We start from the raw sequence: 144,179 nt of genomic DNA on the forward strand, positions 1-144,179 counted from the left end.
AGAGTTTATCCTGTGAAAATCTAGACTTCTCAGTGAATGGCTCCAGTTCTCTCTGATTGGGCTGGAATCAACCTTGACACCCTCATTCTCTTTATGGAGTCCCATGAATTCAGCATCATCACAATTACATCATTATACCATTACCACCTCTTAATCCGCATCTTTTGTCTTTTACTGATAGAACAAGAAGATGACGGTATCTGAAGACGCTAGAGCTAGACAAAAGAGCTTCAACGGATTGCTTTCTATTCATACACACACAACATGCCTTAATATTGAATAAAAATTAATGGGCATAATAATTGCTGGGATAAAATAATTATGTTTCAGATACTTCTAGCAGGCTATGATGGGAAAGTCAGGGAGATGTTCATGGACCATGTAAATTATATTTGAGTTTTTATTTCACAAGGCATGTTACCAACACCTGTATGGGTTCTATCATTTTAATATGCATTTATATAGCCTTTGAAGAAAAAGGGACCAGTAAAACTGAGCATCAAATGAACAACAGAAGTATAAATAAATATGTAAGCATATACAGGGTTATAAGTATAATATACCCAAACATCTTACCTGAAAGATTGTATGTGCAGGGAAGGATTCCAATGATAAACTCCTCTTGTACAACTAACTTAAAACAGTTGAACAAAATGAATACCAGCAGTCCGGGACTTTGGTGTGCATGTAGGGTGAGGTTAAGAGGAGGGAGGACACGTGAATGGAGAGAGAAAACATGGGCGAAGGCAGCCCTAAGTCCTAGGTCAGAGAAAATTATTATGAAATAGTATAAGCGGGGGAGAAAAGCACCCAAGGCAGTATATCAGCTCAAAGGTTTTCCACAATTATTTCCAGCAGGAGAACAATCAGCAAGTGTGAGATAAGACCTTGGGGCAGTGTCGAAGTCCACTCGTTTAGCATTTATCCTGTGTTTGCAAAGCCCCTTAATGGATATAGTTTTGCTGGATTCAGACTAACAATCTGGTCATAAAACCAGCGAAATGAGATGGGCAGTGGAATCTAATAACTGACTTTCAAAACACTGATTTAATATCTCCAAACATAAACTGCGAACTGTGGGTGCTGGAGAAAATTACATTTATAACTTCAGATGTTCAGGGTGCACATTCAAGGACTGGCTGTGGAAGAAATTACAGTTGATGTTCATAAGGTTTTCATCTTGTGTATTTTTCCTCTACTTTCTTTGTGGGATAAGGAGAAATTCCCCAAATTATGAAGTTTAGGCCTTTCCACCCTGCCTGAATTGTAGATGGAGAAATTTTTGTTAAATGCTATTATCCTAGAAAGCCAGGGTTGCTCTTCTGAAATTTGAATTGTTTCAATTTCTACTAAAGAAGAACTTCGAGAGGCACCATTTGAATCAGTGATACCAACTAACTCAAATGAGCTTTCTCTTAAAACACAGACAGGTGTCATTCTGAAACCCTCTTTCCATCTTTGTGGTTCTTGCTCTGATGGTGCCGAGGTCCTGGTTTGATCAGACCCTTAGGGACTGCAGATAAAAGGATACATTGCTTTTCCATTTGGCAATTTCTAGAAGTAGAAGTCAGCTTGGAGGGCGTTTGCCGTGAAACTTCCATTAGCCTTGGCTTTTGGTGGTTTCCTGTCACGAAGTTGCTGCTAGTGGTTTGACAAAGAAGAATACTTATTTGTTAAACAAAAGCTGAAGCTGGTCAGGAAGGAGGGCAGAATGAGGTATTGCTCTTACTATGGGGTTTTACAAAGTGAGGACTACGATTTTTTGTTTATTTAGGTGTTGAGTTAGTATATTTGTGTGTGTGTGTGTGTGTGTGTGTGTGTGTGTGTGTGTGCGTGTGTACCAGAATGGATGTTTGAACTCAGGCCCTGGGCACCGCTCTTGAACTTTTGTGCTCAAGGCCAGTGCTCTACTACTTGAGCCATGGTTCCATTTCTGGCTTGTTGGTGGTTCACTGGAGATAAGAGTCTCATAGACTTTCTTGCTCTAGCTGGCTTCAAAATGTGATCCTCAGATCTCAACCTCCTGAGTCACTAGGATTGCAGGCCTAATTCACCAGCCACCTGGCTTATATTTTTTACTTTGCATTGACCCACACTAATTGTCTATAAGGTGCAATATGGCATTTCTAGATACTCTCTGATCTGTAATGTTTGGAGCCTGGTGACTTGCAGTTACACCTGATATAGTCACCATTTCTTTACCTTACTGTTTCTTAGCTATTTTCCATGTGATAGACCCTGAATTGTCAACTATTCATGCCTAACTCGGTGGTAGTAGGTTTTGAACTCGTGGTCCATTGGGTGCTTATGATAATCACCCGCAAGTGGATGTCTCCCCATGAAATGGAGCAGATGTGTTTGAACTCGTGTTCGCACATGCTTTGCGGGAAGGAAAGCTGGCTGTATTTTTACCCCACTGACAAGGCCCCATCTCTTCCTTTCACTCTGTTCCACAGGCATCGGGGCAGTTCACTCTTGTGAGGAGTGAACGCTTCTCCATGGATCCGGATAAGCCTTCTGTCTGGGGCTCCTTAAAACAGAGGACCAGGCCATTGTTAATCAACTTGAGCAAGAAGAAGGCCAAAAAGAACCCCAACAAACCGCTGGACTTGAGGGCAAGACATCACCTGGACAGACGCCTCAGCCTCTCTGTCCCTGATCTCCTAGAGGCCGAGGCCTTAACCCCTGAAGGTCGGCCATACTCGGGGCCTCAGTCCTCCTACACCTCGGTGCCCAACAGCTTGTCCACGGCCGGCATCCTTCCCAAGAGCAGCAGTAGCTCGCTGAAGCAATCCGAGGAGGAGTTAGACTGGAGCCAAGAGGAAGCAGGTCATCCCCACGGGGGAGAGACAGACTCAGAGGAGGTTCACCCCTCATCTCCCGTGGAGGGGAGGCCCACCTCTGGCCAGGGTGGCTTTGAGCTGCAGAAATCTGTTCTAGAAGGAAATGGACCTAGAGAGCCAGAGGTGAGACTTGGGGCTGGCACCTTCTAGCCGCTTCTTTTGTTTTTACCTCCCCTCCCCTCTCTTCCCCTCCCCTCCTCCCCTCCCCTCCCCTCCCCTCCCCTTCCCTCCTCCCCTCCCCTCCCTTCCCCTCCCCTCCTCCCCTCCCCCCTCCCCCTCCCCCTCCCCTTTCCCTTCCCCTTCCCCCTCCCTTTCCTTTTTACACCATGCTCTCCTTGCCCTTGGAATATGGGGCTAGGAGTTCTTTCTGTGTTGATCCTGGAAGGGGAGAATGTTGTTGACAAGAATTGAAATTAATGTAATATTGATTGAATCTAGCAGTCCCATTTCTTTTAGGGTTGACCTCTGTGTATTTAAAAAGCAATTACAAGCAGCTTTTCTGGGACACTTTAAGGCATTAAAAAGCCCCATTGAATGAGTTTTCTTTTTATTTTATTTTTTCTGTCTCCTGGCAGAGAAACCAAGAATATAACCTGTCCTCTAACTTTTAGGTTAAGTGTGCTAAGGGTCCCTTCCTTTCTTTACATAACTTTTTTTCTTAAAAGCCACGCCTCCAGTTCAATTTCAGTGATTTTTTTTTTTTTTTGAAAACAAAGGTCCACCATTTCAAGAAGGTTAATCAGTTAGATATAATTATGGCACACAGCTAGTATTTCGAACATGAGTTTAATTTAAATTCAATCACCAGATTATTCAACCATGATTCAAGTAATCAATTGAATTAGGTATTGTTGCTTTAGTTTCCTCCATTAATGATGCTAGAGGAGATTCCATCGTTGAAGTAAGGATTCAGTTTTTTTTCTTTCTTTGTATAGTACAGGTTAAAGTTAGAATTATATTTAAAAAGTGATTATACAATTGAGAGTTTTTTTGTTTTTTTTTTTTTTTTTGGCCAGTCCTGGGGCTTGGACTCAGGGCCTGAGCACTGTCCCTGGTTTCTTTTTGCTCAAGGCTAGCACTCTGCCACTTGAGCCACAGCGCCACTTCTGGCCATTTTCTGTATATGTGGTGCTGGGGAATCAAACCCAGGGCCTCATGTATATGAGGCAGGCACTCTTGCCACTAGGCCATATCCCCAGCCCAATTGAGAGTTTTGGTTTTACATTTAGAACAAAAGCCCATCAATGAATGATGTAATTTGAGTTTCATTGAGAGAATGGACTTGTGGATTTTCTTTCTTCTTTTTTCCTTCCTTCCTTCCTTCCTTCCTTCCTTCCTTCCTTCCTTCCTTCCTTCCTTCCTTCCTTCCCCTCCCTCCCTCCCTCTCTCTCTTCTTTCTTTCCTTTCTTTCTTTCTTTCTTTCTTTCTTTCTTTCTTTCTTTCTTTCTTTCTTTCTTTCTTTCTTTCTATCTTTCTTCCTTCCTTTCTTTCTTTCTTTCTTTCTTTCTTTCTTTCTTTCTTTCTTTCTTTCTTTTTCTTTCTTTCTTTCTTTCTTTCTTTCTTTCTTTCTTTCTTTCTTTCTTTCTACTTCCAGGCAGACATTTTACCATTTCAGGAAACACCTCCAGTTCTTTTTTGCTTTTATTGTTTCTCCAACAGGGCCTTGCTCTGTGTGTGTGTGTGTGTGTGTGTGTGTGTGTGTGTGTGTGTATTTCCATGTGTAGAAGTGTCTCTCTCTTGATGTTACAAGCTCCTGACAGGTAGAGGTAATAGATATGTATATGTAGGATGCATGTATGCTCATCTGAGCAGTGTTCACGGAAAGGCTGGCCAGTGAGATTACTCCCAGAGATGGGAGGTATCGACCAGCAGTGCTAGCCAGCCTCTCTCTAGTGTGAGATGACCAATGGAGGCCAGAGAGGAAGGAGAGTTTGCCGTGTGTGGAGTGGGCAGGAAGGCTGAGGAAGAGGACACGCGGAGAGTCACGTAAAGCACTTAGCATCAGTATTCCAGGGTCACACGGAATCACAGTCCAGCACCCAGCCGTTACAAGGACCTAAGCTCTTGTTACTGTGCAGTTATATTTGTTAGATCGATGAAATTATTGTTAATATCATACTTAGGAATGAAATTCAGTGATAATGTTAATGACTTTTTCCTCATGTTGTCTAGCTGCTAGTGACAGAGCCCCAACACTAAACCCAGGACATAAAAGCTTAAGCCCGTGCATAGAATTGTGGGTTCTGACACCAGTTTGGTAGCACGGTTTGGTAACTTGGGAAAACTCACCCTGGTGACCCAAATGTTGCCTCACAAAGGAAGACATTGGGTTTCCTACAACCAGTCTTCTCATCTGGCATTTCTCCTGGCAGTGGGAGCTGCCACTGACTCAGTTCGGGGCCTAACTGATGTGGGCGCGTTGTTGAGTGACTCAGAGACACTCTCTGGTGGGACGTTTCGGGAAGGCCTGTGCAGTTCTAGTGACAACCACAGATTCAGTGGGGTAGCCACGGAGGAGAGAGGTGACAAACTTAGAGGATGGGAAACGGCCTCTGGTTTCACGTGAAATAAAGCCAGGGGGTCAGCCTCAGGCTACTGCACTCCAGGTGTTCTTCATTATTTCTATTTGACCTCAAACGTATGCCTGAACTCGCTGGTGTCTCCAGGGGCAGGTGTGGGAGCCGCGGGGGAGAGGCTTTCAGTGGGCATCATCCCACCTGTCTCCTGTCCTTCTCCCTCCCTCCCATCCCATCCCATCCCATCCCGTGAGCAGCTCCCTTGTGCTGATGCTGAGCTGGGCACGAGAGATACAGCGCTATCCGTTCCTGTCCTGTAGTGTTGTTTCCATTCTGAGGAGTGGCAAGCCACAGACGTTCAGAAAGTGCTAGGTGCCATGGCGGATAAGGTCCTGGAGAATGCTGGGTAAAGATATTGGTGATAGACTCGAGTGATCAGGAAAGGAATCTTTTGAGAAGAGAGAGAATTTTTTTTACTATGTAAAAGTACACATTACACACATATATATGTGTGTGTATATATATACATATATATGAAGAGAGAGATGTTCTATCATTCATCAACTTATCTACTAACTACTGTCATCTGTCTTATCCATCTATTCATTCTATTCCTTTATCCTTCCATTCTTCCATCCATCCCTCTATCCCTCTATACATACATATATGTATGTTTTCTGATCATGCTGGAGGTTGAACCCAGGACTTTGCATATGATAGGAAAGCTCTCTTGTTGCTGCACTATACTCCAACCATGAGAAGATAATCTTTATAGAAAGAGGAATGAAGGCCCAGTGCAATGGCTCATGCCTGTAATTCCAGCTACTCAGGAGGCTGAGATCTGAGGATTGTGGTTCAAAGCCAGTCCAGGGCAGTAAGTTCCCGAGACTGTTATCTCCAATGAATCACCAGAAAACCAGAAGTGGAGCTGTGGCTCGAGTGGTTGAGTGCTAGCCTTGAGCAAAAAGGAGTTCAGGGACATTGCCCAGGTCCTGAGTTCAAGCCCAGTGACTGATAAAAAATAAAAATAAAAAAAAGAGTGAAGTAGCAGGTAGTAGTGTGCCTATCTGAGGAGACAAACATTCCCAGAAGATAGTCCAGCAAGCATAAAGACCTTCACATAGCAGCAGTGTGATGGGTTATTTGACGGCTGGAGAGGAGGTGGGAGGAGGGAGCCATGGCAGGGGTGTCAGGGGACCAACAGAGAATGCACCGTCACACTGGGCTTTCCCATTCTGCCAGGAGAGCCTCCGGCGTGGACCGGGTACGTGGTGGGGACGGCCGGATGCAAGCCACCTGTGGGCTGGGAGCCCTCTCAGTCTCTTCCAGGCACGGTCGAATGAGTCAATGGCATATCGCGTGTGTGTGCTCCATACACCCACAGACACGGGGCTAGGAGCAAGGAAAGATTTGCCATGGATGGGGACTCTGCGGGAAGTGTTGAGCGGGCTGATGAGCTGGGTGTGGAAAGGGAGATGTTAGGAAACATATCCGGATTACCAAGTAGCCGAGCCTTGTTTATATTTCATTTCCACGCCATCTTTCAGAAAGTGCCACGCCCTCGGGTGCGTAGGGCCGTTGGAATGTTGGCATCTGTTTTGCATGGTGCTCATTGTGGATTTGATCACTGTGTCCAGTGGCTAGTTCATGGTCAGCGTCGTCCTCCGATCCGCTGGGTTTATTTTATGGCTTCCTTTATCCTGTAAGCAGTTTTAGGACTCCTGGAGCCATACACACGCATCCTCTCAAAAGCTTACATGGGTTTACAGATAGATTGAAGTAAGTATGTGTCATCGGTGGGTTGACACACCCGTGCACTTTAGTGGAGTGGTTTTCCAAGATGAAATCATCTTTTCAGCAAATGTTGATGTCTTGTTTAGCTTTTCTGAGTGTGGTTGCGTTATCTTTGGCCACAAAAATGGGAGTGCACAGAGATGGCTGGCTAGTTTACATGTTGGCTTCCTGCGTGTCCTTCATTGTGAGTTCCTTCTGACAGCCACGTGGGGGTGACATTTGTTCCAGATCACACTGGGTGTCCACAAAAGCCGAATGTGTATTCGCTTTCTGGTGTGGCGTTCAAGCCCTTGGTTTTCATTTTCAATAGTGGATACAGCTGGTCTCCTAGTGTCCCCCTAGCCTTCTGAGCTTTAATTTTAATTAAAGTAAATAAAATCATTAATTTTTGTGAGAGATCCTTCACTTAAAGGGAATGAACAGTTCTTTGTTCCTATTGCCTACATGTTGGTGGAGTAAGGCTGGATGGAAAATTGGTGCAAAGTTGTTGGTGTAAAACAGAAACACATCAAGAAGCAAGAGGAAACACGAAGAGACAGGCAAGAAGGTGTTTGAGGGCTGCAAGTTCCCTGGTCAACAGGTTACAATACCCATCTCTGAAGCCTTGTAGATCATTGGGCAAATCGTTGCTTACTCTGGGATTTATTTGCTTTGAGATCCAAGGGTATTTGTCTTTCCCCAGGTGTGTGTTTGAAAAGGGTTTGTTGAAGAACTCATTAAAATGGATGCACAGTGGTTAAAAAAAAGCACTCCAGTTTTCTTACACAATGGAATATTACTCAGCAGCTAAAAAGGGGGTCTTTTGGACAACAGCTTGGACAAGCTCACAGGCACACGCCGAGCAAGAAGATGCCAGTCTCAACAGTTGATATATTGTTTGGTTGAATTAGGAAGAGGCTGTAGAAAAGATGAAGAAATGGTGTGATCAGCGGTTTCCATGGCTTAGGAACTGGGGAAAGATATTACCATGGGGGCGATAAGATGCAGAGATTTGGGCGTTGATTGTGGAGGGGTTGTTCAAATTGATATCTTTGGTCAAATAACTTGCCATAGCCGGTTGTGTGGCTCATGCCTGTAATCCTAAGCTGTTTGAGAAGAAGAGATGGAGAGGGTTTCGATCCAAGGCTAGTTTGGACAGAAAAAAAACCAAACCAGGATTACAGGTGTGAGCCATGACTTAAAAATCTAGAAAAAAAAAAAAAGACCCCATCTCAACAAACAGACACAGTGATGTGCACCTCTTAGCCTAGCTCCCTGGAGGCCCACCACAGGTGGACTGTTATACTCCGTATAATAATTACATAGCAAGAACCCATCCGAAAGGTAACTGATAGAAAATCAGGGCTGTGATGTAAGCACAAAATTAAACACAGAACAAGTAAATAAAAATAAAAAGCATGACATAGTCCCACAGAGACAAAAATATCTATTTTTTACTGGGTATTAGTTTGCCTTAGAGTAAGCCTGCAAGCAACGTGGTTGGCCATGTTTATGGGGAGCATAAAAATAAAAATATTCATGGAAGACCAGGCACTCGTGGCTCAATGCCTGTCAGCCTCGCAACTCAGGAGGCTGAGATCTGAGGATCAAGGTTGGAAGCCAGCCTGGGCAGGAATGACCTTGAGACTATCAGTTCCAATTACCCACTCAAAAAAACCAGAAGTGGCGCTGTGGCTCCAAGTCATAGAGTGCTAGACTGAAGAGCTCAGGGCCAGCGCCCAGGACCCTGAGTTCAAGTCCCACAGTGAAAAAGAGAAAAGAAAAAGAAATCACGGAAGAAGAATGTTAGGGTGAGCCTAGAGATTCCTGCTAAATATTGAATTAAAAAAAAAAAGAAGTGATAACTTCCCTCCCCTGCCCCCCAAAAAAATCCATAGTGTGTTCTCTTTTTTGGGAGAATACCCAAGTCACGGATTTCATTAGAGAAGATGTAGTCCAAGTCCTACCGAGTGGGAAGCCTGAGGCTCTGAGCCCACCTGTAGCAGGAATATTCAAAGCCACGAGTCTCCCAGCAGCCTTTGCGTGTGCGCCTGGGATGCTTTGCTGTTCCCTAGGGTACTCGCGTGCCCCTCCCGGCTGTCCACACGTCTGGGGGGTGACAGTTAACAGCAGCCGTGGGGGCCGTCGCTTGTAAGTCCTGGGAGTTGGCTGTGGGCCGTGCCAGCCATCGGGTCACCGCCAGCTTCACAGGTCCAGCTTCCTTCGCTTTGTAACAGCAGCCTTTTTATTCTGTTTTGTTTTGTTTTCCCTGCAGAAGCTGCACGGCGATGGTGATGTCCACGCGCCTGCCGCGTTTCCACGCGAGGAAGAGTCTGTGAGTGACAGCCAAGCGCAGAGGGGGCAGACTTGCCCTCCAGCCTTTGCATTTCTGTGCCTTCTTTTCTTTCTTTCTTTTTTCTTTTTGCCAGTCCTGGGGCTTGAACTCAGGGCCTGAGCACTGTCCCTGGCTTTTTTTTTTTTTTTTTTTTGGCCAGTCCTGGGCCTTGGACTCAGGGCCTGAGCACTGTCCCTGGCTTCTTCCTGCTCAAGGCTAGCACTCTGCCACTTGAGCCACAGCGCCGCTTCTGGCCGTTTTCTGTATATGTGGTGCTGGGGAATCGAACCTAGGGCCTCGTGTATCCGAGGCAGGCACTCTTGCCACTAGGCTATATCCCCAGCCCCCCTGGCTTCTTTTTGCTCAAGGCTAGCACTCTGCCACTTGAGCCACAGCACCACTTCTGGCCGTTTTCTGTATATGTGGTGCTGGGGAATCGAACCCAGGGCTTCATGTTTGGGAGGCAAGCACTCTACCCGTAGGCTATATTCCCAGCCCACCCCCCTTTTTATTTCTAAATGATGTCCCGCTGTACCCACCGGCCAGAGCGGGCTGTGCGGGTGTCCGGGTAGAGCGATGAACTTGGGGTCTATTGATTGGGTTGGACTGGAAGAGACTCTGCTGAAATCCACCCAGGGAAGTGAGAGCCAGAAGGAAGCAGAGCTGTCGTGCGCCGTCCTGGGAAACTTCCCGGGGAAGGTTGTGCGGGGCAGCATTAGCCGCAGGGTCGATTGATTGGATGTCTAATCAGGGGAGGAGCAGATGCTGTTGCTGGTCCTTCTCTTTGAAGAAAGGCAACGGTTTGCAGGGGCTCCGTCCCTCCCTCTGTGCAATTCACAGGAAAGATAGTCAGAAAGAGGCCTGGAGTTTGGCACGGGTTTGGCCCACTGGTGTTGACACACTCATGCAGAGGGGAGAGATGGAGCTGCGTGGGTATCTGACAGTGAGGGGACAACTCCAGGCTGGGTAGCCCTGGGCAGACAGAGGTCCCCAAGTGCACGTGGTGGGGAGCACATGCTCAGGGAAGAGCACCCGAGGGTCTCCACACGGAGGATCACCGGTTGGTGGTGGGGATTGATGGAGACCTAGAGAAGAGGGAGGTGTTTCATATTCGAGTGTGCAAAGGGCTGCCATCGCTGGTAGGAGCCAGAGCTGCTGCAGATCCCTGCGATGCTACTTCTCCTTAGGCAGGAATCCCCTTGGCTTAGGCCTGAGACCTCACTACAATGCGTTTTTCTTTTCTGTCCTGTTGTGTGCAGGTGCTCGGGGAAGCCAGTGATGGCCTGAGCAACCTCCCCAGCCCTTTCGCCTATCTCCTCACCATCCACCTGAAGGAAGGCCGGAACCTGGTCATCCGGGATCGCTGTGGTAAGCGCTGGGGTCCTCTTTCTCGCTGTGCTCGGTGAAGCCTGCAGAGCTCTGGCTGGACGGCGGCTTTGCTATGAGGGTTGTGAGTGGATCTTTGCCATCGCGTTAGTGGTCAGGGCACAGCGGGGAGCATTTAGGGTGTGTTGAAACCCACTGGACCAGGCTAATCCCTCTCTATTAACCATGGAACAAATTCACTTCATTGATTATGTGTGTGCAGGGATTATGTGTGTGCAGTCGCTGTGTTCACTGCTTACAGACAGACACAACAGGTGTTTGTTAGATTTTGCAAGTTTTCTTTCTCCCTGTCTTTTACTTTATTCTTAATTGTATGGTCCCTTTCATTTTCCAGTGGTTTAATTTTATAGTAGGCATACATATATATGCATAGATACATATATGTGTCATCTTCTTTTTAAATCCTTTTCTCCTGTGGTCTTTTTTGTTTATTCTGTGTAGTACTTGTGGCCTTTTGTCCGAGTTCTGGGTCCTGCTTCAGGTCTTAGTCATGTTTTCCTGTGGCTTCTCCTCTACTCTTTTGGCTTCTTTTCAAAGAAAAGACTTGACAGTTCTGGGACTGTAGAATTTCTCTCTTCCCTCCCCTCCTCTCCCCCCCTTTCCCTCCCCTCCTCCCCTATTTTTTCCATTACTTGTATCCTGGTTTAGTTTCCTATGGGGAAACTTGAGGCTGAGCTGGTAAGAGTTCATTGCAGCAGCCCTGGGTTCTAGCCTGGCCTGAAATCTGGTTTTGTGATCCAACAACTCTCTTTTCCCTGGCAACATGATCAACTGCTCTTCCTACGGTGTCAATTCCTGGAAAACAACAGTCGCCCTGCATTAAAACCCTGTGTTTTTCCTTGAGTTTGGTCAACTACAGTAGTTCCCGGGTTGGTGACTGAAATAATATCACAGCATTGGTGCCCTCTGGTGGTCATGTTTTAGTATTGCAGAAAGGGGAAAAATTAGGTGAAGCTCACGATGATGAACATTTATTTCTGGGACCAGTAATAAAATTCCCTGCTACTGTAGGCTCAGGGTGGTGGTCTTTCGTGTAATATGGGTTTCAGGTAGTGAAAATTAATGGCTGTTCTCCCAGAAATAAGCTCTCTCTCTCTCTCTCTTTGCGTTTCCAACACACGTAGATAATGCCATTTGTTTAGTTTGCAGTTTCCTCTCCAAATGACAGGAAGAAAACTATGCCATTAGGTAAGACACTTTCATGTTAGAAAGGAAGGGCTTAGAGAAGAGGTTTATAGTTGTCCCAGTAATATGAGGATTCTGCCATGTTCATAGGTGCACGAGTCCAGATTGTTACTAAGATGGCTCCGCGGAAGGCACTTCTGACTGGAGGTCTGTTTTGTTATTTAGTAGGCTAATTTGTATGATGATAGCATCTTCGCGGTGGTAATTTTGCTTTATAAAGAAAAGATGCCAGGTGCTGGTGGCTCACGCCTATAATCCTAGCTACCCCAGGAAGCTGAGATTTGAGGATCGTGGTTCGAAGCCAACCAGGCAAGAAAGTCAGTGGGACTCTTATTTCCAATAAACTACTCAGAAAAAGCCTCAAGTGAGGCCGTAGTTCAAGAAAAGACTCTACAAATATTATATGGAGACCAACATAAGAAAAGCACTTGGGGAGAAAAACGTAGCTGTAGATAATTCTTAGAAGTTTGAATGGAATACACATTCAGTGATCTGATTTTTTTTTTCTCTTTTGGCAGTAATTGAATTTTGAACTTAGAGGCCTAGCCTTTGTTTGGCAAGCATTCCACCACTGTAGCTAGGCCTTTAGCCCTTATTGCTTGTAGGTTATGGACCAGCCTTAGACCTTAACCCTCCTACTTAGGGTATCCTGCCTAGCAGGGGTTACAGAGGGTGCCACCATACCCCGCCCTCATCTGACTCTTAAGTCTGTTGTCATTTTCTAACATAAAATAACACCTTGGTTCTACACTGCTGAGTAATATCTGTGCTTATGCCTCGTACGTTTTTATCTGGAGGATTGTGGTTTGAAGCCAGCTGGCAGAAAAGTCAAGAGACTCCATTTCCGAAATGACCAGAAAAATGCTGGCCTGGAGGCCTGGTTCATGTGGTCGAGTGCCAGCCTAACAAGCAAGCTTAGCAAGTAAAAAAAGGCTCTTGAGTTTAAGCCTCTGCGTTTCTCTTTCTTCCTTCTTCCGTTACATTCTTAAATGTGTTCACTTGTACTTACTTTTCTTTTGTGCATATCTTAGTCACTGATTTCTTTTGCTAATTTTTTTTTCGTCCTGGATATACTCACATAGCTCTTTTCTCATTTTTTTTTTGTTTTCCTTTAAAGTTGTTTCTGTTGCAAAAATCTTTATAGCTTTGCAATCCTATTCTGGAGATATTTTTTTTTTTGGCAGGGAGGGGGGACGGGTGCATGGGGGAATCTTGGGGCTTGAACTCAGGATCTAGGCACCGTCCCTGAGCTGCTTGCTCAAGGCTCTACCACTTCAGCTGTAGCTCTCCTTCCAGCATTTTTGCTGGCTACTTGGAGATAGGAGTCTCCCAGGCTTTCTTACCCTGGTTGGCTTTGAATCATGATCCTCAGATCTTCACCTCCTGAGTAGCTAGGGTTACAGGCCCCTGGTACCCAGCCTTCCCTTAATTTTTTTTTTTAATGAAGAAAGTCTTCCCTCTTCTCTCTCTCCTCGTGGGCAGTTTCATGTGTCTCATTTTACCTCTTCTAAGATTTATTTCTCATGTAGATTGGGAGCTTAGTTTTACTTTTGTCAAACTGGCTTCCTTCACGAGACCCAACTATCTCTTTCCCTAATGATCTGGCTGCCAGTTTTGAATCACGTACTCAAATGTTATACATATTGCTGTTTGCTCCACGAAAAAAAAATTTTTTTTCTTCAAGTTTCTTCTGTCACACTCTTCTTGTCCAGGGCCCCGTGACATTACAGTGTCAAAGGCACTGAAAGGTCACAGCTCTCCCCTGGAAACTTGGGGACGCTCTTCTCCTTGTAGTACCGGCTTTGAACACCAGATGGCACTAAGTCACCGGTGTGTTCGCGTGGCAGCCTGGGGGGGCTCCAGGAAGACTGCCGGGGCAGGCTTTTAAAGATGCAGCCATCCCTTGCGGAGACTAAAGCGAACCTGAGCGGCTGGGTCTTGTATCTATTTTGTGTGTGTGTGTGTGTGTGTGTGTGTGTGTGTGTGTGTATATATATATATATATAGGATATGCATGCATGTATAATCTGATATATATCTGATATGTATATATATATGTACACATGTATTTACCCACATACATATATGTATATATTCTAATGTATATAATGTATGTGACACAGTCACATACACACACAAATATATATATATATACATATATATATATATATATATTCTAAAGTTTTCCACACCCAATTCAGCCACACAGTATAATACCATTTGGGAGAGCTAGGCAGGAGGGAGGAGGCTTCAGATATTATAACAGAGTGTGTAGACAAGGTCACAGTTCACAGGACACATGTATAGAATGGTGCTACAAATGTACATTATTTTTTCAAAAAAACAGCCTTTCAAAGAGTAAGGGTAGACTTTATTCGCTTGGTGCCGTTCACACTTGGTGCGCCTCTGACTTCTGCTAGGGACTAGGAGCCGGAGCACAGGAGATGGAGCACCCATATCTCCTCTTGCGTCCTCGTCCGACTCCCTGCTCCGCTCCTGCGCCCAGGTCGCCTCTCCTGGTACCCTTCCCTCCCTCAGTGCCTGGGTCTAGCGGCCCGCGGGCTGGGCCCGGCGCCCCTCTGGTGATTTGGGGCTCCTCTCCCTGCCTGCCCCTCCTGTGGGAACCCATCCAAGGTGTCCTGTCCAGCTTGCTCCCAGCGCCGGCCTCCCTGCGTGGGGTCTGCAGGGCCGGTTCCCCAACCCCAGGGAGGCACCCCGGTGTGCGTGGATGTCCAAGGCCTTCCTGTAAAACATCATACCTACTACGGCATTGGATATTTGTAAATGTGTGTGTCACATACATGTGTGAATGCACACGTATGCCCATGCATACTCACAATCTATGCATGTGCCCACACGTACGTTCACCTAGGCAAATGTCCAAGTGCAATACGGGTGTGTATCCACACATGTTACATGCACATGCATGTCATATATACACAAGTGTGGATACACGTCTGTGCACGTGCATGCATGTGTGCATGTGTGACACACATTCACCCAAGAACCTGCATGCTACACATGTGCACACTTATATTTATGTGCTGCATATACACATATGAATAAACATGCATGTGAACATGTCCGCACACGTGTACACACATGTCTTCTTAAGTATGTGCAAGTGTATGCAATACACATAGGTCTATGCACACATATATTATAGGTATATGTTATGCATGTGTATGTGAATATGTGTGTATAAGTGATATGTGGATTGTACATGGGACGCCTTCTCATAATTGAAATCCTTTAACAGAGATGATAACAGCAGCACAGAGCCAAGGCTGTGTCCCCTGCCAAGAGTGTGGGTGCTGTGGTCCCTCGGGAATCATGCCTTTGAGTGCTTGCCCAGTGCACACACAGTCGACAGAGGCTGTCTGTCCGTCTGTGGTTGCTGGACTCTTGACTGTGGACGCTCTGCCTCGAGGAGCCGAGGTGTGCCGAGACAGGAGACACGGGTGTCAGCAATTCTTCTTGCCCCCTCGAGACCCTGTGTTGGAGGCTCTGGGCGTCTCCTGGGCAGACCTGGTGGAGAGGCCCAGGGTTGGAGGCCCACCCCAGGCCCACCCCGGGCCCTCGGGCTTCCTCCCCACCTGGAGGCTTATTGTGGGTGGAGCTCCTGTCTGCAGGGTGAACGTAGCCCCATTCAGGTGTCAGCTCGTCAGGCGGAGAGGCAGGGGGTTGCCTCTCTGGGAAGCTGACCCCCTTTCAGAACCTGCCTAGTTGAGATGTCACTTACTTGACAATGACTCACTTAGGCTCAAGGAGCCGAAAATCACCAAGTGCTCCCTGGCTTTCTCGAAAAATTTTTTTTTTTCCCCTTTAACAATTAACACGGCACTAACTTGACACCCTCTCCTTGTTTGCCTTTGTCAACCCCCGGTCCTTTCTTCTATTAATTCCAGACATTAATATTTTCTTTCATGCAACTGCCGCCATTCACCCGTGAAACAGTTTGAACATTATTGAGCTGTCAAGAGGTCTGGGGATTACCCAGTATGCTTTGCCTGTGAGAAAGTGACACCACGGGCCGAGTTTTGAGATGTTTATTTTGAGAGTAGGCTGACAAGCATGAAAGCTTGATCCCCGAGTGGCAGTTTCATTTAATTAAAGGCCTCTTTTTATTATAGTTTCCCCCTACACACACACACACGCACACACACACACACACGTACGTATCAGAATGATTGTTAGAGTCTGACTCACCAAAGGTGTGTCCTGTACTATTAAAAGGAGAAAGTGGACAGATGGCTTGCTCACTACTGAGAATTCTACGAGTGGCTCTGAGTGTTTTAATTGTGCCTCACACAACCACCTTTCAATATAGAGTGTGTATGCGTGTGTGCACCTGTGTGTCCAAGTTGCAAATAACGCATATATTGGACCTTGCTACCCAACTTAAAAAGTGATAGTTGAGTGTGTGTGAAATTGATTTAATGTCACCATTTGAAGTTCATATCCTTGGCTATATTAGAAAGATGGATGGATCAACAATTATGCCTTAGTGAGCCTACTAGTTCTGTAATTACCTTTCAAACAAGGTATACTGATCTTACTCTATCACAAGGCTACTTTGATTTCAGATTGTTAGAAACGGCCCTGAACTCATTTTCAGCCATTTTTAGTCAATAGAAGAGCCTGAAAGAACAAACAACCAACAACCCCGCCACCCCAAGTATTCAGTCAAGTAGTCGAGGAATTAAAGATGGTTATACTCATGGTGTGGGGAGTGTCACTTGACTGTCTTTGCCATTCACCAAGCTTCCATGAGCAAATGCATCTCTAACATGATAAGATGCCACATACACACACACACACACACACATACATGTAATACACATTCATGTATTATTTTTCACCAGCTATTATTATTACTATTATTATTTTCTCCTCAATTGATCTGGAAAGAAAATGTGGAGGAGGGTGTGCTGTCAGCCCTTCTGTGCCTTTTCTGCTTGGAGCTGATTGGAGAGTCATCACTCACTGTTTTTTTGGCGTCCATTTCAAAGCTCCCCAGGAGATCTGGGACGGTCGGGCGGGGGCGGGGGGGGGGGGGGCGGTGGTCAGACGGTGTCAGCTGCCGCAGCCAGCTGAGAACTTGGCTGGATTGGAGCCCCAGCGGCCCGAGGGAGACACAATGTAGGCTGCTCCATTGCAGATGCCGGGGTGGGGGGGGGGGGCCCAGCAAAGAATGCCTCCCTCAGTTGACTTAATCTCTGCGCCCTCAGCTCCATTCATCCCATCGCTTGAGCGTGTGGCCTCAGCAGTGGGTTTCTTTATTGTGATGATAGTTTCCCGTGTAGGGCTCTGTGGAGCCGGCCTTCTATGGGCAAAAGGTTTGGATATAACTCTGCCTTTCCACGGACATCTGGACATTCCTTGGGGGTGGTGGGGGGGTGGACACGTGAGTCGCTGCCTTGGGTTTTTGTGGGTAGTAGAGAGATGACCTAACCACAATGAATTCAAACAGGAAAAACAAAAATCTCAAAGGACACATTCAGATTCTACCAGTAAAGGTAAAACCAAAAAAAAAAAAAAAAAGTAAAGGAATGAATCATTTACTCCTAAATTATCTCATTCCCTCTTTCTATCCTCCACCAGAGGGGCCTTCGGGGTCTGTGTGGGCTGCGCTCCATGCACAGTGCTTTGAGCCCGAGCCCTGGGGAAGATTTGTTCCTTAATGGACTTTGATGTGTACTTAAAATCTGTCTTGCTCTCTCTCTCTCTCTCTCTTTCTCTTTCTCCCTCCCTCTTTCCCTCTCTCCTCCTCCCTCTATCTCCCCTTCTCTCTCTCCTTTGAAAGGCACAAGCGATCCCTATGTGAAGTTTAAGCTGAACGGGAAGACACTGTACAAAAGCAAAGTCATCTATAAGAACCTGAATCCAGTGTGGGATGAACTTGTTGTGCTGCCAATTCAGAGCCTGGATCAGAAGCTCCGGGTGAAGGTAATCACAGAGGGCTTGGGGGGAAAAAAAGAGAGTCTCAGAAGCTCTGCTTCCTTCCCACAGTCGATGTCTCTGCAGTTGCGCAGAAGAGGGCTCAGCGCTGTCGATGCTTCACGTAGCCAGTGAGATAGACTCTGAGGGAAACCCTAGCTCCATTGCCCATATGTAAACTTACCTGAGGTGGAAAGGTGGTTCCTGGCAGTAAGTCATGACACCGGACAGAAACCTTTTCCTATGAGGAATCGCTTTCTACTGAAGAGGGCTTCAAGCCACCAGGCAGTTGCTCCCACATCTGGGCTCCAACAGCAGGAAGCTGGGTTTGAGACCTGCTGTAGAATGCTTAGCAACTTTCTATTTAAGAAGACGTGCTTACCATAAAAATAAAGATGCTAGCATTTTTATGAGATGGCGCGTAAACTGCAGACTGGTTTGTGTTTAGTGCCCGTGAATATTATAAGTGGTTTTTGCTGTTTTCTTTGTCCATGACAGGCAAAAAAAGAAAAAGAGTAAGGTTGGATAAGTGTCTTTTTCTCTATAGGGTTGGTTGAAGTTTCTCTTTAACTGGATGGTGCAAATTACTGTCAGGCATGAAGGAGAGATTTAAAAAAAAGAAGCCAAGTGTCCCCCGTCTGCTAAGTCCTTGTTAATAATTTGGGAAACTTGGTGGGTTTATGACAATCCTTGCACATTCCTGGCCTCTATTCTACCCAGGTGTACGATCGAGATTTAACCACTTCCGACTTCATGGGGTCTGCGTTCATTGTTCTCCGCGATCTTGAACTTAACAGGTATTTTTTTTTTCTTCTCTAAGACTATTTAATGGGAACTGGAGATCATCACTCATAGTACTTGTGGAAAGCAGATAACATGACATAACCCAAACGAATATAAAAAAACAGAGTGTTATTCTAACTCAGTATCTATTTCCAAGAGTCTGCTATTATTAGATGCCAAAAATACGTTTTTCAGACATTACGTCTTTTATCACATACTCTGAAATAGATACTGTATTTTTAATTTCATGGTTAAGAATTCAGGATCACTCAAGACAAATACTTTATATTTTATTTGGGCCACGTGGCCTGCAGATAATACCAAGCAAAGTTTCCTGGCCTACAACATTGGTGGTTGGTTTCTTTCCACTTCATTCGGAGCTGTCTTGTAGCTTTGGTGGTTTAATCCTTAGCAAGAGGTAGGAGACTATTTATTATCCTAAGTGATCTGTGATGCCAAAAGATGAATCGGCGTTTAAGTTATCATTATTTTTGTGTTTGCCTTTTGCTTTCAGAACGACTGAGTGTATTTTAAAACTGGAAGATCCCAACAGTTTAGAGGATGACATGGGTGTGGTTGTGCTAAATCTGAACCTTGTGGTGAAGCAGGGAGATTTCAAGAGACACGTAAGCAGATCCTTTTGTTCTTTTAAAGCTGGCTCCTGTAATTGCCATTTGATTACTGGGCTACTGACATTTTTATAATAATTTTTAGGGGAAAATGAAAAAATTTTTTAAATAAACTGAAGGAACCCATTTGTGGTTATGTACATGTCATTTGAATGACTGGCAGGAAAGCCCATTAAAGAATTATCTCTAATTTGCCTAGAGATGTGATGAGTATTACTGTAATTAAAACTTAGGTGCTGTTCATGTGTTGCCGATCCTCCATTATCTGAAATACATGTCCACTGATTTTTAAGATTTAGATTTAGTAATTTTTTTGGGTGATGTGTGTCCTAAACTATTTTTAAATCTAGTTTCCATTTATGAACAATAGATCCTATGATTTAGATATTATAAATTATTTGCAGCCTTTTTAGTTTTTCTTCCTTTCTCTTACTGATTAAGCTTTCTATTTTGCGACTAGTTTGAAAAAGATACAAATTTTAACGTTCTCTGTTCTTCGTCACGGAAATTTCTCATGAGTACCCTGCTTTCTGAAGATGCCTTTAACATCCAAAGAGCCCCTGATTCTATCATGAGCCCCTGATTCTATCATGATGTTCTTAGGAAGGAATAGGTGGCTGTAAATCACAATTTCATGTTATGTTTTGGGATTATAAATTTCTAGCCCTTCACATTAAAGTAAGAACTAAACTGTACCCAATTATAACTTATTTGTAAGGCATTTTTCTCATTTTGCTGGAGGAAGAATAAAATGTATTTCTGTCTAGCATGGGGAGTCCATTGTGAACAATGTGAGACTAGGTTGTGAATAGGTTTCAGTAGGGCTCTTTTTTTTTTTCACATGAGAAGGTCAGATGGACAGGGAGGATGATATCTATAGACCACACCCATACTTTGAATTGTAATTTGACTTGTATTGAACATCAACAGTAGTTTGCTAGTAAACACACAGAAGGTAGGCTTCAAGAAGTAGAAAAACTGGGTTGCCCCTTTTTAACTGGCAGTGACAACTATACATTTCATTTTAATTTGGATTTCCTTATAGTAAATTTGTTCAACAGAGGCAGAATAAATCTCTGCTGATCACTTTTCTTTAAAATAAAGAAGTAGTCCATACTTAGGATGTCAATAAATGTGGTATTTTGATGTTACAGTGTCTGAAATTGATATTGAAACTAAACAATTTTGAGATGGACAGTAGGTTAAAATAACCTAAGATACAAATGAACAGTGTATGCTTGAATGTTCCTATGTATTTATGTGGTGTTTGTGAAGTTAGATCATTTTCTGCATGAACACATTGACATATTTAAATGACTGCATTGTAGATCTTTCTATAGTCTATTAGAGTAGTCAGCTTGCCATTTGAATACATTTAAATCATTCCTACCTTTAGAGAAGTCAAAAAATGATATTTTAAGTTTACGTGATTTCAAATTGCAGAGTGATATATACTAGCGACACTTTGGATTGGGTTTTTGTAAAGCCACTCAACATTTTTTTTTCCAAGTTCAAAGTCTATGCGTAGTTCTTGCCTTATTTTGTTTTCTTCTCCTTATATCTCCCCACCCCAGCCCCATTCCGCCTTCTGTGTTGAAGAATTTGTTAGACAATGTGCTCACTCATGTGGTTTCTTACTCCTATTTTTTTTTTTTTAAATCTGTTTTGGGGTCTGGTGGAAGTCTGGTATACAACCTATTTATTTATAATTTTTTTTTAAGGAGAAAGTATACAAAACCCTGCCTCTTCTCATTGGCAGCTTCCTTTCTTTTTTCTCTTTATATATTGGTCAGAGCATCACCCAGGCATATTCACAAAATAATTTATTCTGAGCCATATGTAGCTTTTCTACTCCAATTGCATGTTATGAGCCCTTTGAGTGTCATAGATAGGAGAGCACATTTGTTCTTTTCATCAAGTTAAGTTCATATTTCAAGGTATTTTATGTTGGGGTTTTTAAGTGGAAATGACTTGCACTTGAGGCCAGTGGAGTCATTGATAGATAGGGTACCTTTTATAAATTTCTATTTGGAGTAAAGGTTCGGTGAAGGAATTTCAACACAGATTTTCAGTTTTGTTTCTACTTTTTTTTCCCCTTTCCATCAACCATGAAGTTAGTGATTGTTGCTACAGAACCAACTTGCTAAAAAAACAAAAAAAAATCTTCATACCTACAACTTGTCGCTGAGTGAGTTTACCCTCAGTGGTAGAGATTTAAAACAAGCAACATAGGTGAGAATTGAAGTCATCCATTCAGGTGCTAAAACATTTGCTAGAAGGCTGACCCTTACTTTATTTTCCTGAGCAAACAGAAGAGTGCAATGAAAAGATCTTTTCTTTCTTTTTTTCTTTTTGGTCAGACTTCCTGGCTTCGAATCCCCAGTTCCACCAAGCATTAATCAAATCTACAAAATTCCTTTAACCTCTCAGTTCATTTTTCTCAGGTGAGGAAGGAAGATAAGGAGAGTATTTGTTTCATAGTGCCATGGAGAAGATTGAGATTAAGAAGTACGGTGCTTCTAATGTTGTAGAGACATTCAGTGTGGTAGTGTGGAGGGAAGAATAAGCAAAGAGGCGAAGTCATTTTTCTATGAGTATTCGTTAATGATAATCCGTTTTGATTATTATCAAAAAAATCAAAGAGTTCTCTGTGAGTAGGATTTAAATAGCTTCATACTCCTGCAAGATGCTAATTAATTTTGGCATTTGGGTTGGGTGAAAATATGTGATACCACACTGAGAAGATACCAGCTGGAAGAACTGATTTTACTATCCTGGCGGTAGTTTCTAGAACTCTTTGTCACATGCTAAATGCTGATGCCCTCATTTCATAAGAGGAGAGGCGTTAATAGCAAAGAATATTCTCAAGTCATTTCTGGGCCAACGTTTACAGTTCTTGGTCAGAGGTAGATGAGTGAATTTCCCCTAAAGATTATTTTTGTTCTCTCATCTGCAGGGGAGGCATATTGACAAAATGACAGGTCCTTTACCTATAGGTATTGTTTTTTCCTTAAATCTAATAGTAAGTGTGATCTGCTCCATTAGGTTTATAACTGAGTTAGGATATTCCAAATTGATCTAAGTTTGAACAACCAGTCAACTGGCTGAGCAGCCTAAGTAGAGCCTTGAGATAGAGAATGGTAACCAGAGTAAGAAGATGGTTTTGCAGAGGGAACATTTTAATTGTAAATCATTTTTGTGCCTGTACTGGGATTTAAACTCAGGGTCTCCCTATTTCCCTTAACTTGTTTTGATCAGGGCTGGTACTCTACCATTTGAGTCACATCCCCACTCCAGCTTTTTGCCACTTCATTGGAGATAAGATTGTCATAGACATTTCCACACTGGCTGTCTTTGAACCATGAGCCTCAGATCTCAGCCTCCTGAGTAGCTAGGATTACAGGCTGCATCCAAGTTTTAATTTTAATTGTAGATGAAACTTAGCATGTCCAATGAAAGGTGAGAAGAGCAGGGAGCAAATATTTTTCTTCTCTCACTCAGTGCTGTACTATTTCCCTTAATTAGGAAATAATGACTCCAAATGTGTTTCCGTTGTTTGGGGTATTGAGCATTAGCTTATGAAAGTTAATGGAATTGTGTTTGCTGTTATCTAGGAATATGGAGACTTACACAGGAACTATTATGACAAATATTAGTTAGTCATAAATATTTTCACATTGGACATACCTGACTTTCCACTTTCTTTAAAAAAAAGAGAAAATAATAATGGTATCAAGGTCATTTCATGTATACTTTTAGGGGCTAAGCAGTAGCCATTTGCTATTGCCTGTCCAGACTAAATGCTAGAAGAAAATTAGGTAATACAAACATACACATGGGATTTTCCAGTGTTTCTGTTTTCTTGCTTAACTGTGCTTTGTTCAAAACATCAGCATTTGAGCACCAACTATAGAACGTACTTTGTAGCATATAACACAATATAACCACATGATTAACGATTTCTCTCTGTTCCTTTGTTGCCATCTTGATTATTCAACGGTGCCAAACTTAGCGTTGGTCGCATCGGAAGCGGTTAAGTGCCAGCAAGGTAAATACGTCTGTGTTTCCTTCTGATACTCTGGTAGAAACTTCACGTTTGTAGCAAATACAAATGTTGACATATTGGCCCTCACCCAGCCTTTACTTGTAATTTTATTCTTTGCCTCTTCACATATAAGAAGGTAACTATTTTCCCTTAAATTTTTACTTAATAAAGGGTCTGGCCAGATATTTGAATTCCTTGCTTGTTGGAATGATAACATTTTATATGTACCAGACATGTTAGAATTATATATGTCATTAAACTTGGATTATTAAGAATGTAACATGGTTAGATTTATTCCTTTAGGAGGTTGTTTACCTTTAGATATAAAAACTACTATCAGTCTTATTGGGGCAGTGTAAAGATTGAGAGGAAAGAATATGAGGTGTATTTCAGAAGTCTCTTAGTTATGTCTTCTGATAAAGAAGTGATTACTCTTTGTGGAAGAATTTCCCAAATTATTTCTCCATGGGATGATGGCAGTTTATACAATAGTTTGTAAAGATGTCGGTATTCTAAGAAGTGTATTCTGCAGGCAATAATTTATCAAGTTATTTAGTTTGTGAATTAGGAGACCAAGTGTGAAGATTATTAGAAAAGTAAAGAAAACCCTCAAAGTGTTTCTAACTTCACTTAGTTACTCTTGAAAGAGAAATAATTAGGGAAATAATTCTAATTAAATGGCTTACTTGTTCAGGTGCTTTATACAGGCCAGCTTTGGAATAATGATGGTGGTGGTGGTGGTGGTGGTGTGTGTGTGTGTGTGTGTGTGTGCGCGTGTGTGTGTGACATGAAGAAGTTGCACACATAATCAAGTTGTATTTATACGCATACACACGTGGTAACATGTAGGGCCCAGCTTTAACTTCTAACAGAATGATTCCTTCTTTGTAATTGAGATACCTTTAGATCAAAGTGTGTGTGTGTGTGTGTGTGTGTGTGTGTGTGTGTGTGTGTGTTTGAGAGAGAGCAAATGGGAGAGGGAGAAGGTGACCCAGACGCTTTTGCTACCCTGCCAGTTTGTTTCCTTCCCGAGACTGTGCCTCGTTTTTAGAAATGAACTCCAGAGAGCCGAAGTCCTGGTGTGTGAAACTCCCTCCAGCGCTGTCTTACCCTGGGCAGTCACTAGGGGGTGGAAGAGCCCCGTGTCTTGCCGTGGAAGGAAGCCTGGTGCTGGCTCGACCCTGCCCAGCCTGCAGCCACCCAGGGCAGTAAACCTTCCCAGAATGCTTTGGTGAAACCTGACAAAGCAGTATTTCGTCCTTTATTGATTCTGCTAGTGCACTAAAACATTGGTACTGTACATCAATAACCAGCTTTAGTTAGGGAGCTTTGGTGTGTGGAAGAACATAAAAGACTGGAGAGAAAAATTGTGAGCTTGGGGAATATTGGAGTCTAGGGAGGACCGGAGAGGTTATGGAAGAATGGCCAAAGGAGTGAGGAGGGATGGGGGAGAAAAATGTTGACGGCTTGGACAAAGATATCAAAAATATGGAAGGGAACAGAGGATCTAGAGAGCAATACGTGTGTGTGTGTGTGTGTGTGTGTGTGTGTGTGTTGAAACTGAGTTGTATTCCTCTCTCTCTCTATCCCAAGTCATGTTGATTTCTGAAATTTTGAGTTCTGTGTACTGGGGTTTACAAATATTATTACCACAAATGACTATATTTAATAAGCTGATCAATGATGAAAATTCATTGAAAGCTCCTCATGTTCTTCTTTGAGGCATGTAAGTTATACACTGGGGAAGACTTAAGAACTCCATTCAGAGTTGCTGCTTCTGAGAGCATGCACTTCTAAACAGAAGAGCAGGAGAATTGCTAATTTGTCTTATGGAAATAGACACAGAAACTATTAGAGACACGGTTGTGAACTCTGTGTATCCCAGTCAGCTTACTTGCTGACATTTGTATGCTAGAAGTTTCTTCTTTTATTTTAGGTTTTACACATTATAGTAAATAGTGGATAATGTCTGACCTGTATGAAAAACTTCATGTTCTAATACAGTATGTAACCTGTAAAATACCATTAATGTGCCCCTCTCAATATGTGGCTCATAATGCCTTCATTTAAGCATTTCTCTTCCTCTAACTTCTTAATTTTTGGATCAAATGTTCCTGCATGATATAGATGTGTGTGTGTGTGTGTGTGTGTGTGTGTGTGTGTGTGTGTAAACTTGTTCTATACCATTTCCTTTCTGTTTTGCATCAGATTTTGATACAGTAAATATATCCATACAGCCTTTATAAAATAGGTTTGCATTCCACACAAAAACCTTTTGCAATGAGCATATAAAGAAGTGTTAGAGATTTAATAGGACCAGGATTGCCATGCAATTTCTTTATGTATTTCTAGTGTCTAACCATTGGTGTGACTGCAGGGCTGCTTTCCGAGCCTCCCTTCTCTCTAGCTTGAGAATTGTAACAGTGGCCGGGATAAAAATCAACAGCCACCCCTTCTCCTATCAAGCAGTGCAACAGGAGAAGGCAAAGAGGAAATCACAGAAATGGAATTGAGAATTCACTGACTGGGCTCAGAAACTCAGCAAACACACCCACACCCACACCACACCACACCCACACACACACACACCTCTGCCTTCACTTGGGTCTGTAGCAGTGTTACATCTGAACACAATGGTTTTTGGTTTTAGATTGAGATTTCCATGACTTACAACGAATCTTCAGAGATAAGTACATAGTTTGACATAGCCCCCCCTTTTATTGGCCCACTGGTTTATATTTATATGTCAGCTCTCTAAGATAAGAGAGGGCCTTCACTGGTATATAACTTTATTATTTAGGGTGGAATTAATGAATGGTGCCAATTCTTTTAGCCTATTTGGCTTCCTATTCTCTTATTTCACTGTCTGTTACTTCAACGGCTGATGACTGCAGGCTACGTTTTCTACCTCCCTGACCAGTTGGCTTTGTGTTGGGAGAGGGGTGGGCCCAGGCTTGCTTGATAGGGAAGAACTTAAGTTGAAAGAGAAAGATGGACAAAGAATTGGAAGGGAAGCTCCATGTGTCTGTCAATCAATCAATCAATCAATCAATCAGTCTATCTATCTATCTATCTATCTATCTATCTCTGCTCTCTATTATCTATTATCTCTTAGCTATCATCTATCTACCTACCTACCTATCTGCTATCTATTATCTGTTTGCTATCTATCTTCTATTTACTTATATATCTATCACCTATCTGTCTATTATCTATCATCTATCTCCATTATCTATCTCTAATATCTGTTATCTATTATCTGTCCAATGTCTACATACCAATCAATCTATCTGATAACCTACTATATATTACCTACCTACTAATCAGTCTATCTGATAATCTACTGTCTATTATCTATCTATTATTGATCATGTATTTACCATCATCTATGGGCTACTATATATCTACTACCAGTCTATCATCTATTTACCTATATCTGTTATCTATGATCTATATTATCTATCATCAATCTCTATCATCTGTCTCCATCCATCTAACTTTAATGAGCCAGTGAGAATCAGGAGAGAGTTTTATCACTTTATTTGCATAGCTTTGGGTTGAAAAGAGCTACTTGAATTTACACAGATGCCTTACTGCCCACTCTCCAAACAGACACCTCTCTCCTTACACTGCTGTTTCTAATGAAACTCACACCATATTTGTGTGTGGGCTCGTGAGCCACTGTAAGGGAAACTCTTTGGTAAGAGGACCTAGGATCCGTGTGAGGAATTCAAGGGAGGATTTTGTGCCTGGGCAGTCTCCCTGTTTCTGCTTGTTGCTCATTTCAAATTCACACATTCTTAACTGAACTCCTATGCTCTCCCATAGTAACACTTTTTAGTATTATTAGAGAATTATATACTCAAATAACCACCTATATGATTAAACACATGAGTCTGTCTGCTCTTCCCATATCTACTATCTGTGATCTGATACAGCCAATCTAGTTTTCCTCTCTAGGCATCTCTTTATGTCTTACACCCTCTTATCTATCACCTCTCTTTCTCACCCTTCTCTCTATGTCCCTGTGCACGTAAGGATGTGTGCATATGCAGCATGTGCACATTGTGTGTGTGTGTGTGTGTGTGTATGTGTATGTGTGTGTATTTGATGATGGGAATTAAACTCAGGACCTCGTGCATGCTAACCATTCCCTCTGCCACTGAACCACGCCGGAGTCCCTGGCTGTCTACATTGTGCGTGTCTATGTCTCTACATGTTGCTGTGCACTTACTCCTGAACATCTGCTCTGTGATGGGCAGTCTAGGTCAGTGTTGGCCTAGGCAGAATGATCTTTTGGGTCTTGCCTTCTCTCTGAATGGAGGCTGTAATCCATCTCCTGTCTGGCCAGCAATCTATTTGAACCCTCCATGCTAGAAGGATGGGGACACGTTTTGCCTCAGCAGATCATCAGATCTCCACTCTGAGTGACATGAGACTCAGACTTGCTCAGAGTTCTCCCACCGAGAATAATTTGAACTGACAGCCTGGTAGGAGAGATGAGAACTAAAGAGACCTCTGTTGCATGGGAACCCTTATCCAGTCCTTGCAGGTTAATGGGGTAGACTTGAGGCTGGGAACAGGGGCTAGTTTCTGAGGAGACTGGTGACTATTAGCCTATGAGAAGGAAACGACACATGGAGCGGAGGCTGAAGAAGACCATGTTGTTCATGGCAAGAGACCCCAACAATCTATTCTAGGATTCCATAGACTGTTAAAAATATAACTTCTTGGCTCCCATCTTAGACTCATGCAGTCATAATCTCTGGGAATAAGACCTGGCAGTGCTCTTAACCGGCTCTCCGAGTGTTTCTGGAGGAGATTCTGCTTTGAGCGCCCCTGCCATAGACTAGGACAGAGAGATGGCCAGCTTGGGACAGGATTCTTTTGCCACATTGTAAGTCAAGCCAAGATGTAGGAAAAAATAGACCTGACATACAGGCCATCACACACGCACGCACGCACGCACGCACACACACCCACACTCAGACTCAGGAAATACTGGATGATGAAGGCTGTTTTGCACATGCCCCTCAACATTTAAGCTTCCAATAGCTTAAGGCAAAGAGGTAACCTTGTTCAGTTAAAAATCTTTTATTATTTATTTTTTAAGAATAGGTAATATGAGAATTATTTTCCTAACTCTGAGGGCTCTTTGGGTATTTATAGCCCTAATTTATTTATTTAAACTTTTTATTCTCTTAATTTAGTTTTTTTTAAATTTTATTTAATTATATTAAACTTGAGCGATATTCCTTTTTATGCTATTCCTTCTTAATTGAAAAAGGCATTCTGTATGATATTCCTCTTTTTTTTAATTGAAAAAAATATTCCATGTTGAACAGCTTTCATAGATAATGATCCTGTTTGTACAGATGATTCCTCTTTTTTTTCTTTCTTTTGGACCTGTGATAGAGTTTTCATTGACACACACACACACATCTTCCATCTGTATGTGAGACATCTGAAGTGGCTGACATGTGATCCTTATGCAAAGATGTTTGTGTCTTGGTTGCATTCCTGCTTGCAGGATTTTCTTCAGATGATATAAAAGAGCTGCCAAGGGGAATCTAGTCTGGAAGCTGGGGTCCCTGGTTATAGAAGCTGCTGGCGGCAGAGAGCAGGTTTACGTGTTGAAAGGACTTGAGAGGAATAGTTCCCTGAAACTTTCATCACTGGATGGGTATGTTCCCCTTAGCTTTGCAAGGCGGTGATCAGCATAGATGGAATCTGAAGACTCTACTGCTTTTCTTACAAAGTTGATGTGGTTCTTTTTGTTTCGTGGATTTATTCGTCGCAATAACTTCAAAGAAATGATGAATGAGTGTTAAAAAGAGGATGCACGAGGTTCTTAGACTTCTGTCACCCCGGTGATAGGAAGAGATTTGTGCACAAGTTGGTGACTCATGGATGTGCCAGGTCACTCGCGGCTTTCTCTCCCCTGTTTCCTTTCCCCTGTCCCCTCTCCCCTGTCCATTGTCCCCTGTCCCCTTCCTTCTCCTCCCCTCCGCTCTCCTCTCATCTCTCTTCCCCATTTGCTCCCCCTTTCTTCTTCATTTTGTGGTGTACCTGGAGCATCTTGGATGACTGCCCAGTCCCACTGATCTTCATCATCAGTTCTGGAGCATGACACAGCTCAATGTGACCTTGGTTTGGATTCGAATGCCTTGTCCTCCTTTTATGATCTTTCTTGACTCATCACCTCTCTGCCCTTCTTCCTGGGCTCAGAGAGAGAGAGAGAGAGAGAGAGAGAGAGAGAGAGAGAGAGAGAGAGAGAGAGAGAGAGAGAGAGAGAGAGAGAGAGAGAGAGAGAGAGAGACAAAGACACAGACAGACAGACAGAGACAGAGACAGAGACAGAGAGACAGAGAAAGAGAAAGAGGAGAGAGGGAGGAGAGAGGAGAGACCAGAACTGACCTCATTTCCTGGGTTTCTTTTGAAGCCACCTCAAGGACATTGGGTACTGGGACCTCACCACAGACTCCGTAGCATGTCCCCTCGGAGGAACTCCTTAAATAAAGCTGTAGTCCCCTCTCTGTGGTTCAGAATAGAAGTGAACTCATGGCTTTGAAGGTCTATTCCTGGATCAAAACCTTCTGTGGAGACTGAAGTGACCCTGTCTCCCCCCACATTTGAAGGAAGAGGACATGCTACCCTCTGCACTCCCAGTCACCCTTCCTTGTCATGTCCTAGAAATATAATACAGATTTCCAAGGCTCTTTCACGTCTGCAGTAACTAGTGTGGCTATCAGCGGAATATCATAGCTTGCTTCCACAGTTAATAACCACTGCACAAGCCTTATCCATGGAGATAGCTTTGTCCCTTCAAGAAGAATGGGTGCTGATCTGGTGGGGCTAGGAGCCCAGACAGATGAATGAATCAACATAGAAATAGTAAAAGGTTCTGATCCTTGGTGGGGGCGGGGGGGGGAGCTGGGAGAAGGGAGGGAAGAGGGATAATATGAAAACCCTGATGCGCTATATTTTCTCTGTTATGTCTGCGGAGGAATTAGGGTCAGGACCCAGACAACTTCGCTGCATCTGCTGGTGTTCTTTTCAGTTCAGGTGGGGCGGGCGTCCCCTTTGATGGGTCATTTCCTTCTTGCCTCTCCCATCCCAGGCTACATTAAGATGACAAATTTCACTTATGGGCTAGGGCACGGGCATGAAAACCTGAGCTATTCCAGCTAACTGAGTGAATGCGGATGAGTTGATTTATTGGGGGGTGGAAAGGAAGAATGTTTGAAGAACAAATAGGTTTTGTTAGCCTGGCTCGGCACATAGAATATCTGAACTTCGCCTCCCACCTCCGACTCCATCGCCCTATCACCCCGCTTCAGGGTGGAGCTGAAATGTTCAATTAATTAAGGAATTTCTTGAAAGCACACACATGGGGGTAGGTACATACCCAGACTCACACACCCACACAACACACAACACATATACCCAGAATATGTGGCTTGCAAATGAGCTTTCATTTCCTAATGAATAGTATTATCACTATTATACTACTACTTAGAAGTATTGCAAATACTACATTATTTAGGGCGAAATAAGTAGAAGACATGTCTCGTGTTTTCTTCTTTGTGTCTGTGAACATTCTAGTAGGGAATTCTCTTACCCTGCCTTTAAGAAAGAGAGGACAGAAAAAAAGAACCAAACCAACAACTTGACTAGCAAGAAAGCAAGTCCATCAGATCAAACATGACTGTGCTAAATACTAAAAGGTTCCAAGTCTGACGGAGATAGATAAAGGCTTTGATGGAAAGTGGATATTTCCCAGGGACATTACAAGCAATAATCCAGATGTTCGGGTGTAATGCAACGAGTGTCCACGGATCCATCAGCCATTCAAGCCAAGCGGCCCCCCGACGCCGGCCTCCGCCCTGCCCTCCCATGCTGTTCGGCCATATGGAACCCATCTCCAGGCCCCCCTTAATCACCAGCTTTGGATTCCATTTTCACAGAGCTCATGGAGCTTAAGCGGGACTGTTTTATGGACAAGTTAGATAGAAGCCTTTCCAAGATAAACATCCAATTTGAAATTAGGACATACCCAGCCGCAAAATTATTTTAGGCCAGTATTTCATGGAAGTGCTGCCATTTTTCTTAGGCAATTGCCAGACTGTAGGGTGCCCTTTGATCCTCTGTGGACATCCACTCCCTACCCACCCCACCTCCTTTTTTTTTTTTTTTTGTAAAAAGGGTTTTGAAATAGTTGCAGTGTTTAGGGAGGACTCTATCTTGTCGGAGCTTTGAAGCATGGCCGTGGGACAGGTCATGCTTTAGAATGTGGTTGGCAAGTCAAACTTTTAAGAAGAAAGAAAAAAAAAAAGGAATCACAGCAGGATATATGAATCAAAATCTCATTTTCGTGTGGAAGGAAGAACTTTGCAGACCTTGCCCTTAATAAGCTATAAAATATATGAAGTTTACGTCCTGCTTCTCCGTGCCGATCTTCAGAACGATATGTGCACATGCGGGGTGTGTATGCAGATGTTACGGTGGTGTCAACAAAGGCAAAACAGTTGCTTATTTATTCACTACTTACAAACCTTTATTATGGAGCATATTCTACCTGGAGACTAACTCCCTGTCGCCACCCATTTTGCAAATAAGTTTTAAGAAAGCATTATTCATCAGGGGTGGGGATTGTGAGGTCCTGGGTTCCATCCCAGCCCCTGAAGAAAGTGAACTAAGGTTAAAGTAGTTTTTAAAAAAGCATTATTCACATTTATGGTTGGAGGATTCCACCCCACCCCCACCCCCCTGCTTTTAAAATTGCTTCTTTGCCATTTGCATGCAGCAGTTCTGTCTTGGAACCTCTAAATGTATACTCTTCCCCTTGTTTCATTATGTTCCTTTCTTTGCATGTGAGTGTGGGTGTGGGTGTGTATATGTGTGTGTGTGTGTGTGTGAGAGAGAGTTATATCAGGAGAAAAGCAGTGTGGATAAAAGTTTGGGAGCATATCTTTCCATATATATAGTTCATTAAAGGCTTTCATGATGAATCATAGACAAATAAGGATATCACAAAATGATCAGCAAAAGGTCTGGTCCGGTTCTGTCACATCTCCTGTAGACAGTCGGGGAGTGACATAGGTAGAATGAGGTAAGCGGGTGTATAATTAATACAGGCCTGCAGTACCATGTGTTGTGATAAATTGTGACTCTCTGATGTCTGAGCAAATGGATGTGTAAATGATCTGGAAGATAGAGTGAGCAGATGACCGGAATGACTATATAGTGTTGGAAATTCATGGCTTTACCATGATGCTTGGCGCCATTGATGTTCTCCACTCCATTTATTTCTCCTTCCAATAATAAATAATAAAAAAAAGTCTGTCCTGTGCCATTTTACTTACTGGAGGATGGAAAAGAATCCTGCCAGGCAAATCAGCTCTTGGCTCAGGTAGAGATTCTTGCTCAACCCAAATAACCATAGAGAGACATCGCTGAATTCACTGTGGGGAGAGAGGATATGTCCAGAATATTAGTGGTGCTAGAGAAATCTATTAGGGGCTGGGAATATGGCCTAGTGGTAAAGTGCTTGCCCGTATACATGAAGTCCTGGGTTTGATTCCTCAGCACCACATATATAGAAAAAGCTGGAAGTGGCACTGTAGCTCAAGTGTCAGAGTGCTAGCCTTGAGGAGAAAGAAGCCAACAACAGTGCTCAGGCCCTGAGTTCAAGCCCCAGGACTGGCAAAAAAAACAAAACAGAAAGAAATCGATTAGTTGGTTTCTTTTGAGTGTGCTTGTGATATGATGATTATATAAAAGCAAATACTGGTTTTGCTTTTAAATCTTTTTGCTAACACAATGAAATGATGAGCTGAAGTTGGTGAAATGGGGAGTCTGGTGATAAGTACAGGGAGATTTATTCTAATCCTTTTAACCATTGTGTGTGTCTTAAAATATTACAGGGGCTGGAGGTGTGGCTCAGTGATAGTGCACCTGGATAGCAAGCCCAAGGCCTTGAGTTCAAACCCAAGTACTGCCCCCCCCAAAAAAAAGATAAAATATTGCATAATGGAAGTTAAAAATACAATTGGCCACCATCACCTTAATGTAACAGTAGGAGGGGGCTTGCCTACTTTTGCCTATTGTGTTTAAGTCACATATATATTTATATATGAGTATATGTAAGTATATATATATAAATTAAGTCATATATACTTATATATGAGTATACATGTAAGCATATGTATAAATATATAAACATGCACATATAAATATTTATGCAGATATATATGTTTAATTATAAACACTCATATCTATGCACATATTTGAGTGATCGTAGATTAATCACTCAGAAAAGTAAATAAGTGAATAGCTAACGGAATCTCTCCTGGGTCCCAGAAGTTCTGGTAAATGTTTAGACTTCCCCCTTCCTTCTCCCTCTCCATCCATTTTGTCCCATTTTCTGGTCCTGCAGAGCTCACTTTGGCGAGCAAGTTCATTAGAAGTGGAATGTGGCCTTGTGCATCTCGTTATAGCATCGAGGATTTTTTTCTAGTCCATGGATAAGGGGAAGCAAGGACAGATTCTCAGGTGGGGGATGAAGCCCTCGTTGTGATGGCTAAATGCCCCCAAAGGATTTTTGGGCCCTTGCACAGCAGTGCCTAGCTCTCCTCTCTCTACTTCCCACAATGCCTTTCCTCCCGCCCTATGATTAAAACAGCCCCAGGCCCGCTTTAAGAGATGACTCTGGGTGTCTGTTGAGTTGTTCAATGCCCAAAGCTTGAGAAGCAGGCCTCGTTACTGTGGCCCCAGGTTTGCAGAGCCAGCGAGGAATGAAAACATTTCACTAGTCAAGGGAGTAGTGGGGTTTTGGGTTGCACACGGAAAGCCGCCGGGAACATCCTTGTCCACCAGGATCACGGGGAGGAATGGACAGCGAGCTCACGTGTCATTTTTTTTTTTCTGTTTTACTTTAGTCCTCTTTCATTCGCAACCTGCGCCTCTCAGAGTCCTTGAGAAAGAATCAGCTCTGGAATGGCATCATAAGCATAACGTTGTTGGAAGGAAGGAATGTCTCAGGAGGCAATATGACTGAGCTGTTTGTTCAGTTAAAACTGGGAGATCAGAGGTACAAGAGCAAGGTAAGTTTCACCAAATCTCTAAGAAAGAAAACATTTTCAAGATTAAAATTAAAAAAAAAAGAAAACCCACCTAAAACACTACTTACCCCCATCTAAATTTTTTTTGTGAGAATGAAACTTTTATTAAGTATTTCCTAGCATCCCAGAAAGCAAAATAATTCTGTTCGATGCATTCAATTAATCTGGGGATTGCTTTGATTGCTTAGGCGAATTAATTTTAATAAACTCTCAGAGCCAGAGCAAGCTTATGAAATCATAGTGTTAAATGCATGATTTACTATTATTATTTTTTCATCTTGAAAACAAGTAAAGTTTAGTTTCATAGAATGGAGATAAAGGATTATTAAATATTTTTCAAAACTCTATGATAGAGAGGTAAAATAGCACACTACTTGATATTTAAATGGAAACATTTGAGATCATTGAAAACTTTTTCAAAAGTGCAAACCCTGCCCCTGTCTTTTGCTTGCTAATCTTAACACCAAAAAATAGATAACAAGTACAGTGGTTCTTTTGCTGTGATTTGTCAAAAAAAATGAAGTAAACTAAGGTATTAAGAATAACAGCCTTTTAAGATGTCCTTAAAAAGATAAGGCATCTGACGGTGCCAATTCAAATTCCATTTCTTTCTTTCTTTTTAAATCTTAATGATCAGATGCGATTTTCTTTCAAAACCCCAATCTTCAAGCCATGGAAATTCATTAGTTTTATGTAACTGTCAGGCAAAGACTATTTCCTACATTTTATGAATTAAAAGAGCCAGGATATTTGAAAGCTATGTTACTTGCCCAAACCCACAGAGATTTAGATTTTAAAACTTTTAAAAAAAAAGTTTACAGCTCAGGTTTTCCTGCATTATGGGACCAGTACGGAACAAAAGGGCCAGGCAGCTTTGGAAGTTAGTTAGGGAGGTGTTGCTGGTCCTGATGAATTTGCAGTACCCAGATCAAAAGTAACAAATGTTGTCCTCCAACATAGATGGGTAAAGAAAGGAAGGACACGTTGCAACATCGTTTATAAGAAATCTTAAAACTAAAAAAGAAACTGAAGTGCATATGAGCTATGCATGTAATTATTTTAAGCAGGTTCTTTTAGGCTGTACCTTACTGAGAGTACAAGCATCATGAACACACCTCCACTGAAATGCCTTCAGACAGCTAGTGTCAGGCTACGGATATATAGAAATTGTAGTCAGCAAAAACACCATTTGGCTGTTTGAACTGAGGTGGAAGGCAGATAAATCTGAAATCTAGTATCTTCGCTGTGGAGAATGGTGCTTTTAATTGGTAATTTGTGTATGTGTATGTGTGTATTTATACATACATATATATTTTTTCCTTTGCTGGTTTTTAAATCCTGTTATCTGGTAGTTAAACTCAATGTGAAAACTAGCTTAAGTGATTTCGCTTGGCTGCAGCGGAGGTCTGGATTGTTGAGATTTAACCCTGGATACTTAAAGCTCGTAGCAATATTTTAACTCTTGATTCACAAGCTGGATCTTTGTCAATAAAAGATAAATGAAAATATGGCCAGCCAGCCAGTGAAGCAAACACATACCGTGTCTGGGATTGCTCTTTGGGAAAACAGAAACCCTTATGGGATTTCCAAATTACTCCTGTTCATTTTTAAGTAGGGCTGCAGAGGAATTTCGAAGTCAGCCACTCCCCCCCCCCCTCCGACCCCGGCCCCTGCCACTCTAGTGTCTGGATTCCATTGCTTTGGATTTAAAAATAAGCAGCCGTGTACAAATTAAAACTTTCTCATTTAATGCATTTGACAGATGTTAATTAAGACCCCCAAACTGTTAAATTATATAATTCTGAAGTCAACACTCAGGGTATTTGCCAACAAGAATGTTATTTGAATTTGATTAAGCAATTAGTTTATCTTCTTTAAGAAAGAGCAGTTACAAACTGTCTTATCTATATATATTTATTTATGTGCCCATATATCTGTATAGATGTATGTATAGACAGATAGGGATCAAGATAGATATGTGTGTGTAAATATACACATGTGTAAATATACACATGTGTAAATATATACATGTGTGTGTCTAGATAGATGCAATGTGTATTATCATTCTTTGCAACTTGGTCAATAAATTACTGAGTCCCATTGGGAGTGGGGGCTCACACTGAAATCTCTAGCACTCAGGAGGCTGAGGCATGAGGATTGAAAGGTGGAGACCAGCCATGGCGAAAGCCTGCTTCAATACATAAACGACATCAATGAATGGCTGGGTGTACGAGTCTGCTAACTGAGGTGTCTCCTTCATTCCACAAAGGCAAATGTCACTAAGTGGGACGTCCCCTGCCCGGGGCCCTCCTGCCTGGTAGAATGATTTCTGTTGCTGTGTAGCTGCTGTGGCCACCCGTGGCGTCTGAAGAAAGTAAACGATGTGACTGCATGTTTTCTAGACACTGTGTAAGAATGCAAACCCGCAGTGGCAGGAACAGTTTGACTTTCACTACTTCTCTGACAGGATGGGCATTTTGGACATTGAAGTGTGGGGCAAAGACGGCAAAAAGCACGAGGAGCGGCTGGGCACGTGAGTTCCCTCCAGCTTCTTAGTTCGTGTCTGCGTTGGTGGTGGTGGTGGGGCGGGGGGCGGCTGCTGCTCACCCTGTGTTTTCAGGTGGTGAGGGCTGAGGGAACCGTGGCGTCGATTAGACTTGAGGCCGGGGCTAACAGCGTGAAAGTCGAATCAGAATCTCATGAGTAGACACAGTTCAGCCTTGAAACGCAATGTTTATAAACAGAAGAAAAGATAGTGGTCCTCTATTTCCATTTTCTACCTAGGAGGCCAGGAGGAGGAAAATGTTTCCTCTTACTTTAATGCGGTTGCACTAAAATAAATCCTTGCTAAACTTAACAGCGAAAGAAAAAAGCAAATCACTCATCACCTAAAACTCCTTTATCAGACAATGAGGTGCTACTGAGGCCCAAGGAAGAGAAAAGACGTTAGAGGGAGAAATCGCATGAGATCCAGTTAATAGACAGTTTGTGGGGGGTTTTCCCTCTCTCTCAAGTTCTTAGCTCAGTCTGTGGAACTCAGTATTTGTCTTTCTTGCTGTCATTGCTCCATCCTCTCTCAGTAGATCATTCTGAGATAGCTGGGTAAGGTTTGGAAGTACCAGTGGAACGTTCTATGTACCTTCTTGCAGCAGACTGCCTGATGGCAGGATAATTTCAGCAAATCTGACTCGCATGCATCAACACCAGTAACTTTCCCTGATGATATGCAGAAAACACATCCAATGCGTGCACACACCGCCTGCATCCATCCCACCACACATGTCTCCAAACTCCTAATCATCCCACGCTGTTCCTAGCCCTGGAACCCTGAGCACAAGGCTTTGCACCCCTCTCTCCTTGAGAGTCTGTTCTTCTCTGATAGGCAGCTATGGCTGCTTTGTTACCAACCTCTCAGGCTAGGTTGTGCACCCTGAGTTATGCCATACTTCTAGGCTCAAGGAGGAATTGCTTTGGGGGGGGGGTCAGTGTTTCATGGTCCTTGCCTGTCAGTGACTAGTCTGACCTTGCTTGCCATTGTTCACCTACATAGCAGATGTCTCAGCTGCTTCCCCGGACCTTGGGCTCTGTCACCATTGTGATGTATTGGTGCCCTGATGATGGTAACGGCAGGGAGACAAGGAGCCTGTGCTGGCCCAGGGAGTGGGAAGAAGTTATGGTCACGCAAAGTGCTCTGTGTCCCTAAGTGTGATCTGCGCAGTGGGACTCGATCCCACATTGGCGATTGGCCCATCGGTTATGTTAGTCTGTGCATCCATCCCTGTATCTGTCGCATGGCCAGCTGCTGTGCTGCATCCGTCACCAGACAGGAAGCACTTTCCTCAATGGAAAGTTGGGTTGCTTCACAGACACCGGGGAGAACGGAAGTTGCCCCATGACAATCTAGGGGTTGTTATTATTTTCTTTTTGAGAGCCATTTATTATTTTAGCTCTTTCCTGTTTGTAACTGAGAAGGGTACTTCATCTCTCGTCCTTCTTTCCTTCCTCTTTGTGCATTGTGAAAAACTTTGATTTTTTTTTTTTTTTTTTTAGTATCTTTTTCCTCTCCTGTGGTGTGGAAGATAACGACATGTCTCTTGGGGGCTGACTGCGCGGCTGCTCTTTGCAGAAAAGTTTAGCTAGAGAGAAATCTGTCCTCACAAATAGCATGGCTGCTCTGATTTGAAGGTGTCGCTGGATAGGCTACTTCTGGTTCCCTTTTGGTTCCTTTTGGAAGATTTCATCTTTCCCTGCTCACCTCCTCTTTTTGCTCTTTAAGGCTTCGGTATTTTATGTTCTGACTGTTGTCTGAATACCTTTTTTGTTGTTGTGTTGTTTTCCATCAGAAGATTCTCCAACAATAAGAATGAGTGTCTCTCTCCTCAGGCCCTGTCTCTCTCATAGTTTGTTCTGAATAAGACCTTGAACATGTCATTTAAAGCCTTTTGGGAGGGAGGGGGATGTTTTAGAGTAAAGCTTTCCCACTGTAGGTGCTTAGGCATGAAGGCAGAAGGATTCTCCAGGACAGCAAACTTGCACTGGAGTCTCTTCTCTGGCTGTCTAAGGGAGTCACTGGCCAGCTTGCAGCCATCATGACTAACCGTTACAAAGGCTAATTGACGCTGTCTGTGGCAAGTGATCTTGTTACTAATTTTGAGGTATTTTTGTAGAAGGCAACTGTAGAAAAGCCTTAACACTGACAACTTCAAGTCTACAATTTAAATAAATGAAGTATGGCTAGTAAAATCCATTATTAAAAAAAAATACTATGACTCTCCCCTCCCCCATGTGAGCCACAACTCTACTTCTGGCTCTTGGTTGATTAATTGGAGATGAGAATCTCATGGACTTTCCTGCCCAGGCTGGTGTTGAACTCCAGTCTTCTGATCTCAGCATCCTGAGTAGCTACATGAGTTACCTACCTACCTGTACCTGGCTTGGGCCTAGACTTAACCCACTCCCAAGATTTTTTTTAACAAGATTCAGAACTCTGAATATACATGAGTATAGATTATTCCATTGTGTGCTGTTTCAAAGAAATCTTATTCTCTTAAATGGGTACTTCTCCATTATCTTCTGATGGAGTGTTCTTAGACTTAATCTAGTCAAGAAAGGTTGAGAATAAGAATCCGTGAGCCCATTTTGGCTGGCCCTGCTTCACGGTCACCTCTCAATGCCAGATGGTGTCTTATAACGTGGCTGTGACATTCTCCCCATTTATTAGTGACTTTCAGGCAGTGAAACATCAGGACTGGTGTATTTTCTCTGGACAAATTGGCACCCAGTATCATTGATCTGCTTTTACAGCCAGGCTTGGCACATTTACTGTTTACTTCTGTTTGCCTGGTTCCTTAGTCTCTGAGATTTTCAGCTTTTAAAACTCTCACACTCTCTCCCGCCCCTTGCATTGAAGTTAAAAGCTGACCGGTCTGTTATATAAAACATCGAATTATGGTAATGAATAAGAGGTTAAAAGCCTATGGTCGGCAAGGAAAACTTGAACAGGTTTGGCTGACGGATATGGTAAAATTATGTGTTGAATTAAAAACATTAAAATGCCGGGGGATTAATGGTGAGAGACAAGAACAGGAGGTCAGAAACAGTGCTAAATCAGCACATTAACTACCTGCAGGGGAGAGAGAAAAGGTCTAATATATGTCTGTTCTAGGGAAAAAGAAAACTGAAAAGAAGTAATTTAGTCCCTATTTTCCTTTTGGTGTGTAGAAAACTATGGAGTTTTCAACCTGGAGGACCACATTTATTTCAATTGTTTCTCTAACGTACAAGAAGGAGAGACTGAGTGACTAAACAACCCTGATTTAATCACACACATCTGTATCTTCTTACTAGCATCATTTGTTGGTGCATTTACTTTATTCAGGAAGTAGAGGCCACGTGACGCGTTGGGGTGGTTGTAGAATGCTGGGGGTTCATTAGACAGGATGCAAAGAAGGTTGCTTTCTGGGGCGCTGTGTTTGGGACTGTTGCACATAGCGGATACTACCACAGAGTGAAGGCTGTGGATTCCCGAGGGGTAGAAATCAACATGGCCTTGGGCTTCCTGAAGGAGGTTTTTCTGGTGGCTCCAGAACGCTGGCTGTTAAGAAGCAGAACTTGCGTGATTTCCTAGCAGATGGAGAAGAACCCTTCTCAGAGGCCCAGTGTGGAAATGTGATCAGTCAGCAACGCTCCATGCTCCATTTGTCCAAGAAAAAAACTCACCTGGGGAACCGCACCTGTTAAGAAAATACTTTAAAGGGTGGTTAAATGGAGATAAAGGTCTCATAGACTTTCCTGCCCAGGCTGGCTTTGAACCATGATCCTCAGATCTCAGCCTCCTAAGTAGCTAGGATTCCAAGTGTGAGCCCTCTGTGCCCGGCATCCTTTCCTTAATTTTAGGACAATATTAGCTGTGAGTGAAGACCCTGGACCTCAGCAGACTCAGTGCCCCTCACTGTTCAATAAACCTGGTTCCAGGCAGAGCTAGGGTTGGGGATGTGCTTCAGAGGGTCCGTGGTATCCTTAAGTGAGCCACTTTTCTTCCTCTGACTCCTGACTTCTTTTTCCTTTTTCTAGGTGTAAAGTGGATATCTCTGCTCTCCCATTGAAGCAGGTCAACTGCTTGGAGCTGCCCTTAGAAAGCTGCTCAGGGTCTCTCCTGATGTTGATCACACTTACACCCTGCACAGGGGTCTCCATTTCAGATCTGTGTGTCTGCCCCTTAGAAGACCCCAGTGAACGGAAGCAGATTTCCCAGCGCTACGTGAGTGCTTTGCTTGGCGACAGCATTTACCCTCCTGCCCGCCGCCCCCCCCAGTCGTCCCCACACCACGTCTGTTTCACTGAAAAACTGCATCCCAGGGAGATCTTTGTCCCAAGTTTAATTGTGTGTCTCATAAAACAAGATGTCAGACCTAGCTAGGGGTTAATGCATTAGTTTGAAGGTGAAAGGAATATGCCTTTGCTATTTAAAGAAAAGAAAAGACAAACTGTATTGTGAAGTGTAGCTTTTAGGAAGTTTTAGCTTTTGGGAAGATCAGTGAAATCTTCATGGTGTTAACTCCTGCATGGATAAAGAGGGGAGTTTTAATAGAAGTTAAACAAAAGTGACTTCTTTAACTCTTGAATGTCCATGTTACCATGCATACAGAGGGAGGCGCACAGGTCTTAGCTGAGATTGAGGGAGGCAGGAAGTACAATGGACATTGTTTGTTACATCTGTTCCCTGATGGGGACATTGAGCGATGTGTGATTTCCCATATATCACCTTCTGAACCACAAACCACTCCTCAGTGGTGGAGCAAAGGGCTTTGCCTTCTCTGTTTGTTTATTCTAGTTCTCTGGCTTTTCTAGGTGCTTTTATTTGCATTCTGTTTTTTTTTTATTATATCTCATGTTCTCTGTAAATCAATACGTGTCTTCCATCCCTACATGACACATTGTAAGCAAGAGACAGGAGCGAAGCAAAGGTGGATCCCTATTCAATGGCTGTATCGTTCCATGCTTCCCAAAGCCTGGGTGTATTGATTAGTTGAATAATTCTCTATCTTCAAGGGTGCAAAACCTAGCCCCATGTCTCATTTTCAGCACAGAATCTTTATGCCAGGTTGACATAGTGTGGCATTTGGACAGAATTTACTATTGACATTCTCTCAGATGACTCATTTCCTTAACTAGGAAATGAAAGTTTGAAGGTGAAAATGGAAACTTCCCCTCTGCCCCAAGCTTTCCCATGAATAAGTAGAGAAATTGATGAAATCTATGGGACTTGTTTTGTATTTATAGCGTAACATCAGTAATGGTTGCTATGAATAATGTCTTAGGATATAAAGAGAGATAATTGTGCATATAAGCACATGCAACATACAAGTTCTGGGCCTTGAACTCAGACCCCGAATGCTGTCTCTGAGCTTTGGTGCTTAAGACTAGGGACTACCATGTGAGCTACAGCTCCATTTCCAGTTTGTTTGGATTTTACCACTCTGGCTAGCTTTGAACCATGATCCTCAGGTCTCAGCTTCCCAAGTTGCTAGGATTACAGGCATGAGCCACTGGTACCTAGAAATTAAAGTGTTTCTGAAGGGAGCAACCCGGCCAAGAATGTCCTACAGGACCCTGGATTTGTTTCCTAAGTTGTAAGAATAGATGATGTAAGTATGTATACATGCCTGTGTGTGTGTGTGTGTGTGTGTGTGTGTGCACGTATGTGCGTGTGTGTGTGCGTGCTACTAGGATTTGAGCTCAGAGTCTCATGCTACCACTACTAGGCTTTTGTGTTCATGGCTGGATTGACCATTTTTATTCATACCTCCAGTCTTACATTTTGCTGGTTCTTTGGGGATGGAGTCTCATGGACTTTACTATCTGTGATGCCTTGGAATTGCAATCCTCAGATCAAAGCCTCCTGCCTACCGAGGATTACAGGCATGATCAATAGGTGCCCAGCAATAATCAATACTATTTTGAAGACATTTCTACCTCTAAATTATTAAATCACTTTGTTACAGTCCTTTCATGTTAGCTTGGAAACTACTTGATTGGTTTAAAGTGAACATACAAAGCAGAAACAATGTTTGAAAGTTCTGAGGACTGGTTGCCTGTGGCACATCTATAACCTCAACTTCTCAGGAGTCTGAGGTCTGAGCATCGAGGTTCAGAGCCATTAACCACAAAAAGTCGAAAGCAGAGCTGTGGCTCATGTGGTAGACTATTAGCCTTGAGCAGACAAGCTCAGGGACAATTCCCAGAGCCTGAGTTCAATTCCCAGGATTCACACACACACACACGCACACGCACACGCACACGCACACGTACACGCACACACACAGATGATACATGAAAGTTAACTGTCTAAAGAATCAGCCAAGACAAAGATTTAAAAAAAAATCACTATTTGTATCCCTCAACTCTCTCCATTGGTAATATCTACATTGGGCCTCCGTTAAGCCCTCTGATCCCCATAAAGTTGAGCCTAACTAGATCAGAATAATGTTGCCTTTGAGGCAACATTTAAAAGTTGCATTAAAGAGAGAAAGAAGGGAACGAATGTAATTCTACCCACACATTTTCCCGGTGGGGTATCTCGGCTAACACCAGGGGGCGATGTTAAAAGCAGATTGCAGGCACTTCTAATTTGTTTATTTTGAGTTGCAGTTAATTAATTCTCAGTCAGTTTTCTTTTTATTCTGGCTGCTGTAAATGCCTAACTGCCCTGTTGACTGGCATAATATGTGTGTATGTAGGTGTGTGTGTGTGTGTGTGTGTGTGTGTGTGGTGTGCATATATACTTATATGCACATATATGTGGCAATTCCATACATATTTTACAAGGAAGGGAAGGCAAGCCTATACTGTTCTTCCCGTGGGATTTCGGGGGTGTTTGTGGTATATCAGGGCTCTGTCCTCACCTGTGTTTTTTCTCTCCCATCAGTCCTTGCAGAATTCCCTGAAAGACACAAAGGATGTTGGCATTTTGCAAGTGAAGGTTCTGAAGGCGGCGGATCTCTTAGCAGCAGATTTCTCAGGTACAGAATAACAAACACGGAAGCGACGGCTTCCTGACCTATATAATAGGAAAGGGAAACGAGAAGCAGAGTCAAAGATAATGCTTGTGGGGCAAGTTGGGAGAGAATCCATTTTTAAGGATTGTGTCTTGAAGTCCCTGGGAAAAAAATGATCACTTAATATTCATTAATGCGTTACACCTGCTGTTGACTTTTTCGTTAATTCCCTTCCCTTTGTAGTTATGTCTTCGGAAGATATTCACTGTTTTCACCAGGGCCTTCCACACTTAAGGCAAATATTTTCCCATGTGCCTTTGACATTTGTGGGTTTGACACCACTCAAACATATTTAGAGTTATCCAGTAACTTTCCAGAACAAACTATCTTGACTCCTAAGTGCTTTGGTACAGCTCTGTTTGGAATTTATATCTGTTACTGCCTCAGGAAATGTTTTAAGGCCTCTAAGAGAACTTACTTATGCCTTGAGCAATATTTGTAAAAAACAAAAAAGCATTCTCCTGTAGTTGGAGATTTTTGATCTCAAGAAATTAGCATTAATGTATCCAAAGTATTTTTAAAGCTTTGTTGGCAACAATACCTGTATATGGATATTACAACTTATTTTATTTTACCCATGGTATCAGTATTGCTGTACATTAGTTATTTCTGACCAATGTACCATGTCCAAAGACAACTTTGACAACTAAATGGTGGAAGAACTTTAAATCAAACCAAACCAAAAATAACCAAATAAGAAAATAACCTCAAACAAACAAATAAGAAACAAAAATAGTCTTAGCACAATCCAGAATATTAGCAGACCTTGTTTTGGGGGGAATGGACATAGGTGAGAATTATTATTTTGTTTATATTCAAAGTGTTCACAAGATCAATTTGGAGTGAAAAATCAAAGGGTTCCAAAATAGGGGAGGGGGGGAAAGAACTGCTTAAAAATGAAATAAAGCGGTGTGGCTTGACTAAATGACCTTGTATTTTACTATCTCTGCATTATTTATGAGAAAATTATGACTCTTCTGATTTGAGGCAAAGGGATTTGTCAATTGCGGAACACATCTTTACTCCAGAAGCATTTTTGGCTGTAGAATCCAGTTTCATGTGTCGTGTTTCTTATAAGCTGTCAAGCTTCTTGTGTGAATTTTCCAATGAGCTCCCATCCTGAAAGCCCTTGTTCACACAGTCGTAATCTAACTTTGGGTTGTTGCTACTGCTGGAGACAGCATCTTTGTCTCTGTCTCTCTCTATCTTTCTCTTTATATGTGGTCAGTATAGGGGCTTAACCTCAGGTCCTAGCTCTATCACTTGAGGCACACCTCTACCTCCGGCAGTCTTGGTGATCAATTGGAGATGAGACTCTGAAAAACTTTCCTGCTCAGGCTGGCATCAAACCATGGCCCTCGGATCTCAGCCACTCAGTAGCTAGGATTACAGGGCACCTGGCTGTTACAGGGTTCTCTATTACTCAGGCTGACCTCAAACTTGGGCGATCCTCCTGCCTCAGCCTCCCAAGTGCTGGCATGACAACTGGATGCCAGAATGCCCATCATAATGGGGAAAAAAGGAAATGTGGGGAAAAAATAGAAATCATATTAAAAAGAGGTGGCTGTATGGATATAAGGAATATGTCTAAGTGGCCTGCAGTCGTGACATACAGTAGGACCTCAAGCATGATTGCCATTATCAATATTGTTATCCATTTCTTTTGGCTATACAGTATGATGAAAAACAAACAAAAGCCCTAGCCTCACTCCCTCAAGGATCAGAAGAGATACTGTTGACAGTGCCAGGAACATTTGAGAAATAGTAACTGCTTACAATTTATGGCAGATGTACAGGGCAATCAGTGTCTTCCATGTAGATGAGAAGTTTCACCCACCCGAGGACCAGAAGGGATGGGTTGGTTCCTTGGTTGTGCCATTAGGAGGCACTCTGGGCACGTCTAAATGCAGCTATTCTGGCTTTGGCTAAGCTTCCCATTCATTCTGCAATTGCATGAATCCATGCATGTGATGGCCCAGGGTGAAGAGAAAAACCCAGACATGCGCTTCCTGGTTCTTTCAAACTGCCCTTGGCCCTCTGACCATTTCGTAAGTATTTTGAAGATTAACACTTTAGGTAAACAGGCGTAGCATAATGTCAAATGATGCTCTCCTCATGATTACATTTATTTTGGGCAGATTTTAGTGGAGGTATGGGGAATTTCCAAGGATTTCTTTTTGGTTAATTATTGTTTTATAATTTCTTTATTTTTGGTATTATAAGGAATATTGCTCCCTTCTTTAGCTCTCCAGTAACTATTTTTTGCTTTATTATTATTATTTTAAGTGGTTGTACAAAGGGATTTTAATTCTACATGTCAGATTGTGAGTATAATGCATTGACCAAGGTTACACCTTTCAGCATTCTCCTTCATCTTTCTCAACCCCACCTCTACCTTCAAGTTACATAGTTCAATTTTCACCTGCTCTTAAAATCTATAGTTGCTACTCTCAAATACTGGGTGGTTTCTTTATTCTGTTTCTATTTCCTGCTAAAAATGAAAAAAAAATCCTTAGTGGTAGGGGAATTATCATGCTAAACTAGTTTAGTCCTTGTACTTTCTATTTTTGGTAGTCTGGACAACGGTTTTGTGAATATAAAATAATTTTGTGAGCCCTTCAACTCTTTATTGTACATGAAAATGCTGTTCTCTGAAACTGGTGACCAACACACAGTAATCTCTGTTCACCAAGGGTCCCCACAATACGCTGTAGAATTTTTTCTGCCATAGATTCTGACACTGACTTTTGAGTCACTTCTGTGAAAGATTATCAGTGGCTCCAAGTTTGTTTGGTAATTTCATCTGGAAGCCTAAGTCTGTTTGTGTCAGGAACGAATTGCCTTGTGGTTGTTGTTTGCTCGTAATTTTAAACCACATGCCCATTTTTGGGGGGGTTGATTTTCGTTGTCTGTTTCTGAAAGTCCTACCTGTAGAAATATATCTTCTTTTAAAGATGCCATATTTTCTAGGGGGAAAAATGTGGCCTGGGAATTTCTAGAGAGTGTAGTGCTGCTGATTGAATGCTCTTCATTTTCCTGAGATCCTTCTAGACAGCTGAGCCCAAATCAAGAACTTGTGAAAACTATATAAATCCACATTTGGCAAGCCATCTGTTTTAACTGTCAGCCACAGAATGAGGACTCTAGTCCGTGTAAAGTTGCAGTGGGGTGGGGTGGGGGTCTGTAAAAGATTTAACAGTTGTAAGTTAATGGTGCTATGAGAGGGAATGAATTTAGTTCATTCGTGGCATTCCATGAATTAGCCTGAATCACTTTGATCTTAGTTGCTGATTCTTAGGAACATCCTAATTTATTTCTGCAAGTATTTCTTCCATGATGGAGTCTGGCAACATGGTAGCCACGAAGGCTTGGTCCTTCCTCTCATCCATGTGGACTAAGTATGTAATAATTAAATAGTGACTCTCTAGCTCTATATAATCATACGAATCAACTCAAGGTCAGCGTGCTGGGTGGGACTCACTGAGCACTGGTTGCTATTGATGAAGAGGGCGTTGGCTCAGCAGAGCAGGGAAGAGCCTTTTGCAACAAGGAAATTGTAAGCAAGCCTGCAATTTCCCATCCCAAAGCTGGAAGTGGAGATTTGGTTCAAGTATAGGGCAAGGGAGAGCCTTGAGGAAAAAAAAAAAGCTAAGGAATAGCCCCAGTATCACACACACACACACACACACACACACACACACACACACACACACACATACACATGAATATCAAATGCATTTAATAAAGTATTGAAAAGTTTTAAAAGCTACTGAAATGATTGTATCATATGAATGGCTCTCCAATGGCATAGCTGTGTCAAGATGGTTTGTACCATCTTGAGTACAGGAGGTCATTTGGGTATATGACAGCAAAATAAGCAAAGAGAACACTTCCTCTTAACCTCTGGGTACCCATCCACCTAAACACTCATCTCTCAGCATCCCAGTGAGGAACATTCGGTTGTTTCACATAGTAGGGGAGATTGTGACTCCCCAGCATAAAGATTCATCGCTTCAGTTCTACTCAGAGTCCCCTCCCTCCCCCCAGCCTTTCAAGAGAAAGGAATCAATCCACGAAGCATACATAAATGACTCACTAAGTGTTTTAATGTCTTTCTTTTCTTCTGGCATCTCCCCGCCTGTTTATACCGTGATCTTAATAAAGGCAGCATTTTAATGAGCTTTGACGGAATTATCTCGAAGGGTCAGTGCAGTGAGTTCCTGGGAGACGCATAACTGAAGTTTGTGGCGGGGAGTCTGGGCCTCATTAGCTAGGAGAACTCAGCACCAGCTTGCTCAGGAGAGCAGGGACCACAGCCGGAGCCCACCTGTGCCTCCGCAGACCGGGCTGCGTCTGCCCTCCGTGCAGTCACCCCAGGGCCTTCATTAAAAGTGTCAGGCGGTGTCCCCAGAGCAAGGGCTGATGGCATGTCATGTTGGCGTCTCTGGAGGAGCGGCGTTGACACCTACTAATAGTCTGACAAACGGTTAAGTAGCTGTCAAGGCCCAGGTTGAGGAATGGAGGATGTCATACCTGAGCACGGAGCCAGGAGCCAGTGTTCTCTTCAAATCCTCAGTGGGTAAAGAGATGGCAGCGTCTGGGTTTCCATTACTCCATTTTTCCCCCCATCCAATAAAGCCCCATTCTGGGCAAAACGTATGGCCACATACCCTGTGTCTAAAGAACCAAGACTCTGTGTGCACGAGGGTAGAGTTTTGTGTTCATCAATTGAGATTTTGACCATCTGCTGTTTAGAATGCTTTGTATGTTTAGAATAGTTCACATAACTTTTTTTTTTGGAAAAAATGGGTCAAGGCTAGTCTGATTACAGCTGCAAAAAAAACCCTTTCTATTTCTGGACCTTCCTAGGTGGGGTATGGTGGGTAGGCAAGAGATCATAGACTAACAAATATACCAGGCAGCTGGAGTGCAGAATTCGTACTGCACGTGAGTATAGTCATACAAAAGCGCCTGCTGGGGTTGATATTCTGGAGAGCCATCGGGAGCCTTATACTTCCCCTAGGATGGAATATTGGATGAGTTCCTTGTACCTTTGAGTAAATTTGTCATTCATTAATTCATGTGTTGTGTGTGTGTGTGTGTGTGTGTGTGTGTGTGTGTGTGTGTGTGTGTGCATGCATACACCAGTAATGGGGCTTGAACTCAGGTCCTGGTCACTGTCCCTTAGTTTATTTTTTGCCCAAGGTTAGTGCTCCACCACTTGAACCCCAGAACCTCTTCTGGCTTCTTTTTGTTGTTGGTTAAATGGGAGATAACCTTCTCATGGGCCATCCTGCCTAGGCTGGCTTTGAACCATGATCTTCAGATCTCATCCTCCTGAGTAGGTAGGATTCCAGGCATGAGTCACTGGTGCCCAGCTGATAGTACATTTCTTTGAGCCCAACTTCCAGCTTTTGCAGATAGGCTGAGAGCTGGCTGACATTATTTTCATTACTTTATTTTCTGCAAAAAATTTAGACAGGGATCTTGCCTTTTTTTTTGCAACCAAGGAGTCTTAATTCATTAATTTATGCCCGTGGCTTGATGGCTGTATAGGGCTGAGAATGGCATGGACTGAAAAGCCTTGGCCAGTCATCTGAGTGTGCAGGACACGAGTCAGAGGAAAAGAATCTCCTGTTTAACACTCACCGTCACCCACACATCTGCTCTTTGACATTTAAAAGAAAATACAAGCTTCTGCACATGATAGGCTCTCAGGATGCACGATACCTCAACACTCTTGGCTATTAAGATGATTAAATGTAGCTCCAGTGCCGAGAATGGTGGGTCAGAGTTCAAGAGGTCTGGGGACCCTGTACATTAGGCCCTGGCCTGGGAATCCAGTGGCATTTGTTGAAGAAGCACCTCTCTTTATGTCCCCAATTAATTTAGCACACACTGCTTTGCAAAGCACCCATGTACTGCAGGGGCAGGTGATCAGTTCATGTCTGATGACCATTATGGAGTGATGGATGCTTTCCCTGGCTGTTCCAATTCTTAGGTCCCTCTGCCACATGCCACACAGAGAATTTTCACATGGTAATTGCTGAGATCTAACTTTGACAGTGGGATTCTGTGTGTGTGTGTGTGTGTGTGTGTGTGTGTGTGTGTGTGTGTGTGTTTTGGAGTATATGGGAAATGAAGTTAGAGAAGAAGCAAGGGACGAACTTTTGTTGTTGTTGTCAATCCTGGGGCTTGAACTCAGGCTGACATCTCACTTTGCAGTTGGCTTTCATTGTCCTAAGGATGTGTGACACAGGTACCCTCTCTCGTAAGACCTGGTGCTCACCTTGCTTTCAGAGTAACATCTCAGGCTAGGTATCAGTCTGGATCCCTTAGGATGCTCCTAACGGATCAAGAGGTTGTAGCTTCAGAATCCCTCACTGGCCTCCACACAGCTTGCTGGCAAAGGAACATCGCATCCTGTCTTGGAACAAACACACGTTCATTGCTGTAAAAGCAAATGGCTGCCTTTCACTTTGCCCCTGTCCTTTGGGAGATGCGTTTGTCTTTGAGCACGTGTCTGCATTCTCTTCCAATGTTTTCTTCATTCTCTTTCCAGGAAAGAGTGATCCTTTCTGCCTCCTGGAGCTGGGCAATGACCGACTGCAGACACACACCATTTACAAGAACCTCAACCCAGAGTGGAACAAAGTTTTTACCTTGTAAGTGCTTTGGCCTCTGAAATTTGCAGGACCAGCTTTACTTTATTTTTTCAATTTATTTTTAATTAAAAAATTATCTTCAAGTGGTTGTACAAAGGAAGTGCCATATAACAAAGCAGTTTATGAATACAATCAATCTTGATCAGAGTCACCCCTTCAATATTCTCACCCTCTTTTGACCCATCTTTCCATCTTTCCTTTTTTTCTCTTTTCTGTATTTCCCTCCCTCCCTCCCTCCCTCCCTCCCTCCCTCCCTCCCTCCCTCCCTCCCTCCCTCCCTCCCTCCCTCCCTCCCTCCCTTCCTTCCTTCTTTGTCATAAGGATTGAACACAGGACATTGCAGATGCTAGATAAATGCTTTGCCATTGAACTATATCCCAGTCCCTTACTTTTCTTTCTTTTGTGGTGTATACAATGAATTCTTTTTTTTTTTCCAGTCCTGGAACTTGAATTCTGGGCCTGGGCTCTGTCTCTGAGCTTCTTTTGCTCAAGGCTAGTGCTCTACCACCTGAACCACAGTGACTTTTCCAGTAGTTTATTAGAGATAAGAGTTTCATGGACTTTCCTGCCTGAGCTGGCTTTGAACTGTGATCCTCAGATCTCAGCCTCCTGAGTAGCCTGGATTACAGGTGTGAGCCACCAGAACCTTGCTTAAATAATTCTTGGTACATTCTTCTTCCCCCCTACCCCTGATTCATTCATCTACCTCTCTCCCATTGGCCTCAGTACCTACACTTTTTGCATATACTCATATTCTGGTGTTGATTTTGTTGGGCTTTGACCTAGTCTTTCTAAAAGCTTATACTATTTCAGCTCTCCATAGGGTCTATTTTACTTCCATTAATTCATTTGTTCCCACTTGAATACTGCCCATTATTTCTAGATTTATAGGCACAACCTACCACAAATGAGGGAAAGCATGCAAACCCTGTTTCTCTGGGTCTGGCTTATTTAATATAAATTTTTTTTTTACCAAGTCTTTCAATTTCCTTAAGAATGGTACAATATCATTCTTTCTAATAGTTGAGTAAAATTCATTGTGTATTTATGCTACATTTTCTTGATCCATTGAGGGGCATCTGGGCTGATTCCATATCTTGGCTTTAGACACAATGTATGGGGTACACTGGGGCCCACTAACTGCTTATTTTTATGTGCAGAGTCAATTTTATTATTATTTGTTCCCCTTCTACAAAGCTCTCATCTCTTTGTTACATAGAGTGCCATGTTAATAATAGAAAAGACCATTTGGAGCTGCCGTGGCATGTGAGAAGATAAATTTTCTAAAGTTGATCTTTTAGTGGCTAAATTAATCTGTGAGTAGATAGGAACTCATGTATTTAGACTACTTCATTCCTGAGTTAAAGAAAGTTACAAATGGAAACCTGTCCTACATTCAGGGAACTTCGATGTTACAAGAATACTTCAATGTAAAAAGCATATATTCTGCTACTACTACCATCTTTGGGAAAAATACAGATTATCTGTGAATCCTTAGACTCTTCATGGCTTCCTATATTCTCATTTATCTGAGTGACCCTTATACTCCATCAAACTAGGACATGTAGGAGACTAGAACAGATTTAAGTTTCAGAGATTACATTAGATTGCAAGGCCCATGACCCTCAAGGGAGAGTTGTTGAACTTGGTGGTGAATTGATGCTACATCCCCTTCCCCAAAAGCTATGTAAAATGTCAGACTGAGCCAACAGATTTAAGCTTGTTTCAAGTGCAGTTGATAGTATTCATAGTATTTCTCAAGGACATGGGAGAAGTGCATGTTTGCTGCTAACCAGGTCGACCAGATGCCTGGTGTAAGTTTCCTGTTTTCTGAAAGCCCTGACAGTGGGCCATGACTCCAGTTTTCATTTCCACTGGGGGGTCTGGCTTCAGGTCAATATAAAGAAAAATATTCTTAAATATGCACGGTGAGGTATTTTGTATTTCCATAGTAGGAATTTTTTTTTAAGATCGATGTCAGCAAAAAGTGAGTTTTGCCACTTTTTCTTTTGAAATGAGAATCTCTTATTAAGGGAAAGAAATGTCTTTTCAGTTTTCTCATATAGAAGCTACTTTGAGGTTGCTTTCTCTTCCACCTCCTTGCTCTTTTTTTTTTTTTTTTTTTTGCCCGTCCTAGGACTTGAACTCAGGGTCTGGCCACTGTCCCTGAGCTTCTTGTGCTCAAGGCTAGCACCCTACCACTTGAGCCACAGCTCCACTTCCAGCTTCTTTTGCTTATGTGGTACTGAGAAATCAAACTCAGGGCTTCCTGCATGCTGGATAACCACTGTACCACTAAGCCACCTTCCCAGCCCACTCATTTTGAAAATTTTAATCTATCTTTTTCATTCTTTTTTTCCTGTTTTTTTTTTTTTAAGTCTCAGCTGTGATTACATGCACATTAGAGAATGTCACAGTAAAAAGTTGTCTCCTTTTTTTTTTTCCCTCTCCAATGAATGTCTGAATTTTGTATGATGGAAGGTTTGGGAATACAGTCAGTTTGATTTAATTTTTGGAATTTAATTAAATGGTAGTTTTATACTCAGAGGACACACAGACTTAATTAGCAAATCTGTGTTTTCAGACCTTCATGGAGCAGACTTCACGTGTGTGTGTTTTTGTGTGTAACACTTGATATTTCTTATTTTAGTCCAATTAAAGATATCCACGACGTTCTGGAAGTGACAGTGCTTGATGAAGATGGAGACAAACCCCCTGATTTTCTTGGAAAAGTTGCCATTCCCTTGCTCTCTGTAAGTTCTCTCTGTGAAGCAACCAGTCATGACTCATTTTAGAGCTGACTGGTTTCATTGGTCTAGAGTCACTTTATCTTCGTCAGCGTGAGAGGAAAGAAAAGAAACCTTACTAGCTGTCTTTGGAAATGACTGTTTATACCTCTCCTTTTATTTCGGGTATAACCAGACATACTCTCTTCTGTGTTTGTTCAGTATTAGCCAACCCAAACATTTTGACCCTCTTTTAATTCACTCTGTCTTTCATTCCTTTCTGTTTGATTTCAACGAATACAGATCTAGGACTATTTAAGGCAAAACACACATGCATTTGTAGACAAATTAAAAAAAAAAGATTACTTGTTGGTTAATACACATTTGTTCTTAGTTCAATGACCCCAAAGTTCCATTTGTCTTTTGAGTGGTGATTTTATTTTCAAACTCACAAAATACTTCGTATGGAAGAAAGTACCGGGGGGGGGGGGGAGGGGGGTGCTCTCTTGGAGAAGGAAGAATGTTTGTCATTTTTGCTTAGGATCAGCAAAGAGAAAGAACTGAATGAAAACTATTTATCAAATGCATCAGAGAAAGCACCCAGGATTTCCTTTCCAGGGGCAAAGGGGAAAGGTAGGGGCTGAATTTATTTTTTAATTGGACATTATAAAGTATGTGGATTGAAGGAGTATGTCTTCTGAAGGAGTGAATTTCAGCTTTTTATCCAGCCATTAAACACATACTTTTGTAGAAGCATTATGCCTTCGTTCAGCCAGTAAGACTTTATTTCTTCCTCAAGACTTATCTCGTCCTGCCCCCAAATCTATTCGTGTATTTTCATGGATGGAACGCTATGTAATTTAATTATGGGGTGAGTCTAGCTCCTACACTGTTTCCGGAGAGGGGGCTGAATGGTACCTCTTAATATCTCTTCGTCTGCTTTTGATCGCTTGGTTAATTTCTCCCCAAGTTCTCATATCCCTGATGTTACTCCATGAGCCTGCCTGAAGCAGCTGTTCCCTTGTACCACCCGCTCCTGCCAAATGCTCTGAGCCATTGGTGCTGGGCTCTGGGACTCAGAGAGAAGAGATGGTAATTTGGGATTTCCTTCCCTCCCTCCTCCCCCCCCACCTCATTTTTATTACAAATGCTGTCAGTTACTCCTGGAAGAACACATGTAACCAGAATATGGGGTTCACTTTTATAGAGGTCTAAAGGGATTAGCAGCAGAAGCATTCTTTTACAGTTATTTCCTCCTCCTCCTCCTCCTTTTTCTTTCTTTGACATCTCTCCATTCATTTTTTGTAGACAAATCCACATTTCTACAACATTTTCTTGCTTGGTGAATATACTTGACATCTCTTTCTTTTAAAAATGTCTCTCTGTATTTGTGATAAAAGTTTTGTACATCTTGTCTTTCTGTACTAGCAGCCAGTGGCTTTATCTTGCTTGCCTCCTTCTTTCCTTTCTGTCTCTGCCTTCCCCTCTTCCCTCTTTGGCAGAGCTAAGACATGACCTCCCATTCAATCTCATAGCTCTTCAGCTTTGACACTGGTGAACATTTGAGGCCATTCTTTAAAAAAAAACAAACCACAAACTATGGTGATTTCCTGTGCATTGTAGAATGCCTGGCCACCTCATTGAGTTATCCACTCCAGATGATAGTGTCACCCGCCACCTTCCATTGCTGTAACAATCAAAGATGTCCATAGACATGGCCCAAGATCCCAAGGGGAGGAGCAATCACTCCTATTGGAGAAGCTTGGATGCAAACAAATGCAGTTTAAATACATTCCTCCACAACTTAAGTTCAACTGCTGTTCAAAAGATCAAATGTGAATACAAGTAGACTCCCACCTTGGCCTCCCCCCCATATTGGTCATAAGCTGCCCATAGCCTGTTGTTTAGTTCTTTCATTTGGTAAATATTGATTAAAAGTTACATTGCATGTAACATTGTTAAGAGACAAGGTTTTAACCAGGACCACAAGAAACTTAACACTTGAGAGCTTCTGTTATGTTACATCACTCGAGGAAGTCAATGGTAGTAGGAATGAACAAAACGAAAACAATGCACAAGGTTAGAGGTAGTCATATAGGAGGTAGAATAGTAGGAATATAGGAAAGATGGTACGATTCTCTATGGCTGGACTTACACAGTAAGGAGGTCATAGAAAAAGAGGACACTGGCATGCAGAGCATGAGAGTGGAGGGTAGCAAACTAGGTAAATTCCTGCAGGAACTTTTAAGCAGGAAATCTTCAGGCTCAAAAGGTCTGAGACAGGACCTTGATTGTCAAATTCCAGACACAGCCAGGTGGCCTGCGGTGGAGAGAATGTGAGCAAGTCAGGTGGAAGACAGCAAAGGCTGGACAGGAAAGGATAGCTGGGAAGGTGGGGTAGGAAAGAGAGAACGTTGGAAGACTTTTGAAGTCAAGAGGTTGGGGAAACTTAAACATTTTTTTTTCCTAGTGAGGGATGGGGAACCCCAGGTTTTGCATGTCAGGGACTGCTTGATGTGTTTTCCTTTGTTTGTTTTCAATAAGAGAGGGTGTGTGAAATCTAGAAATTGCCCTACTTTGGTCCTAAGGACAGTGTGGCTTTAGAAGCTGTTTTGCCCGTTGAGACTTTTGGAGATCTGGCAAAGGATATAAAAGAGTAGGTATTGGTGGTTGATTTTTATTCTGGGTGTGTGTGTGTGTGGCAAATTTGATTCAGATTCATTTTTGATTCCCCGATGGGTAATTTGGGGACGTGATCAGATCTTCCAGCACACTCTTTGCGAAACGTAGCCGTCTACCCCGCAGCATACACTTTGCAAATGAATCAATTCTACACCATGTCACAGGTAGACATGAATTTGCTTAAAAAATAATATCCTCATCATTTTAGCTGAAGGCTGTATTGTGATCAGTTGTCTCCTTAGTCCTCGTTTCCAATCATTCTGACTCGCAGTTTAGAGGGAATGTTGTCACACCTGCCTGTTGGAGGGTATTTTTTTTCCTCTCTTTAGTTTGTGTCTCTTGGACTAGCAGGCTCTAACCTGTGCACTTGATGTTGGCGGAGGCATTGATTCCCTGACATCTTAAGGAGGCAGGCTTTCTGATGTCAGTTTACAAATTGGGAAACGAAGGCATAGAGAGCATCCTGAATACAGCTGATAACTGAAGGGTTGGAATTTAGATAGTCTGACACCAGAGACTGAGTTACTATGCATTCCTTAGACAGCGACAAGGAGCATGTAGCACTAGGTGAATTTCACGCGGACAGCGAGGCAAGCCGTCTGCATTGCCCCACCACTGTGCTATACCCATTGAGGGCTGGAAGAATGGACACGGGTAAAGATGGATTACAGTGCTGGGAGACACATGTGGCCTAATATTACAAGTCTCACAGGAAGGGAAAGGGATGTATTTCAGTTAAAGAAGACCTTAGAAAACTGGGAGTTTGGATGGATTGACTGGAGCCATGAGGGGTGGCAGAGGAGAGAGTGGTGAGCAGGGGAGGGTGGCCAGGAGAAGCTCGGGAGGACTATGGACGTAGGTGAAGAGAGAGGGTGGAAGGTTAGCTCAAGGAGAACTGAGGGAGCATGGAGTTCATCCATTAGCAGGAAGCCACTCTACACTTCTGACCTGGGGTTGAGTCGAAAGAAAAAATTGGACTAGTGTAAAGCAGTTCCCCGAGGGATTAGTTGAAGTCATTCGGAAGTTAAGCATCAATGACAGTCATTAGATTTACATGTGTACTTCTTAGCAGAAGGGCTATTTTCTGTGTGAAATACACAAAAGAGCTAGAGAAATGGGGTCATTGTTGCTTTACTGTTGCCTCATAGGGGATTTCAAATTACATTGTTTTATGTCTAAAACAACAACACCCTTTAATTTATGATGAGCAATTCATTGCCAGTGGAATTGCTCGTTGAGAATATATGCTCTTCAGTCAAATCTGAAAATTCATTTCACCACTTTGGAGCTCATGTTAACTCCATTTTTGTTTGTTTGTTTGTTTTAATGCCTAAGTATAAAGTGTGAAATGGAGCCCAACATTTAATCTCACTCCACGTGTGAATGTGTGAAGTACATTTAGGTGTGCAAGAGTGTTTTTCTGAATTCACAGTTGTTTCTCCTCAGCCTCCTGGGGAGCTAGGATTACAGGCATGAGCCACCAGCACCTGGCTCAAGTCAGATTTTTTATTCAATCACACTTACACTCTTACCAGTTATCAAATGAGCCACTTTAAGAAGTCTAAAAATTCTTTGGATTAACTAAGTATGTAAAATAGGAAAAGCAAATTTCACGATCCAAGGAAATAATCATCAATATTTTATAAGACCCTACATCTGTTTTTGCGTTTGCTTTTGGCGGTGGTGGTACTGGGGTTTGAACTCAAGGCTTGGGTACTGTTCCTTATCTTTTGTGCTCAAAGCTGATGTTCTATCACTTGAAACCATAGCTCTGCTTCTGTTTTTTAAAATCATTAATTCGAGATAAGAGTTTCATGGATTTTCTTTCCAGGGCTGCTTCGAACTGCGATTCTCAGATTTCAGCTTCCCGAGTAGTTGTGTTTTGAAACAAAATCAAGTCATCTGCCCTCTGCCCTAGAGAGCCACAGAGTTCTTTGTGAAGATGCACACACCTCGAGTCTGACCTCTAGCGGCTTCACCTAATTAACTTTATGGGACAGATTTTCTAAAATAGTTTACTTGAAATAAATGTGGCACACAAACTCTTACCTGCATTTCTAATGAAGCATTTAGTTGCATGCATGCGCCCATGCTGGTCTTTCTCTCTTTTTTTTTTTTTTTTTTTTTTTTTTTTTTGCCAGTCCTGGGGCTTGCACTCAAGGCCTGAGCACTGTCCCTGGCTTTGTTTTGCTCAAGGCTAGCACTCTGCCACTTGAGCCACAGCGCCACTTCTGGCCGTTTTCTATATATGTGGTGCTGAGGAATTGAACCTAGGGCTTCATGTATACAGGCAAGCACTCTTGCCACTAGGCCATATTCCCAGGCTCCCATGCTGATCTTTTTTTCTCCCATATTGTAGTGGATTTACAGAACCATACATTTTTTTTAGATGAGTGCAAAAATTTGATCATCAAAGTAGATAATATTGATACTTAATGCAATGTGAAGGACTCTAAAATAATGACAAACATTCTATCCAGGAGACAAAATTCATCAGAGAATTCCACGTGAGTCAGCTTAAATCCATGGTGGAGGCTGGATTAAAAGGGAGACAAAGGTAATTGTTTAATCACAATCAGCTTTGATAGGTTAGTTGTCCTGGATTGTTTTAATTTTAAATGTATACCTACCCCTTGAACAACTCACCTCCTCCCCCAATAAATAGACTCCTTTCGGGGCTGGGGATATGGCCTAGTGGCAAGAGTGTTTCCCTCGCATACATGAGGCCCTGGGTTCAATTCCTGAGCACCACATATATACAGAAAACAGCCAGAAGTGGCCTTGTGGCTCAAGTGGTAGAGTGCTAGCCTTGAGCAAAAAGAAGCCAGGGACAGTGCTCAGGCCCTGAGTCCAAGCCCCAGGACTGGCCAAAAAAATAAAAAAATAAAAAATAAATAAATAAATAGACTCCTTTCAATATGATTTCAAATAAGCAAAGGATAATGATGTCACAATGAAAACCATCGATGTTGTACAATTAATATATGCTAATAAATGTAGAGAAAAGGTAGTCCAGATCTAGATCTTGGTGGCAGGGCAGAAAATGGTTACTTTCCACATAGACATTTCACACCTGTCATCTCCTCCTTGTGGTCCAACATGTCCACTGAAAGAAATAAAAGATGATCAAGTACGCTTGTCCATCTGCTCTGGAACCTAAGAACACCTTGGGTATGCTGGAGGTACCAGGAACCCTCTGCAGTGTGTGGCGTGGGTTTCTGAGGCTCTCATCCTCCTGAGTAACTGGGATTACAGGCATGCGCCACCACCGTCTGCTCAGGCCGTGATGATCCTTGAAAACCCCCATGTTTGTCAGTCCAGATTCTAGAGTGTGCTTGTCAGCAGTGAATATCCTTGTGGGCCACTGGCCAGCTACTAGATTTCTAGGCCTAAGGTTCTAGAATTTTCTCTCACTAAGTAATTTCGCAGACAAAGTAGTGGCAAAGTTTAGACGGTAAGTCATGAACATAATGCATTGTGGGTGTATTCATGCAGATATAAAATAGAACACGTTCTGCTCAGATACCCATTGGGAAACTCCTCAGTAGATTCTAGGGAGGGCCAAGTTACACTGTGGTTGCACTGCTATAAAAATTGAATTTAATAACAAGAGAAATGTGGAAATACTTGGTGGGAAAAAATATCCCAAGTACCCAATGATATTGAAATTTACAAGGACAGACTTCTTGAAAAAATTGACAATTAAATACTGTATGTAAAACCTAGGGAAAAAAAGCCAAAGTATTGTTCAAAGGAAATTTGTATCTTGAATGGCTTTGCCATTAAACAAACATAAATGTTGAAAATTAATTAAGTGCCTTAACAAAAGAAACACCCATGAATAAAATAAATGAGGACGGAGTTTGTGAAGATAAAAAAGCACAAGGCTTGGGGTATAGCTCATTGGTAGAGCATTTACCTATGTGTACTAAACCCTGGGTTCACATCCCAATACTGAAAAAGAACATAAACCCAAGGAACAAACAAAAATGAAAAGAAAAATCAAAGAAGTAATATAGAAAACAGTGGATATAATCAGTCACTCCATGTATTCCTTCCTTCTTCAAAGACTCAATAAAATGACAAGCCATTTCATTATAAGATTAATCAGAAGAGATGAGGAGAATATGTATATTAAGAATGTACCGATAAATCTACTAGTAAACACATTGGGTGGTTACAAATGAATTAACTGAAGCATAATAGACTAGGGAGAGCTCAAATAGCATAATTTTCTTTAGAAAGACTTAAGTCAGAGCCTAAAGCAGTTACTTTTTGTTTTCCTCTTTATGTTCTGTAGTTCTAGGGATTGAATAAGAGCCTCACACTTGGTAGGCAGGGGCTCTCCCACTTGAGCCAAACCTCTAGCCCATTTTGCTTTAGCTTGCTTGTTTCCTGTCAGTTAGGGTCTCTAGCTTGTTGCCCTGGTCAAGAATCGGCTTTAATCTTTCTACCTGTGCCTCCTGAGATGAGAGCATGTACCATGACTACTGGCTGATTTTTTTAGTTAGAATCGCACTGGCTTTGCCTGGGAAGGCCTTGAACTATAAGGTCTTCTTATTTACACTTCCCAAGTAGCTGAGATTACACACACACACATATGTATGTGCATGTCTATATATGTATATGTATGTGTGTGTGTGTATATATATATATACATACATATATATATATATATACACCACTCTGCTCAGTTTAATATTTTTTAATATATTAAAGAGTCCCTGAATTTACAGTTCATTTCAGGAGGGTTCATATTTACTTCTACAGAATAAACATTGAATCATTCAGCGATGACCACAGTTTAAACCGTCAATGCAGACTCCCTGCTCAGCAACTTCTCCTTTGGCTCCCAAATCCTGAATCATTACTCAGAAACAAGACTTCTTGAATGCTCTTTTTCACTGGCTAATTTAGCCAGAAATCAACTGTTACTTTGCTCCCGAGCAGCGCTTTCTGATTAGTCCTGTTGTGTCTGAAAATGATAGGAAGGTCCTGGAAATGCTTGTTTTTCTGCTGGTGGGACTGTCTCTTCCTGAGGTGGTGGCACTTGTGTCATGGCTCTGTAGAGATGCTTCTTCTCGTAGTGTCTCCTAGGCAAACAGCATGTTTGTCTGTTGAAAGGCGAACGTGAACACTCAGGCAAAGAGTGACTTCGGAGAGGTTTACTTTGTGGGACAGAAGTTAGGATTTGATTTAAGACCCTTATTCTTGGGTACAGTGACCTCTTTCCAGATCTCAGCCCAGAAAAACATTCGAAAAGTGAACAGAGAGGCCTCCCTTTGGGATGAATTAAACACTCTGTCACTTTTCTTTTTAACTTTGTTGACAAGGAAATCTCAGTGTTACTCATCGGTTTTAAAGCTGCTCTCATTTTTAGGGGTGAAGGTATACACAAGTCATGACTCCTTAAAATATTCTTCTGACTCTGTTTACATTTTCTCATGTCATAGATGTTTTCAAACCAGACACTGTAAGAGATAATATTGAGACTTAAAAAAATGGAATTGTATTTTTTTTTAATCTTTAGGTAACGGTTTGATCTATCTGCTTATGAGTGCAACACACCTTGATCAAGATCACCCCTTCCGTTGTTATAAGTATAAATAAGAAACTTGGCTTTAGACAGGAATGTCTGTGGCTCAATTTAATTTCCTTAGCCTAGAATGCTCTCATGGACGAGTGTGGGGAGTTCAGATGTTTCAGACACTCTGTTCCTGTGTTTTTGTCTTGGAGGAGCCAGTAGAAATGAAAATATTTCAAAAGACAAATTCTCCTGTTACTATTTTAGTGTTTTCTTATGTTACATAGCCATCTCCATGTACTTGTTCTTAAGCCACATACATTTCTTTTTTTTGGCCAGTCCTGGGGCTTGGACTCAGGGCCTGAGCACTGTCCCTGGCTTCTTTTTGCTCAAGGCTAGCACTCTGCTACTTGATCCACATGACCATTTCTGGCCATTTTCTATATATGTGGTACTGGGGAATTGAACCCAGGGCTTCATGTATACGAGGCAAACACTCTTGCCATTAGGCCATATTCCCAGCCCAGCCACGTACATTTCTAACAAATGTATGTTCTCTCTTCTTCAACCCTTTTACCACTTTCCAAGCAACCTGTTAGGTAATGGCTTAAAAAAAGTGAAACTCAACATGGGTTTTGTCAATAGAATCAATACTTTGTTTTTTTTATTTGTATTTTGAATATTGTATAGCAGTCATAAAAGAGACATACACCCATGTATATGTGTATATATGTATATATATGTATATATATATATATATATATATATATATATATATATATATATATACAAATTAGCAAATCATACTAGTAGATCCAAAATCAAGTTACAAAATTCATTCAGTATATCGCTTTGGCAAAACAACAACAACAACAAAACCTTAAGCAGTTATTGTCAGAGGTATTTTAAGAGTATAAAGTTTCAATAAAAATAAAAGAAAGATGTGAACCAAATTCCTACCTAATTTTTGCTAAGGAAAAGGTGTGTAAGCTTTGGGAATGTTGGAAAAGACTTAAGTTTTACTTGCTGGTAATTTTCAAACTCTTTCAGACGGTATAGCTTAATCATCTCTGTCACTTTGATGATGGCTTTCATGTTCTTAGGTGGACACTGGTCTTTGCTGACACAATGGTTGGGATATTGAGTAACAGGATATAGCCATTTACCAACTCAAAAAAGAAAAGGAAAAAAATCTTTTGCTATAAAATATTTCTTTTTATAATGATACCTCCGGTTCTTCTGTTGCCCTTCCCTGTTCCTTAAGAAATCATGGAAATTTTAAGATAGCCTTTCAGTGACTGCGGGTTGAAACGAATACAATTGGATCTGATTCAGCTTGGCTAAGTGGCATTCCGTTTCTGTATTTATTTCTTTCAACTTTAACACCCACAATTTATTAAGTGAGACTGTGTATCGGAGCGGAAACGCCAGATCCTGTTTGGACACCGTTGAGGAAGGAAACCGGGTCTTTATGGGGGGAGCCTTTTCCGCTCAGCCACTGGCCAGGAAAACCATCTTTCTGTATAAAAGCTATTCAATCGGAGAGAGGTGGGGTGGCTTTGGGAAGGAAGATGACCTCTCCCTTGTAATGTTCAATTGCTGTTTCCCCCCATGATGTATTCGATTCATTTCCCTCACTGTTTATAAGAACACTTGTGTGAAGGCTTGTAATGACACCAATAGTCATGTAAAATATGGCCCAAACTTCATGCCCTTGAATTTCCTAAGATTGATCATTACGATCCCACATGGAATACTTACTTAGTTAACCCAAGTTTTCCATGGCTCTTTTATAGTTAACAGCATGCTGCTTAAAATCCAGACTCAATCAACCAGTCTGCCTGCCTGTCTACCTGTCTGTCTGTCTGTCCACCTTCCCACCTGTCTATTGTCTGTCTTATCTATATATTTACATATGTATGCATGTACATGTGCATCTCTATCTACTTACCTAACCTACCTATCCATCCCACTACCTTGCCTAAACATGTAAGACTGTTTCCAGATCTGAAAATGATTAAGTCTAGCTAATGCACTTGGTCTTTCGTGGGAGCTGGATACTTTCTAAAATAATACAGGAGTTGTTTTTCTTAGATGTAGGCTGTGTCTGCAGGTAGCTTAGTGATTGTGCAGGGGACATATAGGCAGAGAGAGGATATTGGAAGGACTTGTGTGTTAGCAAGATTTGCTGCCCTTTGGGCAGTTTTGAACAATTTTGACCTCAACTTGAGCTAAGTTGATTGACTTATTTACTGGGCATTGTTTATGAGCTAGGGAAACAGATCCCTTTATTAAAAAAATAGTTCCTTTATTGCCTAAAATATTTAGTACTCTCTTTGGGGAATAACGTTAAACTTAGAAGCAGCAAAGAGTGTCCTCTGTAACCTTTTGGCCACATTCTCCTAATGTTAGCATTTTCACTTTACTGTGATGCATTTGTCAAAGCCCCTGCCGGGGATGTGCTATTAATAAACTCAACTTTGGTCTTTATTCGGATTTTTGTAGCTTTTGCACTAATGTCCTTTGATGCTTCAGGATCTAATTCAGAACACCACATGGCATTTAAACATCTTATCTCCCATGTCTTTTCTGATGGATGACAGTTTCCTAGTCTGTGATTTCCCCTCTCACCCCATGGCCTTGCCAGTCTGGAGGAAGATGAGCCAGAAGTTTATAAGCTATCATTTCGGAGTATGTGGAAATGTGTAACCTCTCAGAGGTTTGGAGGAAATAAAAAAATGCTTGTGTAGTTTAGTCTTGATTTGCACCAGTCAACACCCCAGTTTCAACCTGGTAATTGTTAATTCATCTTCCTAGCAGATTAAGGATTCTAGCACTAAATGTTGATTTAGGATGGATTGAATATCCACTGGCTATTTGCTTCATCAGTAATCATTTTTTGCCAAAGTTAGCTTTGATTATTCCAATTCAATGACAACATTTGTACCAGAAGCCATGGGCACTGGGGTGGGGGTGGGGGGAGTAGATTGTCTGCCTAAAAACCACTAGGGCCTGAGTTCAAAGCTACTACCACCCAAACCAGTAAACAAAAATTGTACTAATATGTATTCCATCTTTTGTTTCAAACAGATTAGAGATGGACAACCAAATTGTTATGTATTGAAGAATAAAGATTTAGAACAAGCATTTAAAGGAGTGATTTATTTAGAAATGGACCTCATATATAATCCGGTAAGTTTCACTGGATCACGCCTTCCATCTTTTCTGTACCTAAGGATGATCCCCACCTTTAGAAGCTCGGGTTAATGTGAGAGGTTTCAAAATTGATGTGACTGGGAAGAGGGAAGAGCAGTGTCTTAAACGGAACATAAAACCTATGCTGAACCTCCCAGATGACAAGTATCATTAGTGTGTGTGTGTGTGTGTGTGTGTGTGTGTGTGTGTATATCATCCATTGTATTTACTTGTAGATTTACAGGCACATTTTTGTGACCACAAACGAGGGCAACCATGTCACCCCTGTTTCTTTGGCTCTGGCTTACTTACCTTAATATAATTTTTTCCAAGTCTTTCCATTTCCTTACACATGGGAAATGAACTGGACATTTTGTAGGTGGAGGTGGGAGGGGAAAACTGGGAGACAGGAAGGGAAGCAGAGACATGGTTCAAAAAGAATTGTACTCATTACATGACTCATGTAACTGTAACCCCTCTGTATGTCACCTCGACATGGACAATAAGAATGTGTATATATATGAATTCTGCCCTTTTGAACAATGATGCTGTCTAGGTCAAAGCAAGTCTGAGGACATTCACGCCCAAAGAAAAGCGCTTTGTTGAAGATAGCCGCAAGCTGTCTAAGAAGGTAGGTCTGGACCATTAGTAGCAAGCTTGGGTACCATCGTTATCATCTGGTACCAGAAGCATCCATTCTGACTTGCCTTGTTTCCCTTCCTCTCACACCAACCCCAGTCTCCTTCCGTATTCTTTCCTTTCTCTACTTCTTTGTCATTGTCTCTGTCCCAGGAGAGGGTTTCAGATAGTTTGCTAAAGGTGAAGGGGGCAGTGGCTCATGCCTATAATCCCTGCAACTCAGTGGTTGAGATCTGAGGATCATGGTTCAAAGACAACCTGGGCAGAAAAGTTCATGAGGTTCTTTGTCTCCAAATCACCAGCCCAAAGCAAAAAACAAACACAAAAACAAAACTAGCAGTGGGACAGTAGCTCAAGTGGTAGAGCTCTAGCCTTGAGGGAATAAGCCAAGTAAGGGACAGCACCCAGGCCCTGAGTTCAAGTCCCAGGACGGACACAAAAACAATCCACCACAACAGAAACATATCCATAGGGGCAAGAAGAAGTGGTCAGCTTCCAGTATGTTCCTGAATCATTTTCTTTCTTTCTTTTTTTTTTTTTGGCCAGTCCTGGGCCTTGAACTCAGGGCCTGAGCACTGTCCCTGGCTTCTTTTTACTCAAGGCTAGCACTCTGCCACTTAAGCCACAGTGCCCCTTCTGGCCATTTTCTATACATGTGGTGGTGGGGAATCGAACCCAGGTCTTCATGTATACGAGGCAAGCTCTCTTGCCACTAGGCTATTTTCCCAGTCCCTCCTGAATCATTTTCTAGATGTCCTTTTCTGTTTTCCACCATGGAACACTGAATGCCATCCCCATTTCCTTTGTGGCTCTCCTATGCTCACTCATCCTCTCCAGCTCTGTGGGTCCCAGGGAGGATTTGTCCTTGCTGGTTGTGGGTTCTTGGAGGCTGTGGACCCTTGATTCACTTATGACTGTTCTTAGTACTTTTACACAGTCTAAATTTTGACCCTTTGACATTTTACCCCACAAGGAATTAGGTCCCGTTTCCTTTGTCACCCCAAACTTCCCCCAGTTGACCAAAAAAAAAAAAAGTGAAGTTTAGGGACAAGAGTGGGAAGTTTCACTTTTCTTTTTCACCTTTTTGGATTATGACCTTTATAGCTTTATTTGGAGCCCCCCGCCCCCTTTCCCTTGTTTTAGACACACCCTAGGTTTGCCTTCTGTCCCCACTGAGAACAGCATGTCCCCTTTTTCAAAGTGTTTATTACTTCCACCATTTCCTTTGGGGAAAGCAGCTGTTGAGGACACAGAGCCTGCTGGATATAAAAGCATCTTATCCTGTGGTTTCCCCTGGGGACTTGTGGGTGTGCTAGGCAAAGCCTTCCCCTGTCTGGTAAAGAGACACATCCATGTGTTTTGATTTGGTCTACCACAGCATTGAGTGTAATGTTTATCTTGTGTAATCTGAGTATTGTTATTATTGTTATTATTATTATTGCCTTTCTCTCTGTTTGCTTGAAAGTTAAAACCCGACTTCGAGTCCTTGGCTCAGCTGCTTTGCAGACGCATTGAAATGAATCTGCCCACCACTGGGAGAGAAGACATTTCCTTTGCAAAACAAGATCTCCACGTGGGGTGGCTCTGGGCTCTGAGAGCAGCAAGGGGATCGGGGATTTCATTCCTGGCGTGTGTCAGGAGTCTCCCTCTGTGTTTCTTATTATTGAGCCCCAACTAGATGTTCACAACGTTGAAACGTTTGCTTAGGAGATAAATACTTCAAAGCCATTAGCTATATGGCAGGTATTTCCTGCCTCTACCTCTCCGCTCCCCTCCTCCAACCCCCCCCCCCCAGGTTCTTCATCTCACAGCCACTTGGAAGAGGAGAAGTAATATTAACCCAGTCTGGTGAGAGAGGTTAAGAAACTTGCCCAAGGCTGCACAGCTTGGAGGAAGTGGCAGAATTGGAATCTCCTCTCAGAATTATATTTTCTTATAAACTTCTGGACTGGCAGAGTTATAATAATTGCCACTTTCTGCTACTAGTCTGTGCAATTGCCTCGAAATGACACAAACCCTCAATCCTATTTTTTAACTTCTGTTATCTTATTATAGTTGTGTATTTCTCTCAAGCTCTCTGTTTCTCTCATTTCTCTCTTTCTCTTCTTCCAAGCTCTGTGCTTCTATTTTTACTCTCTGTCTCTTTTTCTCTTTTCTCTTTCTTCTCCCCCTCCCTCATAAATCCACAGTCCTACCCCCAAATGCCTGGTTGCAGTTCTGAATGTTATTGTTTATTACTAAATGTGATTAAACCAGATGAACTTCGGAGTGATTAGATGTGCTTTTCCTTTTAGGGTTAATATTTTAAGCAGAGCTTTAGAAGTAGAGGACTTTTCCCTTTTCTTATCCTTTCGATTGGTACTTCTGGAGGGTATAATTTAAATGACCAGTTGAGTTGATGCTAAGGAACTATTTGGAGTGTGGTTGTTTGTTTGTTTTTAATCAGATTTTGTCGAGAGATGTAGACCGGGTAAAAAGACTCTCCATGGCAATCTGGAATACAATACAGTTCCTCAAGGGTTGTTTCCAGTGGGAATCCACGCTGCGAAGTACAATAGCCTTTGTGGTAAGTTTCTTTTTATGTCCAAATTAATTGCTGTGTATTCATCTCCCTTGGTCTTTCTATAATATCTCTGGACATAAGCGCTTATGAGGGAACTGTCCTTCTCATGAGGGTGAAAGTGGACGTGTGAAAATCCAGTCTTAATTGAATCCTCCTCGTATACTGTTTCTGGGTGAGCTTAAGGCAGCTGGTTCTGAGGCGTTTTAAAATAGCACTGTAGTTTGTTCTCTTGCCAATGCTGTATCATCTTCTCATTTTCGATTATTTCCCTTCTTTAGGGTCAGTGACTGTTCACAGTGTTTCAAAATGGTAGCTGAAAAAAATTGCATGACTAAATTATACCTAAGTTGGTCCAATTTAGGTTTTCTGGGAGTCACTCATAAACATGGATATGAAAAGCATGGATTCACATCAAGCCATTCAGAGTTTGGCTGATGAGTACATATTATAATTGGGCTGAATGCCGCACTGCCCAGCCCACACGGTTCTAACATCAGTCCCTGCTTATATAGGCAATAAAACCACAGACTGAAAGAAAAGCCACTGAAGTCTTATCAGTGAGAGTTCTGGCATCTTGGAAGGTCTTCACGGATGGCACAACGCCTTCATTTCCCCTCTCTGGGCTTTCTCCTTCATTTGTGAATGGACTTATCATTAATCAGATTGCAAATGTCCACCACATATCCCAATGGTAAAGCGTGTACACTTGGTATTATGCCATTAATCTATACTGAGCAGAGATTCCTGTAGGAGCTAGGATAGTATGACGGATGAGAGAATATAGGTCCTAATTTCTGCACGTGACATGCATCTTCTGTCTCTACCTTCCTATAGTCAGAATAGTCACAGAGTTTTTCTTTTCTCCTATCCCATGGGCATGAAAAAAAAGTATAATTCCTAGATGTGAATGAGTTAAGGGCACCTCCCTCATTCTTTACATCATCAGTATATTTGCTCCATACAAGGCTATTGCTGTATCATTCTGGTATAGAAAACTGAGTGTTTGATATTTCTTCTACCATTTAGTTTGGTCATTTTAGAGCCTAGAGGATCTATGTTGCCTGAAGTTTCTCTCTCTCTCTCTCTCTCTCTCTCTCTCTCTCTCTCTCTCTCTCTCTCGCTCCTTTTGGTGGTATTGGGGATTGAATTCCATCAGTGTCTCATATTGTTAGGCTGGCACTCCACCACTTGAGCCATGCTTCTGGTCTCTTTTTGTGTTGTTTTTCTCCTTGTAGTGTCTCACAATCTGCCTGGGCTGGTGTGGGCTATAATCCTCCTATATGTGGTTTCTAATGATGTTGAAACAACAGGCCTGCATTACCATATTCCAAGCCTGATTGAAATGGAGTCTCACGAACTGTGTTTGTGTGTGTGTGTGTGTGTGTGTGTGTGTGTGTGTGTGTGTGTGTACATTTTTACCTTTTAATCTTTAGTTGCACAAAGGGATTCGGTCCCACATGGCTTCTTGTGAGTACCTTGGGTCAATGTCATGTCCATCATTTTCTCTGTTGTCTCTCTCATCTTGGGGAGTTGGGGAGCTTATGAACTTTTGAGATTTGGATGGATGGGCCTCAAATGTCAACCTTACAATCTGTGACTCCCAAGGAGCCAAGATTGGATTTGAGCTACAGACGCGTAGCAGATTTTAATCTTTACTATACCTTCTTGCTAGCTAAGGTTCCTAACTATTTGGCTGCAATGATAAGTTATTTGCTAATCCATATCCTTCTCTGTGCTGGTATTAATTATCCATTTCTTCTCCCAGCTCCTCTTCTGTGGGCTAGGCTTCACTTCTACCACCTTGGCCTCCCTTGAATTCCCTTTCAGAACTTTCCATGCAATAATGTTCTATGCCATTCCCGACAAGAGGGGGATGTGAACACAATTAGTGGTGTTTTCCAGCCAGCCGCCTGGAGGACCAGAGGATTTCTTCTTTCTCGAGTTCAGTTTCTGACTCTGTGATTTTTTTTTTTCTTTTTAGAAAAACAGAGATCTGTTGCCCTGGGTTTTGGTGGTGGTGGTGGTGGTGAGTTGGGGCTGGAGGGGGGGAGAATGACAGAAATGATTAATGGGCTGCCAGTCCGATCTCAAGAAAGATTAGAAGAAATGAATAGAAACAGTTTGTCCAGGAGAGAGGACTTCTAGACGGGTGGGAAGGCCGTGCCGGCAGGGTTCCACTTCTCTACTGCTGTGTTCCGGGTGCGACTCTCTGCTGGACCTCATGGCCTCGCCCAGCCCCGTGCTCGGCAGGCCGCTGCGTGGTGTCTTCAGACATCTAAGGCCACAGAAAGGGGATACATAGCCGCTGTTCTTTTCACTGGTTTTCCAAAGCCTGGGCTTTATGAAAATGCCCGGAGATAGGGGATATTTCCCTCAGGGCACCAGAGAGAAGGAAAAAAGAAAATGCAGTCCGTTACAACCTTCATCCAGTCTAGCGTCTGTATCTGCATGTTTTCTGCATGCACACATTCAGCCAACAATGACTGAGAAAGATCTTGGGGGGAAAATATTACATCTGAATTAAGTAAATGTAGGCGTTTTTCTCCCTTGCTGTGAGTCCTTTATGCAACATGGGGTTGCAACTATTTACATTTCATTCACAGGCATTTCCATTTGCATTCGTTTACATATATGTCACATACATACATTCATTTATGTATATCTGAATTATATCTACCCTGTATATTACAGGTGATCTCGAGGTAAAGCACACGGATGGGTGTGTGTCACTAATAAACAAATGTACATATGGGTATGTAGGTATTTGCACAGGGTGTCCTTGAACCCCTCCCCAACTGATTCCACAGGGCAACTGTGCACACAAACTGCATCCAGGGCAGTGGAAAAACAACGTGCTCTCCTAAACATCTTTAGTTTTCATCAGAAACTTCACACTCAAGAGTCCCTAGCATATTTGTGCTGCTCAGAGGCCTAGAGAGGCAGCAATGTGGACAATTCCCTTTGCCTGAGCTCACCAAGAGTGTGATTTTACTAAACGCTCACTATGATCGTTTCAAAACCATTTCTGCTATTTAAACCAAGAAGCTATAAATAAAGAAAAGGCTTTTTTTTTTTTTTTGTTAGCGGGGAAGAGGAGGGGAAAGGACCAAGTGAAAATTATTTTAGCTATCTTTTATTCTTCTATTTTTTTTATGACAAAATTGGTAGCCAAGGCTCCATCTGTTTTGTGGGAACTTTCTGTGTGTGTGGCTTCTTGTTATGGGATAATGTTCTCATGGCTCGGCCAGCGGCTGTGTGGTTCTGTGTCTGTGAGTCTACGGAGCTAGGGCGTTGTCTTTCTGTGGAGCCTTGAATTCTCAGATAAACTGAGCCAGAAGCAGGCACAGAGGCTAAACAATGAACCTGGGGCCCCTTCTCTGCCTTCTCCCTCATAGAGTCTCTCCTGGCTCATCCATCTGCTTGTCTTTGCAAGTGCCAGACATGGTGTTCTGCTGTTTTGAAGTGTGGTCTTAGGTTCTTCTTTTCCATCCATGGACAGGACAAGGGAAGGGCTCAGGGAACAGGTGAAAGGAGCCATTGTGGCAAAGCCAGTCCCAGTGGGGCTCTTCCAATCTCCGGAAGTACAAACGATGTGGCTGGTCTGACACGCTCAAGGCAGAACAGAAGGGCTAAGTTGGGTTTTCTTTTCTTTTCTGTTTGGTGAATAAATATCAGATAGTCCATTAGCTTCACACTTTTGTCTTTATTTCCGGTTGAGAGAAAATACATGCTGCCTTGTTGGGTCATGTGTAGTTTATCACAACTATGAGTGTTAAGACTTTATGAAAGCAAACTATATATTTCCCTACGATGCCTTGTGCACGATGTGCCTACATTATATCTTGTTGAAAGTGGTTGTGAAAAATAACAAAAAAACAGCCTTTTAAGATCCGAGTTCACATGACGTCTAGTCAGAACTAGATGGACAGAAGTAGGAGAATTTGTTATGTCCTATAAACATAATCTTTGTCATTTGGGAACCAATGTGGGTAGTACTCTCCCCAACATTGAGAGAAGAAATTCATACCGAGTTCTATCAACTTAACTATGTTAATATTGTTAAATTCGGTGCCATTATAAAAAAAATAAATGTGTACATTTTGGAGTAGACAGAAATCCTATTTAAGCATTACTAAAATTTATTTGATATTTAATACATATATAACCTTTTTGTTTCTTTCCTATCCCCAAAGCCACATTCTTGACTAAGTTGAAAGACAAATTAATCTGACATGGCCATTCACTGACAGTGGCCTAGCAGTAAATGTCTCCATGTATTTTCCTATAGATTTGCAAATGTAAGCGGCATTTCATACACGGACACTTGGTTATGCTCCATCAGGCTTCGAAGTTGGCTCATCTTAACAGCTCAGGTTATTCCATTGTTTCACATTCGGTCCCAAGCACTATACTCATGTTAACTCATTCAGTTCGAACAGCATCCTGCTGATGCCTAATTGTAGGTAGATTGCTCCCTTCTTTGTACATGATAGACAAACAAGCCTCTCTAGGTGAAGTGACATATAGGAGGCTCATATGTTTTTTTAAAGAGGCAGAGCTGGGATTGAAATCCAGGGCCCTCTGGCTTTAGAAAGATGCACCCTTATCCGCTGATGGATGGGCAGGTCATCCATTCCTGATCGCACGGAGGCACTTGCTGTCTTTTGTGTCCAGACAATAACTGTAACTCAGAGCCACCCTACTGATGATTTCAGGTATGTATTTAGACAGAGTGCGGGGAGAGAAAAGCCTGTTCTAGGATGCTTTAGGAAGTAAGACACCATCCTTAGGTAGGTAGAAACAATTCTCCGTGGCGCTGACTTTAATTACAGGTGACAGGGTTTAAATGAAAGGAGCAGCAGGTGGCAGTGTTTGCCTACTCCCCCAGCAAGGCCCCGCCCCACCCCTCCTGGGATCCTGGGACTCAGCCCAGGTCTTGGCAATGGTGAGTTTGGGAATTCAGCTGCAAAGTCTCAACATGGCTGGAGATGGATTCCTCATTTCCAATATATGAGAGTTTTCCTCCCCTCTACTTTTTTTTTTTTTTTTTTAGAATTCTCTTAGGTGAGGTAGAAGACTTTTTAAGGAAAAATAAAAATGAAGATTGTATCAAACTAAGTGGAGGTGATGTGGAAGGAAGTTAAAAACATTTGTGGATTTTCTTTAAGATTTCTAAGTTGTTGGATGTGAAGAGAAGGGGGTGGGGACAGAACTCAAGCACATTCTTTCAGAATAGCTTATGATATTTGGATCAGAGAAATAGCTGCCTATTTCCAATGGGCAATTCTATTCTGTTTTTTTCAGCCTCTAAGTCTAGATTCTTATTTGAGGGCAATGAAGATAAATTAATTTCTCAAAAGATAAGTGTTGTGTAGTGATAATATTAATTGTCTAAAGTCATATGCATGGGATTGCTGTTTGGCTTTGTTTTTGTATCATTTCGCTCTGATACATTTACATCTTGACACCCCAAGATTGTCTATTCACATTTCTAAAGCTGTTCTTAGGATGTAAGTGAAATTTTCATTTGATAAACTGGTGTTTGCTCAACAGATGGCATCATCAGGAGGTTATTTTAAATAGCAAAGATCTCCTGGTGCTTTTGAAATAGGGCTGTGTGTGTGTGTGTGTGTGTGTGTGTGTGTGTGTGTGTATTTGTCTTTCCACCAGTGTTTTCAAACCCATACCTATTACACTGAAGGAAGCAAGTTTGTGGAGGCATTGATGGATTCCTTGTTTTATTAAATTTTTAACTTGGACATTTGCTGTTAAGAAGTAATCTATATCTACCCTATATATCAACAGGCATCTTCATAAAGCTATGATTCTTTTACATCTGTGCTATTTTTTCAAGAGTTTCTTTTTGAGCGTAGGGAAATGAACTACTTATTCTTCAGTATTGACAGGGACTGTAATATGCTATATAATTTAAGACATCAATCAACATTCTAAGATGTTTCCACATCTCTACTTTTTTTAAAAAAAAAGTGACATCCTATACATACCATTTATACATTTCTTGGCTTTTAGAGATACTAGAGTATTAAGAATAGAAACAGATTGCACTCTGAAATTAAAAATCCACCCTAGGAGTAGAAGCAACCCTTTCAACACACAACTCTGTATTTGAGAGCATTCACGTAGAAAGAGGCAGAGGGCATTTTGAAAAGGAAAAGTTTTCCCAGGGCACATTTTTGAGGGCATTTTGAGGAAAGAAAATTGGATTAGAGACCTTGAGGATGGTTTGGGCCTGTGCAGCCTCTTGGGTTCCAAGAATATTCAGTTCTTTGGACTTGGTGCAAATGACACACACAGTCCCAATTTGGTTCTGAGATTGGCCTCTTCAGATAATGCTGTTCAGGTGGCTTTTTGATGTGTTAGCCATTTGTATGTCATTACCACTGAAAACATTTAGGTTTTCTTTAAGGGTTAGCATCAATTGATTCCTAAATCAACACAGCTATATGTGTTGGATTGCATTTTTTTTTTGTCTTGTCTTTTTCTGATACTGGGGATCAAACTCAGGCCCTTGCATTTGCTAGGCAAGTCGCTCTGCTACTGAGGCACACCGCAGCCCTGGATTACATTTTTGTAGGCTGTTTATTGGCTCACTCAAAGTTACCAGGAGATCTGAGGAAGAATAGTATTCTTGTAAGGATAACAAACAAAAAAATCAGCCTGGCACCGGTGGCTCATGCCTCTAATCCTAGCTACTCAGGAGGCTGAGATCTGACACGGTCCAAAGCCAGCCTGGACAGGAAAGTCTGGGGGACTCTTAACTCCAATGAACCACCAGAAAACAGGAAGTGGCACTGTGGATCAAAGTGGTAGAGCACTAGCCTTGAGCAAAAGAACTCAGGGATATGGCCCAGGCCCTGAGTTTAAGCCCCATGACCAAAAAAACAAAACAAAACAAAACAAAAAAAAAACAGAAAAAGCAAAAAGAAAACCCCTGATTTTAAATGTATGTACACATATAAATTCATGCATGTAAAATATCTTTGTATATTATATAACACACTTAACCTATTAGGCATTTTTATTGGTTGCAACATCTGTAAGATGACTTCCCACATCTTCCTTATTAGAGAACATGGTATACTTCTGAAACTATTTTAAAGTTTTTCTTTTTTTATTAGCATTTTCTGGAGTGAACAATCCATCATTGTACATTGTGATTATAATTTTTTTTACCACATAATTGCACCTTCTATCGACAACTTCTCAGGCATTAACTAATTATGGCATTTAATGGAATTACAGTAATTGCATTAAAAGGATTATCCATTGAGAATGTAAAGGGACACTGTTACCGGTTATAGCATAGTCTCGTGTTTATGTTTTCAGTCCCTTGATTATACTTCCTTCCAGACAGAAGCATAGATGCACAGGTGGAAACTGAGTGGTCTTTTGGAGCACGTCGACGTTGACTATGGAACACAACCACGTGGATTGCTATGGTGTGTTGTGAGCTACAACATGGCTAAGGCCCACTCTTAAATCCTTCCTGCTTAGGGGAGGCAGCAGTAGGGGCACAGCAGGAATGGAATCGTGCTTCTTGGAAGAATGCTAGAATTAGTGCACTCCAGCTGCAGGACTCTGAGAGGAGACGAAGGGAGCTGGCAAATCTATTACTGGGATCAACAAGTCCCTGAATCTAGGTGTGGGGGGGGGGGGATATTTTATTTCTGATTTTTGCAGAACAGAATCCTTTTTCTCCTCTTCCATCTGCTTCAATCCAGGACACCTGGATGTGCGAACATTTTTGTGTGTTGCAAAAATGGAAAGGAATACCTAGAAACAGAAGAAATGTGTGTGTGTGTGTGTGTGTGTGTGTGTGTGTGTGTTGGCGTGTGTGAAAACAGTTATCACCATTCTCCATGTAGGTTTTGACCTGTGGGAGAGCCATGCTTTGTACTTATATTTCTGACTAATTTAGTATCGCCTCCTCCCTCCCCTTCCTTCCAGTCTGCGCTTTGTTATTTGTTTCTAAGCTGTCATTTTTATTAGTCTCCCTGGCTGATCTTTTGGGAGTCCGCATCAGGTAGCACGCATGCTCTCATTGTCTGCCTGGGCTTGGCAAGCATAGGGCCCTTTTATTGCTGTGTGATGTGGGCGTGCTTGCCTGGGTAGCCTGTAATTAGACCCACTACAGGTGACAGTTACAAGAGAGCCCAGTAATCATTCTAGCTGCCTGATCTGATGTTTGTGGAGTGCAACCTTCTTTGTGGTCTGGTTAGGATTTACTACAGTGTACTTGTTACCTCTCCCTTTATCTAGAGTTTATAGAGTGTGTGTGTGTGTGTGTGTGTGTGTGTGTGTGTGTGTGTGTGTGTTTGGCTTTTTAAATAACAGATCTGTTTGGGGAAAGATGTCTATTGGTGTAAAAATTCCAGATCTCAATGATACACTGAACAAATATGGTGTCAGATTACAATGAGGTTCAAGGCATCGTCCTCTAAGTCACACTCTCCACTGCGCTGACAGAGAGGCAGCTTTCCTTCCTGAGATTCCCTCCTAATACACAGGTCCATAGATTTCTCTTGGGGCTTTGACATGACCTTTACATTTCAGCCTTGAGCTCTTTGGATAAAATGGATTCACAGGCTCTTCCATGCTTGTTCAAGGTAGAAGAAATGAAAGAAGAGTTGCGTTACAGGGTTGCTTTCTGAGTGTGGAGAAGGAAACGATTCACAGCCCTATGTTCTTTTTACAGGGTATGACTTTAATCATCATAAACTCTTCAATCAAGAGGGCGAGTATTTATCTGTACAGTGTCCATAATTTTTTTTTTAACCAGTACTGGGGCTTGAACTTAGGGGCTCAGGCACGGTCTCTTAGCTTTTTCATACCTCCATTTCTGACTTTTTGCTGGCTACAGGAGATCAGAATCTCTCAGGGGCTGGCCTTGAAGCTCAGTCCTCAATTTTCTACCTCCTGTGTAGCTAGGATTAAAGGCAAGAGCCACTAGTGCCTGGCTCCTCTGTTTTTTATTTTTTAAAGTACATTGTTTTCTCAGAGCTTACATTTGGAAAATATTTTATAAGTCTGTGGCTTTGCTACCCCAGAAGAATGATCTATGGTGAGGAATTGTAGATCTGTACTGTTATTTCATGCCCCTGGCCCCTCTGTTAGAGTTAATGAACCTTCTTCAAGATTTCCTGGCATTTATGATATTCCTGGAAATTATGATGTCATCACAGCAATTTTATTACTGTTGTGATGTCACCATGACAACAATAAAAATGATGATGATGACGATCACTCTTGCCTTGTGTTTTGAAGGCATTTTGATTTCTGTAAAAACTTGTCCTTAATTCACAGATCCACACTAATAGTTTTTGTAAACTAAAATGTGAAGTTGTCTGTGTTTAGGAAAAAAGGAAAGGTAACCAAATACTCAGTGTCTATTTGCCAATAGTGACATTTTCCCTGCTCTGAATTAAGCTAGGTAAAAAGCAAGTGTTAATATTTAGTAAACCATTGCAAAACCAGGGCTGTTTGTTTTCCTTGGAAACTGATAAAGTCTTTCTTGTGAGGAAACTTCCACCTTGCAAATTTCAACTCCAGAATTCGACTTTGGAAAAATAGGATAAATTCATTGTGTGCCCAGCTGTTAAAAACTCAGCCACTAGGCCCTCGGAGGCAAAAGGTGCTTGCGTGTCTTCTGCATAGATTGTCCTGTAGGTGGCGATAGAAACTCATAAATGATCCGAACCCCAAGGTACGTTTCTGGTGGACTATTTCTTAGGGATTTTAATTTCAGCAGTTTTTTTTTTTAAATGGTTATGGTAATCTACAAGTGGAGATTATTACATCTGTTTCATTTAAGAAAAATTCTCTAGTCTATATTCTTTTTTTTACGTCTTTATAATACTATTCTCACACCGTCTGTGACATCTATCTTAGATAGAAGGGAGAAGATGAAAGGTCTTATCAAGTTGGTACCTATTTCATATTCATTAAACGTTTTAAGCCTGTTTTTTTTGGGGGGGGAGGGGGGAGTTGGTTTTACTTGCAGCTAGTGTTTGAGATGTATGCCATTGATTAGATTAAGCCTCTATGAAATTCTTTGGTTAAACAGTGTGTGTGTGTGTGTGTGTGTGTGTGTGTGTGTGTGTGTGTGTGTGTGATCAAATTGTACTCAACCTAGTTGCTTTCCGAGAAGATATCTTTCTTTCCTTTTGCGGCTTAACGTTAGTTTTAATGTGCTCCGAATCACAAATTTCCTCCATGGACATTACCCCATTAGAAAAGCACAACATAAATGAACTGTTTTAAAACATGCATTTTTAAAATGCACGGTGGACAAAATAACAGCTCGATTCTTTAATGGTTATATTTTGGACATTAGGAATTGTCAAAGAAAAGTTAAAAACTTAAGTAGTTGGGAGCTGTTTGTGGCCAAAGTTCAAAAGTTCTTAAATTGCTTTTTTGCATATGTGTGTGTGTGTGTGTTCATTTGCCATTTTTTTTCAAGTTTAAGTTTGAAAAATGCCAACTCTAGAGTGATTTGCTTAAGCATAAAGTTAATTTCAGCTCTCCTATTTTCTTGAAGTCTCATTTAAAAAACCTTGCAGTGCACATTTTCGAAGGGGAACTGCCGTGATTTCGAGGAAATGTAATTATTTTGGTTTAAATGCTTTAGGCTTTAGAGGCAGAATGTTATCAGCAGACAACTGTGGTGGCGTTAAAAAACAAATTGTGTGCATTTCACATTGCTTCACTTCTAAACATCTCACTTCGTTTTATGGTGAAGTTCAAACCCAGAGAGATCTTCTACCCTGGCCTGCTGAATTCGTATCTTCTTGTAATAGAAGAGGCGGAGAAAAAGATAAAAACAGAGACTGAAGAGAAGGAGGAACTCAGAGAGAGAGAGAGGAGGGGTGGAGAGAAAGAGAGAGGAGGAAGGAGAGGGAAGGAGAAAAGAGAGCAAAAAGAGAAAATGGAAGCGGAGAGGAGAAAATAAGAGAAATAAAATAAATCTTCTGGCCTTCTTATATTCTGTTCCCACCACTCTTCTAATTACCTATGAGAGAGAAGAAGTAGGACTCTCTGAAAACCTATTTTGCAGATTTCCTATGAAGAATATTCAGCTCTCTTCTCTGTTAGCAGCTGACCAGAATCTAATCTATTAAAAAAAAATATGGTAGTAAGCAGTTCTTGAAAATGTTTATAATAAATGGTAAAAGCCAAGCTTCCACTGTGAGATTAGCGCTTGGAAAGGTTGTGTTCATCAGGAAATAGGTTATTGCCTTACTAGTTGTCCTGCAGAGAGGCCTGCAGGACAGATGAAGATTTAAAAGCTTTTGCAGTGTGAGAATTCTATTTGACTTCCTCCTTTTGCTTTTTTTTTTTTTATTAAAGTAACGGGCATTACTTATCACATAAGAAGCTTCTCTCAATGGATATATTATGAAGATTATCTTAGGAGCAAAAAAAAAAGGAAGGAGAAAAAAAAAAGCCTGATGTGTTTGGGGGGGCGGAAGGTTGGCCTTGGTTCCTGCCTCATGATCACCAAATGACCCATGAATATTAATGAGATGATTTCACTTTAACAGAACCCAGTTTGTTGCTTGGGGGAAAAAATGGAGGGAAAAAAATCCCCCTCATCATCAACAACAACAACAACAAATAAATACCCCCTTGCTGAGGATGGTGGTGACATTGGAACCTTGGCGTTGAGCTCAGTCCAGCTCTGCTACTGGCCAGTCAGTTAGGGCTCCTGCATAAATGATGCCCCAGTAAGACACACGGTGTGACTAACAGATCAAATACGTGGCTAAAAAGCCTTAGGGAAGCATTATGTGTCTGAGTCCTGATCTATTGTCTGGGAGTTCAGAGTGTGTTAATGTACTCTGCAAAGATTACACTCCCCCTCTAATTGCTCAGGCACTTCCTTAAAGGATTTAAACAGTCAGGAAAGGTGAGGCTTCCTGTCAGGTTTTGTCTCCTGCCTGCAGTGGCAGTTTATCTGGCTTTCTGAGGAGACCATTAGATTAAGGTCCCTAGCCCCGGCCCCGAGACAGACAGAGTGTGAGAGCAAGGAGAGGAGAGATGATTGCTAGTTCTCTCAATGTTCTGCATTCCATAGCAGGTGTTTATATGGTGAACCCTCAGCACCACTGTGCTCAGAAGGAAGGCTGGGGTCAGGGTACCCTCCTCCGCCCCCACCCCCCACCCCCCGCAGCCTGAGTCCCTCTGGCTTGTGATTGGATGGCTGTCATGGTCTTTTGTCAGTGCCACCCTGCCCAGCCCAGGTTGCCATTTGGAATTTGGGTCATTTCAGTTAAAACATGTGGAGAACAGTGAACTTTAGCATGATCTCTGTTGCTGCCTTACACCAATATACACGTACACATCACCATACACACATGCATTCATACCACCATATATACACACTCACAAACCACACACATATTATACATACATGTATGTGCCCATACACATGCACTCCACACACATACTGAACACACACACATTACACGCATAACACCCCCCCCCATAAAATGCTCTGCTCTCTGCTTTTGAGTACATTTACGACTCCTTTAGATGCTCCAATTCTCTAATGTCGCTTTGATTCTATCTCAGTAGTTTCTAGATGATGCGCTGAAAAAGCTAAATGAAGGTGTGGCCAGTTCTTTGACAATAACAGTTTGGAGAAATTGGGAGGGAGGGGTTGGTTTTTGGAAGAGAGGATGAGGTTGTGAAACCCATAGCCTGTGTGACCCCAGGAGGGGGGGGGCGGACACATGCCATCTATCCACACGCCAGCCACGGTTGCTTCCTGGAGGAAAGACTCTAAGAGAAGGAATGCCTCTTAGACCCGCCCCAACTACAAACACAAATTGTCTGTGTGGCCTGGAGCCTGCAATATAATATTTATGTAGCTTTCCAAAGAGGCCCGGGAGAATTCCTTATAATTCAAGATGGTAGTCTGAGTGAGGAGAAACAGAAGGATTTTTATTTTATTTTATTTTTCTAAAGAAATCCTTGCTTGTCCCACCGGATTGCCACACTTTTGGGGCTGACGGCGATGTATTTTACTCCTCCTGAATAAAGCTGTCAGTGGCTGCGTTATATGTGTCTCTCGAAGACTCTGAACAGATGATGGAAACAATTGCTAGAGGGAGAAAAACACATTCGAAACACACACACACACACACACAAACACACACACATACACACACATCTACTGTGTCTTTCTCTAGGATCTCCTGGCCCTGAGTCTGTGTGGACCGTCCCTTAAACTTTTCTTATTGTGTGTTCGTTCACATTGTGGGTAGATTACACTGAATGTTTCATCTGTATATAAAAATTAAAAATTCAAACAAAAATCTGGCCCGTATGAAGAACAGGCCCACTGGGCATATGGTTCATTATGCGTATTCGTTTAATTACTAAAACACTTGCGATGGCTTTTCTGCCCTTGCTTGCTTTCTACTTGCAAAGTCGGATTTCCCCAATTGTGCAGACAGTGGGAGCCCTGAATCCTACTCTGGAGGAGAAAAAGGAGGAGAAAGAAAAGGAGAATGAGAAAGAGAAAGAAGGGCCTTTGAAGAGAGGATGCAGTTCACCAAAAGGAGGTAGAATTTGCAGTGTTAAAGGGATACTGTCATCCTTGTTTTCCCCTCTCCCATTTCTATCACTGCTTGCTCTGAGTAGTACGTGTGCATAGGAACAGAAACGCCATAGAAGACTGGGTCGCGTGAGGCTTTCAAGCTCCAACCCTCCGAGCCACTCAAGTCTCTTGATGAAGCTGTCTGAAGTTTTATTGGGTTGGAAGAACACAGCGAGTGTGACTTTAATTGATTTCTCAGGTCGCACAGGTGGTGACGCTTTAGACATTCCTTCGCCCCTGGTGCCACTCCTAATTTGAGGCTGCGCATATAATAGCTTTATTAAAATAAACTATCTCTTGGCATTGCTCTTACCTGAACATCTGTTAAAGGACCTCCTGAAATATTTTCGTTTTGTACAACCCAGGAAGACTTCCTAACTCTTGCCATCAGAGTTTAGTATTTTTTTGTTTTTAAATCCTTTATTTAAAACGGGCAGATTTCAAAAGATCTTTTCAGGATCATTGCTTTGGTTTTAATTATTTTTAAAAAAGCCATGTTCATTTACTGGATACAGTTTGTGGTTGTTGGGTTTTGATTTGAACTTCCATTTGGTTGTGTGCAAGAGCTCGTGTGAGTGTATTTGTGTTTATGTGCACATGCGTGCTTCAAGATTGTATTTTGGATTTCTTTTCTTCTTTCTTTCTTTTTTTTTTTTTTGTCAGTCATGGGGGGCTTGAACTCTGGGCCTGTGCGCTGTCCCTGAGCTCTTCAACTCAAGGCTAGTGCTCTACCACTTGAGCAACAGCACCACTTCCGGTTTCCTGGTGGTTCACTGGAGGTAAGAGTCGCACAGACTTTCCTGCCTGGGCTGGCTTTGAACCATGATTCTTAGATCTCAGCCTCTTAAGTAGCTAGGATTATAGGCATGAGTCACTGGCGCCTGGCTGGATTTCTTCTTAATTAGTAGTGATGTTTCAGCTTTGAAAGGAAGCTGGGTTTTCCTGATCAGAATAATTCAAGAGTTGTAAAAGCATACGCAAGGGAAAAAGATGGGCCAGGTCTTGAGATTGTTTCTGTCTTCAGATGTGGGATTCTGCTGCGCACACCATTTTGGTTTTGCAGTTAAACAAGTGGATGCTCATTGAGGGACCACGTATGACATTCTTGACAGGATTCCTAACAGAATGGTACTTTGCTTGTAAAACACTATCACCCAAGAATCACTATAGGAGGAAACAGTCCTCAAGCACAGCCCCTTCCTCTGTTAGAAGTGAGTTGAACTATTACATGCTTTCTGTGACCTTACTACCATTCTGCTTCTTTTATGGCAGAAATGAAGCTTTGAGTGGAGTAACAATATAATCTGCTTTATTCTACCATTGTGCCATGTGGGGCTAGCCCCACACTGTCAAAAATGATATTTCAGCACCATTTTTTTCTTGTCTACCTCTGATAACTAATCCTGGGGGGAAATGGGTGAAGGTGTTCCTTTAATCAGCACAGAGAAGTTGCTGAGGCTTGGGAAGAGATACTGACCAAAATAGGACTCTCAAGCACTCAATTTCCACCTCCTGTGAAAGGAGATAATGAGAAAATATACTGTCTGATTCTGGATCCGAAATTACGATCATGACGGAGGAAGAAGGCGATGGTCATGGCATATTAGATGCGTTTTTTTTTTCTTTCTTTTCTTTTCTTTTCTTTCATGTAGTGCTTTTCCATTTTGGAAACTAGTTGCTCTGCCTTTATGGGTGGTGTGAGAGTTTTTATTAGGCCATAGGTGATTGCTGAGCTTTTTACCATTTCCGTAAAATCATCAAGAAATGTAAAGTATAGGGTAGCCAGAAGCACGATGCCAACATTAAAGTGATGGGGTTTTAATAAATGCCTCACATTTAAAGGAGAAGAAAATAGTGGAAGAACTATTTAATAAGGCACACAGGTATAAAATTGGTTAGAAGCCTTTCTTTCTATTTAAAAAACCCATTAGAACATTAAAAAGGGGAAATAAAAGTTAATAAAATCCCTAGGCGAAGCCACTTGAAGACATCCAGCTTTTATTTGGTATGAAGATCACATATATACGTAAATATATATGTGATCTTAGAATACAATATATATTTTATGATAAATATGATCTTAATATACATATAATTATATATGATATGCATGATATCGATATGATATATACTGTATAATATATAATACATTAGTTTGTAGAGGATCTTACATGTATGTATATATATATATGATCATGGAATTCATAGGCACAGAGTTTGAAATTTATATGCATTATTTTAGTTACAGAAGATCATAAACTGAAGTACATACATTCTGTGTCTGTTCAAAAAAACTAGAAGGCACAAACTACCATTTGGGCTCATTTCTCCCCCAAACTAGAACTAATTGATGGAATTTTAAGTAAATATCACAAATCAACCAGGTCTTTCTGTATTGTGTAATTACAGTAAAAAACAACCCATGTAGACCCTAGTCACAGTATTTTTTGAAGTGTGTAGAACTCATGCTCAATAGATGGTTGAAAATTATTGGTGATTTATTGAGTCAGTAAGCTTTTCATATATCACACAACCAAATTGCAATGTAGAGACCCTAGTGGGAAGGTGGAAGTTTAAATAGAGGCACAGCTTTCAAAATAAGCAAAACACAACTCACCACTTCTTGCCACTGTGCCCTCTCTGTGGTTCTGAGCTACAGTTTTCTTGAACCTAGTTGCAATAGTTTTATAAATGAAATGCGTAACCTCTTTACGGTGTGCTCCTGTTACACATAGAGAACAGCCTTCCTTATTTAGTCTGAAGTACTGAGAAACAAACCCAACAACACACTGTGTGTGCTAGACAGTGCTGCATCCCCAGGTAGAGTAATAGTTTGACAATATGAGGCCTATGACGATACGAGGCTTAACATAGTGAGAAATAAGACAGCTGTCAGTGGCTCATGCCTGTCATCCTAGCTGCTCATGACACTGACCTCAGAGGATCACCATTCTAAGCCAGCCCTGGTGGGGAAGTCCATGAAACTTTTATCACCCAATTAGCTACTTCCCCCCTCCACCCCAAGAAATAGCCAGAGGTGGAGCTGTGGCTCAAGTGGTAGAGTGCTAGCCTAGAGCAAGAAAGAAGCTCAGAGTCAATGTCCAAGCCCTGAATTGAAGCCCCTGACTGGCACATGCGCGCACACGCACACACACACGCACACACATACACACACACACACAAGAAATGAAAAGGGAAACATTTCATCCTTTCTATCCAGAAAATGCCTTAAAAGAGTCAAGTTTCTGGTTCTTAACTATTCTTTTTTTTTGGAAAATCTATTTCTTAATTGTCTTTCCTTGTGCAATGGGGTTTTGACTCCTCATTAACTTCTGAGTGGAATGCATCTTGATCAAGGCCACCCCTTCCCCCACCTCTCCCACCCCCTCTCGTCCCCTCAGTTTTCCCAGTACCATTTTCAATTGTAGACATTAAATAGTGCGGCTGTGTTTGCCCACGGTTCCCCTCTCCGTGCATCTAATTCCCTGCTCTCCCTTTTGAGCTACGCAAGTACATATTGTCTGGTGGGTTTAGCCATTTCTAATTGTTAGCCAGTGGTTTGGGGTGGGTAGGATGGGAAGAAGCTTACCCAAAACACAAGCTTAACATAAGGTATTTCTACTTTTAGGATTCCCACCAGAAAAAAATATATTTATCTTATGAGTCATTTTTTTCCTTCTCCTGAGATTTAGCTTTATACATTTTTGCAGAAGAATTTGGGGAACGACATAAAGAATTGCTATTGATTTTTTTTTTAACCAAAAAATAGGTAAGTTCTTGAGGTTGCATTTTGGTGGAAGGGAGCACGAAGACGGTATCATCTGTTTATCGGGTGTCAGAAGGCTCACAGACAAAGCAGTGGTCCTGACATTGTTATGTGTGGTTGTTCTGTTTAGTTCCTGAGCAGTGGCTATAATCACTTATTGGTGAATCTTTGGCAGTAGGAGATTTGAACTCAAGAGTCTTGCTCTTGCTTGCCTGGTGCCCTACGGCATTCTCCTATCTACAGCCTAGCTTTTTGCTGTTTCATTTGGATTTAGGAGTCTAGCAAACTTTTCTGCCCAGGCTGGCTTTGACCTCTAATCCTTTGGATCACAGCCTGTGAGGAGCTTTGATCACTTGTGTGAGCAACAGGCACCCAACAAATGATTGCCTTTTAGATATACATTATAACCTACTTGAAGATAGATCAGAAGAAATGATTTTTTTTTAATTTTCATAGCAACCAAAATGTAAGATAGTGAGAAATCTTATAATTGTGACAGAATGAAAACTTTAAAAATATTAATCAGAAGGTTTTCAGTAATCAAACAGTATTACTTTTGGACAAGAAGCATCACAGCATTTAAATGCAATAATTATCCCTTTTGGGGGGGATATATTAAACGGTGTCATTTTCTTACTAGTTGACAGCGATACCTACATATCTTCTTATTTCATATTTTAGACTGCTTCTGAGATACAAAGAAGTTGAAGCTGCTCAGACTTAAAATTGTTTTATTTCATTGTAAAGGTGATGTACAGAGGGGTTACAGTTGCATAAATAAGTTAACGAGTACAGTTCTTGTTGGACAGTGTTACCCCCTCCCTTGTTTTGTCCCCCTCCCCCTCCCCCAGGCTGCTCAGATTTGGAAGTAATTTGTAATTTGCTCAAGATTTCAGTCCTGCCACACGCTCGACTCATCAAGTGTTCTCATCTTATTTATCCTAATTAGTGTGTTTCTTGGAGGTAGAGCTTGTCTGGTTTACATGTACTGTTTTTACACACTCCTCTAGTGTAGGCACATGCTCTCAAACCCAGGCTTGTACTTGCCTTTGTACACAGGAAACACACATTTCCCAGGCTGGTAGAAATTGGGCTGTCAAATACATACCTACGTATCGGTCTCATTCGCCACAGGGCTCGACCATCATCTTCCTCAGGTCATGCCATCTCACGGAGGGTTGGGGGAGACAAGTCTTGAGAGTCTCCATCAGAGTCTGGAAATTGGAGTTATGCTGTTAAATATTGCTTATTTTAAGCTTTGGCAGCCAAATAAGAAAGTCATCACTCTCTGTAGTTGAAAGTTTGGTCTGTGTGGCCTGATGCTTTGTAACTATAGAATTTTCCATACTGCTTTCTCTGGTTTGTGGCACATCAAAGTCCAAAAGAAAAATAATGACTAGGGTTAACAAGGAAATAGATTTCAATCTGTCTGTCTATCTATCTATCTATCTATCCATCCACCCATCGTGCCACTCCTGGGACTTAAACTCAGGGCCTGGTTGCTTTCCCTTAGCTTTTTTTTTCAATCAAGCCACCATTCCATTCTGGCTTTTTGGTGGTTAACTGATGATAATGGTCTAACACTCCCAATCTCAATTCTCAGATCTCAGCCTTCTGAGTGGCGTGGGCCACCTGCACCCGGCTCTCCTACCATTTTAGCCAACATTTATGATATTACTTGTCTTCCCATCAGGTGTTTTTGGTCACTGTCTGGAATTTTGAACTCTACATGATCCCCCTGGCATTACTTCTGCTTTTTGTCTACAATTTCATCAGACCCATGAAAGGAAAGGCCAACAGTACCCAGGATAGTCAGGTAAGCAGAGATTCACACAGTACTGGTGTCTGACTGTGATAAACCATCACCACCACTATCACCATCATCACCAAATGTTGCTCTAATGTTGTTGGAGCCACAAGGGACATCCCTAAGTATGTTCTTGGCAACTACTGGTCAACCTGGGAGACTTGGCTGTCCTTCCCTCCTTATCCCTTTTAACACAGGAGCTCCAAGAAAGAAATCACAGCACGGGAAAGCCTATAACTTACTTATGTCCAGACAAATGTGTTTTCTACTGTCTAATGGGAGGTGTGGTCTCAAAGAGAAAAGTCATTGTAACCACAGACTCGACACAAATGGAATAGTGCAGCCTCTGCCCCAACAGAACCATTGGTTCATCTGTCGAAACAAGAGATACTGTTCATAGATGGTAGAAGTTAGCCATGCTTTGCTGCAGCCGCACACCTGCAAAGGGCATTCGCCTCATAGCTATGCTTAGAGTGAACAGTTTTTATGTAGATTATACATACTGTTTACGGTCTTGCTATAGGGTCCCTGAACTTTAAACGTGTTATTGCACGAGAGGGTTTTCACTGTCTTTAAAAATACCAATGCTTAAGTTCCATAGAAAGAAGTTAAATGGGTGCATGGGCTTCATTTGCCTTGTGTAATTGTATTTGTAATTTGTCATTATAATTTGTAATTGTGTAATTGATCTCTACTAATAAATTGTGGGGTTTCTTTTCAGGACAGCATGGACCTAGAGGAGGAGGAAGAGGATGATGACAAGGTAAGTGAATGGGAGAGAGTGCTGGAAAGGGGCATTCACGCTGGCAGCAGAGTTAGAGAGAGTATATATACAGTAGTGCAAGACTGTCAAGTATTTCAAATCCATCCCTTCTGAATATTTAGAATGGAATAGCTTGAGATTGATTTGGAGACCAGGGGAGAAAAAGGGTGAGGGTGAGTCTGATTAAGGCACATTGGGGACAGACATGAATGGGTCAGCCTAATACTACCCCCCTTACCCCATACAACTAGTTGGTGCTAATTGTGGGGAAAAGAACCCCACCCAAATGAAATAAAAGAAAAGAGAATAATTGTAATACAAATTTGCCTCCTTATCCAAATGTAATAGCAGGAGCATTTGTCTTACGGATCTTACAAGCCTTTCTGTTTTAGTTGGTAAATCCTAATTGCATATCTTTCTGGAAGACAGAATGGGCGATGTAAAGTCTGAGTGCTTTCAAGGACTGTCAACAGTGAGATTGCGAGAAGGGGATAAAGCAAGAAATAAGTGTTCTAAAAAATACACCAAGAAACCACTGGCTGGATGTAAGCCCAGATCAGGCCTCCCTTTTGCAGATCAAAGGTAGCCCAAGAAGACAGGGAGAAAGGAAGGGAAATCACTGCTCTGTTAGGTTTCTGCCAGGCTCCGTGGTGTGGTCAGCCCACTTCCGAGCCTGTCACTTGCCCAGCTGTTGCTGGCAGTGTTTGCAATGCCATGTCTTGGGTACATCTGTCCTTTTTCTCCTCCTGGGACAGTCTCTCAAATCTGCTGCTTTTGTTGTCATCACACTTGCAGACAAACCTTCTGGAAGAAAATGAGGAAAGAAAAAAAAAAAGCAGAATGCCAAGTGAGATGTTTCTAGCTTCCTGAGCTTGCGGTCCCTTACAAAACCTGTGGCTCTACGGGGCTAGCCCGAGTCACATGAGGGATGCTGGGAGAGAAGGAGGAGAAGGGGCTACAAGGCAGACCCTAGGAGCAAGCAGATTCTCATGCAATAAAATGTCCATCCGTGTTATCGAGGGTCTTCAGATTAATTAAGTGCACCAGATGGTTTCCTTGCCCATTGGAAGAAAACGGGCGGATTACAATGTAAAACCTATTTGTTGTGCTTCAGATGACCATGACTTGCCAAACAGTAAAATGAAGTTATATAGTTACAAGGAAATCTACCTTTTCCAGACTAGAGGTCCCATCCTGTGCAGCTTGCTATTTGAGGAATTAGTAGGAGTGGTTTCTGGGTTGATAGAGCAATAGTCACAACCATAACAAGTACGTACCCAGAGGTAGTCATAAGAAAAATGACAAGTGCCAATGAAATTGTTGTCTTCTTGTTGGAAGTACCAATTACAAGCCTGGGTCCTTGTCCTTCGTACTGACTTGTTGTTCAACACCCTCCCTGGATGTAAGAAATCTCAAATGGCTCATAAACCTCAGGGAACACTCACTTCTCTTTAGTGACTTATAAAGCGTGAAACTCTGGCCTAGCCATGGCATGGATGGCCAGGGGACGGTAGGAGGTGGGAGTTGTGTGAAGCTTCTGTACTCTCTCAAGGTCTAGTACCATCCACCTGAACACGTCCTAGTACCATTTGGCTCATTTGTGGCTGTGTATGGAGGCAAGATTGGTTGAGTCAGTGCCCTCGTAATGTGTCAGTCAGCCTCCAGCTATCACCTCTCTCCAGAAGTCTAGTCTAGGGCTTGTCAGCCAGTCACATGGATCTCTGGTCACGTGACCGGTCTCCCTGCCAACCAGTTCCCCTCACCATTGATGGCTTTTCTAAAATTCAGTTCATTCCTAATTCAGTTAAAAAAAAATTACAGTTTATTCCTAGTGGGACTCTTAACAGGCTATGAGGAAGGAAAGGAGAACTATAGCAGTCTTTTGTGGGCTTGGTGCTAGACTGAGCTGAGGGGACAGGGTCTGTTAATTAGCTTTCGTGGGCCAGATGTGTTGTTACATGCTTGCGTGTAGACTCCTACTAGTTGATAAAGGGTTTACTAGACTCTGCGCCTCAGATAGAATAATGTCAGGCACAAATACATTGCTTGGGGAATTGAGTGATACTTCTGGCTTAGTAACACGTGCCACAGTACGTTTTTTTGTGCTTGTAGGTGAATGAGGAGGAGGGGCTGGCACATGGGATTAGGTGGCCACAGCAAGATGCAGTTGTTCATGAACTTGCTGAGACTATAAGGTGTCAGGCATTTGTTTGCTACCCAACCCTTTTCCTCGGTACAATATCATTCTAAAAATGGTATGTCAAATAGAACATGAATGTGAAAACGCCCAGCCAGGAGACTCTTGAGTTCCCTCTACACGTGCGTGAAGGGAATTTATTCTGAGAGCTATGACTATAATGCATCAAGATCTGCTTATCTTCCAGAGGAAGGTCATGCCTGTCATCCTAGCTATTCAGGAGGAGGCTGAGATCTGAGGGTCTTGGTTCGAAGCCAGTTCAGACAGAAAAGTCTGTGAGGGTCTTATCTCCAATTAACCACAAAAAGGCTAGATGTGGAGTTGTGGGTCAAGTGTTAGAATGTCAGCCTTGAGGAGGGCCTAGACCCTGCATTCAAGCCTTAGAACTGACACAAAAATAAAATAAAAACAAGAGAAATTGACAAGATGAATTAGTAACTTCTGCTACCACAGTCACTAACTTGGAAGGTTAATTCAGACATTATAGTGCAATAAATTCTTTTTTGCTGGTTTTGTCAATACTGGGGTTTGAACTCAGGGCCTACTATTCACTTTGCTTGTGCTCTACTACTTGAACCACACCACAGCTTTTTTTTGTTGGTTATTTTGGAAGTGAAATCTCACAGACTTTTCTGTCTAGGCTCTCTTTGAACTGTGATCCGCTGTTTCTCAGCCTTGGCTAGCTAGGAATACAGGTGTGAATTACTGGTACCTATCTATAAATTTTATTATTTATATACTTATACATTTTTTATTATCAAACTGAATTACAGAGAGGTTACAGTTTCATACATTAGGCATTGGATACATTTCTTATACTGTTACCTCGTTCCTCATTTTATTTTTTAAAAACAAAAAGACCTCATTAATGTAAAGTGAGGTATGGCTGAAAAAGTCATGCTTTGAACTGCAAAAAATTTTCTCTTTCCCTTTCTTCATCCTAGAGTGATTTTAGGCATGGAGGATAAAACCAAATAGAACAAAACATACTTCTTACAAATCTTTTTTCACTCCGGCAATTCCAAGAGCTTTCAGAGTTTTGGCTAGGAGCCCAGGACACAAACCATATATACACATATATATATGTACATATATATGTACATATATATATATATATGTATGTACTTCTTATTATATCACAAAAATCACACTGGGCAAAATTCTACTTTTTTAATACCAAATCTCAGAAGTGAGCTTTGTTGGCTCAAGTTGGTTTAAATGAGCTGCTTATGGCTGAAGGCCCCATCCACCCATTTGGGAAAGTTGTTAACCAATATCTGATAAAAGAGCACTTTCAAAGGCAACAAAAGCAGGCCATACATTTTTTTTTTTTTGCCAGTTCTTGGGCTTGAACTTAGGGCCTGGGCACTGTCCCTGAGCCACTTTGTGCTCAAAGCTAGTGCTCTACCACCTGAGCCAGAGCACCACTTCCAGCCTTTTCTGAATAGTTTATTGAATATGAGAATCTCACAGACTTTTCTGTACAGGCTGGCTTCAAACTGTGGCCCTCAAATCTCAGCCTCCTGAGTTGGATTGCTGGCACCCAGCTGATGAAATCATTTTTCAGATGGTTTTATTCAAGTATTCCAAGATGACTTTTTTGATAGCCATCTCATAACCATGATTATTACTATTATTATTATCATCACTATCATGATTATCATCATTTTATTGCAATACCTCAATTTTGCATCTCCATGCAATATCCCAATGAAAGCAGTCGCTAAGTTTGACTCCTCTTTATGCCTTTCCTGCTGAATGCACCTTCCTTTTGCAAGAGGAGATTGGCCTTAACTCTCCCTTCTCTTGGAGAGTTGCAGAACTAGATTTAGCTCAACCTGAAGTTCAAAGTCAAGACTTCTGGAGAGCACATTCCCTATGGATGGCTATACATCTTTCCGTCTCCCTGTGTAGCAGCCTGCTCCACTTCAAGTGCTCTTCCTGGGCCTGTACAGGGAGTGACTGGCAATTCCTTACCCGGGGCCTTCTGTCTGGAGTCTCTTTCCCCACTGGCTGCTTCTGATGTATGCCTCATGTTAGACAAGACAGACCTTGTTCCTGGGATGTGTCACACATCTGTGCCAGGAGGAACTGTTTACCAATGCTAAACACACAGCCATTTCCAGGCACAACCAGAGAAGAAGAGAAACTCCTTTCTATCCCCAAACAATTCATCTTGGCAGTGACATGTCTTAATTGCTTGCTCCTCTTCCCATCCAATATCATCCTAGAAGTCTCTGGAAGATGAAAGCCTGCTTTCCCTGTCTCCCCATCCTTCCTTCTTGGCCAGCTTCCCCAGGAGAGGAAGGCCTCCCATCTCGTGTCTGTCTCCGATGCACAGAACAGAATGTAGTCTGGGGTCTGTCACACTTTTATTGTCTGGAACAGAGATCATTGTAAAATGATATCAGCTTGAGCTTCTTGTTCCTTCTTATTTTTGAAAGTGCATGATGGTAATGTGTGTTGGGAAACCATATTAGACGCCACAATTTTGTCTTTTCTTTTGTGAACTTAGAGTGAGAGCATAAAAGTTTTGAGCAACTAGATTTTTTTTTTTTTTTTGCTTTTGGGAGATGAAACATTCAGACCCACCTTTAAAGAGAGGAAATCCTTCTTTCTTACACCTGATGGCCCATGTAAGAAATTGCTTGTTATAAGTATAGTTTGCTACGGACCCCAGAACAAACAGATAATGGGTAAGTTCAGCTACCAGCCATTAGCTGACATTTCCTATTTGTATTAGATTCCATATGTGGAATCCTTCCGTGTGGACCTTATTTGTACGGATGGATTACAATGAAAATTGCATTAATTTCCTACACAGAAAAGGTCAGTAATTGAAGCGTGAACTAAGAAACTATTGTGTAGAATGCTGTATTCCTCACTTAGGAAAGGTCAGACAAGACAATAATATCTTGTTTTCATTGCAGAAGGTAGGTATAAATACTTATATTAGAGTTTCTTTTTTTCCAGCCTGACAATCACTTACATAGAATATTTTAGCATGTACTATTAACATCAGGAAGAAGGAATCATGAGGCTCTGTAATAAGAGAGGGAAAAAAACCATCTACTTATTGCTGGCAGGGGAAAAAGTCTCCTTTGGAGCCTGTATTATGGCCTGGATTGTTTATGTTTGTGTGTTTGTCTGAAACTGGGTTGCCATCCATCATCAAGGAGGTCACCAGGACCTGTAGGGTTTATAAAGAAGGAAATTCTTCTCTATCAGTTATGGATTGAAATAGCAAGACAGACACAGAGATTTTCTTTTAAGAAACATCTACATTGTTGTTGATTGAAGGACATTTTACAATGAAAGATGCAAATGGGTAGATGTACTTCCTATTTTCACAACTTATGTCATCAGTAAGTTAAAGTACATGTTAAATGATCACTTTCAGCATTCAAAATGCCTCTCCACCATCCTCCCAGTTAATTAGTGTTCATCTATCTATATGTCTGTCTCTCTGTCCACTCATATTAATCTGTCCACCCAGCAGTTATCTTTCTTTCTTTCTTTCTTTCTTTCTTTCTTTCTTTCTTTCTTTCTTTCTTTCTTTCTTTCTTTCTTTCTTTCTTTCTTTCTTCTAGTTATGGATGTCTCTCTGTCAATTAGCCTTTCATCTTTTGGATGAAGTGGTCAGGTCCAGCACAGAGCATTCCTTTTATTTTCTATGACAAATTACTTATTGTTAAGTCGCTGTGTGGCACTTGGTGTTAGGAATGGAGAGAGCAGTGTGAAGCCCCTTAGAAATGATCATGATTCAACATCTAAACCCAGTGTAGTCACTTCCCAAAGTAAAGGAACTACTTGAGAAAGAAATGTTCTTCAGAAAGAGCACAGCCATCTTCCTCCACCTTTATTTGAATGTACCTTGGTACTGACTCTGCGAGAGGGAGGCAAGGGGAGAAGTGGGGGGGGGGGGGCGGCTAAAGATAGAGACCGAAACACACACACAGAGACAGAGAGAGACAGAGAGACAAAGACTATTTGTCCACTCATTAAAAAGTCTCATAGGAAAAAAAGATTTTATGCTACTTCCCAGATATGAAGCAGAGATTCCCAAAGAAAAAGTTTAATCTCATTGATGAGAATTGATGCTTTGGGCCCTTGGTTGTGATAGATGATGGAGACGTTTTCTTGCATTAAATGCTGCCCTATTTCTAACATATATAGTTCTTGAAGTTTTCAAGTTAGAGGATTTTACTATTGAGTAGAATGAGACAGATCGAATGTAATTTCCATTGTCCAAAGATAACTTATTTATTTATTTTTTGCATCTCTCTTCTGGGTGGTTAAAAATAATGGGAAAATTTGAGGCTTAAAAATTTTGTATCCAATGTTTTTGGAAGTTGCGGGTGTTCCTAGGATGAACAAAATTTCATTTTTAAGAATCCAGGAGATGGAAACAGGAGGATTTTACTGTTGTCAATGTTTAATGTACTAGGTGAATCTCCTTTGACATACCCCCTGTGGTCGCTGTGTATGATTCTGGTGCACTGGATGTTGTATATATGCTTATCTGGACTGGGGAAGGGAAAGAAAAATGAAGGAAGGTGTAACAGATAGGACAAGAAATGTACTCACTGCCTTGTTGTGTGGCTGTACCCTCTCTGCACATCACCTTGTCAATAAAATTTAATAATAATAATAAAAAAAGAATCTTGGAGAGGGTGGGGCTGGGAATATGGCTTAGTGGTAGAGTGCTTGCCTGCCTAGCATGCATGAAGCCCTGGGTTCGATTCCTCAATACCACATAAACAGAAAAATCCAGAAGTGGTGCTGTAACTCAAGTGGTAAAGTGCTAGCTTTGAGCAAATGAGTCTCAGGGACAGTACCCAGGCCCTGAGTTCAAGCCCCAGGACTGGGAGGATTTCCCCCCCCCCCCCCACCGGGGTCAGTTTTCAGGAATATCTCTTTGGTTTGGCTCAGATAATTAATAGAGGAATGAGAGCTTTGCTAAATCAGAACATGCAGGAAAGATTTAAAGTAACACACTGGTTATATAATTAATTATCAGTTGAAAATTCATTTTGATGGTGTTAATTCTCTCCCAGAGGCTCAAAGCTAGTTTATTGCACCTATGGTGCCGGACTTGCTAGAAACACAGGGGAGAAAATGAGGCTTCGAGAAAGGAAGGGCTTGCCTTCTGATTTATTCTTTATGGCCTTTGGTTTGTTTTTAATGAACAGCAGCTATGTTACGCCGTAGGCACTTTGTCTTTAATTCAGTTATTTATAAAACTTAGCCCAAAGACTCTATCCTTTTGATGTCTTCTAAAAAAGGAGACAGTTTATAAAAGGATGATCTACCTTGCATTTGTCTTTATTTGATTGCTGTTTTGAGTTACAAATTTAGAGTGCTTCTCTCTTTCTCTCTTTTTGCAATCAGTGCTATTTTGCCCTCTTTTAGTGTTTTAAAAAGGAATCTTATAAGATGTGAATTCTAGACTTCTTTAAGTTTTTGAAAGACAAGTAAAATCCCCTGCTTTTTCCAATGGAAAAACAAAAAAAGAAACAGTGGAAAATGATGTCTAATCACCATCATGGAGTCCACTTGCACAACCTGACCAGTGACCATCTCTCTCGTTTAATTACACACATATAAATCACAAGCCTCCACCAGAAAGGGGAAAATGCAAACAGGGGCACCGGGGCGACTTTCTCCGCGAATCATTCTCTTCCTCCGCCTTTCTGGTGGCAGCAGCAGATGTAATGTTGTGTTTGCTAAACTGTGTTACCACCACATTCCCCAGTTCAATCTGAGATGTGTAAATAAAAGCAGCGTGGTGCAGGAAGCTGCCAAATGATCTTTCCAACAACTCGGGGCGACATGAGTAGACTTGTCCTGAAGACCATTTCTTCGGAGACTCAAATTAAATCCATTATTCTTTCAAGGAGACAAAAAGCCGCCTTTCTTTGTCTTTATCTTTTTTTTTTCCTTCTTGAAAGGGAAGCACTTATGTTTAGGAGACACCTGGAGAGTATTCCAGGTTATTAATAAATGTATCTGATAGGGCTTCATACTCTCACTATATGCCAATCAGGGCAAGAATTATGGTTCCCCATTTCCTAGATGATGCAACTGGGACACAAGAGATGGCAAAAGCTTTTGACACTCATGGCTGTGGGTAGGATCTGTTTGGATATGTCTCCCAAGGGTTTGAGTGCTAGGAACTTGGTCCCCTGTGTGACAGTGTTCAGGTGGCAGAACCTGTATGAGGAGGAGACTCATGAAGGGAGTTAGGCCATGGAAAACCACTGGAGGAAAGTGAGTGACGCTAGTCTGCTAGCCTGCTAGCCTGGAGGAATGAGTGCTTGCCAGAGAGGCTGTTATAAAGCATGGGCATGCCATGTTCTTGGTCCCTGCTGCACAAGACTGGTTCTTGTTCTGTTCCTCTGCCATATTGGAACACAGCCAGAGGCCTTGCAGTGGAATACTGGTGGCACGCTCTTCAGATCCCAGTCCTTAGCCCTCAGTCATCTGAATCATCATCCAAATAATTCTCTTTACTTTGTATGTCACCAAGCCTGCTAGACTCGGTTATAGCCCCACAAGTGTTCCAATACCCATCTCAAAGCTAGGAGATCACGGGGCCTTATAGATAATAGTACTCATTTTGACCCATCCATGTAAGCTGGGTCAACTTTGACCCTCCTATACACATGTGGCCCTTATTCTTCCCCTCCATCCAGCCATTTGTTCATCAGACAAGCATCACTAATGCCAAGGAGGAGGTACCTGCTTTCATTGTCGGTGCTGATAACAAGAAAGAGAAGTCTAGCTTTATCTGCCTGTCCATCAGTTCAAGAGGGACATAGGGTAGTAGAATGGGAGGGTTGCAGAGGAAACTAATGAGACACTCAAGTATGAAAACATAAAGAACATCTTCCTCCAGGACAGAAACTACCATGCAAAGCATACACAGACATTGTCCCAAGGTATCTAGGCATTGCAGCCTTAATCCTTATCATGAGTCCACATAGCCTCAGGTAGACAGTTCTTCTTCTCATCTAGCAGTGGCAGGCTTGTGTAGGGATTCGTGTGAGCCACCAGCATTTGGCTTGAAAAGTATTTCTTAATTGTGATCTACAGTGGAGTCAATAAAGGTGTCAATGTAATGACCATTTGATGTAGCTCTGAAGATGATGAAGAACAATTTTGTGAAATATTAGAAGTGAAAAGGTGACATTAAAAATTATATTTTAAGATAATCCTGGCATGGATTAGAGAATTATCCAACTAAAATGTCACTATGTGTCATTTAAGATACCCATGTGATCATCATGAGTGGCTTGTCATGTTAACGCACACAACTTAGGTTTCTGTTTTGCTTTGGAATAATATACTTATGAAAATGAAATGGAATAATAATAAAGTTCCACCAATATGATAAAAGCAAGTTTTCACCTTTAAGACAAAAAATTGCATGCATTGATTATTGTCTCTCTTAAAAATAAACTGAACTGGATGATATATTTTTTTGCCCTAGATTATAATAAGGCCCTTTTAGCCTAGTCTTTGGATTCCAAATATTCGAACTAAAGCATCGATTTCATTAGAAATGAAGAGGACTTTGTTGAAATCATTTATTGGTCCGGTGTACTAGTTCACCAATCGCCTCTTTACAAGCAGAACCTTAGTATTTGGTTGTTTCATAGGTGAAAAAAAATCAGGCAATTAAAATGGGAAGTTTTTTATTAAATTGAACCACATGGAAATTTGAGCCATTTTCCACGAAATTGTTTTGACCTAAATGAGTTTCTGTAGAAAAGAGGAAACAACTTTTGCCCTTTGGGTCAAATTCCCTAGTGCTTTCAAATGTGCCTTTTCTAAACCCAGGCACTTACAGAGGAGACAGAGATGGGTTTTCATCATTGTGTTCATGAATAGATGTCAGCAGTTGGCTGAGCATAAATGAGGTCGTTCTGGCTGCATATCTAATTTTTAATACAAACTGCTTAAGAGAATTATAGTAAGGAAGAGGAAAAAAAGAATTTAAAATTGGGATAAAAAGTACAAGTGTTTTGCAAGTTTGATATTGTGAGAAGGAATGATGAGTCCAATTTTTTCTTCCTTTATTAAATGGTTGGCTAAATAAGTATAGAATGTATGGCTAGATAAGAGAACAGACTAGCTGTTCCTCAAATCATTGTAGTCCCCTGGTACTTAAGAAGAGAAGGTAATAATGCTACGTTTTAGCCCAGTGTTTGTCTTTGGTCAGTTTTACCTGTCGTCTCATAAACAAGGGCAAGTAATAAAAGGGAAGTTAATGCTTTTTTGTATTGCCACCAAATTTGTGCTGTTACTGACAATCTCTGCAGGGTCTCAGGTAGTGTTCCGTTTCATGACTCCAGTTTAATGAAGCAAAAAAAAGAATAAGATAAATAGGATGAGGACATGATAGGAATCTCCTCCTAAATTTAGAAGCATCTGTTTATTAGCCTACTGTAAGTCCAACCCAAGTAAAATTCTCAATAAGAAAGAAGATGTCTAGGCTGGGAATATGACCTAATAGTAGAGTGCTTGCCTCATATACAGGAAGCTCTGGGTTCGATTCCACAGCACCACATATACAGAAAAGGCCAGAAGTGGTGCTGTGGCTCAACTGTTAGTGTGCTAACCTTGGGCAAAAAGAAGTCAGGGACAGTGCTCGGGCCTCAAGTCCAAGCCCCAGGACTGGGGGGAAAAAGAAAGATGTCTGGAGTTAAGACTTGAACACGAGCAGCAGTGACCCAGAGAGGGGCAGGAGTGATGAGAGGAGCAAGTCCCTATTACAGTATGGTTCACAGAGAAGCTAGGAAATTTTAGCAGAAGGGAAGAAATTAGGGGATTTTCTTTGCTTGGTCATTTGAGTAATGTCTAAATTATGATGGTAACATTATGGTTATGTTGGTATATGGTGCAAACACATTTCAAGTCTATATGCAAGTCAAGGAGGAGGCTCTTAGAAGGAATTCCATTGCCAATGAAGAACTACAAACCAAGGAAGATGAGCGTATAGTTGCTTCTGCTATGAACAAATGGACAACTCTTAAGGGTCCTCACAGAAATAACATGAGAGGCTACATGGGCCATGGATGTTCCGGATGCTTCAAGCAGGTCTTTTGGTGCATGCCAAACGAAATGGTTGCTGAAGGATGACTGGAATGTTCTCCAGACCCGCTGATGGCTTGCCACATGAGATAACATGACAGCAGTTTGAATAAGCAGCCTCAGTGTGAGGGAATGTGTTATGTGTATCTCCAACATGTCCTCGCCATGGGAACATTACTGCAGGACTGGAACAGAAGAGAGTTCTGATGCTCTTGAAATGACCTTGAGAAGAAGGAGAAGAAACAAGTTAGTCTTGGCTAAGAGGGCAAGGTGTAGACCATCCATGCGGAGAAGCAAAGTCCCTGGTTTCTAAGGGTTTTGACCTGCTACCCCCTTCCCCCACCCATAACTGAGGCAGAAACAGGCAGCTGGTGATAATAAATCTATAATGTGAAACATATGACATGTATAACTCTGTTGGTTAAATCATAGTGTCATCGCCTGAATCCTAGAGATTCGCAGTAAAATATACATCAACTTAGTTAAATCTTGCTTCTGTCTCCCCAGGAATCTGAGAAGAAGGGGTTCATTGAGAGACTCTATATGGTCCAAGATATTGTTTCCACTGTCCAAAACATCTTGGAGGAAGTGGCATCTTTTGGAGAAAGAATTAAAAAGTAAGGCAGCTGCGCCTGTTGGGGTGAGGAAAGTAGACCAGGGATGGTGGAGGGAGGGGTCAGAGAATTTCCAATGCAAACAAAAGCGGGAGTGTTGTACCAGACTGCTTCCACAAGGGTTGGCTTGTTCGTTGGGCTTGTCAGCTTCACGGTTGGGTGTCCCCTCAGAACTGGGGTGACCATATGGTTCAGTTTACATGAATTGTCTCTGGGTACCTATTAATAGTGTCCTCTTTCACTCTCTGTCATGCCCTGGTTTGGGTGATAGATTCCGGAATGTAAAAATAGGTTACCCTCGTCCTCAAGGATGCCCTCAACCCTTCTCATTGGAATCCCAGATTGCAATACATGTCAGGTGTAGAATCTTTCTCTGGATTACCTGAGGAGCGGCACAGAGCTCACTGTATCGTGGGTGCCTGGGCCTTGGTTCTCCGTGTACAGGAGTGTCTCAGCACAGGCGTGGACAAGTCTTGCCTTGTGGACAGGACTCACCTTTACACATCCTGTGGTCCATGACACATTCAGTGCAGTCCATTGAAGAGGAAAAGTGATCAGCTGATATGTAAAGGAATGGATGTTACTTAAAAATGAAAAACCAGACAAAACCAGGATAGTGTTGATTCAAATACAACCCAAGAGAATTCTTTTTCCAGGAGAATTCAGTAGCACTGGTGTTAGATGCAAGGCCAGATGCATGGGAATGGCAATAGGAGCGGGGGTGGGGGGTGGGGTGGGGAGACATAGAAGGAAAGAGAGATTGAGGCTAAGACTAACACCCCAATTTCTCAGGATCCCTAAGGATAAGAACACACCTGGCAAAGAAGGGGTGTGTGGGGTCACCAGTAAATGAGAGCCCTTTTTACCAATTCAAAGCCTGAGACTGTGTGCCAGATACAGGGAAAGGGAGGGGAGGGAACATCCCCCTGACATAGGGAATGGAAGCGGCAGTGTCTGGAGTCGAGGTCTATCATTCAGAGTCTTGAGTGGAAGGAAAAACCACCTCATAAAAGAAGGGAGAAGGCTAAGAAGAGGATGTAAAGTGGGGGCAAGGCCTAGGAAGGAAGATCATCTTGTTGGGTAAAACGGTCTCCATTCTTCTACATCTCTAAAACACAAATGTGCCTCTTGTGTGACTGATAATGTTAAAGGAAATGGATCTGACGAGAGAAGAGGGCAGCGTGATTAAAGAGGCTCCCAACGTCAGAGTGCTTTTTGAGGGGCAGCTGTGCCCAGCACAGCTGTGGCAGCCATGTCCGAGATGTGTTTTCAGCCCATGAACGGAGAGCACTGTTCTGCCCAGCTGCAACAGGAAGGCACACGAGCCTCAACTCCTATTAATTCTTTGGCCATTCATGATTACAATGACCTTAAAGTCCCGGCTGCACATTCAAGTGGGATGTCATGTGTCACTCTGTTGGAATTCGATTGTAATTCAATGCTGAAGAACCAGGAAAACTTTTACCCCAAGTTTTGGCAACTAACAAATAGTCTTACATAAAACTCTTTGAGCAAGTTTCATTGCTACAAATGGGGAAAACTCCAGTGGTACTATATTGACACAGAATAAACGATGCCTTCTTTCTTTTAAAAAAAAATTCCCTCCTGTACTTTGTATAAGTACTTCCTCAAACATTACACAGATTTCAAATGTATATCTGACATGTTTACTCAATATGTGGCATTTATATGATCAAGACATCAGGTAGGCCATCCATCCACCCATCCATCCTTCCATCCTCTATAAATCTATCCATCCACCTGTCCATCCATCCATCTGTCCATCTGTCTGATCTGTCAATCATGTTTCCATCCATCATCAATCACCAATCTCTGTCTGACTATCTGTCCATCCACCTACTTACCCATCTACCCACCCACCCACCCACCTACTTCTTTGTATCTGTGGGAGGAAGTCAGAAGACTTCATTTGCCCCCGCTTAGGAAACAAAGTAATCACCACATTGGCCCATCATGAAAACAGTGGGGGCAAAAGGTTGGGGCAGGAGCTGGAGCACATACCCGTCCCTGCCTATGAGAACTGCTTTTGGGATGTGCACACTATCATTTTTGCTAATCCCATTTTTATTTACACTTTGGTGAACCCATCTGGTTGGATGAATGAAGGGAGAACTCTTTCAATATTTTTTCCCATTTGTTTCATGACTCCTTCTTAAAGGAGACCTTCTTAAAATGTGTAGAGCTCCCATTTCAGGAAAATTGATTAGTCTGTGAAAATGTTTCTATAAATTGTTTAATTTGAAGAGGGGAAAGATTTGACTCTCTGCCAAGAAATTTGGCTCAGAATAATTATATATTCATTCATTTAGCAAGAGCTTTTTCCCGGTTTGTATTTTGATTTCTTTCTTGGCCCCCAAATATATGACTTAATTTCCTATCACTTTGGGGATTTTCTACGTCTTGTTTCTACTTTTTGTGTTTCTGATTTGTCATTTAATTTCCTATGCTCAGAAAATATTGACCCACTTATGGCCTACTTTTATAAATTTTCCGCTAATGTTGGCAAGTAAATTATTGAGTGTAATGTTTGTGTAGACACATGCATATTTGTGTATATTTCTTCAACAGGTCAGTTGATTGTGTTTCTATCTTTCATATTTGTACTAGCTTTAAGTTTTGTTTGGCTCATTCTCTCAGACATGTTAAAACCTTCTGTGGCTGGGAATTTGTCCATCTTTGCAGGTTTGATAATTTTTGCTTTCTATATATTTGAAGCTAAGTTATCAGTTTTTAGTGTGTTAGAACTCTTTCTTCTCCTAGTGAATTAGCTTATTAACCAATGTGAATTTGCCTACTTAATAATAGGCTGATTTTAACTAAAATCTTACATGTCTTATTAACTAGTCATAGGGTCATGACAACTTTGTTTAGTGTGTGTTTTCATGTTACGCACTTCTTCTCTAAAATTGATTTTGTCTTCAGCTGTCTCCTCTAACAATTATCATATGACTATTTGCATGCATTTAACTCAATTTAATGGGGCTACTAATCTAGATCTACAGATATATAGATAGATAGATTTAAATCTATAATTTTTAAATTTACACTATTTCCCCCACCTTTTATTAGCATCTCGTAGTTGTCCAGGGCATTTCATTTTGACATGTCCCTAGATGCACACAATTGCACCTTTATCAGACTCAGCCTTCTGTTGCTCCCTTTCATCCCCTTTTCCCCCTTCCCAAACAAATCTCAGCCAGGTTCTTTGCTTCATTTTCTCACAGGGACATAAAGTACTGTAGCCATATGCCCTCTCCTTTGTCCTGTCTGTTCACCGCTTTGGCAGAACAAATTCTACATCCCTGTGAGTAGATTTTTCCCCCTGGCCTGGAGCTTGAACTCCGAGCCTGAGCACTGTCCCCGAGTCTCTTTGTGCTCAAGGCTAGCATTTTACCACATGAGCCACAGCACCACTCCCAGCTTTCTTCCAAGCGGTTTATTGGAGACAGAGTCTCGTGGGCTTCATTGCCTTGCCTGGTTTGGAATCACAATGCTTAGATCTCAACTTCCTGAGTAGCTAGGATGACAGGTGTGAACCAGCATCGCCCTGCCTGTCATTCAATTTTTAAGCCTGTGATTTCCCTCTGATTGCTAGGAATCAAAACATTCTTCTGCTATTCATTTAGTTGTCACTCTTCATTATAGCAACATGATTTCCCCAAATTTGATGTGAACTGCTGACTTCACTTCCTCCTCAGTATGGGAATCTTCACCTCTGTTCTAGGACCCTTAATCTCTCCGGTGTCTTTCATGTTTCATTTCCTGAGTGATTGCCTTCCCCGAGTGTTTGCCGTGGACGATCTTGCATTGTATTCTTTTCTATAGCATCCAGATGTTTCATTCTTTAACTGGATTTCTAAATGTTGTCATTTTCCTCTGTCAGAGTTCTACTCTCTTTTCAAATCATCTTGGTGGTCTCCTTGTTGTTATCTGTTCCTTAGTTATCATCTTACTTTTCGTTCTCCATTTTTATCACTTGTACCATTTCAGGTTAGTTCTCAATACCTGAAATCTTTTTTATTTTGGAACTTCCTGTCTGTTGTTTTTTGCTGGCTCTTACTCGTGGTGTCATGTATGTGTATGTGCATGTGCATGTGTGTTTGCATTATAATTGGGAAACCATATTTCTTAGGATTTATTCTGGGATTACACTGTCTGATTCGATGGTGAATACTACTAGAGAGGATTTTAAACAGAATCATTGTGATGAGTTCCTCTTTTATTTTTTATATTAATAATGTTTGAAACTTTTCATGCTATGTTGGTAGTACAACTTTGGTTGGCAACTTCACCTAATATCAAGGCAGGCATGGTTGTATCCACTTTTGTGTGGTTCTTCGTCTTCTTTTCATTTATTCTTTCCCTCCCATGCTTTACGCTGAGTCTGTATGCTTCATGTGAGTGTAGCAGTCTGTTTGGTGCTTTATCTTACATCCCCATGGACTGTGCAGGAAACAAACAAGCTCAGCATCCCAGTATTTCACAGGAATTATCAGAAGGAAACTAGACCTTGGCTCGCCCCTGCCCCCCCCACCCCAGAGTGCTTGTGTTTGTTTTATTGTTACATTCTATTATTTTCTTATTTTCATGTCAGCCTGGCAATGGCTTAATTTCTTTTGCTTCTTCCCATTTCTTTCCAAAATGAGCTAAGATTTGGTTTACCTTGTATTTTACTTTCTTATGGTATAATGATATTGTAAGGGAATCACAATGCATAGTTCTTTCTCAATGTAATTTTATACATTTAGATCAGCTTTTCTTTTCTTCAAAATCCTACCTGATTTGCTTCATTCTCATATTTATGCAAACTTGGTGCAGTATAAATGAAAAAAATTAATGTAGGTAATACTTAGCATCAGATATTACTGTGGATATTACATAGATTAGTGTGTCCCTGATATTGAGATAAGATATTTGATAAAATATCATATATTTTATACCTCTATAAGATGTTGGTTTTGCATGTAAAAGACCGGTGTAAAGCATCCAGAGCTTGGTGTAATATTGGTGGTTATGCTTATGGTTGAGGAATGTTTGAACAGAAACATTTAAAATTATAAATTTCTAAACTAATAATCTGCCAAGGTGAAACAAAAAAGAGTGGATTTGTATCCAGGATCTCACATTATGTTTCCACTTAAAAAAAAAAAAAGCAAAACAATTAATGCGGTTGAATATTTGTATTTATATTTTAATATTTCTAGTATGAGTTCATTATAAGCATAATTGAACACAGGCAATGAAGCAGTATCTCCTACCACATTCTGTGCCTTCCCCATCTTCAATCATATCTAGTTACCATTAACTATTTGGAAAATATCTTTCAGAGGTTTCCTCAGGATGAAACCTGTAAGTATAGTATTTATACATGTATGAAGTCAGTGGTATATCTGTAATTATTCATAGACTATATAATACACATTTTGTTATATAATATGTATGTAATTATATATGATATGCAATTATTCATTATATATATCACATATGGTATATGTGATTTTTCACTATTTCTAGCTTGAACATCCACTTTGTAGTTTGGGGGTGCGTGGATATTCTTCCGTTTCCATAGTTTTCTACATCGGTACATTATTGCAGAGTGTAGATCTAACTTCATTTACTTGAATACTTCATAGAGAGATTTCTTCGTGGTACTAAGGCTATTTTCTTTGTAAATGAGTTGCTTTTGCGAGCTGCCTGAACAGACATTGATGGGGTGTATCTGGGTCCTATGACTAGGGTGGGCTGCAAGTTCGATGCTTTGCCCACACTTATGCCTGGGGTAAATGTGAAGCCCATATGTAATTAGACACCTATTGCAAACTTACCCCCTTTCCAATCCTTGGTTACAAGTTCTACTCTGAAAAGCGGAGCATGGGACCGGTTCTACATTAGATATGTAGAAATTGCAAATAACAAAGAAATGGAGGTGGAAACAGTTCAAGGAGTGGTAGGCTTGTAATGGTTTGACCAAACCCAGAAATTGACAAGGAAACACAGTGATAAATTTGATCATGTAGAAAGATGTACCTTGATTTAAAAAATTACAACCAAGATAAAGACAAAGCTACTAGCTAGGAAAAAAGTGACCTAAACAACAACAACCACAAAAACATGACAGAACACTGAGTTCTTTACTATCCAAAGAGGTACTTTAAAACACCAAGAGCAAAGCCAAGCAAAATAGTGTCAGAGAAAATTTACAAGTAGGAAACTCCTTTCCTCCAGTTGAGGTTTACAATGTTCCAGATCCTGAACTTACTATGAAAATAGAAGATTGTGCTTAACTCTAACAAATTTATCTGTGATAAGGGTGCTAACTCCAATTCTTTGTTTTTTCCAGAAGATTATAGATCGCACGAATGCTTTTGTGTCTCCACTCATGGCAATATCACCAATTTTTTTTTTCCTGTCTTCTGGCTTGAACTCAGGGCCTGAGCACTGTCCCTGGCTTCTTTTTGCTCAAGGCTAGTACTCTACCACTTGAGCCACAACGCCACTTCTGGCTTTTTCTGTTTATGTGGTGCTGAGGAGTCAAACCCAGGGCTTCATGTATGCTAGGCAAGCACTCTACCTCTAGGCCACATTCCCAGCCCAATATTGCCAATTTCTAGTTACTTCTTCGAAGTTCTATTAGGAACTTCCAATTCCTGGAAAGCAGAGTCAGTGCTGTTCTCACAAGTGGAATGTCTACTGGTCTTGCGATGTTCTTTCTCCTCATTAACATGTGGCAAACAGTAGAGCTGAGTTTGATCCTAATGATGTTTTGTAACATGACACACAATCTCATTGATTCAAGAAGCTTGGCCGATAGACTTTGCTTTACTACCAGTGCAGAATACACTTGCCAAGGTGACCGTGGAAGTTGCAGAGCTTCTGGGAAATGACTTTGATGTGATTTGTCCACAGCACCTTTAACTGGACCGTCCCTTTCCTCTCGCTGCTGGCCTGCTTGATCCTGGCTGTCATTACTGTCATCTTGTACTTCATTCCTCTGCGCTACATCGTTTTAATCTGGGGTAAGTTTGCCGTGGGCTTCTTGCTAGCAGGCAATTCAAGGTAAAGCACCAATTACTCATTTTTAAAGTACAACTATAAACTTTCAAATGTGCTCTTGTTGGCAATTAAACATGAGGCGAAGGGAAACATTTGGGGAAGAAAAACTTCCAGGACCTCCCTGAAAAGCCCAATTTTGTGAAAGATCTGTATAGCTATTTATGGCCCCCTTGCATCACTGTGATCAAATAAAAAAAATGCAGTTGTACATGCCATTTCCCTCTGGCTTTTCCCTGTCATAAATCCTCTGGAATAATACACTGCTATGGCCCGGTAACTTTTCAGAAACACTGTGGCTTGCACAGCAAGCACACACCTGCGTCTTGCTCCTGTGTATGCTGTAAAAGTCGATTTAGTTGCCCACCAGGTTGCTTGTATTCCTTTGTCTCTTCTGGAGGAAGTCATAACTAATGCCATACTCAAATCCAGAAGTAATGAGTGAGAGAGGGGACATTTGGTGACTACTTGAGCAGTGCTTGAAAAGAATGGGAGCAGTGAATTGCCAGGGGGAATGGTTTACCCATATAAAGTTTAGTTGCTTCTAAATAAAGGATACACAGAGCCAGGACCATGACTCAGATAAGAGGTAGAGCTGTTTGCCCAGCAAACACGTGCAAGGCTTGGGAGTTCAAACCCTGGTACTAACAAAATGGGGAAAGGAGGGAAAGAAAGAAGATAATAAGGCCCATCTTGTAATGTACTTTGAACTAGACTTCATCACCTCTCTGTGGGACAAAATAGAAGCAAGCTCTGTGATTCTGCCAGTTGAGGGGCGGGATCCACATTGAATGATGACGGGAGACATACATAGTGAGGTGCCAGACCTGTTTGTTGGGGAAGCTGATACAGTCTTGACTGTGGCTGCTGTGGTTTCCCATCCTCTCAACTTCTAGGCATCTTCTCAAGATGTCCAAGGAGTTGACACAGGTAAGAGGTTGCCTTGAGATGTATTCACCTTTGGATAATAACAGAGTGCCTATAATTGCTTGGTAAAAAAAAAAATCTACCATTTTCTAGAAGAAGTGGTGAGAAGTAGAAGTCAAGAATGGAAAGAGAGAGACGGGGCCACAGGAGAAATAGTCCCAGCCCTTGGAGGGTTCCCTTTCAAGGTCAAAGTCCTCTTTTAGTCATGATAAGATTTGTTTGTTTAGTTGGCAACAGTACTAACACTGTGGTCCTTAGAGAAGAGCAGGAGCCTTCTTGGGGGCCCATTGATTATGCAGGCATTTGGGGGGAAAGTTTTAAACTGAGGACATAATATCCTAAAATTCTAGGTACATTGACTGAGTAATCTTTCTGTTGTAAGAATTAGTTTTCAAATCCAATTACAGACCACATTTAGGTCTTGAAATTTTCTGTTTGATCCTACTCAGCTGCGATTCCTTTGATGTTTTTGTTCATTTTCAAGTTCGTGTAAGTTGAATGGCACAGGGGGCTGTGAACACACCAGGTACTCTTGATTCCCTGCATCCTTTTCTCCATAGAGAAGGCCAATACAGCCATCCGCCAGTTGTTGTTTCTTTCAGGACATAGCGTAGATACCCAAACCTCATCCCAAACCAGAAGCTCATGTCCAGTTTATAAATGGCATAGACTAAACCTGTGCACATCCTTCCATGAATCTCCACTCATACGGTATAATTGTTGCACTGTATTGCTTAGGTAATAATGACAAGAAAAAAAAACCTGTATGTGTTCTGTATACACATAACACTTGTAAATATTTTCAATCCGTGGCTGTTGGAATCCTAGGATATTTGACCCCTGTTAGAGCCTACTGTTTATTGTCTGTCCCCATGTCATTGCCAACCCTGGATTCCTCCCTTCTTCCTACCCAAATCACCTGATTGCCCATCTTATCCTCCAAGATCATGGCAGGTTTCCAACAACAACAACTCTATGCATTTACTTAATGAGACAATTATTCCATTTATGGATAAAATTATTGAACAGTATGGAGTTTATTGTGCTCTCATAGGCCAAACCATTTGGAGTTTTATGCTCTAGTTCTAGGTTCTAGACAGGAGTTCATAGTTTCCTGATAAGCTTACCAGTCAAAAGCGATTGCTTGTCTTGTCATGGAAAACCTGTGAGTTCATGCCAAAATACATTCTGTAGTTCTATGAGGACTTCGTCTTCTCACCAGTCAATTCGTTATTTATGCATATGAAGCTTCTCATGCTTTCCTTTTCATCTTTATTAAGACATCAGTTATCTGTTTTAACTCCTAAAGTAGATGAATGGTCTAAAATTTGCTAGATTATTACTTTTTTTCTCCAGAGAATGAAACACATGGGCATATAAATACTAGATTCTCACATTTTCCACAAGCATTAGGAAAGTACTTGGGTAATTATTGGGAAATTATCTTACTATGAATGCTAGCTTAATTTACATACCACAACCCTAGCATGTGAACTTATCTGGATGATGGAGTGCATGATGACTTAGGATGGGACAGTGTAAATGAGAGTGAGGTTCAGTGTTTAAAATATCAATATGCTATACAGTCTCTGTCCTTGGCAGCTCTGTCTTGTGCTTTGGGCATGCTCAGAACACACTCCATCCAAGGATTCCTGTATAGAAGAGACTTTCTCCCAAGCACCCTTTTCCTCCTATTCCATTCTTTGGAGTTGCTTTTCCTGTGTCCAGAGCTCATGACGTAATCCTTTCATCAAATGTCCCCCCCACCCCACCCTTCGACATGTGATAATTCTGTAAGTAGCAGAATTATTTGCTGTATACTTACTGGTGGCTAAAGTATATAATCCTAACTACTCAGGAGACTGAGGTCTGGAGGATTACGGTTTGTGGCCAGCCCAGGCAAAACAGTTCACTAGACTCCATCTCCAAACTAACCAGTGAAAAGCCAGGTTGAAGGAATGTCTCAAGCATAGAACATTATTAGTCAAGCACACTTGAAGCCCTGAGTTCAAATACCAGCACCACAAAACACCACCACCACCAATAATAAAAAACCCCAAATAGAAAATTGTTTGATATAAGCACATGAAAATGGTTTAATCTTACTATGGCTATGAGAAAGATTCCTAGACTTACCAAGGAGATAATTGTAAGGTTTGGGAGCTAAGACAATGTCCTATTCAGCTCTACAATTCCTAGCATAGCTATACAGAGACGAGAGAGAGCTTTAGTAAGTACTTGAAAAAAATAATTTGAGTGAATGGATCTGCATGCTCAAAGCTTACACTGTATGTTATATTGTTGGGAATACCACATCTCTTGTGTGAGAGGCTGAATTTTTTTAAAAAAAACTGACAAGTAGATGTTCAAAAAAGTTACCTGAAATTTTCCTTAGGAAGCTGGAATTTAGAGACTCATTGGAAAGCCTTATTTCCAGAAGAGCTGATCTTGAGATAGATTGTCTTCATATGCTGCTTTGCTAAATGACAACTCTTTGTATGACTATTTAAAGAAAAATTTAAAAATTATAAATAAAACACACTACTAAAAAGGATGTTTATGATTAAAACAGTAAAGGAGGCATTATTTTGAAAAACATTAAAAAGATTCTAATACATGCTTCCTGTTTCTTTGGAGGTTTTCCCCCCTCTTCTTCATATACACTCAGATTGCCATTGCTCTGTTGGATTCGAGTTTGCTAGGTAAGGAGGGTATAAGTTCCCTAAGCTAAAATGTAGGATTCACGACTCATTTACCTTTGAATCTCTTAAGTGATAATATAATCTCTCTCTCAGGAAAAACATTCAGGGTTTTACAAACGAATATACAAGGCTCCTCTGCCCCACCAAAGCTAGTATAGTCAGGGCTACTTGCTCCTTAACTATATAAGTGCCTGATAGTGAAGTAATGATTTATTTTCTTCCTGCAAGAGGGCTCCAGTCTTCGTCGCTGACATTTAGTTTATGATCGGAGGCCATTAATGGTTGTTTTCTTTTCTTGTCTTTTCCCCCCAAATGTTATCCCTTGTTTTTTGTTTTGTTTTATTTTTTTCCTTCTTGGCTATAAAAACAAGAAGAAGAAAAAAAAAAAACCCCACAAAAATGGCAGTGGCCATGCTGATGTCTGCAGCTTTGCTGGCTTGTATGTGATTCAGAAGCTATCAGCGCACAAGCTTTTCATCCTTGTGTGTCATGACTGGTTTGAAGATTGTAGTATCCTCTTGCCTACAGAATCCATTTTTACTGTATTCACCCTGGCAACAGCATAGGGCAATGTTTTTATTATAAAGATTTCATCTGTACTGGACCCTATGTGGACAGTGAACTATACAAACTGGTAGAGAGTGAGGGAAGGGTGACACGGTTCAAAAAGAAATGTCTTCTTTATTTGACTTGTGTAACTGCAGCCCCTCTGTATACATCACCTCTACAATAACAATAAAATAAACTTATATATTAAAAATAATTTTATTAGCCAGGTGCCAGAGGCTCATGCCTATATCCTAGCTACTCAGGAGGCTGAGATCTGAGGATCAGTGTCTAGAGCCAGCCTGGACAGGAAAGGCTGTGAGACTCTTTATTTCCAATCAACCACTAGAAAACCAGAAGTGGTGCTGTGGATCAACATAGTAGAGTACTAGCCTTGAGCTGAAGAGCTCAGGGACAGTGCCTAGGCCCAGAGTTCAAGCCCCCCAACCAACAAAAACTATAAAAACAAAAAATAAATTACAAAAAGAGATGTCATTTGTGTGATATCAAGAGCCAGAGGAGGGTTAAGTGATTTGCCTGAAACCACACAGCTAATACATTATAAAACTTAAACTGGAGCTCAAGTTTTCCTGTACCACAACCTTTGTAGCTTTGTCCCATTGCTCTTTATGATGACCAAAGAGGCTATGATCTCAATTTCCTGCTCATACTTGATCTTCCATAACAGATAATATGGTAGAATCACTAAAATTGTTATGACTGAGAGACCCTAAAAAAATAAGGTGTGATTTTGAAGCATGCCATCTGAATGCCTTGTAATTTTTATTCAAAGACTTTTTTTTGGCCAAATGTAGATTATTCCAGTGCATTGTGGACTACTTCTGCCTTTATTGGTACACTCGAGCTACTGTGCAGGTTTATAATCTTCTCAGTGACTAAAAATGCAGTGTTTTGATCGGCTGTGATATTATCCCTGCCTTGCTGTTCATTGTAAAGACTCCAGATGCGCACACTATATATAATTAACAATGGGAGATATATCTTTTCTCAATACGTCTTTGTTTCCCTTCATCATTCTGCCTTGTCTGTTTTCTTTTGCCAAAAAGCCCATGCTACAATTAAATGTCTTTAGAATAACACAGTGAGAGTATTTTGGTTTAAAAGGAACGCTGGGGTGGGGGTGGGGTTTAGTTAGAAATATGAAGCTTGGAAGTGGGGGTAGAGGGAAGAAAGGCAGGGTGCAGCTTTGACTTAACGGAAAGGCGATCATTTGTGGAAAACTTCCCCTCCTGGCCACCATTTACCCAGGAACAATGGCTGCCCCCCATTTGCAAAGCAGATGTAAATCTGACCCCCCAAAAGAAAAGGACTGGGGACTGGCATTGTGTCAGGTATAATGCTGTGCAGGAAGTCTAGTCTTTAGATGAAAGCAAAGTCATATTTATTGAACAAAGGAAAACATCAAACCTTGAGTGTATGAGTGTGTGTGTGTGAGAGTGTGCACATGCCTATGTTGGGAACTGTTGAACTTAACTTCTGAGTAGAAGCCATTCAGAGCACAACTAAGCGAAGAATTCATTCAGCCTCATTGGGGTTGACAGGCCTTCGGATAGGATCCTTGTTAAACAAGCACCCCGTGGCAAAACTTCAGAAGGCCACCTAATCTTTCTGCTTCTAAAGCTCAACATAAAAAAAAAAAGAAGTTGACATTTGGTTTAACAAAAAAAAAAAAAAAAAAGGACTATAGCTCATGAGCTCTGGATTGTAGGCACACAGCTCTAAGGAGCATGGTGGATTGAAAGGACGTCTCCTCTACTGGAGAAAGCTTGGGTGCCATGTGTTTGGGGCATGCAGTGACCCAAGATAGAAGCTCTACATACACTGACATCTTAAATGCTGGACTCCCCCATTATTACCCTTGCTTGGTCTTCAATTGGCACTTGCTCCTATGGCCCAGTTAAACCCACATGCTGGTGTTGTGGTTGACAAATTAAAGTTAGCAACCACACGCAGGTCATTTTCCAATAATAATCCACCCCCCTTCCAGTTTCCTGCACCAAAGTACAACCAACATTTCAACTTCTGAAAGAGAGAGAGAGAGAGAGAGAGAGAGAGAGAGAGAGAGAGAGAGAGATCCTGTGGAAATAAGTTGGGAGTAGAGAAGTGGGGTGGGGGAGATTGTTGCAGTTTGTGTTTAAGAAGGAAAGCTCTCACCCCCCCTCCCCCAGTCACATTTGGCCCACAGCCTCCAAGCAGAGACTTGTTTTGGCTAATGAAGGCCCTTTCCCCTCTGGGACATTTGTGTTCATCGCAGTGGAGGCTGTTAATCAGCCATCTTCCCACCCCCCCCCCCCAAAAAAAGCCAATGAGCTCCCTTCCCAGTTTTAGCATGTTTCTTGCTGCCATACTGCTGGGATTGTAATGGGGTTTTTCACAGCTGAAGAAAGGAGAGCCCCTCTTCTACCATTGCCCCCTCCCCCCACACCCTGCTTCTTTCCTTCAGGAAAAAAGAAATGTCTTTGTGAGTGATTTCAAATGACAGTGAGATGCGCATGACTTGAAATCCAGTCATTGTTTTCACACTAATTTTTACTTGTGAATACTGAACCACCCCCCAACCCTCACCCATCAGGCAAGTCTTTAAAAGATAGATATGTTTTGTCCTTTCTATTTTTTTTCCCCCAGGCATAAATAAATTCACTAAGAAGCTTCGACATCCCTATTCGATCGACAATAATGAGCTACTAGACTTTCTCTCCAGGGTACCCTCAGATGTTCAAAAGGTATGTAGCTGATGGTCATTGCCAACAGGGGACCCCATCTTGGAGGCTTGGCTAGCCCAGGGCTCCAGAGGCCACAGGGTTTTGCTTATGTCATTGAGAACAAATATCTAGAAAAAAGAATATCCACTCCCCGCCAAAGGAGACCTGGCTTGCAGGGAAGTGGCAAGTGACACAAATCCAAACATCCTGTGTCTAAAGCTTGAGATGAGGGTGAAAATTATCCTGAGAAAGAGGCACTTAAGAAAGATCTGGAGCTCACACTGAGCTGCCACTGTGTGCACTGGCTGGCTGGCTGGCATTCCTCCCTTGCTTTGATTGCTCGCTTCCCTAAAGAGGATAAGATGAGTTCAAGGACTGGAATCGCATGAGATCCAAACCAGAGGGGTGTCATTTTCTATCTCTTCCGGGTAGCAGGCATTTTCTGGGAAGTATGAGGACAAGAGGATTATTATTATTACTTTTTTTTCTGCTTGTTTGCCCCAATTATTCCCCGGGCTTCCCCTTTCTGTCCTCATTCCTTTAAAGAATTAGAGATGCTGAGAGTGAAATCCTCTCTTTTTCTTTAATACATGCGGTGGAAATAACTTGAGATCGATCACAAGTATTATTCACAGGTAATGGACGCTTAGTCCAGCAGCGTCTTATTTTTTGCAGATAACCAGACTTACAAAGGAAATGCAGCCCCAAAGAATAGCCTGACCTGTAGTCCTGCAGATTAGGCTGTACCTATCTTGAGGAGGGAAGGCAGGGAGTTCTCTCTCTCTAAATGGAGAACAGTGTTCATTGAATAGGTAGGTGGGGAGACCGTGGCATGAAATCAAGATCATCAAAGGCAATGGAGAAAATCCCAAATCAGATAATTGATTTTTTCCCCACTGTGGGGTCTCCTCAAATATAAGTGGTCCCCCAGCATCTCCAGGTGGTTTTCAGATTCCTGAGGCCCCAAGATCTCAAAATTCCTTTCTCTCTTAATTCTACATTCTTGGAGATTAAAATTGACTGTGACACTATTTGTTTCCCCCCTTTGGTCTTCATTTCCTGATACACTTAGCTATTGAAATACATCTTATGAAGATGACTATAATTTAACATTGGTGTTTACACAATTAAGATAACCTGGACCTTGTTTTGCACGGATGACTGATTGACATGTATGCTATCATTTTGTCTCCAGGGGGTTGTCATAAAACACTAGAAAGAATAGTTTTCTTTTTTAAAAAAAATCTTTGCATTTAAGTGTTTTGGTTCAATGGTGGCCTATCTCCGGATTGGGCATAATGTCCTTGGGAGAAATTTGGCACAAGTGCTAAAAATAGTGACTACAGATGGCTGGCCATGTACTCGTTTAAGTCAATGCATTCTACTGCTGGCCTGTGGAAGCCACAGAGCTAAGCAATCTGATTGCAGTGGCCCCTCACTGGAGTTGGGGTGTGCATTTCAGGCTGTCTCCTTGAAGAACAGAAGTTTCCATCAGGCCCTTGGCATAGACAATTGTCTATGCTGAGTTGAAGAACCAGCCCTGGGAGTGGTCTTCCAGCTAGAGTTGGCTTGAGTACAGAGAGACTCAAGGCAAAGAACATTTGCAAGGAGATCGGGACATGAAGGATGCATTCTAATAGCACAGTGACACTGTGCCACAAGGGGAGAGGAGAACTGGGGCGGGGGGGGGGGGGTTCCCTGTGTGCCCGTGCCTGCCTCCCTCAGATGTTTTAGCCATTGTATTGCAGAATTAATTTCTTTTTAAAAGAGAAATTTATAGAGGTCTGGGGGCCCTCTATCAATTTCTGCCATTTCTTTGCACTCTTAGGGAAAATAAATGACTCTACTTGGCTGAGATTTTAGGTATTTTTTTAATGAATAAATCTTCGTAAGTTAAGTGTGTCCTATACAAAGATAAACATTCCCAAGAGGCAGTCATTAAACTTCCTTCTGGCTGAAAATTGGCACATTGCATGAAACTTAGATCATCAGGCTGTGCCAGGCACAGGTAGAATTCCATGCATCTCATTAGGAAGGGGGAAAAAAAATCTGCTTTTGATATTTGGGGTTTCAAGAAATGATGTATGTCTGCTCAAATCCATCCTGCAATTCATTCCCCCACTCCCTCCCACCCCTCCCACCCCCATACCACGCTCTTGTGTTTAGAAAATGATTCATTACCTTTGACCCTTCCTCCCTTTGCCTTGGGGAGCCATTAACGCACTTGGTGGTAAGCTAGGGTTACCAAACCGCCCGGCTTCATGTCTGTCTGTTTTCACAGGTGCAGTATGCAGAACTGAAGCTCTGCGCCAGCCAGAGTCCGCTTCGGAAGAAGCGTAGCACTGTCTAGAATGGACACACAAACTGGCACCCGGACATGCGGGCTGGGCTGTGTGGGCCCCTTCCTGGATCCTGCCCTCTTCTTCACATACAGGCGTCTCCATCAACTTACCCAGAAAAACCCAAGCGCCCCCCCCCCCACAACACACACCCTGCTGAGAGACACATGGTTTCTCCAGCAGAAGATGCAGCCCAGCTTGCACTGGCTTGAAGAAAGAAAATCCCTGGAGAACACCAGGAGACCCACATGGGTTCCTGAATAATTCCTCCTCTCCCTCCAGCTGATTCACATTACTACCTTGTTATTCTCCATTGGGTATTGTGGCACACAGCTGTAATCTAGGCCCCCCTGGGGAGGCTGAAGCATGAAGATTGAGAGTTCAGTCTCGGTGTGGACTCCCTGATGGATGCCAGGCCAGGATGACTGAGCTACATGGCAGCCGCCTGTCTCACAAATGGTGTCTTCAGCCCCACCCCCATGCTCCTGGAAGGTTATCCCTCCACGTGCCCTCCAGTGTACTAAGTCTTTGGTAACCATCATCCATCCTGATAATATATAACAGAAAAACAAAACAATTTTAATGCCTTCCAGAGGGCATCCCCGGTCTTTGTGAGGGGAGGCTTTCCAGCTGTGGCAACTCAGGACATGTGGGTACACATCTGGGGAGATCTCCTGGGTGCCGGACGCTGGCCTACAGCTCAGTCCACTGCAGATGACGCATGCCTCCAGGGGCCCCAAGGGAACAGTGCAGAGTTTGCTGCAAGAATTTTCTTGCCTTAAAAATGCCCATTCTCCTGACTTGACTTACCGCCTATCTCCGAAACAATAGGACGGCGTATCGTGATGGAAAGACAGGGTTGTTGTGTGTATGGGGGAAGGGCTGGAAAAATTAATTCTGAGAGTATTTAGATGGCTAAACGGAGGGAAGACTGAGAAAGGAGGCTGCTCACTTCAATATAATCATTTTGGTTGCCCAAAATGTTTGGAGGAGACCGTGAACATATTGTGGATCTCTTTTGTTGCTTCTCTGTGGTCAAGATAAGCTATATACAATAAACATAAATTTGTCTCAGAGCCTCACTTGTTAAAAAAAAAGATCCCACCCCAGAGTTTTCTTGTGATTGTATCTAACTCCTGCACATACCCAACCCGACAGTATACACACCTCACCAAACCAAAAAAAAAAAAACCATCTCGACAACTTTGTGCATACCCAGAATGTATACACATATCTATGTTCAAATGATGGTTAATGAATTAAATGAATGATGTTCATGCATACCTTATATGTGCAATTTTATATCTGTGTATGTATTGTAAAGAAAAGTTGAGGTTAAAAAGACCTAATTTAATAGTGACTTTATGTGTGCTTTTTGTGTTTTCTTTTGTCTCTGGGTTGTAATTTAATAATATTCAAACAAACTGTTTATGAGAAAAAGACAATTCTAAACCTCATCTTGTGTCTGTCTTTTCTTTTTTTCCCTCTTTCTTCATATTGTATCTCCGTAGGTTTCTAGAGGAGCCAAATTTCTGCATGATTTGATTTGCTTCAAATTAATGAAGCTGGTTGCAAAAAGAGCCTTGTAAAGATTATAAGAGCCTCAGTAAGTCTCTCAGTGTTTTGTACAATAGATACCCAAGAAACTCTTTTGTTGAACCAGTTACTCAATCTTCTGGGTAAACAATGCTTCATTGTCTTATTCCAAACTATCGCCTAGCTTATCATAGTCTGTCACTTTGTAAGGACCTACGTCAAATATGGTTTTTTAAGCTGACATGTGAGATCCGATTAGTCATTTGAATAAAAACTTTCTGGGAGCAAAATAACCCCTTATTTATTTTAAAAAATGAAACTGCTACTTTATTGTTCTTTTCTGCTATAGAATTTCAAAATGAAATAATTTTCTCCACTGGAAAGCATCTTTAGCTAGGACTCATTTCCTCCTTAGTCCAACTGGAATTCTCAGGGTGGAAAGTTTGGGGGGGGGGGGGCACAAAAGACCAGCTGTGAGGGATGGAGGAGCTGCATGGAATCAACCTTAATAAACATTAGATGAAAACAATTATTAATTGATTAAAGGGACATTCCAGGCTCAAAGTTGAAAGCGAACTGTCAGATGAATGGTAACCTCGTGGTTACTAGAATCCCCAAGGGATATGCTGAAAACCAGTCACTACCCATCCTTGTAAATGAATTCCTTTTCCCTCTTTAACAAAACACACTGAGGTTAGAACTTTGGGCTTGCAGGTCAGATTAGCAAAACCTAGTGTGAATGTCTTTGTTTTCCTCCTATGATTTCCATGTGGAGAAAAGAATTATATTCCATCTACTCAGAGTGTTGTTTTTTTTAATCACATGGAGAATGTTTAAGGTTTCTTGAATGAGAAGAAAGTGTGATGGTGTGTATCTGTGTCCCAACAATGAAGGTGATATAGAAGGGAGGGTCCTGGTCTTAGGCCAACCTGCGGAGAATCTATTAGGAAACTATTAGCAAAAGCGAAAGTGGGCTAGGGCTGTGACTTGAGCCTTACTTAGAACATCTGCCTAGCAAGCTCAAGGCCATGATGTCAAACCTCACTACCTCAAATAAAGAAGTGATGAAAGTCAAAGAAGTTATAAAATTCGATAGACTAAAGTTTTGACATGCTGAATGCAATTCCAGTAATTTTTTTCTCTCAGAAATGGATCAGGTGATTCTAAGATTACATGGAAATACAAGAGTTTAAGAACAGACTACCCTAGCAATGTTGCATAAGTGAACACTAGCAGATATCAAGATCTATGATAAAGGTATTATAACTGAGACCATGGGATATTGGTGCAAAAATAAACCATCAAAGGAGTAGGAAAAATTGGAAGCAACAGACTCTTGTACGTATTTGGCAACCTGTGGTCTAATTTGTTTCAAAGTTGACATACTTGCAGGCATAGAGACAAAACCCTTTTGGAAAGTGGTACTGAGATACATTAGCATTGATATGGATAAAATAAAAACATCAATACCTTCCTTATGCCATAGACAAATATGGATTCCTTGTAATAGCAGATCCAAAAGTAGAAAAATCAAGAGTTCAGAAAAAAAGATCTTTACACATAGATGACAAGCAAAGATGTCAAATTAGAAATGACTTTTTTTAATAAATAACATTGTAACTTCTAAATAGAGAATAAAATACAAACCAGCAAGATGTAAATTATATGAGAAAATGAAATAATATACCCCTAAATGACCAACAGGTGATAGAAGAAATTAAAAGATAAAATTTTTTAAATCTCAAGATAAATGATCTATTAAAAAGACAAACCCTGCTATAAAACTTCAGGCTGGATAAATGGATTGGTTTAGAGAATCTTCTTTCTGGATTCAGGCCATGATTGGATTGAAGTAATAGATCCGATTAATTGTTCACTTCTATTAATTATATTGTAATCACTAAGTTGCATGACTGTAGCTCATGCTAGGAAATTTTTATGTCAGGATCAGAGAAGCCATGAAGCGAGGAACTGCATAATAATAGAAATACCAGTTACGCTGTGATTTGCAGCCTTGGGTCTTCGCTGGAAACTGAATAAATGTGGGGATTTGTTTTCTTTTGGACTCTGGCTTGTATTAATTGTTGGAGAGCTACACAGAACTCAGCATACTGGCCATAGGCTCAGCTAATGAGATGGGTTCACTTAGAGAATTCATCATGTTTTAATATATTTGCCATCCGGTGCCAGAGGACTCTCTGGAAGGTGAGCGGTGGGCATCGACTTTAGATTTTATGACTTGATGAAACTCCTCCTGCCAGACAGCATCTTTCAGGACATAAACTGAGCTGGACTCAGATTTGTAGACAATTCTTTTAATGCTGAATAGAAAGTTAACTTCCTGGCTTTGTAACCTTCAGACAGTTAAACTTACCAGGACTTGGTTTTCTGAGCTAATTGGTGGTAGTGGTGTGTGTGTGTGTGTGTGTGTGTGTGTGTGTGTGTGTGTGTGTGTGTGTATAAAATGTAAAATTTTCACATGTATATGAATGTGTGCAGAGGAGGGACAGCGACGATGTTAATTGTTTAAGCATATTGAAAAAGTATAAGTGATTTCCATATCATCTGTCTGCATCACTTAGTGTGACTAATTAGAAATCCAAGTGTCAATTTAAGATAATCTACATTCCCTAACATAAACTTCAGATTGCCTGAGAAGCTTATTTCTCTGCAAACTTCAGTATCTTCCTTCATTTCCCCCATTGTTGAGGTTTGCTGTCATTTAGTGCTTCTGGATTTGAGATCTGGATGTCACTGTCCAATCGAACTCCAACATTTCTCATTACCCTCCCTCACTTTCTCACACCTGGGCTATTCTTTCTTTACCCTGTTGGGCCTTATCTTTGGGTTTGGGGACCCTGCAGCTTTCTGTTTCTTGATTTTTCTCCCTAAATATACTGCAGAACATATATAAATGTCTTTTAAAATCCCTAGAAAGTAAAGGACTTGAGCTTTTCTTTCCCACCTGAAAATATATTTAACACTTATAAATGTCTATACTTCAAAACAAATGGCACCAGTTCTTTAAAAATGGATTTGGGAGGGTATTGAGGACCCTGGCTGATGAGGGGAGATTATGAGGCTAATTCTTTTTTTTTTTTCATTTTTGTTATTTGTTTTTTTTTTGTTATCTTGTTATTTGTACTTTTTTTTTGTCTTGTTAGAATAGTTTCTACCTCTGCTTTGAAATTTCACACAGATTTATTTATTTATTTATTTATTTATTTTTATTTTTTTTGTCCAGTCCTGGGGCTTGGACTCAGGGCCTGAGCACTGTCCCTGGCTTCTTTTTGCTCAAGGCTAGCACTCTGCCACTTGAGCCACAGCGCCACTTCTGGCCATTTTCTGTATATGTGGTGCTGGGGAATCGAACCCAGGGCCTCATGTGTATGAGGCAGGCACTCTTGCCACTAGGCCATATCCCCAGCCCTTCACACAGATTTATCCAGATTACATACTTTGCCTATTGTTGGTATGCATACTGAAATAAGCTCAATCTGTCTATTATTGGAATTAGGCTAAGAAAATTGTGTCTGTTATTTAAATAGTAAGATTCAATGACAAAAGAGAAAGTCATCCAATTAAACATGGGAAAGTGACTTGAATAGACTTTTTTTTTTTCCCCACCAGACCATAGACAAATGGTCAACATGGGGAAAAAAACTGTTCCATGTTGCTAACCCTCAGAGAAATGGGAACCCTAGCTAGTCAGATATCAGTTGACACCTATTAGGAGGCTTTTATGATAAAGTCAATAGATTCTTGCTACTGACAATGATGTAGAGAGAAGGAACCCTTTTGCATTGCTCTTGGGCAGGCAAATTATGTGAATGGGCACAGCCATGATACAAAACATCATGTAGGTACCTCAAAGTTTAAAATAGCACCTCCATGTAACTGACCAATCCCACTTCTTGGCATAAATCTAGAAGTCAGTATAAGTGATGTGAGTTTATGGAATAGATGTATAATCTGCCATGTTGATAAGGTCCTGAGTTAAATCTCTAATACAGAAATATGACATTAAACAATATACCTTTCTGCTGGCAGATAAAGAGATAAATGGAACACTATTCAGCATTGAAAAGAAAAAAGTTCTCTCATTTGTGACATGAATAAACATGAGTAACTCTATAGATTATTAAGTGAAATAAACCAGATGCAGGAATAAAGATATGGCATAATTACTTTTTAGGTAGAAACTGAAAAGGACACAGTCCAAGTATAGAAGGACAATATTGTATGTGTGTGTGTGTGTGTGTGTGTGTGTGTGTGTGTGTGTGTGTGTGTTCTAGCCCTGGGGCTTGAACTCAAGGCCTGAACACTGCCCTTGAGCTTCTTTTGCTCAAAGCCAATGCTCTACCACTTGAACCACGGCTCCACTTCTGGTTTTCTGGTAATTGATTGGACATAAGAATCTCACGGACTTTCCTGCCTGGGCTGGCTTTGAACCGTGGTCCTCAGATCTCAGTCTCCTGAGTGGCTGGATTACAGGCATGAACCACTAGTATTGCTTATTTTCATGGGTGTATAGGGACAGTGGTATAGGGATAGATATTGGTTAAATGATGTGCAGCATTTCAGTCATCACTTGATAAATTCTGGAGACATAATGGGTAGCATGGTGCCTATAGTTAATAATAAAATGGGTTTTTTTTAAGTCAGTTAAGAAAGTAGTTTTGCTTGCTTGTGGCACTGGGAATCAAGCCCAGCGCTTCACACAGGCCAGGCAAATGCTCTACCATCGAGCTACAGCACCATCTGAAGAAAAAAGTGGGTCTTAATCATTCTCACTATAGCACAAGCATCAAAGTCAATGAGTGAAATCACGGATATATTATTTAACCTTATTGTGGTAACAACAACCTAATGTTGTGTGTATCGCAATATTAATAGCTGTGGAATCTAGGGCACAGATAGTTAAAGGAATTATTCAGGGGCATTCGTAAGTAACTAATAGAGCTGAGCTTCAAACCCAACTAATCTGGCTTTGAGCCTCAACTCGTTCCAGAAATGCCACTGCCAGTTTCAGAAGAAGAGATGTCCAGCTTTATGAACTTTTGACTGTTTGCCTGTGTGTGAACTCTTTGCAAATCTCCCTGTTTTCAACAAGTGCTTTCTGTAGACCCTGATAATGCCCAATCAAAGCTATTCAAGAATCACCAAGGGCAAAACAGGTTCCTAATCTACTCTTGAACGTTTTTGTTTCAATACCACTTCCTCCCATTCTGTTCATCAGCACACATCTCCACAACTCCTCTCTACAGTGACTCTTCTTTCAGTCCCTTAATGTACACTGATTAATCCTCTTTTCACAACATTTTACCATTCTTTCACTCTCACAGACTTTCACACTTGTGCTGGCCTAGAACCTTGGTCCCCCTATTCTCAGCCTCCTAAGTCTCTGGGTGGTGGGGGCAAACACACCTGAGCCACAGATGCTGGGCCAAGTTCTTTATCTTTTAAAGACCTCCAGCTTTGTGGGAAAGTTCCATGACAGCTGTATATCTCAGGCAAAATGTAAACTCTCTCCTTATTACCTAAATACAAGCCAGTGAAGTCAGTTCTCAGACATTTTGGACTACTGAATATTGTTATTAATGAGGAGAGTGCCAGAAGTGTTAGGTGGAAACTTCAGGAAAAGTCAATGGCACCCTTTTGCATTTATCACTGCCTGTCTTGCTCTGTGTATTTCTTTCTTCTTCTTCTTCTTCTTCTTTTTTTTTTTTTGCTATTCGCCATGCATTGTTAACGGTGATTGTCATGTAATTAAATCACTGCTCATCAGGAGAGCCTGTTTTTATGCTGAGATAAGCATCCAAAGCCGGCTGCAGGACCCTCAGATCAATAAAGATGTTCCCAGTAGGATTACAAAGGGGCTGGGGTTGAATAGGGCACTAGAATTAATTAGGAATGATTTCTCTTTTTCTTTCTACTTTCAATATACTTTTAATTGTTTTTCCATTTTCAATGGGTTCTACACCAACCCCCCACCTTTTTAAAAATTCTGGGCTGACAGATACTCCTGTACTGAGATCTGTAGCAGCTGAATTCACAATCCCTTCCATTTTGTAAATCATATCCTCCAACTCCAACTTCACTTAACACTAGCTGTCCCAGGGTTTCATAGTTTTCTGAAGTAGGGGCAATGAGGTGATTTTAGAGACCAATGTGAACATTAAGACCCAACCTTTTGGGCCAGTACTGGTGGTACACGCCTGTAATCCTAGCTACCTAGATGTGCATATCACTGTTTGGAGCCAGCCAAGGCAGAAAAGTCCATAAGAGAATTTATCTCCAATTGACCACCACAAAGTGGAAAGTGAAGTGGTAGCTTAAGTGGTAGAGCACTAGATTTGAGTCTAACAAAAGTTCAAGCATAGTGCCCAGGCCCTGAGTTCAAGCCCCAGGACAGGCACAAAAACACCACTACCACTACTACCACTACCACCACCACCATCACCACCACCAAATCCAACCTTTCAACTATAGTTTTTTTGGGGGGTTGGCTTGGTTTTATTTTAGTGGGCAAGCCCTCGAAGTTTGTAGGGAGATTTGCCTATTCTAAAATGGGAAGAAACCCTGATCAAAGTGAAAATTTTAAAGCCAGAGCAGAACCTCCTTGATAAAATCTATTTTTCCCCTTCACTTTATCACTTCAATTAGGAACATTCCATTTTACCTTGCTTTTCTGGCCTCAGTTGCTTTCTGCAGAGAGAGAGAGAGAGAGAGAGAGAGAGAGAGAGAGAGAGAGAGAGAGAGAGAGAGAGAGAGAGAGATGTTCACAACATGAAAGGCAGGGTTCCCCCAGCAAATCAAAGAGTCATGCATAATCTTTGACTTTTAAGTTTACCAATTTCTTTGTGTATGAGTGTGTTTTGTTTTTTTCATAAAAACAAAACATTTCTGCTTCATTATAGAAGCTACCCCGTGACCTTCATGCCTTTTACTGCCTCTCTGGCTGGATTACATTTCCAAGCCCTGCAGTGGGATTTCTAAAGGACACAGGCCTCAAAGCTGCCAATCCATCAATTTAGTGGGTGGGAAAAAAAAATAAAAGTTAATGTGCGTCAAGCTTGTTCAGGATTGAACTTGCAACTCACCTTTATCACCGACCACAATGATCACCAAAAACCTCCAGGTCTTACAGAGTTTAGAGCAACCGCCTCTCTTCCTCCCTAGCTTACACCTCTCCAGCGCTTCCTATTCCCCCCTCAGGATGGAATCACTTCTCTTTCTGTCTGCTCCCTCTGTCTCCTAGGACTAAGATACAATGTTTACATAGAAGCCACTTTGGCCCATGAACCCCAGTGGTATTTTGAGAAGTGACTTTCAGGGTAGTGAGGAAAGAAAGAGAGAGGAAGGAAGGAAAGAAGGAAGGGGGGAAGGGAAGGAGAGAGGGGAATGGCAAGGTGACCCAAAACATCCTTAGATAACTTCCAACGACGCCACAGTCAGCTTACTGGTTTTATTTGTTTTTCATGATTTGGGGTTTTTACACAATGGCAAATTAAAAAAAAACAACCCACCACACACACATTTTTAGATGAAATTTTCTGTCTGTGCAACGTTATTTCCCATTCCTTATTGGCACAGGAATTGATTATTTGTATCACATCACTAAGAATATAAAATTGTATGTATGTAACTTACTCCGGACAAAGTATCCTGTTCCTCAACTCCATTAACTCTGGCACAGTTTTTGAACATTGTGAGAAACATAGCTACAAACTCATCTGTTAGGGGCCAGGCGAAGGCATCCTAAGATGATCAAACTCTTGGCTCTAGTGGGTTGGATCAGCAAAAGCACACAACTCAACCAGCCATACAGACACTGAAGACAACACCCTGATTTCATCTCAGTTTAGAAGGAAGAAAGGAGTGGCTTCTTGCTATCAAGCATACAAAATCACCATGCAGAATAAAACCTACCTGGGTCTGAAACAAGAACAGTTCCTAGACATCTGTGTTAAGCTGACCCAGTAATCTCCCATTGAACATAATTTACATTACGTTGGGTGCCTGTCACTGAAATAGAAATCCCAATTAACACATTTGATCCAGCAAAAGAGCTTTCTTCTACTGAGTTACATACGGGCCTTTGATTATATAAAGCAATGAATGTTTATTTGCTGGGTATTACTAGTTCTCTTTTTTTCACATGACATTTGTACACATTTGATGATTTTGTTTTGTTTTACAGTAACTTTTTATATATTTAGAAGTATAGCTTTTTTTTTTGTCACATATGTACCAATTTTTCCCTCCACGGGATTGTCATTCATCTTCTGCTTCAACAGGTTTCCTTGGCAAACAACTGTTTTCCTCATGTATTCTGCCTTTTAATACAGTGATGATCATTAAACAAACAAACTAAACTAACTAGAGGTTTTAACCTAACAATGTGTAGATTAGCATTTTCAGAGACAAGCTTGAGAAAAAAAATCACTGGTTATACAGAAGATTAGATTAATTAAATGAAGAGGCACTATATTCCTTGAGAGAAGTACCTAAGGATATATTTAATTTTGGTTAATATTCACTGGAGGTTTACGAAATGATAGGCATTCCCTAGATGGCTCTTTATGCATATTACCTTGATTTCTGCTACTATAGCAAAGTATCTGAGGCTGGGATGTGTGTAAGGAAATATTTTTATTTAACTTACAAATAATTTCACTTAAATAAAAATACATATTGTATGTGCTTGCTTACTTGTGGAGAAAGGGGAGGAACAGGAATATGGCAGAGGGGGTGAGTTAGTTCGAAGTGCACTGTGCAGGTGTACGGAAATAATTCAGAAGGAAACCCACAAAGGTGTTGGAGGCTGCAGGGCTCCAGAATGGGCAGTCCATAGGCTTGGCCAATGCCTTCTGCCTACATCACAGCACGGAAGATGGCATCCTAGTGGATACCACACGGAGGTCAGAAATGAGGGGCCTTGGGCCTACTACGTTGTATCTTCCACTACCAGCTCATTCTAGGGGGAGCCATCCACTATTCTGTTCCTGATTTCCAGATCAATGAATAAACAATACTCACATTATTGTTTCTCTGTGACAAGACAGTATTTTATAAAGGTTGACTTTTATGTATTTCTTTTTGTGTGCCAGTACTCCAGTTTTGTTTTTCCCCAGGAGGTTGGTGACTTCAATCACACCTCCACTTCCACCTTGGTGCTAGCTAACTGGACATAAGAGTCTCATGAACTTTTCTGCCAAAGCTGGCTTCAAACAGCGATCCTTAGAGCTCCACCTCCCGAGTAGCTAGGATTACAAATGTGAGCCTTCTGTGCACGCCCTCCCCCATACTTAATAGTTTCATTTCTATACTTTCTACACCTCTCCTGGGAGAAAGATATTTCCACGTTTATTGTCTTGAATGTCTGGTTCCTTCCTGCTAGATCTTTGCCTGTGGATATACATGCACACTTGGAGGGGAGAAGAAAAATCAAATATCTCCTAACCCTAGGGACTTAAATGAAGACGTAAGAGGCACAGACATCCAGCTTCATGATCTGTCGTTGAAAAGACCCGATGCTCTCTCCTCTCCACTCCATGATGACCTAGCAGAGTCGCCCTCTGCACCCTTGGGTGTCTGTCATCCTCGCTGCTGGTGCAAAGCCACTCCCTGCCCCCGCAGAATGGCATTCTGTTCCCCGGGCCAGTGTCAGGAGCATTGCAGGTGCAGGCACTCCCTCAGAAGCCAGTCTGCCGCATGTTGAGCTGTCAGGAGCTTTTAGAAATAACACCCTCCTCTGAGGAAGTCAGAATAGCAACAGGAAAATAAGTAAAACCTATTATAAAACAGTTGTCCGAGAACTTGGGCACGGCGCAGGGTAGAGATCGATACGCCGTGAAGGTTAAATCTATTTTCACACTGTGTTCTATTTCACAGTTTAATGGTGTTTTAATGTGTCTGTCACCAACTCCCTTCATGTTAGGCAGGTAGATCCTTTATAAAGGAGAAAGAACCCGGCTTTTCAAGCTCCAGCGTAACATCTTATTTACCAGCTGCGATCTGACACTTTTCTCTTCCAGCGCGACAGCAGGTCTGCCTCGCCACCCCCCCTCCCCACCTCAACCCCTCCGGCTTTCTTTCTCTCTTCTCTTTCTTACTCCTAATTTTGCAGGAGGCAACAGGAGGGCCCTCTGAGTGACTCTTAGATAGCTTTCTGAAAAGCTCTCTAGGATAGATACCTGTATCAAAGACCAAGCTGACTAAAGCATGTCTGACCCCTGACACCCTCTGCCCTCGCTTGGCATCTTTCATTCTGTGGTTATCTCCAGCTAGTTCATATATATATATATATATATATATGAAATCACTGCCATCCTTTCTGTCTTCTGCCAGGCTCCTTGCTCAACCAACAGATCTGTGTCTTGCTTTTCACACTTGGGGTCACTGAGCACATCACAATAGCGAATGAGGTCTTCTCCTTGCTCTCTCTCTCTCTCTCTCTCTCTCTCCCCTTTGAGGAGAAGTCCTGGTTATTTATTTTCCCCCCAAAGAAGAGCATTTTGTTTGTAGCTCTGCACACTTGATGGCATCCAGGAACATGACCAAAGTGTTTGTTTCCTCCTGTTGCCACCATGAATGATTCTAAGGTGGGTGGTGCAAAATCATCAGGTTTGTTCCCCCTTGGAACTGGAAGCTAGATGTTGGAAGCCAAGGCCTTGGTAGGGATAGGCTTTCCCAATGCAGTTCTCTGCGTTTCTCTGAGCTTCCGGGGTGGCTGGCCACCTCGAGTCTTTCTTGGCTTGCAGACCGTCATTCTGACCTGTCTCCTATCACCGCCTGATGGGTTCCTCTGGGTCTCTGTGTTCCTTCCTCTCTTCTACGAGCTCATCAGCTCACCCTGCTCCAAATAAGAGTTCATCACAGTGACTTGCATCTGGCATGACTATGTCTAACTCTGGTCATATTTTGACATTATAAGAAAAAATGGATCGTGATGATTGGCCACAATATCCAGATATAGATAAAATATTCTGTGTATTTCTATGAAGATGTTTTTAGCTTCGGTGAAGCAAGTCTGTGGCTGGACCCAATCACATCAGTTGAAAAAAAAGTATCTTCATATTGCAAGGACTATCCTAACCCAAACTAGAGGGAATTCTGTCTGCAGAAAAACTTTTTTTTTGAACTATAACATTGATTCTTCCTGAGTCTCCAACTGAATGGCTCACCATGTGAATTTTAGGTTTGCCAGTCTCCATTACTGTGTAAGCCAATTCAAGACAACCATTTTCCCCAACACTCACTTCGTATCCTCTAGAAAAACACTGGAGATGAACCAGGTGCTGGTGGGCCTTGCTTGTTATCCTAGCAACTCAGGAGAGTGAGATCTGAGGATCACAGTTCAAAGCCAGCCCAGGCAGGAAAATCCATGAGATGCTTATCTCTAATTAACTACTCAAAAATAAAAGCCAGAAGTGGAGTTGTGGTTCAAGTGGTAGAGCGCTAGCCTTGAGAGAAGGGGAAAATAAGAACGCTCAGGGACAGCACCCAGGCCCTAAATTCAAACCCCAGTCAGAGCCAGCACAAAATAAATCAAACAACAAAAACAACCCCCCCTCCCCCTGGGCATTCAAAGATGGAACATCACAGGTTTGTATTTAAACTCTCCATCCTATTATGAGATTTCATAACACTTGGTAAATGTGAATTGGGGAGACATCAACCCCCCTCCCCACCCCTACCCCCGTTCTTTTAAATGACAAGCTCATGTTAACTCCTGACACATTCTAAATGCTCATTTTGCCCAGAAATCAAGACACTTTGTGTGTGTGTGTGTGTGTGTGTGTGTGTGTGTGTGTGTGTGTTTTATCACCGTTTAGCACTTTCCCAGTCAGGTTATGAACCAGCTGCCTATAGAGCAGAAATATGACTATCCAATTAATATTTTGGAAGCTATGACAGATTATTCTAACCTCCTGGCTTAGCAGTCTGTTCCGAGAGTCTGATCATACAGGAAGTGGGATAAACTTGGGGCAGGTCAGTTCGCGAGGTGTTCAGCAGCAGGGCCAGAGGCCACATAGTGAGGTCTGTATATCACAGAAGGCTATAGCAGGGGAATTTGCATTTGAATTATGAATATTTAAACAGGCTTATTAAAACCATGTCCACTGAGAGCAAAAATGCATTTGCTTTTAAAACAATTAAATATATAAAGGCCAGGGTGGAACAGTTACTGCAAATGCATAAAATCTGGAGTCAGAAGAGGCAGACTGAATTCCCAGCTCTGGTGCTGCTCAGCGAAGGGGCACCAGGAAATCAATTTGAACTCTCCATGTGTTACCCAAGCCCCCAATGCTTGCATTAATCCTTATTCTTTTGTCAACTATCAATATTAAGCATATGGTCTTTGGAGCCAGACTGTCTAGATTTCAATCGTGGCTCTGACAATTACTGGCTGTCAGTGCAGGTAATTTATCCTGTCCGTGACTCAGTTTGCCCTGCTGTAAACCAAGACAACATCGATAATTTTGACAAGTGCTTTTTGCCATATAGGAATTGAATGCACTGGTTCATATATGTAGAAGGCGTGATGTTTGTCTTAGGTATAACGTATGTCATGATGTGTTTAAGGTCAACCTCGAAAGCTGAAAGTGGCAGGGTGGTCGACAATGAAGGAATCAGCTACCCACCAGAAGTTCACAGTAGTAATTCTAATTACTCAAGTGGTTGAGATCTGGAGGATTCTGGTTTGAAATAAGCCTTGGCAAAAACAAAACAAAAAAACACCAAACAAACTTGAGATTCAGTTTTACATGTAATCAGCATATAATCGGGGCTTGGAAAGGTGGATGATGTGATAGTCATCCAGTCCAGTCAGCAAGGGAAGCAATAGGAAGATTCCCAAGTTCAAGCCCTGGCACCAGCATAAAGAATCTGCTCAGAAATCCCACACACAAAGGTTCTATGACCTGGGAGTCACTGAAAACTGGTAGGTGGTAGTAATGAATGGGACAAGGGGGGTCAAGGCCAGGGATCTAGAAGTAGGAATAAGAATGACCAACTTTCTCCAAAACTTTGAGAAAGGGATCTCCTCAGTAGGGATCTCCTGCAAGCCTATTGGAGGATCCAGATAACAAGAATTTAAAAACAAAATTTTCTTGGTCAGCCCTGAGCCTCAAAATTAGGAACTGGGTACTGTCCCTGAGTCTCTGTGTTTGAGGCCAGCATTCTACCACACTTGAGCCACAGCACCACTTCTGGCTTTTTTTTTTCTTGTTGTTTATTGGAGATAAGAGTCTCATGGAGTTTCCTGCCCAGGCTAGCTTTGAACTGCACCACCCCCCCCATATCTCAGCCTCCTGAGTACCTGAGTAGCTAGGATGACAGTTGGTGCCCAGCTAAGAGAAAATGTTTTAAAGATGTGAGGTGAGTCTGAAGTGCACTGAAACACTATGCCAGCCAGGGTTAAGAAGAGAGAGTAAACCTGGAAGTTCTGGAAGTAGACGGAGGTGAAAGAAGCTAGAGAGCAGACCCAGAGATGATTCCTCCCACTAGCCAATAGAGATGAGTGTTGTCTCCTAATAAATCAAGTCTTCAAGTCATTTTCTTATTTAACTGACAGGCATACATACTTATGTGGTGCAGGTGATGTTTTATGTATATAATGAACAAAGCCGACGACATAGCATTATCTCCTTAAAATTTCATCACTGTGGTGAGTGTATTCAAAATTTATTGTAAGGTCCCAAATGCATTTATTGTAGTCACCCTCCCTATCGCATACTAAAACACAAGGGATTCCTCTTATCTGACTGCGACATTGCACCCATTGATCAACCTCTCCTTTCTTCTATCACTCGATGTTGGGGTCCATCTTCCCCCTAGATGGAAGGGGCCTGAGGCACCTCCCCCAGCTGGGGAATGCAGCCCTTCCATCCTCCCTACATTGGAATCTGGAGAAACCGGTCCGATAAGAGACCCCCCACCTAGCTGGCAGCCAGCCCCGCCCTGGAGGTCGAGTGACATAGCCCCTTGGAGGTCAAGTGACATAGCCCCTTGGAGGTCAAGTGACCAGCCCCTTGGAGGTCACCTGACAGCTCATGGCCTATGGGGATCCTGGCCAACCCCCTTCCCCCCGATCATCTACCCTTGCCCCTCTCTCAATAAAGTTAGTTCGCTCTCAGAAGCTGACCCGTGGTCTATGTCCGTTGCTTCCAGAGTAGGATAGCGGTCACATTACCACGCGGGTCGCGCGCCCGCCAGGACGGAGACATCCCCACGTCTCACCCCGACAAACCTGCAGGCCGAGGGTCGGGGGAGAAGGCGATGAGAGGATAATAAGAGAGAAAGAAATGAGCACTTGAGCCGGAGCAGAGAGAGCAGTCCCCACAGAGTGGCGCCCCACGTGGTTTGCACGAATCCACGCAAGAAAGCCCGGCTCCCGACCGGCCCTGACGGAAACAGGTTGGAAATCCTGAGACGCGCGATCCTCCCACCCCAGGTAAGAGGATGGGACAAGTCCAGACTCGGCGAAACAATTCGCCCCCTAAGATCTTAAAGTTCACCCTCCAAAACGCGGGGATTAATATCTCAGAGCCCTGCGCTATACAAATTTGGGAGGAATTGACCCACAGGGTCCCGTGGCTAACTGGAACCAACCCACTCTCATGGGAAACTTGGGACCGACTAGAGCGGGAATTACAAACAGCACAATGGGGGAAAACTCCCACTGCGAGCCATTAAGACTCTCAAGGCTTGCCTCTCTTGGGACCCGGGCGGGGAGTCCCTGGATTCAGGAGAAGGAAGCCGGAGTTAATTTTGATCTGGAGTGGGCCCCGATGCCTACTCCAAAAAGCCCTGGGACCAAATCTCGTTCGGTACCCAGGAATCCAAGGCAGACAGGAGATGAGCAGAGCAGCCGCAGGCTTGCTACCCCTCCCCCATGTGAGGCTCAGCTTGACTCTATACATATGCAGATTTCGGCAGCCCTGAGCCGCTTTTCTGCGGCGGCGGTGCCCCGCAGCAAAAAAAAAAAAAAAAAAAAAAAGACCGGCCTGGCCACTTTTAAATTCAGAGGCCTTGAAGCTACAGATTTTCATGAGTGCAGGAGGATGGTTCTTGAGAGAGGCAGGCCGAACGCGTCCTGGACAAAATATCAACTTTACAGCCTGGCTTTAAGATTTCCCACCAACCAAGGCAATAAACAGCCTAAAGCCCCTTGCTGGGCAGTCCCTATTCCCAGAGACAGTAATCCTGATATTTGAAAAAAGTTCCGATTCTTAATTGATACAGGAGCAGATCGGACCATATGCATTTAATTGGACAACATTATTATTGGATCAGCAGATGCCCATGTGCTAGATTTGGCCTATAGCAAGGCCCAAACACTCCTTCAAAGAGGAGGGCAGCATATAGCCAGTGACAAGGTTCAGAAAGCATACCCCTTCAAGATCTTGGGGGCAGAGCTTAAACTAGACTCTGTATGCCCACTCAAGCCCCAGTTATCCTTCCAGGCAACTTATACTCTGGTGGAGATGCAAAGACTGTTAGGTGAAATTAATTGGCTAAGATCCTGGCTTCAACTGCCTACAGAGGAGCTGTTACTGCTCCATGACTCTTTGAAGGGCAAGGCGCCCACTGATGTTATTACAATAACTCCATCACTCCAAACAGCCTTCCAGAAAATCCAATTGGCCTTAAATAAGGCACAGCTGGCACGCTACAAGCCTAAGTGCCCACTTTGCCTTTGGATCCTCCCCGGATCCGAACTTTCTTCAGCTGCAATTACCCAATCAGGCGAGCCCCTTCAGTGGGTGCACGCATCAGTGGGAGGAGCTCCCAGAGTTTATTCCCAGCTGGACCAGCTAGCTGACTTGGTAATTAAGGGCAGGGATACTTCCCTGAGACATTATGGAAGAGATCCTGACGTGCTAACTATTCCCTACCGGTTGTCAGATTTTGAATGGGTCAGGAGAAATAATTCACGTGTGGCTAGTGCCCTGGAGGGCTTTATGGGTAAGATAGATTGCCACTATGGCACTTCAAAATGGGTGACCTCATTTTCCAGGCTACAATGGACACCCCCTGTGCTTTTCTCTACCAAGCCTCTTGTCAAGGCTGCCAATGTCTTTACAGATGGTGGGCGAGCCGGCTCTGCCGTAGTGGTGCGCTCCGCCTCGCCCCCTGCCGGTGGGAAAGATAACACCCATTACTTTGAAGCCGTCACTGGCTCTGCACAGTTTAAAGAGCTGTACGCAGTTGCCTTGGCACTGACCCATGTTAAACAGCCAATGAACTTGTTCTCTGATAGTCTATATGTGGTTAACTTGCTACCCAACCTGGTATGTTCACATATCAAGTTGGATGGAAACCCAATCACTCCTCTGATGATCCAAGTCAGGTCTCTGTTAAAAGAGCGGAGTGAGCCTATTTTTTTACAGCACCTTCGTGGACACCAAGGACTGCCTGGGGACCTGGCACAAGGTAATCGTAGGGCTGACCAGCTGGCCACTAATGGAACCATCATAGCTCTAGCCATTGTACAACCTCAAAACCTCCAAATGGCCAAAGGGCTTCATGAGCGTACTCACTTAAATTGGAGAGGGTTACATCAGAGATTTCCTTCAATTCCTATAAAAGACTTAAAAAAGATTATAAGGACTTGCAAATCATGTATGCCTTTCGTGCAAGTCCCTCCCTTACAATCTCCAGGTGTAAATTCAAGAGGTTTAAGACCCAACTTAATTTGGCAAACTGATGTGACCCATTACGCCCCCTTTGGAAGGCTAAAATATATATTTATGTCTATTGACACCTGCTCCGGTGCATGTTGGGCCTCTCTGCATACCGGTGAAAGAGCACGGCATGCTGAAAGCCACTTCTTACAATGTTTTGCTATCCTAGGACTGCCTTTACAGGTTAAAACAGATAATGGACCTTGTTTCACCAGTAAGCCTTTACAGGCATTTTTCCAAATGTGGAATATTAAACATACCACTGGAATACCTTATAACCCAAAGGGTCAAGCCATAATTGAGAGGCATAATAGGACCCTGAAGGATCAATTATTAAAACAAAAAGGGGGGGAAGCCCCCAGGACCAGCTGAGGACAGCGATGTTTACATTGAATATTTTAAATTTCTCTAAGGACCAACCTCTGTCAGCTTTCCAGAGACACTGGTCAAGCCAAACACCCTACTTAAAAGTGGAGGCCCGGTGGAAGGATTCTCTGACAGGGGCGTGGCGTGGACCCGACCCAATTATCAGTGCAGGAAGGGGATTCGCCTGCGTCTTCCCTACTGGGGAACCGAATCCAATCTGGATACCAGCTAGAGATGTAAAATATTGTCCAACAGAATGACCACCCAAGGGCACCTGCCCTTGAGGGATGTCTCCCCTTGTTTCCTCTCAGGAAAGCAAAGACCGAGGTGGAATTTTCTAAGGAGAAACGGGAAAGCCTGCCTGCACCAGCGATGGACCTGGACCCAGTGTCAGCCCTGTTTCTTCCCTGGACCCTGCCTGACGCCCTTTGGAGTAACGTTTGCTGTGGCAGCGTGGCCCACAGCCTTGCACAAGGACCAAAGGGAAATTTTGCACGGTTGTCCCTCTCTTTCGCTCCCCCCTTTGCTGCTTATCTCAGGGGTCCCCATTGGAGGGAAATAGGAGCTAAAGGACTTGGACACTTTAATGTTTTATTATAAATGTTTATAATAAGTAAGGTATTGGCACCTTGCTGCAATGTTTATTATGAAGTGTTTTACTAACCTCAGTTGTTAAGTTACCAGCATCCTGGCTGCCACATCACCAGGACCTGAACCTGCCCCTCTACCTCACCAGCCGGGGAAGGAAGAGCCACCTGTGCTACCTCGAGCGACACCAGACTGGACCAGAATTCCTGTTTTCCGTGGACTGACCCCGATAAGAGACACTCCATTGCCTTGTGCCTTGTTGTAATTACTCATGTGTTACAATTGCTCATGTGTTACAGTTGCTCATGTTTGCATTTGCCTTGTATTACGATTGCTCATGCTTATGTCTGCTTTATGCTCCCATTTACCTTATATTTACATTGAGTCTCTTGTTGTAAGCGATGGGCCAGAGCTGTCTAGGTACCAAGTGGCCTTTAGCCTTTTAGCCATATAAGAACCCCAGGAGGCTCGTCACTCGAACCCTAGGCCCTGCTGCTCAGTAAGGTCCGCCGGCACCGGAAAAAAAAAATTATCAGGCTCTCTTTCGAGTGCCAATCCTACTCTCCCCAAGGCCTCTCATCGGGCCCGCCAGCCCGGCAGGAAGGTCAGCCTGAAGAGCTAGGGCGTTAGCCCAAGACGGGTAAGACTCCCCTTGGGGGGGGGGCAACCTAAGACATGGCGCGCTCTCGAGTAGGGCGCCTCCTGCTGTTCGAAAAAAAAAAAAATATAAAAGAGGCAGATGTTGGGGTCCATCTTCCCCCTAGATGGAAGGGGCCTGAGGCACCTCCCCCAGCTGGGGAATGCAGCCCTTCCATCCTCCCTACATTGGAATCTGGAGAAACCGGTCCGATAAGAGACCCCCCACCTAGCTGGCAGCCAGCCCCGCCCTGGAGGTCGAGTGACATAGCCCCTTGGAGGTCAAGTGACATAGCCCCTTGGAGGTCAAGTGACCAGCCCCTTGGAGGTCACCTGACAGCTCATGGCCTATGGGGATCCTGGCCAACCCCCTTCCCCCCGATCATCTACCCTTGCCCCTCTCTCAATAAAGTTAGTTCGCTCTCAGAAGCTGACCCGTGGTCTATGTCCGTTGCTTCCAGAGTAGGATAGCGGTCACATTACCACGCGGGTCGCGCGCCCGCCAGGACGGAGACATCCCCACGTCTCACCCCGACAAACCTGCAGGCCGAGGGTCGGGGGAGAAGGCGATGAGAGGATAATAAGAGAGAAAGAAATGAGCACTTGAGCCGGAGCAGAGAGAGCAGTCCCCACAACTCATAACTACTTTAATCCAATCAACACCATTACACTAAGTTTCTGAGTAAGATTGTGTGGTAATTGTTTTCTGCGCCTGAGTCATTTTACCTAAAATATTGTCCTCTAGGTCCACCCATATGCCATCATAAATGAGAAGAGTTTATGCTTCTGTGTGGCTGAGAATAGGTACCATTTTGGTTACATCCATTCATCCATTGATGGACATCTAGTTTGTTTCCAAATGTTGGCTATGGTGAATAGCTTCATCACAAACAGGAGTTCAGGCATCTAAGAGTTCAGGCATCCAGGCGTTCAGGTGTCCTTTCACTGTGCCAATTCCATTGCCTTTTGGTTCATACTCACTAGTGTAGTTTCTAGATCCTGTCAGCATTCTATTTTTAGTTTTTAAAAGAAATTACTCATCCAAGAAAAAAATAGCTCAACACTACCATCTCAATCAGTAGCATGCATAACCCCCAAAGGAAGTAGAGTGTTGCCCCACTTTTCTAGAAATCGTGAAATTACCCATGGTGCCCTCTGTGTGGGTGGAGTCACTTCCCTCCTCCTTTTCCAGCCATGACATCAACACATAGCTCAGAACAGTAGAATTAGACTCAATAAACTGAATGTTCTCTTTCAAGTATAGAGTTTTCCAATCTTTGACAATTCCTGTATTTTATTTTACTTTTAAAAAAAGCATAATCCAGGAATATATATGTTTGGGCCCAGCACCAATCTGCAAAAAATAAATACTTGCGTAGCACAGATCTCATGTTTCCTGACACTTTCAGTGCACATTCTATTTTAGACACTGGAGCCTTTTGTAGTTCTTAGAGGACACATCAAGGTCAAGGATGCTTTAGCTGTTTTTCCCACTTGCTTGACCTAAATACCTATTCCCCTAGCTTCACACAATTGCCTTCTTCTACTCATTCAGCTCTTGCCTTAAATATCTTTTCATTTCCCGACGACCCACCTTAAGTTATTAGCACTCTCAGGCACTCTCGGTGGTACCCTAATAGATACACTTAACCTTTATTTAATTTATTAGTTTTAATAGTTAATAAATGGCATCACATTACTATATATAAATGCCCTGTAAGCACGAAGACCTTGTCTTTGCTGTTATAGTTCTGTGGCCATAATGCCTCACTTGTAACAATCATTATATGAATACTTGTGGAATGAATAAAAACTGCTAAATAAGGATCCACTTTGGGCTAAAGGCACAGGTCAAATGGTAGAGGCTTTGTAGGCCAAGTGCACAGCCCTGAGTTCAACGATTCCATATTCTACTTGTCCAGAATAAGCAATAAAAGATACCAAATATGGGGGCGGGGCAGAAAGGAAAAAAAAACCCTCTACTCCTTAGCACAACTGTTTCTGAAAACTACTTAAAAGAAAAGAAAAAGCTCTGTTGATTTTCACAGAATTATTGACCATCCTAAGGGAAGAAGAATGGCTCACGGCAATATTGCTGAGAGACTGTTAGGTCTCTCCTTTAGCATACATTTTGTATGATGATCACGGTGGTTTTTTTTTCCCCTTTGCCTCTCATATTTCTGCCTCACCAAAGACAGGGACCGTGCATTCTTCCATGTTTTCTCATATAGATAAGGCTTGCCATTTCATTGAACACAAGTCATCCTCTCACTAATCCATATGTGTTTTCGTGCCCACATGAGTCGGCTGTATTCCTCAGCCTGTCATTAACCTTCACAGCAGAGAGCCGAGCAGAGGAGCATCAGGGGTCAACACCATAGAACCGGTTGGATGGTTGTGTCTATGCCCTCAGAAGCTGGCTCAGAGAGCTGGGAATGGAGAACCACGACTCAGTCTGCATTAAATCCTTGCCTCCAACCTGCTTGGGGTCAGGTTCTACTCTCAGACCTTGCTTTGTGAGGAATCAGTAATGTTATGAAAGAAGCGAAGAGAACCCCTCAATTGCTGCCTTCGGACAGGTTCACTATGATCTGGAGCTCTTGTTTTCTCACAAGCAGATCTTGATTAAGTAACTTCCCAGGAGAACCAGTTAGGCTAGTGGGGAACATTAAACTGCAAGGGCATCTCGAAAGAGCAAGCATCCATCCCTCATTGCTCATTGTAGGGGAGCTCCTGGAAGGAATGTTAAGTTCCCAGAGCTTGTTGTCTGCTTGTGTCTGTTTCAAGAAAGCTCTTAGGAAGAATCCTAGCTGCAGGTAGCTTGAAATGGGACCCCACTGGCACGTGCTGATGTGAAGAGCACTGAGGGCTGCGCATGGGACTGAGCTCCATTGTGTTTACTTCAAGGTGTTTACCATTAATTGATGCAGACTAGAACCTAATGGGGAATCAACACTCAACTGAAGATGGAACCAGTTGCCTACACAGCTCATGAGTAGATTCATCTTCATGTCGTATCAGGAACCAAAACTTTTCTCATTGGTCATCTCTCTCTCTCTCTCTCTCTCTCTCTCTCTCTCTCTCTCTCTCTCACACACACACACACACACACACACACACAGAATGATTGCTATCCATTTACTGGTGTTTTCCCTCCCTCCCTTCCCATTTCTCTACGGTCCAACCCTTTGCTTCCTCTTTCTGAGATTCTCTCTGGTTTCCTGAAATGAAAGGTATTTTTTTTCTCTTCCTGGAAATTTAAAAGGAGAAAATCTTTTCAGCAATCATCAACTATAGCTTGACCTTCCTGGGAATTCTGAGATGGCCTCTTCAGGGGCTAGGTGGGATTTGCGTTCTATATGTTACACATTTAAGAAGTGACTCTGTAAGGCCAATGAGCACAAATCCGCACTCCCCCCTCTCTCTTTTTAAACTTAGGGATTGAATAACCAAGATGATTATAGCATCCTCCTTTGCTTTAAAAATAAATTTGATTTTACATGACACATACAGTCCCATTTTCCGTTCAAGACTTGTGGTGAGGGATGAGCATAAATAATTGCTGTTTATAGTCCATCCACGCTACAATGGAACATCATCACATGGTTTTCAGCCACAGAACTGAAATGTTATTTGTGAGAAAGAAGAGCTGAAAATTGAAGATGGCCAAACATGATAATTATAAACGTTATTTTTACATCTATGGGACAATGAGATATGATGAGATGTAGACCTTCTCTTGTGCACTTTTAAGACTCATGAAAGGCTTAGCTTTGTCGTATTAACAGCATATTAGCAGTGATTTGGGAGTGTTTTCAAGGGATACTCTTTCATCCAGAAAATACAGACTTAGGTTGAGCAGCTACTGACTGCTGTCCATATCCTCTTAGCTCTTCTAGTCAAAGATGTAGCAGATGGGTTAGAAGAAGAATTTTAGTTTGATGACATCAATAGTGGCCACATTGCTAAAAATTCCATCACAGGTTGACCTTGTTAAAAACCAATTGGTGTGTGTATGGGGACAGTGAATTTTGATTCTTGTGGATACCCTTGATGAAGACAGAGATTATACACCGAAGGAGGCAGGTACGATTTTGCTTTGTTAAACCATTTGTTTCTTTTGGCTGGAGACATGTTCTGTGGTACATGAGCACTTACCTTGGCTTCACCAATAAACATTGGCCAAGGAGTGAATATCTCAGAAGATTGAGGCAGGGAGACTCTCTTCCTACTCTTGTGTGGGAGCATTTATTTAGCATGACACTTAGGACAGGATGATACTTATAAGAATAATGTTATTATGATGCTTATGTCAGTAGCATATTTGCTGCTATGCACTTTGCAATCATGTGTTGAGGCCATTCCTGCACATGTCCATGGAATAAAGAAGCCATGGTGATCTGTAGCCAATGGTAACACAGCTGCCTGACTCTATCCAGTATGGGATGGCTATCCCATGTGAAAAGTATTAATTCAGGTGAAGTGTAGGACTAGAGAAAAGAGACTAACTTGTTACTACTTCATAGGTTTGTGGGTAGCTGTTGAAAGGATTCTGGGTTTTCTTTATGTGACATTTACTCACTGAGATTTAGCTTTTGGAGATCAAATTTTAGCTTTTTGCATATCAAATTTCTCTGACGCTTGTGACCTAGTATGTATAGAAGTGTGGGCATGAAGGACAAAGAGAGAGGTAAGAAATACAAATGGCCTGGCCTCATGCACACTCAAATGTTTCTCCATCTACTTCCTATCTCATTTTTCTCTCCAGACTAACCGGAGGTCAGATTTAAGTACCCTTGGGTTTGCCCTTACCTATCCCCTATTTCTCCAAAGCAGAATCACAACTGTAAAGAGGAAGCTAAAAATATATTAATCTCACTGTGGATTTCCCAACTTTGACTTTGTTGACTGGTAAGTATTGGCTCAGAGGCAACAAGGAATCCCTATATTAGGATCTTGGAGAATTTTATGGCAGGCACAAGAGCAAGACTCAAATACATCTGTAATATGGAAGCAGACCTAACAGACATCCTTAGCAGGTATTCTAAAATGAGATGTCAATCACATAGTATGGTTCACTACTTCCACCCTCCCCAATTCCCCTGATAAAACACATTCAGGATTGTCTTTCCAAATGCACTTTTACTCAGGTGAGCACAGACACATCGGCAGGATAGATACCAGTGGCTATAAACAGTGTTAGTTATGGGAGCTTGGAGTGCCTCTTGTTTTGTTCTTCAAAGAGAACCTTCCTTGTCAAAGATGACAATTCTTCCGGGTATATACAGTAGAATAAGGAGGCAGATGGACATGGTGAAATCCTTCATTAATAATTGACCCACGTGCAGAGAGAGAGAGAGAGAGAGAGAGAGAGAGAGAGAGAGAGAGAGAGAGAGAGAGAGAGAGAGAGAATATCAGTAAGATGTGCAGAAAAATCCAAATACTGGCAACCCAATATTTGTGCAGCTAGCTGGCAAGTTCTATTATGAGTTATGGCTTCTGGAATCCCAGGCTATGTTAAGGGTGTTCTTCTCAGGTCTTTGAATTTCCTGTTGGTGAAGAAAACGATGAGTATCCTCTTCCTGTTAGATAACAAATAAGAGAAAAAATTATGAATTGATTTCTAAAATATGAGAAAGACCCAAGAGAAGTCTGCTGCTGCTTAAAGTTCATTTTTTCCCCAGTAAGATCTGCCCAGTATTTATTGAGTCTGGGCTTTCTGTCCCCACAGAGAGGCCTGCTGTCCAGTGTATTTGGGCCCAGCATAATCCTCGATTCTAATTAAGGTGCTTTGCAAGCCCTCTTATCTGACATGAGCACACAGCAAATGATAAAGTGACTAGGTGCCACCAATCTGAAATGAGACCCTTTGTTTCAAACCCCAGCCTTTCACTTCTCTGGTTGCAACTCTTCTATGCATGGCACAAGGGAAACCTTGACAATCCTATCCGCGGCTCCAGCAGACACCCCAGCGGCTGCTCCTCAAACACTTCCAGTCCCCAGTCTATTCTGCTCAAGGTGGGAGGGGAAGCACTCGAAGGACTAATGCATGAAACTGTTGTTCAAACATGGCCACAGTGGCTCAGAGATACAGCATCTTTATTAATTTCACAGGCACTCAAGCAATAGAGAGTGGCTTTCGACCACTTGACAACAAAGGGGCAAAGGATCACATTGTGAGTGTCACCACTCAGAAATTTAACTTTCTTGAAGGATTCTTTTCCCCTTCAAGAATAATCTCATGGAGTAGAGTGGGCTTATAAAAGAAAGGTGTGTATATGTATGCGTGCGCACACACACACACACACACACACACACACACACACACACACGTCATGAGGCTTGTACCCAGGGCCTGGGTGCTGTCCCTGAGCTCTTCAGCTCAAGGCTAGTACTCTACCACTTGAGCCACAGCGCCATTTCTGGTTTTCTGGTGGTTAATTGGAGATAAAAAAGACATGGAATTACAGGAACAGGGGATTAATACAAATAGCTCAGAAGTAGATGGTTTCAGTGACAGAAATAATATTGAGGGTTCTATGTTGCCACACTCAACTTTTTTTTCTGAAGAGAATTTTAAGGGCCATAAAGGTGAAATGACTTGCTCCAGGGCATAGAAGCAATTAGAGGTTTGGGACAAGAACGTCAAACTACTATTTTATTCTTGCAATGCATTGACTTTTCTAACTTTTTTCTATCACTTGCTGAGGGTCAAAGCTAGGAACTTGAGCATGCCAGCCAAGTGCTGTCTGCCACAGCTACATTCCCAACACCTGCATCAACTTTGGTGCCTTGGGGGTGCTGAAATAAAGCAAATGAGAAGCATGAATGGACATTGGATGCATGGTGACTAATCATTCTGTTTTAGTAAGCAGTAAAAGATAAAAGCCACCAAATGTGTGAAAAGTCAGTGAAGGGACAAAAAGTAGAAGTGAGAGAAATCTTAGACCTACACACACACACACACACACACACACACACACACACACACACATCTATAAAGAGTTCAACCCATCTAAGAAGTTGAGGTGTTGGAGGTGGGAGTTAAGGTCAAAAGAAGGAGGTAAACAAATAGAAGAATGGGTGAATGCAGTCCTAATATTCAAGGTACGTAGCTGAAAAATGGAAAAATGAAGGGATGGGTAGAATTGGGAGATATGGAGGAGAATGATGAGAGAGGTGACAGTAAAGCATTATACTTATGAACTGACCCTTCGAATAGAACATCCTTTGTACAACTAGTTGAGTAAAAAAGAGTTCCCCTCCCCCAAAGCAGGTGATCTATCACATCTTGGGGGGGGAATGGGTGACTGCAGTCTGGGGTATTGGTTAAGTTCTGCTTCTAAAGCTGAATGCTGGTTAAAGTTTACAGATATGCATCCTCATAGAAAAAAAATTACCTTTCTTGACTATTTGTGTCATGTTTGATGTTGATGCAAATGCTACATGCTTTTTCTCTTAGGAAAGAAGCTCTTGAATTTGAGAAGTAAGGTGACTGGGGTATTTATTTACAGTTTTCATACTTGAATCTAGGGCCAGGGGAACAAGTAATCCTGAAAAACACAAACTCAAAAACAAAATTTTAGCCAATTAGATTGATGGTCTGGATGGAAAAATCTTCAACTTATCACAAGCTACTTGATTCGTCTGCTGGTCATTATCTTATCTCTAAGGGACATTGGAAGAAACTGAGCTTCTTGAGGTCTACCGGGCACGTGGGATATCTGTTGGAATCCTTCTCATTAAAATGGTTGTGGAACGTTATGATGGTGAATTCCTATGACCAGCATAGAGTAATGGGAACCTTCAGTCACTTTCATCCCTAGATAGCTAGAGATGCATGAAGAGGATTCACCTGCTCTTGGTTCTTTTCATCTCTTCTGAAACCATTCTACTTATGTTTGAAACCAACAGAACCAACTTTAACAATTCAATACCATTCTATCTTCACCATTTTAAAAGATGAATCCTTAGTAACGCGTTTCTCTTTCATCCAATGAGGAGGTCGTAGGTTGTGTTTAGTGTTGGGTTGGCTTTCAAACCTTGATGCTTCTCCCTATTGAATAGCTAAGATGATT

General features: G+C 42.0%; 1 protein-coding gene and 1 long non-coding RNA gene across 3 annotated transcripts; one reads left to right on the forward strand and one right to left on the reverse strand.

Moving 5' to 3' along the window:
- The first annotated feature begins 2,458 nt into the window (after positions 1-2,458).
- Mctp2 (multiple C2 and transmembrane domain containing 2) lies at positions 2,459-116,375 on the forward strand. 2 transcript variants are annotated; one of them, XM_048369137.1, is made up of 22 exons: positions 2,459-2,966; positions 9,408-9,467; positions 10,727-10,835; positions 17,845-17,987; positions 18,699-18,775; positions 19,276-19,387; positions 23,403-23,438; positions 34,376-34,540; positions 36,961-37,091; positions 41,132-41,318; positions 43,986-44,079; positions 50,678-50,780; positions 53,431-53,533; positions 64,803-64,904; positions 65,464-65,538; positions 67,993-68,112; positions 87,190-87,312; positions 88,025-88,066; positions 99,867-99,976; positions 106,901-107,010; positions 113,866-113,963; positions 116,224-116,375. In XM_048369137.1, exons 1-22 carry the CDS (start codon positions 2,499-2,501, stop codon positions 116,290-116,292), a joined length of 2,637 nt encoding a protein of 878 aa, XP_048225094.1. In that variant the 5' UTR covers positions 2,459-2,498; the 3' UTR covers positions 116,293-116,375. The 2 variants fall into 2 exon arrangements, with proteins under 2 accessions (XP_048225094.1, XP_048225095.1); XM_048369138.1 differs by lacking the exons at positions 2,459-2,966; positions 9,408-9,467; positions 10,727-10,835; ... (2 more) ...; positions 19,276-19,387; positions 23,403-23,438 and having other exon boundaries at positions 34,402-34,540; positions 37,026-37,091.
- On the reverse strand, positions 78,271-93,748 carry LOC125368275. Its single transcript, XR_007214212.1, has 3 exons — positions 93,574-93,748; positions 91,245-91,252; positions 78,271-78,281 (listed from the first exon to the last, which is right to left on the reverse strand). It is a non-coding gene; the product is annotated as an uncharacterized LOC125368275 (long non-coding RNA).
- Positions 116,376-144,179: the final 27,804 nt, after the last annotated feature.

This window comes from Perognathus longimembris, chromosome 20, assembly GCF_023159225.1.
Source record: "Perognathus longimembris pacificus isolate PPM17 chromosome 20, ASM2315922v1, whole genome shotgun sequence".
NCBI classification, from domain to species: Eukaryota; Metazoa; Chordata; class Mammalia; order Rodentia; family Heteromyidae; genus Perognathus; species Perognathus longimembris.

What these genes read in the sequence shown, in the direction of transcription:
- Mctp2 (XM_048369137.1), top strand. Translation starts at nt 2,499, where the DNA reads ATGGATCCGGATAAGCCTTCTGTCTGGGGCTCCTTAAAACAGAGGACC. An exon ending in GCCGCAAGCTGTCTAAGAAG is followed by an intron (nt 65,539 to 67,992) that starts GTAGGTCTGGAC and finishes GTTTTTAATCAG; the next exon opens with ATTTTGTCGAGAGATGTAGA. An exon ending in AGGAAGAGGATGATGACAAG is followed by an intron (nt 88,067 to 99,866) that starts GTAAGTGAATGG and finishes CTGTCTCCCCAG; the next exon opens with GAATCTGAGAAGAAGGGGTT.